This window comes from Perca flavescens, chromosome 4, assembly GCF_004354835.1.
Source record: "Perca flavescens isolate YP-PL-M2 chromosome 4, PFLA_1.0, whole genome shotgun sequence".
NCBI lineage: Eukaryota > Metazoa > Chordata > Actinopteri > Perciformes > Percidae > Perca > Perca flavescens.
Window position 1 is genome coordinate 20,208,912 of NC_041334.1, and position 144,179 is coordinate 20,353,090.

At 38.8% G+C, this 144,179-nt stretch overlaps 6 protein-coding genes across 6 annotated transcripts in view; 5 read left to right on the forward strand and 1 right to left on the reverse strand.

Annotated features, from left to right (window-relative positions):
- The first annotated feature begins 8,573 nt into the window (after window positions 1-8,573).
- On the forward strand, window positions 8,574-48,926 carry poc1a (POC1 centriolar protein A). The gene is made up of 11 exons (XM_028575619.1): window positions 8,574-8,808; window positions 12,703-12,787; window positions 12,950-13,121; window positions 13,310-13,489; window positions 13,627-13,734; window positions 14,041-14,156; window positions 16,248-16,381; window positions 20,521-20,589; window positions 20,770-20,910; window positions 40,428-40,706; window positions 47,762-48,926. The coding sequence occupies exons 1-11, from the start codon at window positions 8,794-8,796 to the stop codon at window positions 47,870-47,872; spliced, it is 1,410 nt and encodes a 469-aa protein (XP_028431420.1). The 5' UTR covers window positions 8,574-8,793; the 3' UTR covers window positions 47,873-48,926.
- Window positions 9,584-10,513, reverse strand: b9d2 (B9 domain containing 2). Its single transcript, XM_028575620.1, has one exon. It carries the CDS (start codon window positions 10,287-10,289, stop codon window positions 9,762-9,764), a length of 528 nt encoding a protein of 175 aa, XP_028431421.1. The 5' UTR covers window positions 10,290-10,513; the 3' UTR covers window positions 9,584-9,761.
- A 15,777-nt stretch (window positions 48,927-64,703) lies between the features above and the next one.
- dusp7 (dual specificity phosphatase 7) lies at window positions 64,704-72,139 on the forward strand. The gene is made up of 3 exons (XM_028576624.1): window positions 64,704-65,608; window positions 67,167-67,595; window positions 70,106-72,139. Exons 1-3 carry the CDS (start codon window positions 65,203-65,205, stop codon window positions 70,417-70,419), a joined length of 1,149 nt encoding a protein of 382 aa, XP_028432425.1. The 5' UTR covers window positions 64,704-65,202; the 3' UTR covers window positions 70,420-72,139.
- A 46,981-nt stretch (window positions 72,140-119,120) lies between these two features.
- rpl29 (ribosomal protein L29) lies at window positions 119,121-122,238 on the forward strand. Its single transcript, XM_028575841.1, has 4 exons — window positions 119,121-119,211; window positions 119,698-119,750; window positions 119,966-120,030; window positions 122,049-122,238. Exons 2-4 carry the CDS (start codon window positions 119,714-119,716, stop codon window positions 122,148-122,150), a joined length of 204 nt encoding a protein of 67 aa, XP_028431642.1. The 5' UTR covers window positions 119,121-119,211; window positions 119,698-119,713; the 3' UTR covers window positions 122,151-122,238.
- Window positions 122,239-123,766: 1,528 nt separating this feature from the next.
- iars1 (isoleucyl-tRNA synthetase 1) overlaps window positions 123,767-144,179 on the forward strand; it is a 66,409-nt gene continuing 45,996 nt past the window's right edge. The window contains exons 1-11 of the mRNA XM_028576050.1: window positions 123,767-123,852; window positions 124,655-124,778; window positions 126,860-127,016; window positions 127,107-127,226; window positions 128,159-128,241; window positions 128,588-128,705; window positions 128,827-128,974; window positions 135,369-135,456; window positions 136,119-136,179; window positions 136,426-136,521; window positions 140,598-140,720. Of these exons, the coding sequence (XP_028431851.1) occupies window positions 124,660-124,778; window positions 126,860-127,016; window positions 127,107-127,226; window positions 128,159-128,241; window positions 128,588-128,705; window positions 128,827-128,974; window positions 135,369-135,456; window positions 136,119-136,179; window positions 136,426-136,521; window positions 140,598-140,720 (1,113 nt within the window). The 5' untranslated portion in view covers window positions 123,767-123,852; window positions 124,655-124,659. The remainder of the gene's footprint in view (window positions 123,853-124,654; window positions 124,779-126,859; window positions 127,017-127,106; window positions 127,227-128,158; window positions 128,242-128,587; window positions 128,706-128,826; window positions 128,975-135,368; window positions 135,457-136,118; window positions 136,180-136,425; window positions 136,522-140,597; window positions 140,721-144,179) is intronic.
- Window positions 141,092-143,804, forward strand: LOC114554305 (desmin). Its single transcript, XM_028576051.1, has one exon. It carries the CDS (start codon window positions 141,603-141,605, stop codon window positions 142,737-142,739), a length of 1,137 nt encoding a protein of 378 aa, XP_028431852.1. The 5' UTR covers window positions 141,092-141,602; the 3' UTR covers window positions 142,740-143,804.

Sequence of the window (144,179 nt, forward strand, 5' to 3'; positions counted from 1 at the left end):
TAAGTAACACACCTACGTATTTCACACACACACACACACACACACACACACACACACACACACACACACACACACACACACACACACGTTACAAGGCTAAACCAAGCATTCAAGCCTTCTCATTTATCTAAAAACTGTGTGGACGTGTCCAAAGTATCTGGAATCAGAGCATTTATGCCTATTACTGCTTACAAGGAATTTGCCTTGGTGGTTGGTGCGTACATCAACCAACAAACAAACATATTGAACATAATAAACAAACAAATACAGAAACAAATATATACAAAATAGTAACCATATATACATATATTTAGCTCGTATCTATGTAACAACAGATATAAATATGTCTATGGGATGTAAGTAGTGCATCAAGGCAGTGGAAAACTTTGCAAATTGATGCAGTAGTTAAAATCTATAAAAATGTCTTACATTTTTTTGCATTTTCATACAATTAGAAAATACATGATAGCTTTTTACTATTAGCCAGTGGTAAGAAAAAGTTAATTTTTTCAAAAAAAAAAAAAAAACTGTTGAGTACACATTTGAAGCACTTGTACTTTGCTTGAGTATTTCCATTTTATTCCACTTCATACTTCTACACTACTACATTTCTTAGGGAAATAGTGTACCTTTTACTCAATACTTGTATCTGACAGCCATTTAATAGTTGTTTAGACCATAATATACCTATAAAGCAGTTCAACACTAAAATGCTGTGTATGTGTTAATGCATTAATAATAACAAGATAATAACATAATAACACTGATGGTGGACATGCTTCATATTATGTACTATTTTGATACTATTAGTAGCTTACATGTTGGGAACACTTTTCCTTCTTCCTTTTTAGGTACCATAGATATATACACGCTTAGGTACAATTGTGAATGCATACTTTTACCTGTAGTGTATTACTATTTTTAAAGTATAGATAGATATTATAGATATTTGCTTGCGGATACCTGTTTTCAAAGGGATTTACTAAACATTCTAAAGTTTTTTTGATATGAGTTCAGATAAGAATTTTGCTGACTATCCTCTCCTTTTATAAAGATATCTTTCTTTCTTGTCTTTTTAGAAACCATATTGCATGTGAGTCAATGGTCATTCCCTGTTTGTTGCACCTGTGAGGTGGGATTCCTTGTTCAATCCAAGAAGAATGTCAAGAATTTCCCCCAAACGTCCCCTTCTGCATGCCTCGCCTTTATTTTAATTAAATTTAATTATTAAAGTATTCAGTTAACTTCATATACTCTGTATGAGGCACAGCCATAGGTGTTTTGTTGTTGTTTTTAATCTTTGCATGTATGTTGTTTGAAACGCTTTACCCAGACAAAGCAATACAACTAATCAAGAATATGATCATTTGACGGGAACACTTCATACTGCTTTATAATTACTGTTTCCAGTAAGTGAGAGAGGAGAAGGAAGGAGGAAGAGAAACAAACTGGAATCCTTTTTGTGATTGTGATTAAGTAACACACCTACGTATTTCACACACACACACACACACACACACACACACACACACACACACACACACACACACGTTACAAGGCTAAACCAAGCATTCAAGCCTTCTCATTTATCTAAAAACTGTGTGGACGTGTCCAAAGTATCTGGAATCAGAGCATTTATGCCTATTACTGCTTACAAGGAATTTGCCTTGGTGGTTGGTGCGTACATCAACCAACAAACAAACATATTGAACATAATAAACAAACAAATACAGAAACAAATATATACAAAATAGTAACCATATATACATATATTTAGCTCGTATCTATGTAACAACAGATATAAATATGTCTATGGGATGTAAGTAGTGCATCAAGGCAGTGGAAAACTTTGCAAATTGATGCAGTAGTTAAAATCTATAAAAATGTCTTACATTTTTTTGCATTTTCATACAATTAGAAAATACATGATAGCTTTTTACTATTAGCCAGTGGTAAGAAAAAGTTAATTTTTTCAAAAAAAAAAACTGTTGAGTACACATTTGAAGCACTTGTACTTTGCTTGAGTATTTCCATTTTATTCCACTTCATACTTCTACACTACTACATTTCTTAGGGAAATAGTGTACCTTTTACTCCAATACTTGTATCTGACAGCCATTTAATAGTTGTTTAGACCATAATATACCTATAAAGCAGTTCAACACTAAAATGCTGTGTATGTGTTAATGCATTAATAATAACAAGATAATAACATAATAACACTGATGGTGGACATGCTTCATATTATGTACTATTTTGATACTATTAGTAGCCTACATGTTGGGAACACTTTTCCTTCTTCCTTTTTAGGTACCATAGATATATACACGCTTAGGTACAATTGTGAATGCATACTTTTACCTGTAGTGTATTACTATTTTTAAAGTATAGATAGATATTATAGATATTTGCTTGCGGATACCTGTTTTCAAAGGGATTTACTAAACATTTTAAAGTTGTTTTGATATGAGTTCAGATAAGGATTTTGCTGACTATCCTCTCCTTTTATAAAGATATCTTTCTTTCTTGTCTTTTTAATTAATTTGTTTTTAAATGTCTGCATGGCCTGGCCCCCCATTACCTGTCTAATCTGCTCGTGCCCTACACCCCCTCTCGTTCTCGGTCGGCTGACCAGGCACTACTGGTTGTCCCCAAGACCAAACGTAAATCCAGAGGTGATTTTGCCGTGGCAGCTCCGAGACTCTGGAATGAGCTGCCTTTGCATAGCAGACTGAGTCTCTTCCTGTTTTTAAATCTCGTCTTAAAACTCATTTATTTTCTTTGGCTTTTAACTCAGTTTGAGGGTTGACTTTGAGTTTTGTATTGTTGCAATTATTTGTTATTGTTTTATTATTTTGTGTTGTGCCTCGGTTGTATGTTATTGTTTATTTATAGACTGTGTTCAGCACTTTGGTCAACAGTGTTGTTTTTAAGGTGCTTTATAAATAAAGGTGGATTGGATTGGATTTTTAGAAACCATATTGCATGTGAGTCAATGGTCATTCCCCGTTTGTTGCACCTGTGAGGCGGTATTCCTTGTTCAATACAAGAAGAATGTCAAGAATTTCCCCAAAATGTCCCCTTCTGCATGCCTCGCCTTTATCTTAATTACAGTAAAGTATTCAGTCAACTTCATATACTCTGTATGAGGCACACCCATAGGTGTTTTGATGTTTGTTGTTGTTGTTGTTTTTAATCTTTGCATGTATGTTGTTTGAAACGCTTTACCCAGACAAAGCAATACAACTAATCAAGAATATGATCATTTGACGGGAACACTTCATACTGCTTTATAATTACTGTTTCCAGTAAGTGAGGGAGGAGAAGGAAGGAGGAAGAGAAACGAACTGGAATCCTTTTTGTGATTGTGATTAAGTAACACACCTAGGTATTTTACACACACACACACACACACACACACACACACACACACACACACACACACACACCCACACAAATACACACGTTAAAAGGCTTTAAACCAAGCATTCAAGCCTTCTCGTTTATCTAAAAACTGTGTGGACGTGTACAAAGTATCTGGGATCAGAGCAATTATGCCTATTACTGCTTACCTGAAATTAAATCTGGGCTTGGTCCTCAGACCCAGTATTTCCTTTTCAGGAAGAGAGGATTTTTTTTTTTAATGCTATTTTATCTGTTGGAGTCCTTGAGTCATTTATGACGGCCTTTTAAACCTGCAAAGAGCTCTTATCTTATCTCCACACTAAAAAAAATGGGAAATACTTTCAAGAACAATGTTCAATCATGTTATGTAGACTTCAGTTGTTTGTGAAGAATGTTAACTGTATGGATTCCTAGCCTGGATGCCAGCCGAATTTAGCCCCGCCCAAAACATTCAAGGTCGTAGAATCTGAGTATGACCATGTCAGGCTAATGGATTCCTTTTGCGTTGATTGAAATTGATTGAATTGAACATTTTAAATTATCAAATTAAGTTTGGTCACTACTGGAAATGGTATATTTGAATCAAAGGGCGCCAGGAAGTGTAGGTGGCATTCCGGAGCAGAAGGTGGCAGTAATGCACTAAATGCCAATGCAGTCAAACTGTCTCAACGAGGACAACGCCAAAACAAGAAGAATGTGAAGAAGAATGTTGAGCATGTGTTGACCGCGTGCAGGATTCATTCTACAGCAGCCATGTGTCGTCTCCGACACGAAAAAGTAAGTTAAAATCAATCAAAATGATTTTTATTCATTGTTGTTGTTTGCGACATTTCCATTACATTGATGCTGTTGTAATGTTACTTTATGTAACAAAAAGGTCCGTCGAGTTGTTTGCTTCAATGTAACGTTGGGTAAGTGAGTGTTGTAAAGCTGTCGGTTATTCAGTTGCAGACAGTGCAAGTAATAGTGTGTGTGTGTGTGTGTGTGTGTGTGTGTGTGTGTGTGTGTGTGTGTGTGTGTTAAATGCACGTCTGCTGGTGTGTGTGAGTCGGTTATATGTGGGAGGATTCTGACATGAAAATGTATCGCGGCAACTAACCAAGGGGGTAAGCGAGCATCCACAAAGCGTAGCCATTTTCATGCTATCAAGCCATAACCCGCCGTTAGCATCCCATTGACTGTCATTCATTTTGGCGCCACTTTGAAAGCGAATAACTTCACATCTGAAGCGTTTAAAGACTCTATTTGTCCATTGTTTATTTCTAAAGAAACACGACAATGTATAAAAGGCTCCATTACCCCTACCTCACGTTATGGCTCCGTAGCAGACATTTTTGTAAAAATAGGCTAACGATTGTGTCATAACCACGCGACTTACTGTCGCATAGTAGAGGAATTACCGTATAGTACAGGAGAAGCTCACAGGCAGTTTTGACTTACATTAGCTGTTTTACTAATTACTAATGTTAACTAGCATTTTAGTTAGCAACCTACGCTCTCTGTCTCTGCAAGATTCAGAATGATTGCGATTTCTCTTGGCACAGCTACCAGAAGACTTACAACTTTCAGACTGCTGCTCACGTCACATCTACATCTTCAAACTCAGTTGGACGCTGCACAGAAACGCTCAGCCATCACTGGAAAAGTGCTTTTAATAGACTTTACTCGTCTCCGTGGAAATGTACTGCGTGGCATTGTCCATTTCTTTTACTGTCTATGTAACTAACATACTAACGTTAGCACAGTTTATAACATTAATGGGAAGTCTTTGTTCATCATGTCATTTTCCTAAATGAAAGCAGACCCCCATTGCATACGGTTCCTGATCCAGGCTGTCTACGATGTACTACCGAGCCCATCCAAGCTGTTCAGCTGGGGATTGGTGGAGTCACCAGCCTGCAACCTCTGCCTAAAGAGGGGGACCCTGGAGCACATCCTCAGCTGCTGTTCGAAGGCCCTGGGCGAGGGGAGCTACCACTGGTGCCATGACCAAGTCCTGAAGGCCAAAGCGAACACCATCAGCTGTGGAATTGGCCACTGTAAGCGCCTCCGCCCAGTGAAGAACACCATTGAAAGTTGACCTGCGGGAAGCAACTGAAATTCCCAAAAACTGTTGCCACCACAACACTGCGGCCTGACATGCTACTCATCTCAGAGACCTCCAAACAGATCAAACTCACCGTACCCTGGGAGGACCGTATTGAGGAGGCTAATGAGAGGAAGAGGGCAAAATACGCTGGGCTAGTGGAGGAGTTCCAGAACAATGGGTGGCGAACGCGGTGTGAGCCCATTGAGGTGGGATGTAGAGGTTTCGCTGGTCAGTCTCTCTGCAGGGCCTTACAACATCCTGGGCATCATAGGGGCTAGTAAGCAAAGGGCCATCAAGGAAGTCACTGAGTCAGCAGAAGTAGCCTCAAGGTGGCTGTGGATAAAGAGAGGAGAACCATTTGTGGGGTAAGGCTACCTGGACACAAGTTGGGGCCTGATCAACCCCAGCTGGGTCGCCTGGGTGAGAATGTTTGATGCTTCAAAGACCCAAAACACTCCGTGACCCTAAGTAACATCACTGATGATGTGTCCAAGTTGCATCAAGTTGATGTATGTTACAAGTGCTAAATGCGCTGTCTCCACTTGTGCACACTAAAGAAGCCCTCCATAAATTGCTATGTTCTCATATAAATAAAACAATGTTCTTAAGGTTGGACTCAAACTGGATTTTTAGCTTGCCTTTGTGTCTTTGCTTTATATTTTATTTTGTGTGGTTTTTTAGTTATTCAGCCAATGTACTTGGTTCACCTGACTGATTCTAAATATTTTCTTTCATAGGATCCTATTTGAACAGCTTACAAAATCAAAGGCTTTATAGTGGTAAGTGCTGTCATATTTCTTTTCTTTTGCTTTTTTTATGTATATTTCCAAAAATAATTGAAAGTTACAGATGGAAACAAAAAATGGACCTACTCACACAGACATTGCCATTTTAAACAAGCCTTTGAACTTACAATATGTAACTTTCTTCCGCTAGGGGTCTCTCAACCAAAACGATGGATTGTAAACACAGACTTTTGATGACGTTGGGAAGTTGCGTGGAATTATGGGAATTGTAGTTTTAGGAGTTGTAGAATTATGGGAGTTGTAGTTCATTCTAACCTTCGCTGGTTAAAATGCATCTGTTCATGGACGAGTTTACCCATTCAAGTTTATTCACGTTAAGTTTATTAACGTTCATTCATGTCATTCATTTTTCTTGATTCAATCTGTATTGGTATCTGACCAGTTAGCTAGTGAGCCAGCAAGCTAACATTAGCCAGCAGCTAAAACCACAGTGACTATCACAATATATTTCACATGTCAACGTCACCTTTTGGATGGTTTCAACACCAGGCAGACGGGGTTTGTTGCAACGCTAGCTAGCTACTCAATGAGGCTAAGAGATGGGTGTGGGTGGGGACTGCCGGGGGAAATCTCCAGTCAAGACGGTGAGGATGGCCAATGGCCATTGTGCAGCAGCAGTACATCTCCAAGCTGCCCGGAACGATCTCCCCCTTCACTTTTCTTTAATCTTAACTATTCGTTTTGGTGCTTAAAGGTCCCATGGCATGAACATTTCACTTTATCAGGTTTTTATTAACATTAATATGCTTTCCCCCAGCCTGCCTATGGTCCCCAGTGGCTAGAAATGGCGATAGGTGTAAACTGATCCCTGGGTATCCTGCTCTGACTTTGAGAAAATGAAAGCCTAAAATATTGTATCCAGTACAGGTAACAATCACAGAAAAAACAGATAAACAAAAGATCTGAAAAAATACAGAAAATTGTTTTTTATCAAAATACTCAACACAATTCACAAAACCACACACCCAAATTGCAAAATACCTCATATATCCTGCAAAATGAAGCACTGCAACCAAAACTACATATAGCATTATCAAAATCAAACTTTTGCACCACATGATGCACACTTCATTCATGTCACCAGATTTTTGTCTAACCAACTACACACTGTTTGACATAATGAAAAACACTCTCATCTTTAGTATGCTTTGCCATAATACTAAAATAGTTAAAATTGTAGAAAATTCTTCAGATTGTTCATATGCACAGAAATATTTGCAGATACACACACACACACACACACACACACACACACACACACACACACACACACACACACATTACATTTGCTGCCGCTAGGGTGTGTCTAGATTTCTAGGCTACCAAAAAAGCACAACTGACACAATAAGGGCCTTAAGGTGGGTCTTGATCTTAAGATGGAGAGCTGTTGTTAGAATATACTTTTTCAGTGCAGTATGTGCTAACAGCAGAGGTGGAGGAAGGAGTCACCTTATTTACTTAATCGTTCACTTACCACTTTAAAAATAGTAATACACTACAGGTAAAAGTATGCATTCACAATTGTACCTAAGAAGGAAGAAGGAAAAGTGTTCCCAACATGTAGGTTACTAATAGTATCAAAATACTACATAATATGAAGCATGTCCACCGTCAGTGTTATTATGTTATTATCTTGTTATTATTAATGCATTAACACATATGCATGAACATGAACTGCTTTATGGTCTGAACAACTATTAAATGGCTGTCAGATACAAGTATTGAAGTAAAAGGTACACTATTTACCTACGAAATGTAGTAGTGTAGAAGTATGAAATGGAATAAAATGGAAATACTCTAGCAATGTACAAGTGCTTCAAATATGTACTTAACAGTCTTTAAAAAAAAAAAATCACTTTTTCTTACTGGCTAATAGTAAAAAGCTATCACGTATTTTTCTAATTGCATGACAAAAACTCGGTCTAAATGTAAGACATGTTTATAGATTTTAACTAATGCATCAATTTGCAAAGTTTTCCACTGCCTTGATACACTCTTATTAGTAAAGATTTCTAACGGTGCAACACTGCTGACACCTGGCGGTAATGGTGCGTACATTTTATTTCTATGGGTGCGTCCCTTACAGTTTAAAATTAAAGTTTTCACTCAAATATCTAGATATATTCATATCATTTCAATAATTTCCTCCTGATTGCTCAACTGGAAAGCATTTTATTTAATCATACTTGTAAAATATTATATTTGTGACATCGCAGTTTTACTCATAGAAGTTATTAAAGGTACAACTTTCCCTTTAAGAAATTCGCCCAGACGCTCAGCGCCCAATCGCGGCGCGTAAACTGAACTTTATTGTTGTCAGCAACTACCAGCTAATATAGCTAGTTGTAAGCTAACGTTAGCCGAAAGGTGAGCTAACAGTAGACTATCGTTTGTCTCATTCACCGTCATAAAGAAGTAGTGATCAGTTACATTTTAGTTGTAACGATCAGGACAGTCGCTCTCACGGGCTGTTTGTCTCCAATATCAGGAAAGATGACTTCTGCACCGGTGAGTGTAACCAAAGTCCTAGTCTCTGGTGTAACTTACGTTATGTTAGCTGCATGGTACACTGAAGTTGGTTTCCTGTTTGTAGCTTCACAGGCGATGTTTACAAGTAAAAGGTAGCAATTCAATAGTTATTTTATATGATATGGGAACTTTCCTCTCAAACATGTCACAAGAAATATCTACGTTACACGTCTGTACAGGTCACGTCTACAGCTCAACTCTAGCAACTAAAACATCAAAGAGTGTGTGTGTTTTTTTAAACACTTTATTGTGTAACATAATGTTAAAAGTCAATTACTATTCCGTCTGTCTGTATGCTTTCACGACTTTCACTGCAATCTATACCTTTACACTTGTGTAAAAGCCTACTGTACAGTCTTGAAATCCACACAGGCAAGGCTGTATATTAAATGATTATTAATGAGTTTTGTATGCTGCTTAGGTGTCATATTTAGGTTGTTTCATATTTGATACACTATTTTGCTCTTAAAGTTTATAGTAATTATTTTTTGTAGCATACAAACACCAATAAAATGTATGTATGGTTACATTATGGTTCTGAATAGTAAAGTATTAGTGAATTTGGAGTTGTTAAAAAACGTGGGTTCGTAATATATACATTGAATATAACATTACATTTTAAAAACTGTCTAGGCAATAATGTAGGATGAAGATACATATGATAAATAACGTTAATTGTGAATGATCTACTCACTAATCCCAGCTCGCATTGGGCGAGAGTGGTCTGATAATGACATATCAACAAGAAACCAACTTCGTTAAGACAATATTTTCTTTATTCACACATCTAGCGCTAGCAAGTATATAAAACACAAACAAACACAATTTAGAAAAGAGTACAAAACTTGACTTAAAAACTTGTAAAGTTAAGACCTCCGCCTGCACAATATAAAATCCATCACAAGTTCCTCAAGTCTTCATATTTCACCGCGTTAACTTTCGACGCCATACTTGTCAAAGTGTCTCATGATGATGCCAAGCTCCAGCTCCACAGTTCCCATGGCTTCGGTGTGCAGTCTGTATCTGTCCGCTCCGCTGTATATAAGGTCCGGGCTACGGAGCTGGGGTCCACCGCCGACAAACATTTGTGCCAACTGCCCTTGCCAGGAGCCGAGCGGCCTCCAGGTCACACAGCTTATCCGGTGATGTCCGGGGCTGGAAGGGACATGGCAGTACCCGTAACCGTACAACTGACAGCGCCCGAAAGAGTCCTGGTGCCACACTTGGAAGTGAAGCTTTGGCCAGCCTTGGAGTCCCTTAGTCGCATAGTGCAGATCAATCGGGTGACTCCAGTACGCCATGTCTCCGGTTTGTGGGATATCCACCTGGGTCTGACCCTCCTTCAACCCAGACAGAAGACGCCATGCTCCTCCTGTGTGAACTCCCCATTTGCAAAATAGACTGTTCTGCGGGAAACCACCGGCCCCAATGATCTGGCCTATAATGTGCAGCTCTGCCATGTTACAAATGTCCACTTACACAAAAACATGCAGCACCGAGAAGTCCGCTCTAGTCTCTCTTCCGAGTTTAACGGCTAGCATAGACTAGCTAGCCCTATGTTGACTGGCTAGCTAGCGCCACAGCTCCCGTCTCCTTGGTGATGCCTGCCGTTACCACCGGTTACCACCATGGATGGGATGTATATACCTCGTCACATTTCACCCTGAGTGTAGTTTCTCAGGCAGCACTTCCTGTCGCAATGCCGACATTTCCTGCATTTTTGAATAGAATTTAGAGACATAAAGCCCAACCTTAGCCAAATCAGTGTTAGTTGTTCCCATAGACAGTATATAATTTTCCAACACAATACCAGAAAATAGGTATTTTGACTGGTGGAGATTTCTTTGCGGTGGCACAACTTTAATAAACGCTGCCTGACAGGCAAAGCGGAGGGCGTAATTAAGTAGGGGCGTCCCTGCGACGTGTTTCCTTGTTTGGCATCGTTTATAAAATAACATCCGTGCATTGGAGACGAATACATAACACATGACTACATGTCCATTAATCATAATCAACCACTGATGAAGACTGAATTCTACTTCATTGCACGCCTCAAAACGAGTGTTAATTTGTTGCATTGTCTGGAATTAAACAGGGTTTGGAAGTCTAGAAACAAGTAAAGCTGTGGAACAGTGCCACCCCACGGCTGTAGCGCATCCAAGTCCAGCCAGTTCACTTTGTAACAGAAAATGCACTATGTATGGTCAAACATTGTGTATGTTTTGATCTGGGGCTGATTGTGACTGGCATATTACAGTTTTTCTCAATCAGGAAATTGGAAATTGCTGAAACACAATTTCTGAAACCTTGCTCCATTTTCTGAAAACAAACACAAAACCTCATCTTCAAGCACTATTTACAAAACCTCTGACTCCTCTCGCAAAATGAAACTTTCGCCGCAAAACAGTTTTACCCGTATTCAAAATCAAACACTGCTCTCAAATTATGTTGATGTTGAAGTGATCATAATAATATACACTATCAAGAAGTCAGTAAACGATACACCAAAAAATAGAAAACACATTGTTCAAAACATATAGTTCTCAGGGAGAAGTACATTTTTAATCTCAAAACAACTTTCATATTTTTCCGTCATTGTCTTTTGATGAACAAAAACATGTTCTATCATAGTAGCTCAAAATTAATCAGAAATGACTACTCTGCTTTGCTCTTTGCAAATCTTTTTTTGTTCTTCCTCCTCCTTGTACCCCTATTTTTACAGTACTGTACCCTGCATCTCACAAACTTGTCCTTTGTCTCTGTGATACTGTAATTCTTGTTCTTTGTTGATATGAACCTGCAACCAGTCAAAATCTATTGAGCAGTCAGTACTGTTAACAAATGGAAAGCACAATGTTCAGGGCCATACAATTTGTTCATTGTACAGTATACAGCCTACAATGCACTGTACTACAGTATACAATACTAAAAGGGACAAAAATCCTATTCGTCCTCCTCTTCCTCTTTCTTGCCCTCCTCCTCCTCTTCCTCCTCGTCGCCCACCTCGCATACGCACTTGTCCTCGTCCTCTCACATTGTTTCTTCTATCCATTCTCAGACTTTCTCCTTCCCACCTTCAACAACCTGTTTGCTCTCTGAACTGGCTTATATTGGTTGTGTCACATCATTTGAAACAAGTGAAATCAATTTTGAGTGGTTGTGTTCAATCAACGACATGTGTTCTCTATTTGTATTTGATTATGGCCACTTGTGTTTACCAGTATGGATGACATGCGCATTAGAGTGCAGAATGTGTTTTGAAAATGTGTTTAGAGTTTTGCTGAAAAGTCTAAGTGAGATCTGCAAATTGTGTTTTACCATGTGAAATGGTTTAAGGTATTGACAACAGACTGCACAATTAAGCTAAATGAGTTCAGGCAACTGAGAACTTTGTTCAGCCAATGGGTTTTAGTGTTTTTAGCAATTGAGAAAAACTGTAACAGTACACCACAGAACGCTTCCTGTGTCAATCAAACTCTACAATATATCTAGGTACCTCACACAGAGAGATGGACAGCAGAGGTCTGCCCTGTTCAGCTCTGTATTTGCACCTTATCACCAACCGGATTATTTGTATGATCCTCGTGAATTTGCACCTTACTAATCTTTATTGTTTATATTTTGCTTTTATTTGCACTCTATATATTTGAACTCTTTCCCACTTTATACTGGAACTGCTGCACAGCAATTTCCCTCTGGATGTCAAAGTGTTAAAATAAGTAATACCCAAGGATGATTTTAAAAGAAGAAAAAAAATTGAACTTTGACTGTTGCTTATTTAGTCAAGACTCATTTTATTGAGAAATACTTTGGAACAAGTGCTCACAAGCTTTAATGTGGCTGCTTCCATCTGTCTCTCTGTTTACCATGTAGTCTGATCCAACTCTAGAGAGACATTTCAAGGGTCACAGGGACACTGTTACGACTGTGGATTTCAGCTGCAACATGAAACAGATTGGTAACTGCAACCTTATTTTACTCTGTGTCTTTGTGTTTGTCTGTGGCCAGATCATTTGCTGCACATTTGATGTTGTCTTTTTATTTAATTTCTGTGTGGCATGTTTTCTATGTTCATGCACAATATGTTCGGTTCCTACACCTGTGCTTTCTCCTCTCCCAGCCACAGGCTCTATGGACTCCTGTGTGATGATCTGGAACATGAAACCTCAGATGCGAGCGTATCGTTTTGATGGACACAAAGATGCTGTCCTTTCTGTTCAGTTTTCTCCCTCGGGCCACCTGGTGGCCTCGGCCTCCAGAGACAAGACTGTACGGCTTTGGGTGCCCAGCATGTGAGTTTTGAAGTATTCCAGCTTTTGTTTTTTTAGGTACATCTCTCATTATTATTGTATTGCAATATAAAGCTGCTACAAAGCACAATGCTTCTGACTCATGAAAGCAACAAAACTAGACATTTGTATTGAATTTTCTGCTTCATCCAACATAGAAGGTTAGTGTTGTCTTGTGTGTGTGTATACAGGAAGGCTGAGTCAACATCTTTCAGGGCTCACACGGCTACTGTGCGCAGCGTTAACTTTTCTGGTGATGGACAGAATCTGGTCACAGCCTCTGACGACAAGACCATCAAAGTGTGGACCGTCCACAGGCAAAAGTTTCTCTTCTCTCTCAACCAGCACATCAACTGGGTCCGCTGTGCTAAGTACGATCTACACACACAAAACATGTCTCAATTGTTTTACAACTTTAATGAATACATTTTAATAGTGAAGAACTGAAGCAGAAGACGTAGATAATGGACAGTTTTTTATCTAGAATTTTCAATGCATTTTTTTGCAGGTTTTCTCCAGATGATCGTTTGATTGTGTCGTCCAGTGATGATAAGACTATAAAGCTGTGGGACAAGAATAGCAGAGAGTGTATTCATTCTTTCTATGAACATGCTGGGTGAGCACTTGAGACCAGAAAAAAAGATGCATGTGAAAAATTCTGATGTGTATGTGTGGGAGAAAGAATCACAGTGGGTAAAGAAGATGAATCCATATCTTTTTGTCGGTGTTTCTTCTGGCATTTTTGTAAATGTTGAGGGTTTAGAGCATTATTTGCTGTGTAATTTATAATTTCTTTTAAAAATGGGCACACATTTACACTGATTCAGTAACAACAACGTCTCTAAAAGCATCAGCTTCAGTTGTAGAGTGTGTGTTAACAAATACCCCATTTTATTAAATGTCATGTTTTCTTTCTCCCAAGTTATGCAAACCATGTGGACTTCCATCCCAGTGGAACATGCATCGCTGCAGCCAGTACTGACAACTCTGTCAAGGTGTGGGACATCAGATCCCATAAGATGCTACAGCACTACCAAGGTAAAGACACCTCAAAAATCGTATGAAGTATTTAGTTTGTATTTAGCATCATTTGAAGATCATGGTCAATTGCTACAGCAAAACCACAATTTGCATTGAATCACTGTTTTAATGCAAAGTTATTATTTGCAATAATAAATGACAACCACATCAACTCTAAAGACAAACATTTATGGAAGCATTTACTACATTATTTGCTTCAAGACACTCAGTTTAGCCACTCTTGATGCCTTATAGCTATTATATTAATAGAGTTTTTATCATAAACTGTATCCCTATCACAGTAAAACCACTCGCAAAACCACAGCCCAATGTTTGTATTTGAGAGATAAATGTCTTAACAGTTAAAGTCTTGTCATCCACTCCCACCCAGACTCTGCAACACACAGCTGAAGTAAAGCCTCACCTTTAGACAGTGAAAAATACAACAAATTAGTGAAACAACACCAAGATAAAATTAAGCTATTAAGCTCACGATTAAAGTGGTAATCAAGATCCCTTGCATATTCAATAAGCCAAGCCATGTTGCCTTTTGTCAGTTTGCCTCTCAGTCTGGTGGTCCAATCAGCTCTCTTAAATGGATTTGAGTTGTGAGATCTAATAATGGATAATCACATCTGTCTGAGGAGATGGGGCATGAAGATAAAAGCCTCTCCTCTCCTTTCCTCTCCTCAACTCTCCTCTCACTTTACATACTGTATTTAATCACCAATTGTGCCAGCCTTAAGTGTCAAATTGTGGTTAAAATGTGGTGTGTGCGTGGTTAATTCAACTGGTTTTGTGTTTATTGGAGTGCTTACATTGCTCAGTAATCCTTGCATGATCCTAAGCCATACCCAAAGAACACATTTCCCCTGCTCCCAGTATAATTTGATGCATCTTTTTGCAGCTACTGTAGCAGTAGATCTTATTTATGTCATAGCATCTTGCAGCCAGCAGAGGGACCATGTTGCTCGTCGAATGTCTGGCTGCCCTCTCATTTGTCTCAGTTAAGAACTCCGGGGGTCCGGGGAAGTTTTGATTAGTTGTTATAGGCTACTATACTTGACGTAATGATATCTGCTAATGTAATCCTTAAACCATTCTCAAGTTACATAGCAACTGAGACCTTGTGATGTACAGCAGCAGTGCACTTCATTGTGATCCAGGCAACCATGTTAGTAAGCTGCATCTGGTCTACTGAAGTATCCTTGAGCAAGACACTGAACCCCTTAGGTGCTGGCATATGACTAACTTGATACTCGGGCATCCAGTTTTAGAAGGAAAAGGCAAGAACATTATTCTTAATTAACTTTTTTAGGATTAACTTTGACAAACAAAGTATTTTGTCTACGTCCAAAAAATTTGATCTCTTTAAATTGTGTCATAGTCATTGTTATTGTCATCATGATTTTAATCATAATGTTTAATAATTCCATGTTATTTAAAGCTACAAAATACAGCAAAGCCTGATTTTTTTTTTTTCTTTTCTTTTTTTTTTACATTTTGTCTTTAATTGCACAAGGTTACACTTCAGTTTGCATTACAGTTGTCTCGCATTGCCAGAGCTTCCCCCACAGCACTGCGGAGGAGGGATGGGAGAAAAACTTGCTCTGGTTTATTGGCATTTCTTTAAACCAATCACAATTGTCTTGGGCGGCGCTTAGCGCAGAACACAATGACGGTGCCTTTGCAAAATAGCCTCGGGAAGGAACTTGTTTTGGTGGAACGTACCCGTTCAAAAGTTGTTATAGTCGTGCAACAGAAACCCCGATTGGACAGATAGTCCAGCTAGCTGTCTGGATTTACCCTGCAGAGATCTGATTAGCAGTTACCCATAGTCCTTATAAATCGACCGGAGTTTAGAATGCCAACACAAAGAAAGCGGAAGGTGACAGACATCCGTCCAAAAAGGGGGACATCCGGCGTAATTTCCGGCCACGCCTGAACAATCCTTGAAATGAAACTTCGTTGATATAGACTAGCATTACAGTAATAAAATGTCTGTTCTAGTCCTGTCATAAACTGTGTGTGTGTGTGTGTGTGTGTGTGTGTGTGTGTGTGTGTGTGTGTGTGTGTGTGTGTGTGTGTGTGTGTGTGTGTGTTTTTCAGTCCACAGTGGTGTGGTGAACAGCTTGTTTTTTCACCCGGGTGGTAATTTCCTCATCACTGCATCCAGCGATTCCACAATGAAGATACTGGACCTTGTAGAGGGCAAGCTACTGTATACACTGCACGGACACCAGGTAGACACACACACACGCAAATGCATATGACACATGCAGTTAACCCAGTCATGATCAGGTCATGTCTGCAGTCTGCTCCGCTGTTCCTATGTATTACGTGTGTGTGTGTGTGTGTTTTGGGGGGTGGACTGTTATCCTTTGTGCATGTTTGATTCTGTGAAGTGTGTGAGTGTGTGCGTCTGATGCCTTTTTTGTATGTATTTTAGTACTTGCCAGGCGAGCGGGCAGCCCACTCATGACTCATCTCAGGGTGGTTGGAAGGAAACAGAACTGTGTTTCTCCGTTCCTCTAGATCCTCTCCTCATCCTGTCTTGTTTCCGTCCCATCCTTGTTCTCTTTTGCACTCCTCTCCGTGTATTCTGGGGATGTTTTAGCATTGCCACCATCATTAACATCCTCATTTTCCTCCTTGTCTTTCTCTGTTGTTCCCACCTCCCATGTACTCCTTTTGGCTGGCTGGACTAGTCGGCCGGAAGGCTCGCTGACTGTACCTGTTTGAACAGCTGATGGACTGGCTTGCTGGCTAGATGTGGAGATCAGTTGCTTGCCAGTACCACATGTGGTCCATCTGTTTATCTATCCCTCTCTTTGACTTTTGTCTTTGTCACACACTCTTCTCTTCAACCTATTGCCAAGACTCTTTTCTTTGTCAAGATATAAACAGCACTTTTCCCCTTCTCGCTTCACACCTCCAAATTTGTCATCTCCTGCACTCTGAATCTCCCTTTCTGTTGTTGTTCTTTTTGGCTCAGTGGTGACTTCACCAATCTGTGAGCGCTCAGGGTGATAATTGTCTCTCCAGTCGCATAGCTTGAAATTGGGAGAGACCCCATCTGTTCGGTGTGGGTGTGTAGGTTTATTTCTGTTATGTGTTTGTTTGTCTGTGTATGTGTGTAGACCTATGTGCATGTACTGTATATCAAAACACATCAGGGCTCTGAGGGAGTGTTTATTTCTGTTGGATCTGACAAACTGTTGTTTACCTCGCCTCATGGGTTCCTTACCTGGCTGGGTAGAATGAGCCTAATTTAGGTTAATTTGTCTCTCTGCTCCTTTGTCTGACTAATGCAAAATGTTTTATTAAGAAAGTCTTAGTCAATACACTTTAGATTTTAAAGACCCCACGAAAGAGATGGCATGCTACTGTTTTTACAAAGTTAAATGTACTCCTGTTTGTATGGTGGGACTAATGTCAGGTGAGATTTGATTTTAGAAGTTAAAAGGTAAGTATGGCAAAGAAAAAATGGACACTGACAGCCTTCATGCCGTTCTATTAAATTGAAAGGTACACTGTGGAGTTTTTGACCAACAGGAGTGCTATAAAGCAGTGTTGTTAAGAGTGGGTCCTTGTTTTGTTTGTATCCCGTGCATGCCAAGTATGCATGGTAGGGCTGGGAGAATTTGCCAATTTGATTCTTTCACGATACATGAGTGCCAATTCAATTTGTAATGCAATTTTCATTTTTTGGGATTCTAGAAGCATTGCGATTTTCTTTTCCTTCTTTAACAAAAACAAAAGTTGAATAATACACTTCTAGAGACAATATATTATGAGACATTTCTAAAATCTAATTGTTTAATAAAAAAGAATGCACATCACATCTGATATTTCATTTCTAAAGAAGTACATAACATGTATTATCTGCATTTTCTGCTTTCGGTCTGTTTGCTGGAAGCGGTTATGATGTAGTCGCTGTTGGCGGTACCGTATAAACAGTAAATATGTACGTGAATCATTAGTAAAAAAATATCGGATCACAAAACTCATGGTTCAGACTGGATCACGGTTTTGAGTCATGGATCGGATACATTTTCGGATCAGCACAAAAAAAAACAATATATTTTTTAAATGCTTTCCATTTATTACTTACGGTGGGAAAACAAAGGACTTTCACCCTGGAAATGCGTGTTCTTTGGGAGTGATTTAATCCAAACCACAACCTTTTTCCTAAACCTAACTAGTCATTTTGGTGCCTAAATTTAACTGTAGCCGTCGAAACGACCGGCAGTTCGCGGTGCTCTGTACCCGGCTCAAAGCCCCCTCTTCTTGGGTAACTCATCTACCAACCGCCGCTGATACGAGGAGCTGTGTAGCCGGGGTCACGGCTTTTCGAGTTCTTCCGCTCCTCCAGTAGCCATGACCGTCTCTATCAACTGCTTTTAACATGCTCCATTCACGTGAACATACAACTTCTTTTAACATGCCCCGTGCGTTGCCTGTATCTTTTCATGGCAACCCTCCATAGAGATTTATCAGCCTTCTTTAAGTGACCGCGACAATAAAAAAAGTATTTCACACTAATATTATAGTTAAACTTTGCAACAAACCCAGTTTGTACATCCCCAATTCTTCTCCGCACTTCCGCTCCTCGCCACAGGAGATTCAAGCGGAGCAGTCAAGTAAGAGACGCGAGAGAAGAGGAGTCGAGGCATTGTTGCCTCGGAGCCGCCATTTTTAAAGCAACAACAATTAATTATGACGTGCAGCACAGCTGCATCAGCTGTCCATTGTGCTGTACTTTATGATCTCTGTCAGATGAACAGAATAGTGTTCATGACCACTTCTATATTTACTTTTATTACAGGGCCTTGTTGAATACTTGATTGTGAATACGGTCTGTATAACAGACAGTTGCGAAGTATAAAAGACCATTGCCATGGACGGAGTTGTGATCATAGACTCTGGATGACCACTTTTAAATCAATAAAAAACATTTTTTAATCAATATTTGTGCTCATACAGAGCTCATTAAGCAGATCGTGTGTGTGTGTGTGTGTGTGTGTGTGTGTGTGTGTGTGTGTGTGTGTGTGTGTGTGTGTGTGTGTGTGTGTGTGTGTGTGTGTGTGTGTGTGTGTGTGTGTGTGTGTGTGTGTGTGTGTGTGTGTGTGTGCGCGCAGCCATGGCAAGTGCCAGCCTGGCAGCAGGCATTAGTCAGAGCAGAGACAGAACATGCTGTCTGTCAGGCCGCCGCGTTGCCATAGTGACACCGTCTGCTTCTCTCAGGTGCTTCTGGGAAACCATTCCTCACCCAAACCAGCCTGTCTGCATGCCAGCCGCAGGACACACAGCTCCTTTTTTTTTTTTTTACTTCCCAGCAGCCTCTCTGTCTGTTTCTTTTTCCTCCTTTTGTCTGTTCTCTCCTTCATCCTCTCTCTGAACACAGTCAGAGGGTTCATGTCGAATTGTTGACCCCATTGTGCATTTTGAGGTAGAGAAAAGAAAAAAAAGTGAGTTTTTCAAGCTGAATTCTGTCTGCCCTCCAGGTTCATGCATGCACGCACACACAAACACACACACAACATGCCAAAGTCCTGACATCCGCAGGTGATCCTTTTTGGCTCTGACCATGTGTGACCTCACCCCACCTGAGTCTCTGCTTTCTGTTATTGATTGCTCTGCCACAGCTGAGCATCATTTTGTTTCCTAAATGCTTTAAGTTATAGACCCAAAAACACTTAATCTTGTTATAGATGACGTTTGAAGTGAGTATTTATTTTTATGTTTGTATTTTGTTAAATTATGTACTGTTCACTTCCCCCCGCTTAACATGGATACCTAAACCTTCACTACAGTTGTGTGTGTATATATATATATATATATATATATATATATATATATATATATATATATAAGAGAAACATAAAATAACAATATGTATGGTTTGAAAATGAATGAATGGGCTGAATGCAACAAATATATGGCAACATTTTTCACAGGAATTGTTTAATTTTTAAGGCTGCAACTGACATTTATTTTTATCATTGATTAATCTGACTATTTCTATTGTTTATTTTCTCAAAAGTTATGAGTAGCTGGCCCTTGTGTTTGTGCTTGAAAAATGAGTTAAAAGTTTAAGCAGTTAACAAATTTGTTGCTCTATCTGTTGACTAATTGTTTTAGCCCACTTCATGAGATTGGCACTAGATGTGCACAGCATAGATCTTCCCGTGCGTGTTGTATATTCTTCTTGGGATTTTTTTTTTTTGGGGCACACAATTTCATAGCAACAATGACATTGCTTTTCCTTTCACCTTGAATAAACAGTTTGCAGCTTATAGTTTCAGGATGCTTCTCTATGATTTTACTGTATTATCACCTCCATTCACCATCTCTCTGTTTCTCTTTCCCCTCACTCCAGGGTCCAGTGAACTGTGTGGCCTTCTCCAGGACAGGAGAGTACTTTGCCTCTGGAGGTTCTGATGAACAGGTGATTACTTATTCTTCTAACTGATCCAAAACATTGCACAAGATAGGTAAATTAAGCTAAATAAACCCGGCATAGTTTCCCTTTAAAAACTTAAAAAAGAGAAAGCAAACTAATATATTTGTAATATTTGGCTTTGATGTATTATTGTGGAACAAGCAATGATTTATATTCACCTTACAGGTAATGGTTTGGAAGAGTAACTTTGACAGTGCTGAAGGCAACGATGGCGTCAGGCTGCAGCATAAAACTGCTTTCAGCTTGCAGGCACTACCAGCCAGCTCCACGGTGCACCTCTCGCATCCATCTGTACTCCGCAGCCAGGTAAGTTCACAGAGCGGGAGACAACCACAGTAAACTGACAGAAAATCTACTTTGACGTCTCATTTAAATCCAACATTTTATGTAATTCCTTTTTATCCTAGAAACGCAGCATCTATCCTTTCCCTAACACACCTAACCCCTACATGCACACATTGCTATGTTCCTTGGGTAATAAATGTGCCTAGAGCAGTGTTCGGACTTGAGTCCGGTTCAGAGACGTTTTTCTGTTGTCTCTGACTTTTCTTGGACTCATTTGTATTTGCACTTGGACTTCTCTTGATCTCGCCAAATATTCTAGTTTGTCTCGACCAAGTCCAGCAGTGTATGCTTTTTTTCTAAAGTAACTTCCTTACCATTGATGAAGCGTGGTTGTTCAGAAAACCGGTATTGGTTTATTTCAAAATCCATCTAGAAAGGGCACTGACATTGATCTCCTGGTATATGCCTAGCTGCGTCATAACTCCTTTTCATTTTGGCCACAGACACAATGGAGCACTTTGTACTATGGATTCTTCAGGAGAAGTAATAAGTTCAAGAATGGGAACAGGAACATTTCTTTAGTGACACCTTGTGTTGCTTGTTATTTGTCACAGACAGGCTGTTGTTGAAGTTATTCGGTATGCCTCTTAGCCACTAAGTTACCAGGATGCCCCATATTTCAGTTGATTTTGCTGTTTGAAAAATGGTTAAGGTTGATTATAACACTAGGTGATCATCTAGAGCTTTCTGATTTCAAGCCCAAGGATTTCCATGGCCATAGCAATTCCAAAACCTTTTGGCGCTAGAGGCTACAGTATATGTCTACAATTAAGAAAAGGTTTGAAAGTAATCAACAACATAGTGATGATTTCGGTATTCATGTGGCTAAAAAATATTTTCCCCTGAGGGTTGTGCAGGCAAAACTCTCATAAAGACTTCAAAATGATGTAAAAGCGAAGTCATCGTATAGTTTGACCAACATGGTATATACACAAAAATGTACACACACAGACATGTTTATGTATGCAAGTGCTCACATTAGCACAAAAAAGACTTTGCATGCATGTGTGGTGACTAGCTCCAAAATAAACATAAAGAAACACACGTGCACAGATGCCCCTCAGTATTTCATGCTGCCAGTGCTGCTGGCTTATTTCCTCCCTGCATATCCTTCCTTTGAAGTCTGCAGTGTGGCCCAAAGCTACAATCATATCTCACATGCAGGGCAAGAAATACCTACTTATTCCTGCATCTACACTTTGATATGAAGGAATTTTTTTCTTTATTTTTTTCATCTTTCTGACCACATGAAATTAATGAAATTTTAATTTGTGCTCAGCTTATGACTACGTCCTCAAAAATATAGAGATATTTTCCTATTTATTTTTAAGAAGTAATTAAGTATGAGTCTATAAACACTGTAATTACTGTGTCTTATGAATTAGTTAGAGTCCTAAAAGGCACTGACAAACTAAAAGGAAAGATGAAAATGACATTCCAGTGCACGTTAAGCTAAGTCACTCCTCACTTGGCTTGTGGTTGTGATTATTTTTTTCTTGTCCTATACAATCTTATTTGAATGTCTTTATATAAGACTCTTGTAACTTACTACATTCATGCTTATTAGTCTTCAGACTGAATGCAAAGCTGCTGTTGTGAGAGTACAGGCTGCTGTATTATCAATAAACTCAAACAGTGGGAGCAGATAAATTAGTGATGAGACATTCCGTTTTCTGCCCTGTGTAGTCATAACTGATCATTTAAGTGCTGTACATAGTTGATGTGTCTGGTATTGACTGTCTATAGCTCTTTGGGACATCTGTCTTAAAAAAAACTTCACAAAATGGAAGTAGAACACATTTTCATTACTAGTGATAAATCATTTATTAATTAATACTAACATTAATTCTTAGGGTTGAGCAAATTTATTTCCTCATCTTCATGGCAGGCAGGGGTTTGATTTTGAAAGGGACTAATGTTTTTCATACAGTAACAGTAAAATATTGTTATTACTATTATTAGTATTGTTGTTGTTTATTATCATAATTAAAATTTTGACATAAGAAGGTATGAGGTAGTGATAAAATCTGCATCTGATATGCTTGTTGCTTGCTTGGTCACAGAAAAAGAGGGGCACTTTGTTTTATGAACAAGTCATCCGAGCACAGTTGTCACAGCACCCATGGAGCATGCTTTTATGCACATGGGAAATGATCCTGAATCTGTGCTGTTCACAGGTTCAAACTAACAACTATTTTCATTATAAACTAATTTGTTGGTTCCCCCCCACCCCTGAAGAATCTTTAAAATAAATGTCAGAATAAAGTGAAAAAAGCCCAACACGTCATGCAATGAGCCCAAGGTGACCTTGTCCAATGCTTTCCAACCAATAGTCCATAACCCCCAAATATTCAGTTTACAATTATGACAGAAAAACACAGCAAATCCACACAATTAGACAGACTAGAAACAGAAAATATTTTGAATAATTCCTGAATGATAATGACATTAACAATTACTGTGCAGCTATAAGCAATGTTTAAATATTAAAAGACCTTGTCAGATGTCACACACACAAAGGGGACAGGGTGTCACCAGCCGGCTGGGGAACTTCGGGGACTGGTTTGGATTTCAACTCCTTTGACTGCTACAGTGTTACTTACATCAACAAGGGCACAGCCAAGGTGCTCTCTTTCTCTGTCTTTCTTTCTCTTTTCTTTCTTTCTCCTTTCTTTCTTTCACTTACTCACCCTCTCACTCACTCACTCACTCACTCTCACACACACGCACACACACTCACTCACTCACTCACTCACTCACTCACTCACTCACTCACACACACACACACACACACTCCCTGTCTTTGCTTTCTCTTATTGATCGCTCTGTTAGAAGTCAGGAGCCACCCACAGTGATGCTGCCTTCCTTGCCTTTACACTTAATTGGAAATCCAGAATAGCATAAGACTCGTAATTAATAATTTATGTAGCAGGTGAAAAAATAGACACAGTTTGATATTTAACCAGTGCTAATAATACTAACTGGGAACTTAATTACATTGAACTTTAGGATAGTTACCAGCTTTGAAAGACAAAACATACGACTAATTAGCAAATCTTAAAGTCCCTAGTACATAAAACATAGAATACTTAGATATAATTGATATAGATAGAATACTATGGTGAGGAACACATGTTACACATGTCTTATAATGTACTGTTATTCCAATGTCAGGTTTTTACGTTGAAACTTGATTACAAAAGATATAGGACAATTTCCAGAAAAAAAGGTTCCCTGAGACGCTCTGTAATGGCAAACACGATGTTGATGTCAGATGTTTCTCTACAGTCAAGTTAGGCTTAGTATTTGCAAGCAAGTGTTTAAGCACTGAGGGTGGTTATTTCTAACATCTCCTTTACATTGACTTGTGTAGTGCAATGCTTGAAACGTATTCTCTTCTTCTGAGAACTACTGTTCTTGTAAAACCCCACTGAAACCTTTCTTTGGGATTTTTTTTTTCAAATACAGTTCAATTACAGCTGTGTGAAGCTTCATCACTTTACTTCACATCTGCTTGAGTAAAGAGCCCATATACTCCTTTTCAGCATCATCTTTGTACTCTAGGTCTGTAGGTCTACAGCATAGGTTTCCATGCTTTGATGTTCAAAAACATATTATGTTTCTCATAATGCCCATTGCTGCTGTGCCTCCACCTGAAACACTGTCTGAACTCTTGACACGCCTTCCTGAAAATCCCAGTCTACTCTGTTTGGTCAGCTGGCCCACTCTGTTGTGATTGGTCAACCAAATTCAAATAAGCCCCTGGGTGGGCTATGCTTGCTCAGGCAGCACCTATGGGCTACGCATATGAAAAACGGGGCTGGCTTCCTCAATCACTGACATTATTAATTGAGGAATTTCAAACGGGAGTGTGCACTGTAAATTTTAACAAGTTGACTTTACTTAAAAAATGTATACTCATTGCCTTGAAAAAAGTAAGTTCAAAGAACTTAGTAATGGTAAATTAGTGCAACTTTATTGTTCTGAGTAAACAATACTTAATAAACTTACATTTTCTAAGTGAATACAGCTTGTTTATTCTGAGTAAGTAACACTCAATAAGCTTGTACTTATTAAGTGAAGACAACTTGTTTATTTTAAGTAAATGACACTTAATTAGCTCATGGTTTTTAAGTTAATCAAGCTTGCTTTTTCTGAGTAAGTAACACTCAATAAGCTTATACTTGTTAAGTGAAGACAACTTGTTTATTTTAAGTAAATTACTCTTAATTAGCTCATAGTTTTTAAGTTAATGCAGCTTGCTTTTTCTGAGTAAATAATTAATTAGCTCACATCTTTTAAGTTAGCACTACTTAATACTACTGACTTGTTTTCTGGTTCAGTTTACAGACTGAAAATGACTATACAAGTAGCATATACATCTATTTAAAACAAATCTATCTAAAAGAATGAAATGAGAAGGTTGTTTTAGATGAATCACATAATTTCTTTATTTTTAATTATCTGGCATTCACATAGAAAACCACCCTGCCATTTAACATATTTATAGTACGCTGTAAACCCGAATAAGTTACCAGAACTCAAATTATTTTCAGTTATTATGACTTACAATTTTGAGTTTTCAAACCACAGGAATAAGTTTACAGAACTTTAAAAAATAAGTACACAACCACACCATGTGAAAAAATTACATTAAGTTTAACTAACTTAATATATCTAAAAGTCATGAACGTCTGCTTTTGAACAGTTAAATGTTAAAATGAAATAGAAAAATAAATAAACATTTATAAATTAAAATAAAAAAATCATTTTAAAATATACTTATATAAATTGTATATTAAATAAATAAATCTGAGAGATGTTTAAGAAGAAAAACTCAAAATTCTCTGATTCTATCCTTCCAAATGTATTCCTGGTCACGTAAAAGGAACACGCCAACTTATTGGGACTTTGTCTTATTCAGTTTAAGAACATTTTCACTTAAAACTCTAAAATGTAAATGTTTTACACAACCAGTATCAAATGCACAGTGAAATGTGGGTCATCTTGCTCAGCCCACAATAGTTAAAAAAAACATTAAAACATACAAAACATTAGCATTACTTTTGCATTATATTAATGAGAACAAAGGAATATTGTGTAGTTTGGGCCTATTGGCTGAACACCTGCAGTAGTGCAGTAACTTTTTGAGGCATTATTTAGACAAAAGGAGATAACTTTGAACTAGCCTTTTATAATGCTTTACCCTGCAGCCTTTTTTCAGATGAGTTTCTACATCATTAGTTCATTCTTGAGGGTCTGCAGCCTCGGGGATAGTTTACCACTTTCTAGACCTAGTTAAATCTAGTTAAATCTTTTAAGTGAATTCAAAAGTGTTGGTCAGTGCTTTGGGATAGCTGAGGTGTAGTGCATAGATCACTCCACAGATTACCAGGAAGGCATCGCCAAGTCTGGGGAGGCTGACCACGGCATCACTTTCAATGACGACCGTGATTCTCACAGGGTGGTAGTGAACTGGACTTGCGTCATAGTCACTGATGAAAGTAATGAAGCCCACTGCAAACACCATCAAGCTCTGGCTCATCGGACTCATCCTGAATGAATGAAAAAAGAGATACTAATCACAAACTAACACATGGAACAGAACAGATGACATAATTTGTCTTTCCTTAACCAAGTCCCATTGAAATCCAATACATCTTTTACAAAAGAGACCTTCTTCAGACCTTCTTCAATTTGAAGAATCTTGCACACATTTATAAAGCAAAGATATCGGCCAAATGAGTAAGAATCACAGTTTTCACTTTAAAAGAGAGAGCTGATCCATATTACCTCAGACTCTATTTTGAGAGCAGGCCAGAGGTCCATGAGGTCGTTCACTGAGGGGCAGGACATCACTATGGTCTGTCGGCGTAGGGGAAATATGGTCTCCATCATCTTCAAGTAGAAAAATAATAATATGTGTATGTGGGAGTGCATATGATTTAGGGTTACCACACTAAAACATTGTCTGAGGAAAAAAAAACAATTTAAGTTATTGGTATTTGGGGGGGTGATAGAAGAATTCACATTCATTGGATTACCTGGTATCGTTACCACATCTCCAGTTATCTTCCTTAACTTCTTGAAACTGGAACAGCAAGATGCAAAGGCATAAACTGATATGAAACTGAACAATTAAAAGCATTCAAAGAGTGTCAAATCATAAATACTTCCATTTATAAATGTTCCCTGTTAATGATCTTTTCATTTGAGCCCCAAAGTGTCAAGTTACTAAAGCCATTAAGCAAAATTAACATTACTGTAAAGAAAAGTAGCCACACTACTTACACTTACTGCATGGGTTAATCAACAATAATGCAATTTCTACAAACCAAAGCTTTACTGTTAAGGGTTTTTACTTTATTCATCTTTGTCATAAAAAGCAGCTTGCCTCCAGCAGGGTCGTTTGTTTTAAAACCAACGCAACACAAGTGGGCAGGCACGGGCAGTTGACTCGTTCATCCGTTGTACAATTCTTCAGTGAGTCTGGGAGTGGTAGGTCGCTAGTTGTGCTGCTGGAGTGTGTAACGTTAGTGGTCACGCTAAGTGGCTAGCTCTATAGCAGCTAACCTATATCTGACAAGTTGCCAATCCCAACAAGACTACTGTGATAAGCCAGTGAAGGGCGGGGGCTTGGAGAAGGTCTACGCTCTCTGAGACAAACACATAAAAACATGTAAAAGAAGTAAAAGTGAAAGAATGTTAACTTTCAAAACTTACAGTAAGTCCAGTGCTGCTTCGTAGGTAGTAACTTTCTGCAAGCCTACTGTCTGTTGCATCCCGCCTTGATGCGTTGTTCAAACTTTTCTTCTTCTGTGTTTTTCCAAAGAGCAGTAAGGAATCAGTGTATTATGCAAATTAGCGCCACCTTCTGTTGACGTTGAATCAGAGATTAACTTGCCATACAAAATTATCCCTGCAGCTGCTTAAATAAAAATAAAAAATATATAGGCTACATTAAAATGATGACAATAAAAAAGCAAAAAATAAATAAAATAAATACATTTTGTCCTCCACTAATGTCTAATGCATTTCAGACCATTTGCTGATTGCAATTTATTTATTATGATCGATTTTACTTATTTGGTGAAGCACTTTGAGATTTTATTGTACATTAACATTTTTCTTGTGAGTTTATTTTTTAAATCATCCCTATTTTAAACAATAGAAATACTATAAATATGCTAAATGGCAGGGTGGTTTTCTATGCGAATGCCAGATAATTAAAAATAAAGAAATTATGTGATTCATCTAAAACAACCTTCTCATTTCATTCTTTTAGATAGATTTTTTTTAAATAGATGTATATGCTACTTGTATAGTCCTTTTCAGTCTGTAAACTGAACCAGAAAACAAGTCAGTAGCATTAAGTAGTGCTCACTTAAAAAATGTGAGCTAATTAAGTATTTACTTAGAAAAAGCAAGCTGCCTTAACTTCAAAACCATGAGCTAATTAAGTGTCATTTACTTAAAATAAACAAGTTGTCTTCACTTAACAAGTATAAGCTTATTGAGTGTTACTTACTCAGAATAAACAAGCTGTGTTCACTTAAAAAATGTAAGTTTATTAAGTATTGTTTACTCAGAACAATTAAGCTGCACTAATTTACCATTACTAAGTTCATTGAACTTACTTTTTTCAAGGCAATGAGTTTGCATACATTTTTTAAGTAAAGTCAACTTGTTAAAATTAACAGTGTTATTACTCAATTCTATTAAGTTGTACTTAAGTTATGTTTTTAAGTTAAGGAAGAACATGTTACACCAACTAAAACAAAACAACAAAAATTTAAGTTAGAAGAAATGTTTCTAAAACTTTGAGTATACACTACTTAATCTATTTAAGTACTTTGAACGTTCAGGTTTACAGTGTGGGCAAGCCGTTTTCAGGCAGTTGAGAAAAAGTGCTGTCTGTGGAAGAAAAAGCTCTATTTGGAATCTATTACATACACAAAAAACTGTATAACAATAAAAGACGGGAAAAATCCCAAAAGCATAATATGGGCACTTTAAAAAAAAACGTTTGGTTACAAACCAAAGAACAAAAACTGAATCTCAGCTCTCATATACCAACGGAAACAATTACTGCCTCAATCAGCATGACGAGGCAGAGGATGCAATTTTCATTGTTGTAAAATGACAATAAAGATTTTCTATTTTCTTACGTGGAAAATATGCATGCAGAGCATTTTAATGGCTGAGTAGATTTAAAACAGAGTTATAAATATATAATGTAGGAAAAAGATCAATGCAAAACCCCATGCATAAATAAAGTGATTCATCAAGTTTTTGCAAAGGCTACAAGTAAACCTGGTTGTAATGATTAGGTTTGGCTACATATTAGATTTGACTGATGGAGGTGAAAACTGAGACATGTCGGAACCAGCCCTGGTGGAGTTTGACCTTTTTAGTTTTCTGGCTTTTGTTGACCGCTGCATGTTAAACATGTTATTAATGATGCTATTACCATGTAAGCTTATTGTTCAGTGGCAGGCATCATATCCACATATCACTCAGCTTTAATTGAAACATCAAGTCAATAAAAGTAATTGTTTAAAATTATTAATAACAATAATAATATTAATAACACATGCTGCTTTGCATTTGACTTCACACACTAGATAATTTCTGCTAATACCAAATACATTTCTTGACTGCTACTAGCACTATTGAAGTGATACTCAAATAGTATTTATTTACAGTTAGAGTACACACACACACACACACACACACACACACACACACACACACACACACACACACACACACACACACACACTCATTAACCTTTGTTAATTCCTGGCAGTGACATTTATTTTCTTTGTCATCTGCCAGTTGTTACAGTTAAAGTAATGATAGTAGCTGCACCTGGAAGTCCCAGCTAGATTTTCCTGTACATGTATAATTTATCCATTCATAATTTATTATTAATACTGGCCCTTTCATCTCTCATAAACTGCTGCAAGTCTCCGACACGTGTTGCCTGAGAGGAAGCAGAGAGGAGAAAAATGTCACAAGCTCGCCTAAATGTGTTCCTTTCCTTCTCTCTTGAGTATTCAAAGGCTTTACGAGTTTAAAAGGAGACTATACAACAGTGAAATGTACTATAATGTAGGAGAAGTGGATCTAATGTGCTATTGTAAATTGACTTATTTTCAGAGAGGCATAATATGCAGTAGTAAACAGGATGTTCTGTCTGAAAGCAGCCAGGAAAGAAGTTGTGGAACATTACTGAAGCTCATACGTCCAAAAGCCAGACTGCAAACTAATTAAAGAGAAGGACAGAATATGAATATTATTAGCCGGTTTACACTCAAGATTACACTTCATATGCAGACATTTGAATCTTAAAATTATACATTGACAGTTGTATCTGACATGTGTGACAGGTGCAACTTCTCAAAAGGTACTCTAGGTCGTACTGTCTGGTTTTGTCCTAAGATTGTTCCTTTTTGACAGGATATCTTTAATTGATATTGTAAAATGTATGAATTACAGATTGAACCTGATGCACTGATTGCTTTGTTTGGTTGCTCTGAAGCTTCTCTTGCATTGCCATATACAGTACTGTACAGCAGACCCTTCTGTTTGGTATGTTTGTATCAAAGAGGATAATTCTCGTGAATGGAAGGCTACCAGTGCTCCAGATGACATAGGGAACTAGTCTCAGAGATACAGCTTTAGAGGGTTTAAAGCAACACACATGGTTTTCAGGAACATTTTTAGAGTAGCCCAATTATTAGACATCTTAACTTTCCCGTTTGATAGTCCCTAATGCGTGACACAGAGATTTCTTTTTGTTTATGGTTGTTTTTGTTTTTGTTTGTAAGTTTGTTTAAATATATCACTTTTTTGTCTAATGAAAATTAAATATAATAATAATAACAACAACAATAATGCATGAATTGACAAACCCATAAACTTTGAAAAATACACTGCATGCATCATATTTCAGAATGTATAAAACATTATTCTTGAGTCTTATAACAAACATTACTTAGGCTAAGTAAGTCTAAGACTAACCACTCTAAGCAAAGCGCAACAACCAACATAGCTAATATTGTACAGTACCTAATTAAGTTGTAATGGCAGTAATACCTGAGGGGTATTTTACTATGGGTCCAATAACAGTGTTTAGGCTAGATGAAAGGCACAGCTGTTTGCCACTAGCACCACCAAAGTCACTATAATCACCGTAACATATGTTCACTTGTTTGTAAGAACTTTTATAAACAGTTGGCAGCATGTGTGCACTGTACAGAACATCCCTTAAACTGGTGGATACAAATGCAGAAAGGAAAAGCAACTCATTCGATATGAATATGAATACTTTTTTTTACCAATGGGACCTCCCCCCCCACCCTCCCCCCCTCTTATTCTCAGAGAATTAATCTCGGTATTTTCTACAAAGTGGGCTAAATGTTCCGTTGTAAGTCAAAGCCACATGTGAGATATCACAAGTACTTTTATTAAAGTGCCCATATTATGAAAAAAACACTTTTGTCTGGGATTTGGGGTGTTCTTTTGTGTCTCTGGTGCTTCCACACACATACAAACTTTGAAAAAAATCCATCCATGCTGTTTTGAGTGAGATACGGTTTCTGAATGTGTCCTGCCTTCAGTCTCCTAGTGAGCTGTTCAAAATCGGCGTCACAGTCCGAAATGAGTTGGCTAACCACAACCATTAGCTTGTAGAGTTAGCGTTAGCATGCTAACGCTAGCATGCTACGTCGTTCTCAATAGCAAAGCACTGCTACGACACACACAAGTTCACCATAATCTGCAAAAGAACTACTTACATGTGCGCCCTCATTTAGAAGTCTCCCAGCTAATCCTGCCTTGTAACTGACCAAAGTTGGAGAAACTGGCTTTCTTTTACTGTCTCTAGAGTTAGCTAGCTGACATGATCTACATCTGAGCTACTGAGCATGTGTGAGTGCAATCAAAGATAGTACAGAAGAAGAAGAAGAAAAGAGGTCTCACTCTGTAGCTAAAACAGAAACCAGGTGAAAAGAGGATCTGCAGCAGTGAGAGAGAGCTGTGCCGTACAACAAAAATATGGTGTTTTTTGAAAATTAAACCATGTAAACCTATTCTGGTACAACCTTAAAATACAGTTATTAAACTGAAAATGAGCATAATATGGGCGCTTTAAAACATGACTGTCATCAAAATAAAAAGCAAAGACAGGGTTTCCTTCCCTGTTTGAAAATATACAGCTGCAACAAATGTAAATAAAGAGAGACGAGAGCGAGTGTATGATACAAAAACTTTCTTTGAACATGAAGCCGATTCTTACTGTACAATTCTCTGGTTTATCAGTGTATGAACTACACTGCAGACTGGATTCTCTACTGCCCAGCCCTATTGTGCATGTAATTATACACTCAGTTGCCAGGTGGCTAAAGTGGATGCAGTCTAATACAACAGTCCTGCAATTAATCCGACCATCATGAAGTGTATAATGTTCAGTTTTTCAGTTCAGTTTGAAAGAGGTGTTGATTTAACTGTATAATAATTTTAGAGGATGTAGTTTGTTGATCTGTTGGAACTGTATGGCATTATACAGAGAGGTGTTTATGTTACTTAGCCTATCCTTGCTGATATATGACAAAATAATGAAACACCTGTCGGTCATCCTTGTCACTGCCCGATGTGAGTCGATGGTGCCTATGTGAGTCGCGCATGCGTCACTTTGCGACGAGTGCAGATATGAGTTGCGCATGCGTCACTTTGCGACAAGTAGCCTCCAAGATGCTAACGGCTTTTTGAGCGAACACACAGTCTATGAGCTAACGTTAGCAATCAAACAATCATAGATGGCTAAAACGTTTTTGAAATGACTGCTGCTGCTGGCTATAAGTTAGCAATAAAACACAACAAAGGCTATCACTTGAATGGCTTTTTGAGCTAATGTTAGCAATCAAACCATTATAGATAGCTACAACGTTTTTGAAATTATTACCATCTTCTGTTATTGTATGTAAAGAGAAACGTTTATTGTTTTATGGATTTCACAAATTTCAGTAAGACACGTTATGCCGTAACCGTTTAAATCTGAGCATGCGCAACTCACATCTGCACTCGACTCACATCGGGCAGTGACAATCCTCCAAAGTTTTCTTACAGTTGAATCAACACCTCTCTAAACAAACAACAACAACAACAGCAAAATGACTTTCATGAAGGTAGGATGTATTGCAGGACTGTTGTATTAGACTGCATTAGTTTTAGCTAGGTGTACCTAATAAATTGGCTAATAAGTGCATCTCCATTCAGAAATATTTTCCTATTTGTACAGAACCGCATTTAACAACTACAGCTCCCATAAGGCTTTGACAGCACGACTATGTCTAAGACTTGTGGGCTATGATGTATTTGTATACTCGCAAAGCAAGTGTTTTATTATGAATATTATAATAAAACACTATTATGAAAATCACACTGTTTTTTTTTCAGCCAGAAAACTACAGGTCTTTCTATGTCTTAATTGTCGGCTGAGGTTCATAGTGCAGAGGCTGGCTTGGAAAGCAAGCAGGACTACAGCCCTCTGACTACAGTCTGTTTTTAAATTGTCTAATGTGACCTAGGTGTTAAAAAACCGCCCTCCTTTTTTATGCCGAACCTCCAGTATTACACACAACCGCCTTTGGCTATAATTCCTGGCACCAGGAAGAAATTGACTAATGAAACCGCCACCCATGGCTGCTGCCCTCTCCGAATCAAATCCACGGGGATTTCTTAAGTAGCTTATTTGATATGCTGATCCTTTAATGTACTTGGATGGATGTGAAGCTCCATGATAATTTGCCAGTGATGGGCGCTGTACCAGGACCATGTAGGCCTATTTGTTAAACACAAAAAGCCAGCTTTAAAATGAGGTCTCTCCACCTAAACACAGAGTGTGTGTGTGGTTCAGTCAGGAATAAATCTTTATGTGTCACAGTTTCTGTGTGTGTGTGTGTGTGTGTGTGTGTGTGTGTGTGTGTGTGTGTGTGTGTGTGTGTGTGTGTGTGAGAGAGAGTGAGAGAGAGAGTGAGCGAGTGAGCCAAGCATTGCTGACAGGCAGATCAGCTCTCTGATCACATCCGCGCTAATCCCTCCATCCATCCCCCGCTGACCCCCCTCCCCCCTTTCTGTCTCTACCTTCACATCTGGATCTTTCTCCCACTCACGTGTGCAGATAGTCGAGCTGCACGCTCACAGCAGGCTTCGCTTCACAGCTCAACACACACACACACACACACACATACACACATCACTGCACAGCTCAACTCAGCTTTGGCGATGTGGATTGGAGAACGGGGAGGGTGTTCTGAGACTGCAGTAGCTGTATGAACTTCTATCTTCTTCACCATTATTTTATCAGACTAAACTTTACTGGCACTTTCCTTAATTAAAGACACAACAAGCAGTGAAACAATCCATAAAAGTATATTTAAGACCTCAGAACATTGCACTGAAGACTGCCGTTTCTGATACAGTTTGTGGTTGTATTTTCCTCTGAGGTGCTGGTATGGAAAGGCAGGTGGTATTGTTCTGACAGCGGGAGTTGAATACATTTGACAGCAGGGTATAGAGAGAAAGGCACGGGGTGTGACAATGGAGTGTTGAAGACAAGATAACGATGGAGTTAAAGAGTGTATAATGGTCTAGTGGAGCGAGAGAACATCAGCAAGACGGAGAGGTAGAAAGTGGGAAAACAGGGTGAGCATGTGAGCTAGCCAGACCTAAATGAGCACACTGAAGACAAAAAAACAACATTGAGATGGGAAAAACGGACACATTGGAAATAATGAAAACTTTAGAGCCATTAACAGACACCTGTTTATCCTAAAGACAGGGAGAAAGATTAAAAGAGATGGGGATGAGGAGAAATGTGAAGAAAAATGGAGACAACGGTGTAGGAGGGAGAAAAAGGGGTTATATAAAAAGAGTGGGGGAAGCAGTCAGAGAGCGATGCAAAATAAGAGTGAGAAGTTGACTGAAGAGCATTAATAAAAGGGTTTGGTGAGAAACGCCCTCCCTTGTTGATTCTGTAAGTTATAGCTGAGGCCAGAAGCACAAGTCCGAGCTGAGTCACCGCAGGCTTCATTCATCAAAAAGCCTCACTAGCAGTTTGGCATAAAATGTTTGCTCCACTGTAATTAACTAAGATGTCAGCAGTTGGTGAAAAGATTTGTCTACATCTTATGGTTATATTATGACACACACACACACCCACACCCACACTCCAGCCTTACCTAAAGAGAGAGATATTGTTTGTTTTATATTTTAATTGTGATTAAGCCTCAGAAGGCAAGAATGATGATTGTCTTTGTTTGCAAAATGTTTAGGTCTGTGGAGTTTTGTTTTTACAATAATATATGACAGCATACGGCTTCTTCTGTGGCAGAACAACAAGATATATTATCACCAGCTGTGCTATGAGTGACATAAAGGAAAGGGCGGGTCTGGATGATTTGCATGAATTTAAAATAAAACACGTTATCCTTGAACAGTCAATTTAAACTCAAAGGCATGTTAAATAGTGACAGCTGGTGTCAAAACATATTGTACTTCTTGTACTTGTTACTTGCATTATTTGCCTTCTTCCTGTGGATAAGTGGGTGTGACATTACAGTAAAAGGTCTCCAGTAATGCTACAGTGGAGTTTAATAGGGGAAAAGCCCGCCATGTAGGCTTGCACTTTTTTCAGTCGAGTCACTGCACTTTTTTGACAAATTTTGATTGATCAGTCTGAAGTGCCGACTCTGATTTGGGTACAGCCCTACAGTTTGATTAAGTCAGTTATGATCAAAAGGCACTGCTCTTTGAAATTGTGATTTCTATTGTCGACCGGTGTCAAAAATGATTAACCATTCAGCACTGAGGAGAGCATTTTCACAAATAATAAAACATCACTGTTCGGTGTTTAGTGTAAGTTGCTCCTCCTATACCCTAAGCATTTTGTACTAATGTTGGAAAAATCCTATAAAATTGTTGGAAATTCCAGTTTCTCATTTAACACTGTCCTCAATGAACCTTTCTAACAGCAGATATTTTGAGTTCTGAAAGCACAGGTGTAACTAATAACCTAATGATGGCCCTGTTAGATATGCCAGTGAGCTTGAATGCACTCTACCAGTGCACTGGTGCAAGTGTATTAAGTGTAGCCATTATGAATGTTATTAGTTACACCTGTGTTTGACATGGTACATATTTAGTACACAACATGACAAGATAAGATAGAATAGACTTTATTAATCCCACACCGGGGAAATTCCTGTGTTACAGCAGCTCAAAAGGAAAAAGAAAAGAAAACTCATGCTCTTATTGAACTGGAAACTCTTACTGTTACTATTGCAGCATCACCTTTGTTCATACATAGAACTCGTCGTACATTGTCGATTATGCTGTACAACCGCGTCCCTGGAGCATTAAGGGTTTCGAGATGGTTTAGGGAGATTTGGCAGATGCTTTCTGTTGCCAGAGGGTAAACTTTATCTTCAACCAACAGTATATCACCCTGCTGCCCTTGTGTTGTAAGAGTTTAGCATTCAGGGATTTTTCAAATGTTTGGGTGACAGGTGTCTTTAACGTGTATTTCTTTTAATCTGGTTACAGCCATCCTCTGTTGGTTTAGCCCTTTTACCAACATATCACTCTATTAAGACTTAAATTGATTGAAGAGCCAGCTGCCGAGGAGAAATTTTAGAGTTTTACACATCCGTCTGTCTCTTCATATGCTTTTTCACCTCTCTTCATTTCCCTGCTCCATTCCCAGAAGATTTAAAGTGGGTAGCCTACTCTGTGTGTGAATAACGTGTGCATGCGTGTAGAGTGATTAATAGTTTTGTATGTCGCTTGCAGGGTGTATTGATGGCTCGCTGTGTCAGACTAAGAGTTTAATTTGGGCCTCAGGAAATGTTCCACTGTTGGTTTTTCCACTCCAGGTGATTCATTAGGAGGGTGGTTACTGTGTGTGCTGTGTTTGTACATGTGTGTGTGTGTGTGTACACTTGTGCGTATTAGGGTTTTCCCTGGCTCCACGTAAGGCTACGGCGATACAAAACATGTTGAGTTTGCGGATCAATATATTGTTTTAGCATCAACATCGCTATGTACACATGTCACATTGCAAATTATTGTATGTATTAAGATATATTAAGGGTACACTCTATAAACCATTTTACTGCTTTATTGCAAATGACAACAAAAATGTGTTGTGTGTGAAAAAAGTTGAACTGACTAACTTGAAAGACAAACAGTTTAGTCATCTCCGACACCATGCACATACATACATACATACATACTCAAGCACATACTAAGCACGCACATATATACATACATACATGCATACATACTTATGCACACATACATATATACACACTCAAGCACACACACACATACATACTCATACACATTATGTGTATGTATGTATATATGCATGCATATGAGAGTATGCATGTATGTGAAAGTGTTTAGTGCCGGTATATATGTATATATATATATGTATGTTCAAGTGAAGAATTTAAATTTTGACCTAGGCAGCTTCTCATAGGGACGAGTGCTTGTTGTGTGTTTAAGCAGCTGTTTTAATACAAAGCTATAAGTCGTACTTTCAACAAGAGTTAATCCAGTCTTGGTGGAGCTTGTAGGCTAAGCAGAACTGCTCTATTGTCTCCTCTCTCCGTCTCTCTCTCTCTATCTATCTCTCTTTCTTTTTTTTTCTCTCTCCCTCGTTTTCTCTTCCTGTCTTTTTACAGCCTCCAACAAAAGATCAAACAGATACCATGTAAGTGCACTGTCCCTGGATCTTTTTACTTTGTCTTTAAAAAAAAGACACTGTGTGGCTGAGTTGGCAGAGCAGGCGCACATATACTGAGAGGTTTATGCCTGGACGCAGAGGTCCAGGGTTCGAATCCGACCTGTGATGATTTCCTGGATGTCTTCCCCCTCTCTCTCCCCTTTCTCACCTAGCTGGCCTGTCAAATTAAAGGCAGAAAAGCCCCAAAAAAGGAGTTAGGTGTGTGGCTGTATCAGCATGAAATTTGATGTCAGTAAGTCATTATATGGGAACACGTGACCTGAACACCTTCATAGTTATGACCTGAAGTTATTGCTGTGTACAGTGGCAGTGAAGGAATCTCCATCGACTCTACTGCTCTATTCAGAATGTCTCATTAATCTACTTGTTGAATCGTCTGCATAGTTTTTGTTCACAGATTACTTTGTTCACTTAATCCAGACAAGTATCTAACTATAGATCTGTGTGTGTGTGTGTGTGTGTCTGTGTGTCTGTGTGTGTCTGTGTGTGTCTGTGTGTGTGTGTCTGTGTGTGTGTGTGTGTGTGTGTGTGTGTGTGTGTGTGTGTGTGTGTGTGTGGCATGCGCAGTACAGCAGCAGGGGCGGGTTAGCTACATCCCTACAAGGCTCATTGATTGCGATTCACTGGCTACCGGTGTTGTGCCAAAAAGTGGTCATCCGCCAAAAACTCATTGCTGTCAACCCTACATGCAAATGATGAAATTATTTCATCTATTTATTATTACACTATTTAAGGTCGGACAATATCTACATTGGTGATAGACGGTTATGCTGCACGAACACAAATGTGCACAATGTCACAGGTTCATTTAGATTTTTCTTTTTAGCAAAAAACATGCTGAGTGATAGGACAGTTTCTTTCCTCTGTATTAAAAATAACCCGTCTTTTGCGGAGTCTTAGCATGCATAATGTATTGAGAGCACATTGACTATTGAACCAACTAGAAGCTGGTGGCAATATGCTGAAGGGCATTAAGTTCCTCTTCTGACATTTTCCTTATGAGCAATTGCAATTGATTCTGGCTGTGTGATATCCTTTTCACATCTTATACTTTCTTGCAGTGCTTCCTGCAGCCAACTTCTTGTTTTATTCTTTTAAAGTAAAATGTCTTTCTGTGAAATGTATGTTCTATCTTTTTTGTTTTAAGTTGTCAGAACTGAAGCAGGAACAGATAAAAAAAAAAAAAAAAAAAACATCACGGAACATCTCATAGCCCATCGTATATGACTGCAGGGACTCACTGCCTGTTGTATTGTAGCAGTATGTATTACCCCTGTCTGTGGCAAATGTGTAGAGCCAGGTGACAGCTCCATTCATCTGGCTTAGTTTAGGAACAACGCAGTTTGACAGTGCTGTCTTGAACATGCTTAGCTGAGTGTGAATAGATTTCCTGTTGCATGGTGATGAGTAAAACAGACAAATAGAGGTCTGTGGAGCCAAAAAAACGTATAGATGGGTGCACAGTTTTTAGTCACATAGACTAGGTGATGGAGTGACGTGTGTGTGTGTGTGTGTGTGTGTGTGTGTGTGTGTGTGTGTGTGTGTGTGTGTGTGTGTGTGTGTGTGTGTGTGTGTGTGTGTGTGTGTGTGTGTGTGTGTGTGTGTGTGTGTGTGTGTGTGTGAGAAAGAGAGAGTCAACAGTTTCCCTCTTTTGACTCCATAGCCCTTTCTGAAGTATGTCTAAAAGGTTCCTCTACAGAAACCAAATTAATTCAAGCAAAGTCAGTGTAGATTTTTTTTAAGGGACGCTAATTTAGATTTTTTTTCTGACAGATAGCCAACCCTTGTTAATCGATCATTAACCGTTACGACAAGCAGGCAACTGAGTCCCAGCTCATCTGTCCAGGAGGCTCGGACATAGCAGACCTACTTTAGCCTGTAGTCATTCCTTAACAAAAATGTAATTGTTTGCTTGCTAGCTAGCTAGTTAGCCTGTAACTAATTATAAACAAAACATGTCATTGTTTGCTAGCTAGTTAGACTGTAGCTAACATTTCTAAAAAATAATTGTTTTCCAAAAAGAATGCACATCACATGTCAGTCAGTCAGTCTAACATTTATTTCATTTTTAAAGAAGTACATAACATGTATTATCTGCATTTTCTGCTTTCAGTCTCTTTTGCTGGAGGCAGTTAAGATGTAGTCGCCGTCTGCGGTACCATAAACAGAAAATATTTAGGTGAATCATTGGTTAAAAAAATAGAGTCTAGGGAAAATAATGAATTTTAAAAATCGTCGCAAAAATAGCCCGATACAAACGTGAATCGATTTTCCCCCCACCCTTATTAAAATGTCAGTTAGCTTGTAGCATTCCAAACAAAACAAAACAAAAAGTCAGTTTTTAAACACTCACATTTCAGTTTCTCTGCACTATACAGTATGTTATTTGAAGCACATCAGAGACCATCAGAGTTTCTAACAGCGGGCACCTGTATAGCTCAGTTGGTCGAGCGGGCGCCCATGTATAGAGGCTTACTCCTCGACGCAGTGGGCCCGGGTTTGACTCCGGCCTGCGGCCCTTTGCTGCGTGTCGTTCCCACTTTCCCCCCTTTCATGTCTTCTGCTGTCCTATCAAAATTAAAGGCTGAAAATGCCCAAAAAACATAATCTTAAAGAAAAAAAAAGTTTCTAACAACTCTTCACCCTCCTTCCTCTCTGTTTTTAGGCTTCTGAACCAACAGAACATTTTACCGGACAGGACTCCCACACTGCTGCCCACACTCAGAGCGCCAGTCGCAGTGGCAGCCACAGCAAAGCGACTCAATCCCACTCTCACAGACACCTCAGCACAAGCTCCTCCTCCACCCACCAGACACAGACCCGGGGTTTACCACCACATTCATCCCAGGTTCAAGCACAGTCCCAGTTCTCAGATGGAGGGGTCCCCCCTGGTCTAGCCAGCACCCTGGAACACATCATAGGTCAACTGGATATTCTCACTCAGGTAAGCAGAAGATGTGTTAATCTCTCATGACAAGCAGCATGCATTGTGCTTTGACTGTGCCACCCACTCACACTGTTCAGAACAAAAGCTTCCTTTACTTTTATCCTCCAGGCCAGAGATGGTTTCTGCAACACAGAAATATGAAAGAAAAAAAAAGAAAAACGTTTTCCATGCTGTTTGGTGACTGGCACATTGACCATACACAATTTGTTCACAGATTACTTTGTTCACTTAATCCAGACAAGTATCTAACTATAAATCTGTGTGTGTGTGTGTGTGTGTGTGTGTGTGTGTGTGTGTGTGTGTGGTCAATTCTATTCCTCACATTCATAGTTTCAAGTTCAAGTTTCAGTATTTCATTGGCAACCGTCCTCAGAAGGTGGAAAACACTGGTACTGTCCAAAGGGAGTTACCTTGGACAACATCTATGTTGCTTTTATTTATTTTTTAATGTAAGTCTGATCCTGTATGCATCGCATATGAAACACACCAGAGTAGCAGCTAACAGTCGTTGCAACATAGGTTTCTTATTTGACACATTTACTGTACAATCATTTGTAGTCAATTGTAGTATGAAATTCACACATTTGTGCCACAATGCCAGCGGAGATATTTGACTTCACCAGTTAACTTGGTAAAATCCTAATTACACACAGTGAAGACAGAAGAACTGTCCGGATGAAGCCAAATTAAAAACAGAGCCTGCAGGACTAAAAACAGACTCTCGAACAAAAACAAAAAAGAAAAGCCACCACTAGTCATTTTTATTGTTGTGTGCATTTGTTTAGCTTCATAGATGTGATCAGTGATGGACACTGAGAGACCTGGAATAACTGCTGTAGTTTGAGGCTCAGCTCTTGGTGCAAACCTGAAGGAAAGTACAACTTAGTCCTTTTAGCCAACCTGTCCAGTATGAAATTAAATGACTGCAGCTGTTGAATTTGCAACTTGTATTCATCAGTGTTGCGAACCTAAATGCAGTGGACAGCAATTCCATCTTTTTGTTGCTGTAAAGATTTTTATTTAACCGGCCCAGCTCCCTGGCAAAGCCAGAGGCTACAGCCACTGGCGGCTCTGCATCAGACCATACCTCATTGCTAGGTGTTGTTAACACCTATCTAATTTATTATCTACTTTTCTGTTTTTCCTTTCAGTGTTAAGATACAGTAAAATATCACTTTCTGTAGGTGATTAGAAGCCATAATCCCTGGAAATTGTGAAACTAAACTGATCTAAAAGCGTCTAAAGGCTGGGGAGTGTTTAATTAAAATGGTTTATTGACATTATTTACCATTATACTGTAATTGCTGCAAATTTTCTCCTAATTATTTAGTTTGAGCCTGTTGGAAAAATCACCAGATGAGTGATGTTGCACCGTAAAGAGACCTGGTTCTTAGATATGTAATCTCAGGGAAACATCAAAGACCCATTTTTTTTAATCAAATACCAAAACTCATGCATTGATTTGAGGATGTATGCATGTTATGCTTATAAACTGTACTTCCCACAAATATGAGATATGATATATGAGATATAATGTGCCCTTTCTTCCTTCAAAATATATAAGCCCACCTTTTTTTCTCGTTGTTAGAAGCAATACCACTGGATAATGGTTCAAGTGCTACAATGAACAGTGGAGGATTTGGCCACAAATACAGCCATAAAAAGCAGGAGAGAGTTTCTTTTTAACAGTATAACAAATAATTTATTATTATGACAATTGTACTAAAGAATATGTTATTGTTATATGAAGATAAATGATTAGAAACAAACAGAATGTGAGAGAGTAGTGCAGCTTTTAGCGATGCGTCTTAAGGCTGTCATTGAAAAACATTGTTCTCTCCATTTGGCTTTGCAGTGACTTCCAGCATTGTCAATCCAGTAAGTCCATGTTAGTCTCATGCATGCACTGTGGGTGATGCAATTCACAGTCCTCCCAATAGCTTCACATTTATCCCTTGATCTACCGGGGGCAGTAATGCACCAAGAGAAGCTACAGTGCCCCAACAAAAGCAGAGAAGAAGACTGTCAGCTTGTGAAAATGGATTTACAGAAATAGAGGTTTAACAATATTTAACAATTGTCTTTGCAAATGTTTTATGAGGCAGGACATGCATTTAATACATTTGTTAGCCCTCAAGGATACACACGATGAGTTTTGGTGACTAAAATGTACTAAATGTAAAAGTAACTTTTGCACCTTTTTAATTTCCCCCCTGAATGGGACAGTAAGAATGCCGCAAATAGCACGGGTACAGGCTTTGACAAACTTTTTCAGTGTACCTCATCTGCTGAGGTACAACAACATAGCTTGTTAAAAAAAAGTTACAAAACAGTAATACTCAGAGAACTGCTAGTTACATGTGATCTGCATTATGTTGTAAAAAAATCTAATGTATAGTCTGGATCAACGGACATACATACATACATACATACATACATACATATATATTCAGGATAAAGCCTGACATCCGACACGTGGCTCACGCTAGACAGGCTCAACCTAGTTAAGTTTACCGTTTAACCCCAAAATGCACTCTGTTTTACAATGCACGAAAAGGTGTGAGTAGAATGGGCTGACACTCTTGATCTAATTTCTGCTCAATTTGAGATTGGCTGGCTAACATTGAGATTTAAATCAATGCCCTGCCATCCTCTAAAGATTAGGCTGACAAAGCAGCATTATTTATTTCTGTACTATATTCCTGCTCCATTATAAGTCTTTTCCCCAGCATTATTTTTCACTGTACAGCTCTTTGTAACTCTAATAATCGAGGAGACTGAGAGGGAAGATGATGAATTATTTAACGTTAGACTGAAGCTTCCAAAGCCACAGTTTGCTGTGTTAGCTGTTTTTCACTTGTCTGCCCCCCCATTCCCCTTCCCAAACATCAACACCCCCATACCCTTTCTTTTTCCTTTCCCTCTTTTTGATAATCCATCGTTACATGTCCTTTACACTAAGCCTGCAGTACCCACACTTGTCCCTTTCTTTTACACTCTTCCTCTTAATTATGACAAATTGATTGATTGAAAACGTTATTGAACAATAATCAACAAGAGGATAAAAACACAATAAAGCCCAAAGGCTTGTTGCCATTGTGGTCCTTAAGATGGAAGGGGAGTAACACCACATGGACAACATTGGGGACAAAGGGGAAAGGGGTCAACTAATAATCATAACAAACAAGTAAAACAGATCTAAAACACAATAGAAAACAAGGGCTAAATTCCCAGACAGAGAAGCAGACACACAAACAGACAATGCAGTACAGACAACAGTACAATACAAATATCAAATCTTGAATGAAGAATTAGGTGAGAAGATTTTGTTAACTTTCTCTGTGATGTGTAGGTTCTGGACTTTTAGAAACCACTAAACCGCTTGATAACCACACGCTCTTTTTCACCACACTGTTTGAGATTCTGAGGAATTGGATAGATTTATAGTGTTGTTTACTTTCCCTCTGAGCTGTAGAGAAAGGAACATAGAAAGAAAGATAACTCACCATAATTCTAAAAAATATGGTAATTTAAAATACCAACAATGCACTTTCATCATACATACTATTTACAAATCATTATAACCTCTGAAAGTCTAAAATCGGTAGGGGAAAGGCTTCTTGTCTGTTGTTATATTTGGTAACAATACAAACATCTTGGTTTCAATATATTACAGAATAACTACCGAAAAAACCGACCCGCTAAATTACAACCACTCAGACTCACTTCCACCTACAGTACTACAGCACATTGCGCTGAGGCAGAGTCGGGGACAAAAACTCTCCTATGTTATGTAATGTAGCTCGATGTTGAGGGTAAAAAAAAACGTTTTTAGGAGCAGTGCTCAAAAGTAATGTTTTTCCCTTTGAATTTTTGCCATTATATCTTGTAAACATCTAAAATCCTTCATTACGTTTTCAAGTGGTCATTTTCAGGAGAGGTTAAGTAAAAACATGAACTTGTAAGTTATCCTGTTAGCATGCTATGGCAGCATTGAGCTTAAAGAGCAAACGTTAAGACTAGCCTGAGGCTTGTAACTAATGACTGGCTGGCTTTTTATTGGCTTTTTGTACACATCGTAATACAATGTCTTTTAATCTGGTTATGGATGCTAACACCGCAGCAGTGCTTGTGCTACACACATTCCGTTTATATTGGTGATATTGGTCAGTGGACTTACTCACACCACCATTCTATGTGTGTATTTGTGTGTGCTTTTTTCATTTAGTTTTTCACCAGTTCCACAATGATCTTATGGGATCACTAATACCAGTAGTGGCATATTTATTAACACACATCAGCTAGCTACATTTGAAGAAAAGAGCTGACTTTGCCACCTTTAACCAGCACCAGTTTGCCTTTCTTTGCCTTCAGACTATTCTAGTGTGGGTCATACCAAAGCTATGAGACTTTGTAACAGAGGCCAGTAATGCTCAGGGCGATGGAGAGTATAATGTGTTCTGGAGAGAAAAGAAAAACAGCTTGCTCTATTTTTAGGAGCATAAAGATTTGGTTTCTACTCCAGATGAAAACTATATGCCCATATAATGTTTCAGCTGCCTGGGGACACGTGCAGAATCAAACGCACACAAACACCCATAGTTGGGCGGGCTGAGTACTGGGGAGCCATATCAGGTTGGTAAAAAATACAGGGTGGTATTGATCTAGAAAATGGAGACAGGCAGAGGGAGAGACAGAGGAAATGCATGCCCTTTCTCTCCCATGATGCATGAAATACCAGGAGATGTTATCTAGTTTGATGACCCAAAAGAAAACACCACTCGCCCACACATTGTTGAAGTCGTTGGTGTGTGCTGAGTATGAGATCATCTAAGGAATTTAACAATCTTTATCAATTCCTTCATCATTACGCATTTGATTGTTCATGCCTGGTTGTATGTTTGTTTGTGTGGCACTGTGGGTTCAAACGCAGGACCTCGATAGCCAATAACCATTTTCAAGCTGTATTGCTGCCCATTTTTCATTTTATTCTCATTGTTTCTTGCTCTCAGTCTTTTCAAATTGGAATCAAAGGGATTTAAGATTCTAGGGCTGCCACCCTGCCATCAATGAGTTAACAATTTGTTCGTATTCATGGACAAAATGAAAAAAAAAAAATGTTGGCATGACGACATATACATATGTTTTGGGTTTTCATCAGACCTTAAGAAATTCTGCAGGATAGGGTTAATCTGTGGAGCGACCATTACACTGGAAAAAAGTCAACTAATCAAGTAGCCTTTAGAAATCCAATCACAATTTACCAGCATGAAGTTATTTCTCAATGAAACTTTTGAGGTAAACTAAATTGGTAAATCAGTTTTTTTCATTTCCATCTCTCTATCCAGTGCCTCACACACAGCTGGTTATATTTTGATAAATGACTTATCTCTGTGCTACTTTCTAGCAATTTCAAAATAACACTCGCTGGCACAGGAAGGGACATGAAATTACAGGTCAAGACTTGTTGACATATCTTTCACCCGCTGGCCCAAATCTAGAGAGGCTTGTCTGTCGAGGGGGAAACATGTTTACCGTTTGATTGTTACTGGCCTGAACCAAATCTATGTTGCCAAGCACTGCTGTCCAAAAATGCTTATTAGCTGGGATCGGGTTTGTCACCAAGCAACACTAGCTCCGTAAACAATTGTCAGAGATTCAGAGGGAACTGTCGCCACTTTAGTGTTTCCAGAAGAAGATTCTTTTTTTTTCGTTTGGATTAGCACAACTCATTCATGTTTTACTTCGCCTCACATATGTGAATAATGATTAGATTATAATAAAAGCCAAAGCCAAGGAGGTATCCGTCAACAATTTAGACCTGTAACGTTGTGTGATGAAGTTGGCTACATAGTTATGATTGCAAGCCAAGGTGAGTTTGTCAGTGTATAGCACCTTTCAAACAAAGGACATTTAGAGTGCTTTACATAATGTTAAGAAAAAAACAATGTAAACACAAAAAAATATTATAGATACTGACAGATTATAGACTAGTGGTGTGTTCACACCGCCCAAATTTCTTGCGGATTGTGCTGTGCGATTACATAAAAAGCCAATGAATAGATGCAAATTTGGGGTGGGCGAAGCGAATGAATCAAACACGCAAAATTTGTGTCATTCGTGTATCCGTGTAAGATTCAAATATTTCAACTTGGGCAACCAAACTCACGTGTGTGACGCAAAGCTACTCAAGTTTACGTGCCCCGTGTGAATAATGCAGTTTGAGGGAATAAAAGTACAGTAGAGGAAAGAAATCACTCAAAAGCACAGAATTTTTTTTTTTATTTAGATCTGAAACTGCATTTATTGTCCAAAGGTCGTTAACAACTCTTTCACTATATAAACACTGATTTCCGTGACATTATTTCCCAAGTTTGTATTTTTTTTTACTTTCAAGTTATCTAAAGACTTTGCAGCGTCAACATTTTTACAGTGGGAATTGACTGGGATTATACTTTAGATGATAAAAGGCTGATTCAATTATTGCTTTAATGTGCCTGCTGAAGCTCACATACAATAAAAGATAGAAAAGCCAGCTCTATCCTCCGTAATCTGTTCATTCAGATGGTGAAATTACACCTGGAAGCTCCTAATAAACAGGCCCAGATGACACAAACAACAAATACTGTTACTGTTGGAGGATGTTGAGAGGAAAAGTATGTCACACTGTGATCTCACTACCCACACATGGCCGTCCTGTTTCGGATAGCGGCCTTCTTGTATTCTCTGTGTGCGTAAGTGTGTTTATGCAACTGTGTGAGAGGGAGAACAAGACAGGGTGCGTGCCAGACACAGAAACTCTGGTGTTTTCGGCTCAGGCAGCAGATCTTTCTACAATAATCAGCTGGATTGTCTTGCATGCACAACATCTGTCTCAAACACACACAGAACTGCTTCTTTCACACACACAAACACCGCCATTATATAGTCATTACTGTCAATCTGATGCTACACAGCCCTCTCTAACATGCTCTTTCTCTCTTATCCATCTTGTTCCTTCCCCCTTTTCTTTCTTTGTCTGGTCTCTCTCTCCTCTTGTTCCCTCCATCCAGACGGTTTCGATCTTGGAGCAGCGGCTGACTCTAACAGAGGACAAGCTCAAGGAGTGTTTGGAGAACCAAATGGAGATCGGTCTACATCTCCAGAGACGAGAGGAGGCCTGAAGATGGCGGCACCAGGGAAAGGTTGAGCTGTGGTGTGAGGGGAAAAGGGGTCACACCAACACCATTAACAGAAACACGTAAACAGCACTCTCTCGTTGTTGTAAGATCATACTTAAAATGTCCAATCTTGCACATAGTCCTGAACCATTTTCCTGACTGGACTTTAAATGCACACTGAGCCTTACTGCTGATGTACTGTGTCTGGTTATTTAACAAAGAGATATCAGAAGTGAAGTTGTTGAATATTAGAGAAGTTGTTCTTCTACAAGAATGCTGAGAGAGCAGTCCCTTTTCTGCTGACGAAGGACTTGCTGCTACTAGTCACTGTGTGAGAGTCGGTGTGTGAGTGTGTGCAGACGAGGATTGCCTTTACAAAAGTGTAGACGCATGCAAGAGACTTTCGTATTTGCCTTTGCACTACACTACATTTTATTTCTATTTGTGCGCATAAAACGCTGCTTTTCATCAAGAAGCACATATACTGTAAACAGTTTACAAATTATCAGTAAACACTCACTTGTGCAGCAAATGAGTTTACTTAATGAGTGTGAAAGTTAATGCAGTCCTGAAAATATTCTTCAACAAATGTTTTCTTCCAACTATTGTCTTCTTTTTGAGTAATATTTGCTTTAAAAAATGTGCCTGTTTAAGGAACTTATTTTGCCTTTTTTTTTTTTTTGTGAAATTATATAATTGTGTCCCAATTTTAAAGATTTGACATTGTGGAACGAATGGGCCTACAGCTGAGAGCAACAGACGGGGTAGGAAAGTCAGAAAGTATTGAGTGATAAACTCATTGTTGGTTTTGGTCTTCTTACTGGACTGTTGACAATGAAACAAAATGTCAAAATAAAGACGGTATATACGGTACTTTAAGTTAAAATGATGGTGCAGTTTGGATTTTCTGTTCTGTTCGTGCATAACAGCTGATTGTAATTACTGCAGTTTGAAAGATAAGCAACTTGTTCCGTCCCTTTTATATCCTGTGTGTGAAACTTTTACACACTGAAAGTAACTTATTGTGTACCTTCTTAATAAATGTTTTCCACTCTTATCTCTGACTTGAACTTGGTTGATAAAACGATTCCGGTTGCTATTTCACAACACTGAGCTCTGTTTGTGTAACAAGTAAAAGAGTTTGTTTTCATAATCGTTGCCAAATCGATGATGTCACCGGATTAGTTTTTAAGAGTAAGAGTTTCCTGCTTTGATTGGTCCACAGAGCCCGAGCAGTTACCCGAGAAATCCTGGCTTTTCTGTCTTTATTATCCTCAGGGATGTTAAGATCATGAGCCGTGAACTGTGTCTTCCATCACTCATTTTCAACCCTGTCTTTGCCAGATTTTGAGTGAGGAGTTATTACAAAACATGGAGAGGCAGCTAAATACGCCTGCCCTGCTTGTGTCCCAAAATTCTTATGTTTCACCCCCTGAGTAATTTACGTAACCTGACCACTGATGCTAGATCATTACTTTTTATTTTTAGAAGCTTCAATGAAAATGAGCCTCAGGCCTTGCTTAGACGCACACTGTGCTCTGTAGAGGAGCATATTCATCTGAGCCATTAAATACCTATTCATTCATTCATTCATTTGACTTTTTTATTTAACAAACTGGTAATATGTTTACATATTAATGCAATGAATCATACCGAGTCCTATTGTGGAGGTCTGAGAAAACAGTGCAGGGTCGTTAAGAGGGGAAAATATTAATGACTGTTTCTTTAAGACCCGGCTCAGGCTCTGCACTGATGGAAAAAGAAGAAAAACAAAACCGGAATTCTGGAGCTGTGCTGCCGGGCCCACTCTCTTCCTTCCTGTCTGGGGCCTGAGGACACACACACACACACACACACACACACACACACACACACACACACACACACACACACACACACACACAGGCCAGAGAAAACGGCTCCCTTTACTATGGGCCTCAACCAGACAGCCTGCCAGGAGCTCTAGTTGAGTAGAGGAGGGGCTGAAAGAGTGGGTTCAATAACTGCAAGTCTTGACTGTGTGTGTGTGTGTGTGTGTGTGTGTGTGTGTGTGTGTGTGTTTCCTTGTGGGGACCAAGTTTAGTTTTAACCTTGGGAATGAGGACATTTCTGCAAAGTGAGGACATTTTAGCCAATCCTCACTTTTTCCCCACAATTAATCAATTAGTCGAAAGATAGAAAATGAGTCAAACTATAGAAATTGAATGCAACTATAATCCATAGTGTTTTTCATATAGAAACACAAACTGTTCTTCGGTTCCAGCTTCTCCACTGCTGTTGTATATCATTGTAAACTGTGTGCGCATGTGTGCGTGCGTGAAAAAGAGAAGTTGGAGAAAAGAGAAGTTGGAGAGCAAGCCTCTGTAATATGTAGCCCATGTGTGGCCCGTGTGTGTGTGTGTGTGTGTGGGAGGAGAGGGGGTTGGTGATCCTATGAGGAGAACATCTGGATAAGTTTTTCCTGGTGCGCTGTGGTTGCTGCCACTGCTTGCCTGAGTGTGTGTCAGTGTGTTTCAGTGTTTTACTAGTTCAGTGTGTCAGGTTTTTGTACTCTGCTACTCCTCTAGGCCTTTTGTGTCCTCAAACATTGTGTCATTTTCAGACTTTAGGACATTGAGATGATACCCAGTCACTCTCTCGGCCAGACTGCTGCTGTGCCCTGATGCACTGCTAGACATAGTTTCACTCTGGGTGAAATAAAAGCCAGATTTCTCAAAACATCTATTGCCAAATGCGTTTTCTTAGAACTGCAACTTGTACTAGTCCCTGTCTTTGGTGATGATCACTGAAATGATTATTGTAACAGTGTGGTGGTCACAATGAGCTGAGGGGGAACTGGACGTTTTGTACTTCTAGGAAAGAAATGAGAGGCTGTCTGCGGAGAAAAAATACGCCAAACGGTTTTGAGGAACCACAGTAGAAAAACAGAATAACTGCTAGACTTTCCAGTTAGTCACAGCAAAGCAGGTGCACTATATGTTTTTGCAAGCCCAAAGAGATGTTCATGAATTCAGACGGAGCCATATGCACAGGGTAGACAAAATAATGTAAACATCCAAGAGCTACAAAAGGGACTCATATTACTCTGAATGTTGGTTTGTAGTAAATGTCGTTAAGGGAGTCATGCTGTATGTAGGTGACAAATACTGGTAATCTACATGCAATTATGGCCCACTTTTGAAGCAGTTTGCAATGACACTCAAGGTCCTATTATCATAAAGTCTGGGTTTTCTACGGTGTTCAATTGTAGAGGCGGGATGCCTAGCTTGAAATAAAGTCCACCTCCACCTACATCATAATCAATTAATTCACTGTTATGAAATGAAACCTAACTTTAAGGGGAAAAGAACAAAGCTATTGTTAGATAAAGGACAACTACAGTACTGTTTGTACTTTCTACATTAACTTTCTAATTAAACAATGTAGATACAGTACCTCTCAGCAACAAAGCCACATTAAAGTAACATTAAGGATATAAAACGTAAGTACGTCATATGTACAGGTGTGAAAAGTTTTAACATTAGTTTTATCACAGAACTGTTTAACAGAGGAGAAACATGTTTGAGCCTTAGTCCCACCATGTCTTCTCTGACCGCTGCTGGATTTGGCAAAACTCCCTAGTGCCTCATTTTCTGCTTCACCCCTCCTCTCCCCTTGTCCCCCCTTTTTTCTCCCCTCATCGCCTCCCACTCCTCCCCCCTCTGAGACTGAGCCGTGCTTGTCGGCAGTTGCTGAGGTTTGGCGATCTGCTCCTCCAACCCACGCCTCAGCTTCTGCGCCAAAACCTTCTTTTCCATTCAATCCCAATGGGAGTAAATGGATCGAGTGAGGTTAGATTTTTGTTTTTCTGTTGTAACACAATACAACAACAAAAAAGTTTTAATCTTGTTGACCCAACTATTCTGTTATGGCAATCTGAAAAAAGGAGCTGCAGTTCTTCTAAAACGCTGCCCTCTTATCCTCCGTCTATTTCTGGATTCATTTCAGTGGGCAAAAACAACTTTGCTCACATCTGCTGCTCAGCAAAGATTTTCATTCTAAACACATCTATAATATATATTTACTTAATATATAGTAAGTAAGAGTCCACACAGTAGAATATGAAACTACAGCTTGCAGTGTAACCTCGATGCTCCAATGTCAGCTCTAAATCACGCCTGCGTTGCCACTGCTCAGGTCACACAAATGCAACCAACTCACACACGCTTCATGGGGTGTAAATGTGTGCTGAGAGTTTAAAATTGATGACCTACTTTACAATAAGCCAACCTATAAAACAAAGCTGTCGATTAATAATTAAAATTGTTGACAATTAATTTTCTGTCACTTCTGTAGATATAAAAAAACAAAAAGCGTAAACATGAATTTAATTATTTGTTCAATTTATTAGACAAAATTCAATACGGTAGTAAGAAAATACAAATGTATAAGACATTGATAACACAACAAAGTCCGGGACATTGTGGTTCCTGATACCAGTCCATCGTCGCCACAACAGCATGAAGACAGTCAATCATCATCAAAATTTTAGTATAAATTGCTGTACATATCCAACCAAAATGTTACTTAAATCATTTTATCACTTTATCATCAATAATTCAAGCACTAATCAAAAGCATAAAAACATAAATTAGGATTAAACTTTACTGTCTGTTTCATAAATGGTCATTAGGTTATTTCGGTCACTTTTATTGCAGATTTGGAACTGCTCTAGAAATCTGTCATGACAACTTAGGGATATATATTATATATTGGTGATCATAGCATCTACCTGACCTTGGGAACCAAGTTTAAAATACAAATACTGTGGGGAGGACGCCACAGTGTTGCTCTGTATAATTTAATTGCAAATATATCGAAAGGCATTTCCACACTTGATCCCAAGTCAGTCCAGAGTTGTAGTTAGTAGCACTGATCATATCTGCTATTCGTTCCATACCAAGAAGATTTAAAAAACAAGTAACCAGCTAAATAGTTTGACTTACAAATCCAATTCAACAAAATCATTCTCTAAGCAGCCAATAAGCCTGCTGTTTGTTGCAAACAATAGGACACCGAGAAAGGTTTATTTTCATTGGTGTGAATGCTGGAAGAAATTTTCCCCATTCAAATTAATGGAAGAATACAGCTGCTTCTTCATACTGTTCACACTGCAATTTCTTAAGAAACTGCCTTCTCTAGCTATTACTAATATTACTGATATTGAATTAAACACTTCTGTCCATAGCATTTCAATCAAAGTACCTAATTGTCCACAACACTGCCAGCAGATTCAGAGGAGAGAGATGCTTTATATTCTGAAAACTTTAATATGTGCCACATGTGTTCAGTGCTGTGACAATTAGTACACTGTAATCAGATGTTATTGCTTTTGCCAATGTAATAGCTGTTTATTATTTGAAGCCTGCTGTGTTGTGTTTGTCAGGCTAGCGTCAAGTTGTAATGACACAAATCTCTAGAGCAGCAACAACTTGAAACGCTAGAGCTGAAACAATGGGTGGATAAATCCATTAGTCAATCAACAGAAAATTAATTAGTACTTCCAAAATCGACACACAAAAGGAAACAAATGAAAAAAGAGATGAAAGAGCAGTTCTAGATCAGTCTAGAACTATAACAGCATCACTAAGAGAGACAGGCAGTTTAGAGAGCAGCAGAGAGAATTTGAGGGCAGGTTGGGTGACTCAGTTTTAGGGTGGATTTGTCCTGTTAACTCTTTGACAGGCGGTGTGTCCACCTGCTCCATTAAGGTTGGTAGACTATTCATTTTTTGGCAGGATTGAAGCACTTCTTTAGCCAGAAGAGGTGCTGATCCAAACCCTGTTCTCTAACCTTGCTGTGACAACCTTGTCTCTTAATTTGCATTGGCAAGTATATTCTAAGGCAACAAAATGTCACAAACATCAAATAGTTCTTGAGTTATTTCAGTCTTGACCAAGGTGGTGGACCGACCGACCGTGAAAAATTTAACCCAACTACAATTTGTCTGTAACTTCATGGTATGCTTTAATAAACCAACAATATGCTAGACAAAAAAAAACTGGTTTCCGTTGTCCTGTGCTTTGTCAGCCCAACCATCCAACCTGACTTGCTCCCTACTGTGAAGTGTTAAGTCCTCAGTATGTCCTTACAGTGTCTGAAACTCCTTTCCCACATATATTTTGAACATTGGAATTGCATCCTGCTCAGATATTTTGGCTTGGTTGTACAAACTAGTTTGTTTTAGGTATACCGAGACCTTAAGGATGTCACATCACACTTCCTATATTGGATAAAACATTTCCAGTGAATGTAATCCAGGCAGGAATCCCACTTCTCCAAAACATATTTGGCAAATCAACCTATTAAAGGGATGGATGGCACAAGAAAACACTCACAATCATTAATGTTTTATTTGGTTTTCTCTCATGATTACTGCTATGAGGAGATTTGATTCATTTTGTTTAAAGTGAGTTCCTTCTTTGTCACTCAGCCAGCTGTGTGTTATGTTACTCTCTGTCTCTCATCTTTCTAGTTTGGTCTTTAATAATGCATTCAGCTGAGAGGCTTCTCTGTCGCTAAGAGTTCACAGCGTAAGCACGTGTTCACCGCTCTTCAATGGACATACACAAACTATACTGTACATACAGAATCTACACTTAAATGCACACACATCCACTTCTCTCCATCTTGGATTCATGAAAAATGCATAGCAGTCATTGCTCACACACTTCCACTGAAGACCTCAGCATTAACACTGGCCTGCTTTTTTTTTTTTTTACTTCTGTGGACACTGAGCACTCAACGAGTTCACCCAACAATTTCATCACAGATATTTGAGGCTGCTACATTTGAGAAAGTGTTCTGTTATTTTATCACAGTTTGTCCGAGGTGAAGCATCACTCTGGCACCTTAGCCGTCTCTGGTTGTTGGGGGCAGGTACCTACATGTACCATTTGCTTTGTTAAATTTCCTCACATGAGCATCACCTTTGATAACAAGCTATGTTTTGATCTTCATGTTAATTATATATTCCAGTCACGCTTCCTGCACCTTTGTAACATTTTCCTCCAGTTTCACCGTGTCATCGTTTGTACAATCATTAAATATTGTAGTACAAAATAGGTGGTACATGTTTCATTATGGTACTAGATGTAAATACATCCCTGTAAAAGTACTGCAGTAGTAGAGAGAATACTACAGACACAGTGGAATCATTGAACAAAAATCTGAAATGTATTGATGAAAAACAATACAGTACGATCACAACATAGGTTTATTTGAATCAAAGCAAAAAAATTAGCTACAAAATAGAAAAGAAAAGACAGTACTGTAAAACATCAAATGCAGTGTTCCTCAACTTGCTTGTACTTTACAGTAAAAAACAAAACAAAGAAGTGATTACTGTACTTCTACATCTTCATCAACTCTGTCTTGTGGATTTGGACACAGCTTCTCATCTACATTGCAATTAGCCAAACTTCTGGGCATGGTGAACAATGTGGTATTAGTATATATATATATATATATATATACATACATACATACATACATACACACACATATATATATATATATATATATATATATATATATATCTCATCAGTAACGAGTTGGCAGAATTGGACCAGCAATTCCAAGGGCCTGCATCCATACAGTGCAGTACTGTCAATACTGTAAATAGTCTTAAAGGTGGTACATGGGAGCATATAAACAGTGTCTGATAAACAGTAGTACATTACAGTAAAGAAGGATGATGAAATATTACATCCATAGATAATGTAGTCTGATTGGTTCATGCTCCACGCTAACTGGTGACAATGAGTCTCGTTATCTTGAAACTTTCATGATCTAAACATGGAATATTGTTTGTCTGTTTCCATACAACTATGCATTAAGAGTAATGCAACAGTTACTTATCATTTTGAGCAGTTGTATCAATTGATAGTTAGATGATTGTAATGAAATGAATAGACAATCATCTGAAATGTAATGTGTGAATTGCTATTTGAAATAGTAGTACTTTGATGTTCAGTTGTGTCATATTGAACAGGTGATCTTTGTTAAATGAACAAATGATCTTAGGTTTATGTGTATTGTATCCAAGCAATTGAAACAAGTGTTGGAGTTTTGAAAAAAATTGTATTTTGATCATTGGTTGTGAGTTTTGTGTCTAGAGTTTTGAAAAATGACATCAAAGTTCTGAAATTAGTGGCAAAGTGATTGTAAAAAAAACTGTAATACTTGAATAATAATGAAATAAACTGTGTATATCACACTGTTCTTTCTTACAGTGTGCTTCACAGGGACTACAACTATATCAATTTGTCAGGATCAGAAGATAATTGCTATGTAACCTAATGTAACACAGTAGTCCACTACACCCAATAGCCTCGTAACAAAAAGAACCTCTGTTAAAAACTTGTAATTTTCTACATAAAGTAGTATGAACACCTTGAAAAAAAAAGAAAATCAGTCACTATATGAAAACATAAGAATTTTACCAGTAACCAGTTAACTATCAATCTCTGTACCTGCTTATGTTTGAGATGAATGAATATCATGAAAATCACACAACGGACAAAGTGCCTTGAAATATTTTCCAGGCCTGTTTTTGTGTTGGCGACCTGTGTGTTTGGGGGCAAAGGAAACAGCAGAGGAAATGCCAGCGTTAGTGTTAGAGAGGGGTGGCCACCTGACTCCATCACTGAGGTGAGCGGGTTTAAACCACAGTCTGCCTTAAAGAGACCTCAGACAAAAACAAGAACAAGCTTAGTGCCAAGTTTTTATTTTCCTAGTCCTATTTTCCTTATTTTACTTTCCTTTCTTTATGAATAATCCTGGTGTATATCAGCATGCATGCATTTGATTTGGCGCTGCGGAGTCCCATGGTGTTTTGTAGGTACGTACTATATATATATATATATATATATATATATGTATATATATATATGTGTGTGTGTGTATATATACATAGTTTGTATAAATATTGATAGAAATTAATACATTTTATTCATAACATAGTTTTAGTCGCCATTCCACTGACAATGAATGGGAGACTTTTTCTGAATACTGGATGCAACCCAGGGTGATTTTTCAGGGATGTGGGCAGATTTTCTGGTTCAGAAATGATCAGTTTAAAACTGTTCATGGGTAAGAAGGTCCAGACGAGTACAGAGATATCTGATTAATCTCCCATTTACTGTTGGAAGTGCAGTATTTTTTCTGTTGATATTCATGCTAAGCCAAGACAATACTTCCCCTTCCAAAAAAAACTTTACATAATAAGAGTTATCCCTGTCCTTGCATTTGAGGTGCTGCATGGATTTGTGTAATATTTTTGGTATGTGGCTTCATACAGGCGGTTCCAGTTTAGGATTTATAAATGAGACTAAGGGACTGTGTGCTCATGTCAACACCATACTTCAGAAAATTACATACCAATTTGGAGTATATATTGAAGGTGGAATTAAGGACTCCCCCATCTGGCAGAAGGAGTTTTTCCATCAGTGAAGGATAACTTAATACTGTAAGGATGGTTATTCATATTCCATTTCAATATGAGAACGATGAAGCAGATTAAAACCCTTGAGTATTGGTGAATGAAGGAGGGCAATTTTCTTTCTTTTTTTAGATACATTTTTTATTAGCACCATTTATCATTCAGACATACAACGAATTCCACAATGTGCCAGGTAATATCAGATGGTGCACAGAACGGAGAAACACAAATTGAACAAGAACAAAAACCCTCTCCCACCCCCCACCCTCTGCGGGCTTGAGGAAAACAAAAGAAACAAACAAACAGAAATCACACCTTACTTAGTCACTCTCCTCTAGTTCTTGTGGCGCTGAGGTCATTAGGTCTGATATTTGTGCTGCTGTCCTTTGCCGTAAATTGATAGTTGATGATTTGGCTTTGTTAATCCTTGCTGTAGAGAGCTCAAGCATAACTATGTCCAGAAAATACGCTAACCACTGTTTTATACAAAGCAAGTGGGGGGCCCAGTGTTGAGCTATCATTTTCTTGGTTGCAGTTGAGCCGGCTAGCCAAATCTTCCTCTGTCTCTCGAGCAGGTGTAATTTAGCCTCATCATTAAGTAACAAAACAATTGGGTCAGAAGGAATTATATATCCTATCACATCAGATAGTATTGATGTTGTTTTATGCTAGAACTCATGCACCTGTTCACACTCCCAGACCATATGCAGGAAAATTCCAGTTTGTTCAGGTTGACAGAACGTACAATAGGGAGTGGGAATGGCTTTCGAGATGTATATCTTCTGAGGAATCCAATGTGTCCTATGGCATATGTTGTGTTGAAGTAGATATACTGGTGAGTTGGGTTCTTGGAACAGTGGAAAATGTTGTCCCCAAACTGCCTCCCAATTAATAGTGTTTCCCTCAGGGCTGGGTTCTTATTCCCATTTATTTACTAATTGGGAGTTCTCCTATGGATACTTGCAACAGCTTAGCATAAATCTTGGACACTAATCCTCTACCAGGGAAATAAAAAAAAAACATTTAATGACTGGGTGCACCTCATGGCACTCCATAACATTTTAGGGCTGATCTTAAGCAAAGATAGAAGTAAGTAGGTAAAAGGAAAAAAGGATGTCCTGGGGACCTCAAAACTAGCTCTCAGGTCTTCAAAACTCAACATACCTTTCTTATTGAATATCTGGTCTAGAGTATAAATACATCTGTCCCTCCAAATAGCATGGGGGAGAGGGGGCATCCCTGTCGAGAGCCCCGCTCGATGGGAAATGGCTGAGAATGCAAGCCATTGGATGAGACTATGGCCGTGGTAATCACATATAAAGTATGCACTATGTCAATGAATTTGGCCCCCAAACCAAGCCTCTCCATTACTTGCTACAAGTAGTTCCACTCTAGGCGGTCAAAAGCCTTTTCCACGTCCCCTGATAAAACTGCTGCCGTTGTTTCTGGCTTCTTCTATTACATGAAATAATCTGCGTGAATTGTCTGCAACATGACACTTTTGTATAAAACCTGATTGGTCGGGGTGGACTAGCTTCTCAATAAAGCGTTCTAAGCAGAGTGCCAAGACTTTGGAATAGAGCTTAATATCAGTCCCAATGAGGCTGATGGGTCTGTAATTTGTAATTTGTAATTAACACTTTTTTTGTTGGTTTGTTGGTGAAAAGTACCCATCTCTATGGCTGAGGTTAAAGCTTGTAAAATCATAGGTCCTAATATGTCATAGTACTGTAGAAGAAGTTCTGATGGAATTCCATCCAACCCCAGCTTTCCCTTTTTTAACTGTTTTTAATGCTGATTTAAGTTCCTCTAACGTTATAGGTTGGCCCAGTTCTTCTGCCTCCTCTGGGTCAAGAAGAGGCAGATTTAGCTCTTTTAGGAACTCCTGGCACTGTGTCGGATCTGGATTGCAGGAGGACTCATACAACTTTGAATAAATGGTTTGGATTGGATTGGAAAGTGGCATTCATACCTTAAGGATTCGTTGAGATACCTCGGTCTTTGCAGATGCTGTTGATAGTGGCTCTGGACTCATTTTGTTTTAATTTCAGAGCCAGCAGTTTGCTTGGTTTGCAACCATTAAAATATTTTTTTTTTGCCTCACACTGTGCATTATGAATTCAGCTCTCCTTCTTAGCAAATCATTAAGCTCTGCTCAACTCGTGACTAAAAGAGTATGTGTAGATATATAAAAACACAACTCCGCAATCCTTGCCTTTCTTTTTCTCTTCAAATTGACTACAAAGGAAGACGTGAAATCTCTAATAAATCCTTTAGTTACTTGCCAAATGAATGCCGGGTCCGAAACTGCATCCGTATTGATTGATATAATCTCAGCCAGTTTGGCTAGGAGGGCAATTTTCTAAACACTTGACTGTGTTGACACAGACACAGAGGTATTGTGAAACAGGAAATGTGTGTACATCGACAATCTGAAAGCTTCTCTGCTTTCCAAAATGGCAGATTAAAGGCTGTTGATGCATGTGTCAGCAGGTAGACTCATAATGGTGGGTAAAGCTGCTGATGAGTTCATGTCTTTTGTAGTTCAGATAGTGGTGAATACATGCTAATCTTTACATAAGCTTTTTAGTTTATCCTGCTTTTATTACATAACTCATACTGCTCTGTCCTTCCAACAGTTATGAAGAAATACCAGTTAAAGGCATTACAAAACTTATATTCTCAATCAGCTCCTTACTATGAGCAACGTGCCCCAACATGAGCACAAAATGTTATGCCATGTACTTCTGAGCACCAATCAGAATTTAACTGACTTAAAGTACTTTAAAGTGAACTTAGGAACAAAAATACCATTATGTGAAATTTTTACACACAATTTCAAACAAACCTATTAGAATGGATGTATTATAAGAACTGGATAAAGGACTCTATGATGACACCTCATCATTTGAATGTAAACTGTTTGCAAAGTGCTTAAGCCAAAAAACTAATTCTGATAGAGCTTCATCTTCATCATGAGTTTCAGTCCTCAGTCATGAAGGTAAAGAAGAAGAAAAAGTGACGAAGATAGTTGTGTTTACTACTGGAGAGCAGTTTGTAGACAAATACACAGAGAGGCTACACATCTCTAAGAGGGCCTGTTGTTGTCCATGAAGGGAGTGGAAACACGAGAGCCCTAAAGTTTGTGTGTGCATCTGTTTGTGTACTCGTGTGTATGCATGTATGTGTGTGTGTGTGTGTGTGTGTGTGTGTGTGTGTGTGTGTGTGTGTGTGTGTGTGTGTGTGTGTGTGTAAGTCACTGGGGGGGGGATGAATAAAGAGCCATTGTCTGCAGCTGGTGCATCCCCCACTCCTCTCTGCAGCTGTGAGGAAATCAAACGCTCCTCTTTTCCCCCTCTCTGCCTCTGTCACAACCTGCTGATGCCTTATTAGGTCATTCATGGTGAAACGTAGTGATGACCCAGTGCACCAGGTACACCAGCACCATTGAGCTGTTAAAAAATGAACATAACATCATCATGACACACAGCGTAGTAATAATAATAATAAACTTTATTTATTTAGCACCTTTCAAAACCATTTACATTACAAAATCTAGATTATATCAATTCAGCACTATAATTAAATAAAAGTATAGAGAATTAGAGAGAATAGAAAAAAGTTTGAGGAAGAAACATGTTTCCTTTCTACAGGTTACATGTGTTTTGCTGTAACAAAAAAGACAACACTATCACTATCACAAATGAACCAGAGTCACTTCTTGTTCATGAGGCCCAAAATTCAATTACGCTTCTGTCCCTGGGTAATTCATTAACTTCATGGTGCATTAACAATAATAAATTAACAGGAAGGTAAGACTTGTAGAGAAATATTGTTTTTAATTGGCTGCCAATTCAGAAAAAAGGAACAAAGTGTTTGGTCTTTAAGGATCCAGTCTTGTGAGGAACAAAAATTTACAATACCTAATATAGTGTAATCATGGTTTGGATAAAAAAAAACATTATTTTGTAAGCTTAGCTATATAAAACATAAATCATTACTGTCAAACATGTCTACATACAACAAATATGGGAACATCATTGTCACGTTTCAGCCATATGAAGTGATACACTTCCAAGTATTAGTAATCTTTAGATTAAGGCTTTTAATTTCCACAGTGGATGACTGTAATCACACATGGTGATGGGGATATAAAGTTAAAAAGCTTTTTTGCATTATACTTTCCTGTAAAAAAAAAAATACAAATTGCAAAGCTCTTATTAATAATCACACTAGCATGCTTGTAAACAATTAATTAGCATGAAAGAAAAATCATTTAAATAAAGTTTAATGTTGTAAGAAAGTTGGTCAGGCGTGCCTGGTTCTTGAAGTAAAGGGCCCATAAATTGTTCCCATAGCCAATTTTACATTACTGGAGCTAGCCTGAAAACCAGACAAATCTGCGAGCTCACATTTAATTTGCTCTGGCAAGTACATCTGGTCCCCCCCTCGTTCAGACAGGTTTCCAGCTGACCAGATCCTGGCCAGGCCAATCACAGCAATTTATCTCATATGGGGCCTGTTTGATACAATGACGACAACTTGTGGAGCCTTTGCGCTTTAGCGAAATATGTGATGATGATGATGATGATGTCATTTTTGCCTGGAACACTACGCTGAGCATAAACCTAGCTAAGTAAAGAGAAGTGCAGATGAGGCATTTCCGAAAACAACCAAGATGGCTGCTGCTGATCTGGAACTTTCTGCTGAAGTACTATTTGTTCAAATTCTGATGGCAAAAATGGCAACTCTCGTTCACATTGATCATTGATGCTACACCATCGCAGCTCATCTCTGCACGCTGTAGTCCGTTTACATTTGTTTTGTCGTTCAGCGCCATGTGTTTTTTTTGCTTTGATTGGTTGTAGGTCTATAATTGCATCCAAAGGCATTTTGGACCACAGCCATTGATAACGCCCCTCGAAAATGAACTTGAGAGGTTCCAGACTAATAACTCGCATTTGCGATTCAGTCTGGCGATGTCAGTCTAAGTTGGAGTACTTCTACAGCTTGGATCGGTATAAAACTCTAATTTATTTGTAGTACAAAAGATTAGCAAATGCATTAGAAAATATCTGGTTATTTGTTAAAAACTTTGGGTTCAAAGTTAGCTATGACTCCCAAGGTGCATTTGGCAAGAAACCTTTGGATGAATTCATTAACTACAGTGCCGTGTTTTGTTCTCAACTGCAAAGCCGAACTGTTTTGAATTAGCAACATTGACATAAATATAATGGACCAATAGACCCCGTTGCTCTGGATGGAGACCACTGAAGGCTATTAGAAGCACTTTTCCGGTGATCTCTTCCCTTACTGCGCAGCCTCCAACTGACAGAGACAACGTAAATGTGACGTGAGCAACGTGTCTGAAAGTTGTAAGTGTTCTGGTAGCTGTGCCAAGAGAAATGTCAATCATTTCCAATCTTACATAGACGGAGAGTGTAGGTATATGTAAGGAGATAACATAAGCACAGGCTAATTATTGCTAACTAACATGCTAGTTAACATTCGTAATTAAACCTAAACAGCTAATGTAAGTTGAAACTGCCTGCGAGCTTCTCCTGTACTATACGGTAATTCCTCTACTGTGCGACAGTAAGTCACTTGGTTATGACACAATCATTAGCGTATTTTTACAAAAACGTCTGCTACGGAGCCATAACGTGAGGTACAGGGTAATGGAGCCTTTTATACATTGTTGTGTTTCTTTAGAATTAAACAATGGACAAATAGAGTCTTTAAACGCAGTCAAGTGACGTAAAAAAAAAATGGCGGTCAGTGGAATGCTAACAAGAGGTGATACCTTTGTAGCAACAAAATGGCGCCATCGGAGGTTCGCGTTCTGAAGCGAAGCTTACCCCCTTGATTAGCAACTGTTTTGGTTTGCGCCTCTGACTGGCCTCATCTCCATGGCAATGGCAAACAAGGCTCATGGGTATTGTAGTATTTGTAGCATAAACCTAAAGGTTGTTACTAGGGCTGTCAATCGATTAAAAAAAATTAACTAAGTAATTGCACAATTTGCTGTAATTAATCGCAATTAATCGCTTTTTTAAATTGAGACTGAAGCTTATAATAATGGATATTTAAATGCTAAATCATTTAACTTTGCAAATATGAAGAAAAAACCAAACAAGGAAAGGTTCTGCTAAGTTCAGAATGTTTAATATCTTTCAGAACAACAGCAGCAACAATTTGGCTTAGTCCTGCTGAAGGCTGCTGGAAACGGTAGAAACTGTCTGACTTGAGAGCAGATTTTTGTCACCGTCCCCGGCTGCTGTCGCCTGCTCTCATCTACTTTACAGGCGAGGCGCAGTTCATCTCCAACAAGCCGAGAGTTCAGTTGGCGGCAGGGCCGTCGGGACTCACCCGGAAATGGCGAGCGGAATGAGGTGACTAGTCTCTCAAAATCTGACGAAAATCTTCTAAACTTACCTTTGTTGAGCTGAAATGAAGACAGATTCAGCAACTGCATGGCCTATTTCTCGCTTAAAATGTTTTCAGAAACATGTTTCAGTGAACTATTTTAGTACAATATGAGATTGTGTTTCTGTGTTGAGTAACATTGAGTATAGGGCTATCGTTTACAAAAAAGAAGAGGAAACCCCTTCCAGAATCAGCTTCTCCTCTCTTATTGCAACTCTATAGTTGACATAACAGTCTCACCACATGGGCCATTTAGCTATTCTGGAGCTTTTGATCGATTGCTGATTTTCATCAGCAGATGGGGTTCGCCCGGCTGTCATGGAAATGTACAGTATATGTTCAAATTTCAATTTTTTTCTGACAACTTTAAGGACATGCTGGCTTAAATGTTGAGATTGAAGGTAAATGTTTCACCCTGGAAACCATCTCACGACAAGGCCCATTTAGTATATAAGGATAAGACATGATTGTTTTTTTTAATGCTCATTAATCTTTTGCAAGCAGTGATTAGGTGAGATGATTATGAAAAGCAGTGAGTTAATTAATGTAGTATAAAGTAAGTAAAGTATAAAGTATATAAGGCAAAAGGGTCAAGAATTAACATTCATTCTTAAGTATTAGGCCTATTCAAGGTTAACAATGAAAATGTATTACATTGACCCACATGTATTTAGAAATTCCCTATAAACTAAATAAAAGGCTAGAAGGATGTCCAGTGCTATGAACACAACACACATATAATTTGACTTTTATTTGCAGATTTACATGTCTCATTCACAGTTAGGCCATACTGTAGCCTATAGTCTATCAATGAATGGATATGAATGTATGTCGGGAAAACAGTGTAAACTCGTGTGAATCTTTAGCAGCTCTGCACCTTTAAATCTCTCCGCTCCTCCCTCGTCTCAATGACAAGCCCGCAGTGCCTCAACGCATCCAGTGGAAATGACAAACCAGAGGAGCTCCACGGGCCAGCATGCCAAATAACAGCAATAATCATGGGCTTTAGTGTTAGCAACTCATCCGAAACTCACCCCCCCAGACACTAACGAGACATCTTTGCGCCGTTTTGTGGGTCTGCGGGCGCCTCAAAGTTAGAGCGGGCTCTCAAATGGACGTCAATGGACTGGAATGAAACCTCCACTTCTGGACTGAAGGAAGGAGGGAAAGAAAACTCTGCATGTTCAAGTTTCCTGCTGCAACCAGAGGGGCATCGGTGCGTGCGTGTTGGATGTGTGTGTTGGTTGCGTGTGTGTGCGCGCCCGCAGGACCAGCAGCAGCAGCGGCAGCGGCGGCGGCGGCGGTGGTGGTGGTGGCGGCCGCGGGAAGGGAAGTTTAGCGCCGTGATTTGTCTTCTTTACCTCTATTCTGTTGCTGTGTTGTTTTTCATGCCACACCAGCGGACCGGCGGATTAACGTTTCCCTGATGAAAATTAATCATGTGTGGAGCGGCTCTGTGATCGTGACTTTGATGATGTCGAGTAAGAGCGTGGAGTGGCTGCAGGAGGAGCTGGAGTCCGGGGCCGGCTCTCTGCTGCTGCTGGACTGCAGAGCCCATGAGCTGTACGAGTCCTCGCACGTCGAGTCGGCCATCAACTTGGCCATCCCGGGCCTCATGCTCCGGAGGTTGAAGAAGGGCAACCTCCCGATCCGCTCCATCATCCCCAACAACGAGGACAAGGAGAAATTTGTCAAGCGGTGCAAGACGGACGTGGTGGTTCTTTACGACGAGGCGACCTCGGAGCGGCAGGAGTCCGGGATGGGGAGCTCCGTGCTGGGGCTGCTGCTGCAGAAACTGCGGGACGACGGGTGCAAGGCTTTCTACCTGGAGGGTAAGATCAGCTGGCTTTAAACCAGAAGGCTTCTTCTGTGGTGGTGTTGTTGTTGTTGTAGTTCCTTTAATTCATAAAAAAAAAAACGTACGTTGTTTAATTAATGAAATGAGACTGTGCCAATGAGGCATATGCAGCTGTTCTGGAGGTGTCATTCTCACCAAATAGTAAACAATTAACGCTAACAACAATAAGTCTTATGATTTATCTGGCCTGGGATAATTCAATTATTGTGTGTCCGTGTTTTATCTTGTTTCTGGCTCTGTGGCGTAGCCTATCTGGACTGAAACACTTGCGATTTCCGCGCTTTGATAATATAGGTTATTATTTTGAATGGGGAAACATTTTCACATTTGATAAGCCACTCGTGTTAGTATAAACTGTTATTACAGATTGTTGAATAGATTGTTATTTAGCGACACCTAAAATAAATCCAGCTGTTATCATCCGACTACAGACTTAAGCTGGTGTCTTATTTATTATTTTTGACCTATAATGAGGCAGCGATTGTTTTGTCTATATATTATAACAAAGCATATTATTAGGCTACTGTTATTATATTGATGCAATGTAAAACGTAAAGCTGCACTCACTGTGATGTTACACAGTAACATACATGTAATGAACTTGACAGAACAGTTCCTTCACTTATTGCCGAGATAATTGATTGTATTTTTTATTCTCATTAGGACATAGCATTCTCTCTTAAATTATAGGCTAATCTAAAGAAGCGTTCAACGATGTCTCAATATATAGTGCTGGGTCAAATATGTTTTTAATTAAATGGTGCAAAAATGGCCCCGCCATGTTGTGTTCCTTCAGGAAAAGAGACTGGCGTTCTTTTCATGAATGAACAGGGAAACAAGGAGACGACAACGCACTCTGAATAATCCTCCAGCAGGAAAATAAAAGATATAGTCAGGCACGGGTAGAAAATGTTGAAAACGTGGTTGCACCTAAGATGTGGATGTAGTCAATTTGATTTATTAAAAATCAAAGAACTTTTTTACTGGAGTCACAAGCCGAGCTGCCATTCACAAAAAGTCCACTGAGCTGAGTAGTAGAGTGTTGTAGCAGCAGAGCTGCTGCTCATTCCTCCCAGGGCTCAGCTTTTCTCAATGGAGCACATCTGTCCGGCCTGTTTACTTAGACATAATGACGTAATTATCACGTTATTCTTCTGTTATCTGGCACATTGATAAGTAATGTAGTGGTGCATAAAAAGACGGTATGACTGCAATAACTGCATTGACACAAAAATCAATTATTTTTTGTTTTTTTAAATTTATCTATAAACCCTTGTTATGATATATTTATTTTAAAACATTTTTTTTGTTTTAAAACAAGTATTCATCTATTTATTTGTTCTTTCAAATTAAAGATTAATTTCTTGTCATTCAGGTTCATCATCCACCTTCTGTATCATGCAGACTTGACATACAGCTGCCATGTTGCAGATGTTGTATTACACAACCAGGGCACATTTGTTTTTATAGCATTAAAAAGTTTTACTTGGTTTTATCCTAATATTGATTCTGTTCTTTTCCTTGTCCTCCAGGGGGCTTCAACAAGTTCCAGTCGGAGTACCCCGAGCACTGCGAGACAAATTTGGACTGCTCGTGTCCCAGCAGCTCCCCACCAGCCTCCGTCCTCGGTCTGGGAGGACTCCGCATCAGCTCTGACTGCTCAGACGGGGAATCTGACCGCGAGCCAGGCAGCGCCACAGAGTCAGAGGGCAGCCCGCTGCCCAACAACCAGCCAGCGTTTCCGGTCCAGATCCTGCCGTACCTTTACCTGGGCTGTGCCAAAGACTCCGCCAACCTGGATGTGCTCAGCAAGTACAACATCAAGTACATCCTCAACGTTACACCCAACCTGCCCAACATGTTTGAACATGAAGGGGACTTCAAGTACAAACAGATCCCCATCTCTGATCACTGGAGCCAGAACCTCTCTCAGTTTTTCCCCGAGGCCATTTCATTCATTGGTAAGTATAGAGGACACTACTCAGTTTATGTCTCTGTGTGTGTTGTGTTATTTCACAACAGATCTTTTTGGTAACAGCTGTGTAACCATTATTTCGATTATCTATTTGTCCAAGGTTACATCTTCAAATTGCTTGTTTTGTACGACTAACAGTCCTAAACCCAAACTATCATACTACCATACATGACAAAGGAAAGAAGCAAATCTGCAAACTTTGAAAAGCTGAAACCAGCAAACATGGGGTGTTTTTGCTTGAAAAAATGATAAGCAAAAGAATTGGCGAATATATTTCTGTCCAGCAATTGATCAATCAGTTTATAAAAGTCAGAAAATAGTGACACATGCTCTTAACAATCTCCGAAAGGCCAAGTAGACATCTTCAAAACCCAAAACTATTAACTTTACTATCATATAACTAAGAAAAGCAACACATATTCATATTTGACATTGAAGCCAGTCAAGTTTATGCTAAATTAAAAATGACTTAAATGGTCAATCAGTCAGTTAATCAATCAATTGCTTCAACAGTAGTTTTGTTAAGTGTAACCTTCATTACTCTCTTTGCCTACATTTATCCTAGATTTAAATCATATATCATGTGATCACTTCTTTCTGCTATGTAATAGGTTTTGTGGAAATACTTTAAACTGGATTAATTGGATATTCTCTTAAAAATTGCTTTGGTGGGCTGTATTTAGACAAAGAGTTGGCTGTATTTTACTATTCCTGATTATAGATTTAATATCACAGAAATATAAAGCAAAGTTTTGAATAAAACATGGAAATAGATTTTTTAGAATGGGGTCATACTGAAGAATACTTACAAGAATGTAAGCCCCTCATCTTGTCCCATTTTCAGTATTTCTCGTCATTTTCCTCATTCCCTCTGACTTTATTCCCAGAGGAACAGAGTCTTTGTATTTGTCTTAGATTGTCCAGACCCCCGGCATCTTTCTTTTTTACGACTAATGTTTCAGCTTAGGTGGGACAAGTGTGATATATGCCAGAGCCAGAGGTCATGGCACATTTGGGTCATGCTGATGTTAAATGTTGCCGTCTGGCTGGCTGTAATTTGCAGGGATTACATCAGGTCTTTTTAGTAACAGCAGGGTAATTATGGGGAGGGGAGAAGCTTGGGCTGAGGAGGGGACCCAGATGTGACCTTACAATGTTCTGTTTCAAACTGCGGATTCCTTAAATATCTGAAATTATTGTGTGAACGTCTGGAGACGGAGGAATTGGATGCTTTCTGGCATTTTAACAGCCCGATAAATGGACAATCCTTCTGTTATCATGTATAAAGCACAAATAAAGTGATGTAATGCTGCACACATCTGCACAATGTAAAGATAATTTCATAACAGATTAACCACTGGTTACTTATTTGACTTCTGAGTCTTGTATAGTTGTGGAAAGTGAGCACACATCACATATAAATTTGATTTGGTATCCGCTTGGCAGCCTGAGCTAGTGAGCCAACTGACCCTAATCCTACAACAAGAGATGCAGTCCGAGAGAGTAAGGAGAGGCAGAGAGAGATAAAGGAGAGGATGAGAGAGAGAGACAAAGAGGAGAAAGAAAGGAAAGAAGCACTTAACTCTGGCTCTAATGGCCTGTAGTGATGCAAGTGCAAGGACTGGAAACTGATAGAAAGTGGACGGTTGTAGCCTGTTAATAATGTAAGATGTTTTTTTATTCAGGTTTTTCTACAGACTGAAAGCTAGAAAGCAGAATGAAACATGACTTTCTGCTGTCATTGAGAAAGGTCATTCTGAATTAAAAATATTAATAAATTATATATAATAAAATGTTTAGAAAGAAAGATAAAATTCTCAGCTCTCTTGTTTCGACTTGGAATAAGCCTGCGTTATACTGGGTTGGTGACTTTCAGTGGAGTTGTATCGTGATTATATAATGTGTAATATCCTTATAAAGTCTATGATAATATCGTTCTATCAATTTTTGTTGCACAAATGATTGTAATTTAGTTGTAATTATGCACGTCTCAAATGTCTCTCAAATTGCCATGTAAAATAATGGCATTTTATTTTTCGCACAAAACCTACAGAATACTTTGGAGTGTTTTTGCAGGAGACATGCATTTTGTATACATTTTGGAATTGAGATCCGTTTCCACTCATGCAATGAGCCCTTCAAATGATAGAAAATATACATATTTATATTGTAAGCCTGTCTTCAAAAATAACCTCTTTAGTTGTTTCTTTAAACCATTTTTTTTTAATTCTTAAAATAGTAAGTATGGGAGATGGACCTGTGTATATAACTATGTATTATGGTGTTGGTTTCAACCATATTGCCCAATTCTACTTGAAGTGGTTGGTTTTAAACAAACAATTCATATTGTCAGTAAAATTGTAGTTCAGAGAATTTAAAGACTTTTCCTTCTGGCTCATTTATAACATGAAGATGAAGCATGAACAGGTTTTAATTTATCTCGTCCTCTCTCACGCTGTCCTCTTCTCTTCTCATCTTTCTCCGTCTCCTCCGCAGACGAGGCACGCTCAAAGAAGTGCGGCATCCTGGTGCATTGTCTGGCCGGGATCAGCCGCTCGGTGACTGTCACAGTGGCCTACCTGATGCAGAAGCTCAACCTGTCGCTCAACGATGCGTACGATTTCGTCAAGCGGAAAAAGTCGAACATTTCCCCAAACTTCAACTTCATGGGCCAGCTCCTGGACTTTGAGCGGACGCTGGGCCTCAACAGCCCCTGCGATAACCACTCTTCCCCGACGCACGACCAGCTCTTCTTCACCACCCCCACCAATCACAATGTGTTTCAACTGGACACGCTGGAGTCCACATGAAAATAAGAGGGGGGACTGTCCCTTTTTTCGAGGGTATAAAGGTGGTGTTGTTACCAAGGTAACAAGCGGCTGCACTGGAGGGGAGCAGCCAGTTTTAATGAATGTTTTAGCCTCGTGAGGCTCGTTGTCTGAGCCTGGGCAAGAAGCAGCGTCGGAGGGGCAGGGGAGGTCACAGATGCCACATTTTAACTACATAGTAGTTAAAAAAAAAAAGGGAACAGGATGTTTTTTTAACCCAGAGGGAGAACTGAGAGATGGGTTTACGATGGCGTCCTCCTTGAGTTGATTGAAATCAAGGCAGGTAAGAGCCCAGATCAACTTGTCTTCTCACATAGAACAGAGGAGATTTAACTGACTGAGAAACTGAGCGAAAGGCGCAGCAGGACAGACAGCTTCATACAAAGATAGGAAATATCTACAGCGCTCGACTTATGAGACAACAACATCCTTTCTGTCTTTCTGTCTCGGCTCTTGAGGCCGAGCTGAGTGGTGCCAAGTGGAAAATCTTGGATTTCCTTGTAGGAAATCTCGCTCTACTGAATGAAGAGTTTTACAAACCAAGGAATTAACACACACATGCGCGCACACACAAACAAAGTATGTATGTTTGTACTGTATGTACTGTATGTATGTTAACGTACATAGCAGAAAATGTATGGGCAATCCTTAACAAATTCAGTATGTCTATATGCATTATTGTATGTTTGTGTGTACATTTACGCACAAATCTATACCTTATATAAATATATACGCATAGAAATCTTATCTATCCAATCCAACAATGGCTTAAGAGATTGTAAAATTAAAGAAGGGGAATGGGTGTGGCGACTCCAACAAAGAGGAACGTTATTCCTAGTTGTCTTTTTTTAAAGTTTCGCTTTTCTTTTGGGTTTGTAATGACCTAATGCAGTTTGCACAGTGGTGTAGCCATTGACTTGTTGGCACATGGAGCCGGTGCTGGAAGCAGGCAGATAAAGAGACATTCAGAGAAGAGGAGCGGAGAGGAGAGGCCAGTCCCAGGCTGCGACGAGTCCCGACAGCTGCACAGTGGGGTGGGGGGGGGAGCAGGAACTGGCCCCCGAACAGAGGACGGAGTTCAGGGGTTAGATGGTCATGTTAGGGGAAAAGACAAGCAGTGGGTAGAACTAGGGCATTGGGGTTGGGTATGGGTGAAGATACTACTGTAGAATTCACATTTGGCCAACTGTTTTCAAGTGCAAGTTCCCAGTTTCTACTTCCTTCCCCATATGACCATTCATCCAGTTGCCTTATGAGAAGTACCAGTTTTTTCCACCAGCTGTTTTGATTAGTTTAGTTGTTTCATTTCAGTTAGAAACTTTACTACTGAACTTCTTTCGTTATTTCATCACAGCATATTGTCTGACCATGTTTTGCCAAACTGGTTTCTCACAGCTCTGACGGATGCTTAGGCAGTGTTAACATTTCTGAGCAACTTTTTGGGCAGCTTATTTTAGCAACCTTGGGCAAGGAAGTGCCTCAACACTTGTATTACCTTACTACTTTTTCTAGTTGTTCAATTAGTTGTCCAATATTAGGTCCCTTTTTAGGTAAAAATGTGTTGGGATTAAGGTGGACTGGGACTGGCCTCAGCTACAGACTGCACTTAGCTACTTCAATAGCTTCACGTCCCTTAACTGCATTGGAGAAAACAGAAGGAAGGCCTCTCTCCAAAGGGATCACCCATTTTGTCAAAGAAAAGTTTGTCTGATTTGATATAAATATAATATATATATATATATATATATATATATATATATATATATATATATATATATATGATAGATCTAATAGTAAACAGATCCATGTTATTTTGTATACCTGAGTATGCTGTGGTACTGTATGCTCTCTAACAGTAGACATAACTACAAGTTGGATGTTGCTTTACCAGGTGGGAAGATGAATGATGAGGACCGTTTTTTTAACTGCTGTTGCTGCTGATCACAGCAGCACACAGCATGTGGTTAAAGAGTTTTTTGAATACCTGTCCACATCATAAGCACCTAAACAAGAAAGACTCCAAAAACGTGCAAATGCTGCAGTAGTTTTCCAATGGCGAGTTTTTAGAGACAGGGCGTCGAGTAGCCCACTCCTCATTTGCACAAATGTGAGGTGCATGCTACTTTATGCAAATTAGGGGCATCCATCACACATCACCTTCTCTTGAAACTCCTGAAAATCTTTAAAACTGACCGCTGTAGATCTAAAATGAAGACAGATTCAGAACTGGGTAGCTTCATTCTCGCATTAAAGTTATTCAGAAACACATTTTGGTTAACTATTTTCGTAAAATAAGTGAACGTTTCCAAACGAGCCGCCATGTAGGTCCGGTTTGAAATCCGGGAGCAGACAACCCACAGGTAAAAGGGTTCGTCCAAGTTTTGTTTGCTTGAGAAACTGATAACAGCTAGTGGAAAGTCCGTAAGCATTCAATGCTGGGAAGCGTGGCGATTCCTCACGTCAAAAACCATCACTGTGGACATGTACCCTTAGACTTATGGCAATGTCTGTTGGAATGCTGGGCGTTATGCAAGAACATTTTCATAGTCTTATCCTAAATCTATCTTACTTTTTTCTTTGACGTTTGCTTGTACGAGTCAGATTCAACTTATAACTCCATAAACATGTCGTAAATCGCTCATTTCAACCTGATTATTGCCACGTGGTCATGAGAACGTGCGCATTCCTGAGTTGTGTTCGTTAGCATAATCAACGCTTCAAACGTTTTATAAGGCTACCAGTTTTATTCACAAAAATGTGAAAAGCATAACGAGATCAGCGGACATAACATAACATTTAGCAGTGACAGTAGTCTTATGACTGCACCTTGAAAAAAAGAAAAATAGGCTATTACTATGGTGGTCTACGCTGTCATCGCAGAGCCGTACCGTGACAAAGATATAGTGGGAATGGTTTGATATGAAATGTTTTTGTTAATAGCAAACTACAGCAGTTTCAGATTCAGAGTGTGGTGATGTGGACATGGTCATAATAGAAACAAAGAACTGGGTTTCAGAGGGGACAGCAGTTGAATCTGAACAGGGTTGGTTTTAGCTGGCCTTATATAATCTTTCTAACGTCTTTCTAATGCTGACTGTTCAATACTTTGTATCTCACTTTAGAAAAACATTGTGTAAAAAGATAAAATTAAACGTTTGTTTATCTGTTATTTGAATCAAAACATGGTTTTACCGTAACGGGTCACACAAGGTCCACTTTGTTACTCTGCAATATATCAAAAACACATTTTTTGCAGTATTTTGTATATCCAAGACCTCAACTTTTTTTAAATCTTCTTCTTTTGTACTATATCTAATTCTAATATTCTAACTATACAAGATCCAGCTCGATATGGCTTGTGGACTGAAGTAACATTTCACCTGGGGTGTCCAAAATGTAGGTCCGGCATGCCCATTACCAACCTGAAAGAAGCCGTCACTAACACACATGCACACAAGCACTGCTTCACACACCCACAGCTGTGGTTCAGCATGCCTGTTATGTTTCACAATAGACAATTACACCACCCAGCTTAAATAATTACAAGGTCTTTTTCCGTCTTGTTTTGATATGATGTGCTCTATGCTATTCCTGTGGCCTTTCAATATGAACATATACCTAAGTGTGTGTATATATATATATATATATATATATATATATATATATATATATATATATATATATATATATATATATATATATATATATATATATATATATATATATATATAAATGCTATGAATTTATATGCAAAAGTTCCTCTCCTATTATAGCATCAGAGATGAAGATAATACTACCATGCTTGCATGGCCTTTCCTCTTCTGTAGTCCTATCCCACGTACAATAAGAAAAATTACTTGATATCTTGCACCCTAGGATTGAAATATATTTCAGTACGGAGCTTTTCTATTTACAAAGAAAATGGTTGATTTCAAGCTGCTTTCTTGTGTGTTTTTTTCTTTGTAACAATGAAAGAGAAATCAAGTCTTTTTCTCTGTTTGTAAATTTGCCAGATCACTGGAACGGCCGTTTCTGTGTCCTTAAACTTGTAGCTACATCTCGGTGAGAATGTGCTCGGGAGGGAAAGACGTGAGTGAACGATAGTAGAGAGAGAGGTGGTGGCGCTAAATACAAAGTGAAAGAAAAAGTGAATGATTTTTAAAAATGTTACCTCAGTGAGGAATTTTTCAGGGATTTTTTTGACAATGCATAGTGTTACAGCTTCAAACACACGTTGAATAGCTGTTTTGTATTGTGCTGTAAACAGTTTTTAAAAAAGATGCAATCTGTCTGTGTATAAAAACAAGGGGCATGTTAACCGAGGCAGTTTCACCTTTCTGTCTACTGAAGGAAATACGACTGACCCTATGTATTGTACCGTATATGGAAACAACACAAGACATGTTTATACCGCAAATAAATATTGAAATATTTTTTTCTTTAACGTGCCTCCTTTTTATTTCTTACCACAAAATTACATAAAAATTACTGGAAGACTTGGAGTAACTTGGAGTTACTGTAAAGGTGCATTCCTAATCATTCAACCAGGGGTTAAAGTTGGCTAGAACCATCCAGAACTGCGCTTGGGCACCTTTGAATAATAAGTAAATTAATCAGTTTCATCAGGGTCATGAGTCCACAAACAAGGCAAATGTCTGTGATTCTCCACATGCTGTAATAACAGTTGAGTGTCTGTTATCTAAAAAGCTGAAGTCAGTTGTTAAGTGGGGCTGAACGATTTATTGCATTTCCAATTAAATCGGGATATGTTAAAATTAGATTTTCTAACCGCAAAGGCTGCGATTACACTCACTCAGTGACACTGGTCACGTGACACGCGAGAGTAAAGCAGTCTGCAGAAGCATCAACTTGCCAAGTTGCTGCACAGCGCCAGGTATTGTGCAAAATCTGCCCTGCTAACGTTGATGCCTCATGGGGCAACACCACTAACCTGTATCACCACATAAAAAATACCACAAAGCCAGGTACGATAGTTGCATGGCTAAAAAGCCAAACACCAGTGTCTCAACTAGTGAAATAACACCCGACAGGGATCACTGACCAGGTAAGCAAAAGCCTAAGTCCATATGAACGTACTTTAGAACAGTACGTCGAAATTACTCAAGCAGTAACAGAGTTTATGATGCACCTCAGTACGGGGACCAGACCTGGGCTCACGGGTTTGATAACTACACTGGATAAGCGGTACAACATGCCCTCCCACCACACAGCTAGGTCGCCATACCGGAGCTACACTAAAAAGATTTAAACTTAGGGTCACAGCTGCTACAACTGATGTGGTCGAGCTGTAGGATCACTATGGCTGGCAGTGCCATACTCATTGTGCACATGTACATATCAATGTGTTTAAAAAGTGCATTTCTGCGATCTGCACTTTAGTTTGTGTGATTTGTTACTGACTCTCATATTATTGTTTACACCAGGCTTATTTGTCAGTGCTTTATGTTGTCATGGTAATTATTACATGATTATTTGGTCATTCAACAAATCAGTCACTGTGATTAAAGAACATTGTGTAGGTTGAATTATAACTGAATTAATACTTAATGTTGTCTGAAGAGGTCTTTTAAAAACACATAGGTGCAAATTGCTTTGTTACACAAACCCTAAAGCAGAAATTTTGATGAAAGGGTGCCCATTTTCAGCTAGGCTCTGAAATACGCCTTTCCCGCTAACAACGCGTCATATGACATAGGCAGAGGCAAACAAGAGCTTGCGCTCCCGCTCCTCTCTCACTCTGCTCCCTCTCTCTATCTGGATGTAGTTAGAGCAATGGTGAGAGACAGAGCGAGATATAGAGAAAGTTTTAGATTGCATTTTAGAGAAGTCAAGTCATAATGGTAAATGATTGTGTTTGTGCTGGTTGCAGAAATTCCAGCCTGTCAGGAAATCGTGTCCATCATTTTCCTTGTAGGAAAAGCAAGGTTTTTCATTTTTGGGTGCGTTTTGTGCAGGTGAAGAGAGCAGACGTCACTGCCGCATAAATAAATAATAATATGTCATTCATATAAATTCATGCTGCACCTAATTTCATCATAGCATACAGGCCTGGCCTACAGGAAACAACAGTTTATGTTTAATGTGTCTAATATTGTGTTGGTCATACTAAGCAATGATTTATTGTTTGTCTTTGTTGAATAATGCAGCAGATAACATGCTTAAACAAATAATAGCATTTTAAATAGTAATCACAATATTGCTTAAAAAAATCGCAATATAATTATTTTCCAAAATCGTTAGCCCTGTTGTGAAGTGAGGATAATGTTGTCGGTAGGCGCCTGTGTTTTTCATCAGATAATGATAAGCTATATCAGATAAAATCTTATGTGAAATCAGTTTTACTTTCTCTTACTGGGAATGTTGGTAATGGCAGTGGTGGGAGTACTCAAAATGTTTTACTATTAACAGTAAAACTAATACCGCACAGTACAAATCCTGCATTCAAATGTTTACTTCAAGTGAAAAGAGAGGCATAATCAGGACAATGTGCTTACATTTACTTAATGTCTGTTAAGAGCTTTCAACTCTAATATAATGTTGGATAGTTTAATAAATATTAATGCATCACATTTTGTGAGTAAAATCTGAATCTTTAACCCTCTAACACTGTTCCGGTCAAAAATTACCGATTTACACATTTCCTGTACCATAAATATGGCATTTTTCATCAGATTGCCTCAAGACCTTATGATATCCTTCACAAAAGGCATTTGAACACATCAAATTAATTGTGACTACTTTCTTTGAATTTTGAGTGATTTATTCAACTTTATTCACACTTTTTTTGTTTATGGTCAAAAAATGACTACCATAGGAAATGAATGGGAAAGAGTATAATTTTCATCCAGGAGATGAAAGAAATCTACATACAGCACACACTCCTACAACTTTACTGTGCTTGTGTGCCCATTCTACACATGAATCATACTTTCCACAAGAGAGCTTAGAGTAAATTATGGGAGCCCAGTGTTTTCTTGAACTAATGTACTTCTCCCCCAATGTGAACCACACCTGCCAAGCAAATCAATCTTTTGTTAATTATAGGAACCTCTTTCACATACTCCTACTACTCCTCTTCACATGTCCTTCCCTCAGATGGAACATACCTTTCCCCAAATCAGTTTAGTGTAAATCATGAAACACACACACACACAGACACACACACATGTACATCCACGCTCTCTCTCTCTCACACACAGACACACACACACACACACACACACACACACAGTTCATGTTGTCATGTTGCCACTTGTGCATGTGAACCACCAATGTTTGCACACACATGCATGCACGCACACACAGAAACCCCCCCCCCACACCCCCCCACACACACACACACACACACACACACACACACACACACACACACACACACACACACACACACATATGTTGTAGATGTTAATGTTCTAATAAGGTTCTTTTTACAATAAATGTTCTATTAAAAATACTTTTTGTCATTTTTTGTGGTATTTATGTTAAAATAAGGGCAGTTAAAACTGTCCGGTCAAATTTGACCGCGAACAGTAAATTAAGGGGGTAGCAACGAACAGTGTTTAAAGGTTTAACGTAACCAGTAACATTTCTTTGTCTGGTAAATGTATTATGTTTTCATCTGAGATACAAGTACAAAGCAAGTCAGTAGTATACAGTTGCATATTAATTGCTTTGGGGTCCTTCTGTAAATTATTTTGAGTTACAATGGTTCTCTAGAAAGCTGCAAGCAGCAATACTAGAGGCCAAGCAATCGGCCTGTTTTGAACAGGCACATTTGGAACGGGCACTGCACTAGTGTAACAACCCAGTCTAACGGCAGTTCGTGAAATGGTCACGTAATTTAATCTATTGATTCATGTACACGTTTATCTCCTTTTTTTTCGTGATGGTTAGCACGTTTTTTTTCATGATGGTCAGCACGTTTTTTTACAACCTGATCTCACAGAATTCCATGAAACACGGCCCCTTAAATTAAGGAAAAGGTCGTGGGTGGGCTTACGTTTCCATGACACGCAGGACAACTACGGGACGGTTAGGTGTAGGAAAAGAAGAACGGGACGGTTGGGTTTAGTAAAAGAAGAAAGCGACGGTTGGGTTTAGGAAACGTGACACACGGGACACGATTCCCGGTCTCCTGGGTGAAAGTCCTGTGTTGTTTGACCCATCCACCACCCCAACTATGCAGATTTGTATCCTTTCATACTACTTGCTACCGTAGTCTCTCTTTTTGTCCGTATACACGAATCAATAGATTAAATTACGTGACCATTTCACAAACTGCTGTGAGACTGGGCTGAGTGTAACAAATTCCACCTAACAGCACCTCTAAAGCTCACTCATTAACACCTTATATTTAATCTGTTTAATCCGTACAAAAAACAAAAATAAGTAGTTGTGGCTTTACGGGACATTGTGTAGGCCTACTGGACTATTTCCAGGAGTCTCCAGGAACTGGTTGCCTGGCAACTGCTCCTAGCCAAAAAATAGTCAGCACACAAATTTTACACTTTGGTTTTGGTACAGAATAAACCAACAATATCAATTAATTACAGATGCTAGTCTCTATTTTGACACCTTCTGACAGAGCCAGTCTAGATGTTTCCCACCTGTCTTTATGCTAAGCTAAGCTAACCAGCTTCTGGCTCCAGCTTATTTATCGTAAAGATATGAGAGTGGTATCGATCTTCTCATCTAACTCGGTGCAAGAATGCAAATAAGCGTATTTCCATAACTGTTGAACTATTCTAACCATTCTTTTAAGTCATTATTTTGTGCTGATATACACCAGCATAAGGTTTCTAATTCTACTGGCGGTAAAGATCCAGCTGTGTTGCAACGGAACAACAACTCTCTTTCTCCAAGCTTCATCCGGTGTGTCCATTAACTGTGCTCCCACATAACCTAAACTGCCTTTTCTATCTTCTCAATTACCGGGTAACAGTGGCACATGTGCACATGCAAGCTGACAGTGAAGGAGAGAGAAAGAGAATCAGCTAAGTGATAAAGCAGGAAGGAGGGTTGGTAGGAATAAAAAAGAGCATCTTAAAGACAGCGCTGTGAGCTGAGCTGAGCCGGCTATTAATATCTCCTCCAGTGTGGCCCTTGCTTCTCATCCCTCCTTCTACAACGGCTCTTCTTTCATTTTTGCTATGACTTCCTGCACTTTCGCACCATCAAGTGAGACATTCAGCTCATGGTAATTCAGACAGGATATTACAGTGACAGCGGGGGTGAAATAACGGAAATGAAGGCCCCTCCCTATCGGAAGAGATGGTGGACAGGATGGTCGACATCACCTCTAGTTTCCTGGCAACGTGGTGACAGGGTTTCCCACATGCCCATCATAATTTTTATGACAGTACATGTAACAGGAAATGTTTCCCGCTCTAATTAGAGGTAATTAAAACTGAGACTTTATCATGAACTGAGATGGTTAAAGGAATGAATCAACAGCTCTGTGACATTTCCAGTGTTGTCTTCTTGACTGAAGCACTTCTGTGGGCTTCAAGAATTGAAAATATGTTTTACACTGCTCGCTGATGAAGATGCTTCACCCTGGTAATAATTATTAATAAAAAGATAATTTAGGTTCCATCAAGTTCTGTTACTGTCACAGCACCAGCTTGATTCATGTCACATTCATGTCACATGCAACATCCTGGATCAATTGATTGAATTGAATTGGAGAGTCTTAAGGGACTTATTTGAGCAACCTGACAATAAAATAATTACAATAGTCCAGCCTTGAAGGAACAAATGCATGGGCTAGTTTTTCTGCATCATTTTGAGACAAAATGTGCCTAATTTTTGCAATGTTACGCAGGTGAAAAAAAGGCAGTTCTTGAAATTGATTTATATATTATGTGGTCGTTAACGGATATAGCCTGATCACATGTAACTCTGAGATTCCTGACAGTGGTGCTGGAGGCCAGGGCAGAAAGCTAATAGATAGTGAGCTTCGGAGGTGTTTGGGGCCAAGTACAATAACTTCAGTTTTATCTGAGTTTAACATCAGGAACTGTAGGTCACCCAGGATTGCATGTCCTTAAACACAGAGAACAATAATCCGTACATAAAAAATGTAATATGACTTTTGGCTAATATGAATTGGCAATCAGGGGAAACAAAAATAAACACTGTTACTAACACAAATATAAAACTGTTTAGATTCTTTCCCCCGGAAGGTCCATACGCTTTTATCCAATAAGTTAGTTGTCATCTCCATTGCATTTCCTGTCTGCTATAAGATATCCAGGAGGCCAAATCACACTCATTTCCACCTCCAGAGCTGCATCTGACCTGCCTGTGTCTGCTTGAAGTACACACATACAAAATACAAGGCCCTCCTGCTTGTATCAGTTTAGGGTATCTATCGGCTGATCAAGCTGCCTGTCTCCTGGCATGATTTCATGTGATAGTCAACACAGCCATCAATCAAGACAGTCAGCAGTCAAGATGGCAGTGGCTAACAGTCAAAGATTACTTTTCATACGAAAAGATGACTAAATAACCATTCAGTCATGGATTTATCTGGAATTATCTCTGGAAAATCCCTGAAGTTCCAGGCCAGATTACCACGCTTCTGGAAGGGCTATGATCACACTGACAGCCCTCTTTGGACAGGCCCTGGTGTTACCATTATGCTAAAAACACAGAAAGAGGCGAGATTAAAGCATTGTGGAGATATTGGAGATTACATGACTAAATTCTTGTATTCATAATTATTTATTTATTTTATTAAGATACTGTAATTCCATGATGGATTAAAAAGCTTCTGGAGGGCCTACAAATTGCATGGAGGATCTCCTTGAAAGTGTGCATTTCTCTGCATTTAAAGAACAAAAAGTCTATGCACTGTATTGATCTGGAGATATTAAATATGACATTAGGTGAGCTATAGCTTCAGGGTCGGGTTCAGGCATCAAATTTGTAAGTTTAAGGCCAGAACCAACACTTTCCTCCCATATGGCCAAATTGCTGTATTGTCAGCAAGAATATTTGTGCATTTATTAGCCCTACAGTTATAAGTATACAACCATTTTAGAGAAATCTTAAGACCTGCTTCTGCTAATGATGATGCATGAATAACTGCTGTGGCAATGAGTTCAAGTTACCTCAGAGTAAATATGAATTAACAAACCTCAACATGTTGGCAGCAGAGAAAATAAATAATTTTCTGTATCCTTTTCCCTAAATGATGACACCAATTCTCAGAAGCTATTTGCTCACAACACTTCCTCTTCTAGAGACACTGCAGGTGCCAACTGCAGCTCTGGACAAAATGTTTTGTTGGAGAAGAAATTGTGTGTGTGTCTACATGTATACGTGAGCATCAATTCTGAATCTATCACAGACTTATTTCAGTACAGGTCCTGCTTTTATCTGAGAGTCTCCTCGTGCTCTCTGTCTGATTGACAGCACTGAAACATGGCAGAGAAATAACATCTGCCACAGTCATGACAATTGACAAGCTCAGGTCTGACTACTCTTACGAATGCTCCACTGTTGCCAGCTCTTTTAATGGGCTCAAATAATTACAGTAAATAACTGCTGTGGCGGGGGCTGCTGCTGCTGCTGCTGCTGCAGTACTTAGGCAAGTACCGTCCTCCCACTGTGAGTGGTACTGTACTCTGATGTACTGTACTCTTTCAGCTCTCCTTCACAGTTATATAAAGAACCAGTGCAGCACTCTCTCCAGCAACGCACCATTTCAATAGCATAATGAGAAATAAGCTGGGAGGGAGCACAAGTGGAGGGAGGGAGGATGAGAAGAGCGAGGGAGGGAGAGGAGGGAGAGATGTTTTATCATGTTGAGGCCTGCATACCTGTAAAGTGGAAACCAAAACTGATAATAAAGCAGTCAAGGCTGGACGAATATTTTAGCTACAGTACTTGTTACTCAAACCTTAAATCTATCTGCCATGCTGTGTTCATCATCATCATCATCATCATCACATCACTTGTTTGCATTCTGAATGTTGCCGTATTTGTTATCTAGATTTAAATTGTTCTTATGTTAACAATATGTTTCTGTTCAACTAATGCCCCACATTTGGCCCTGAAAAAAATGATGACAATGGCAATACATAAATATTGATCAAGGCGATCACAAACTGTAAAGTGTATGAGAGCGATGCTACAGTTTATAGTCTAGTGATGTGACAATGTAGACTAAATATTGTATAGAAAAAAAAACTGTATAATAATTTAATAAACATTTCTCCATTTTTGAAACATAGTGCAACAGTGTTTCTATTAGCCGACTGAGCACAAGATGAATTTGTGTCAGTTGGTTCATTTCAAAGCAGGGCTTGCATGTTCATCGGAGTGTGTTAACGATATTAAATGAATATATCTAAATAAGAATTCAAAAGGAACTTGTTTATTACAGTACACAATACAATGAGGAAGCTATAGTGGAATTGGATCACATGTTTTCTACATGAAAGCAAATTAAAAATCCTTTTACTAAATTCAGTTTAGACTTAAGTACAATATCAACTTTACAGAGCCACAAATTACAGTCATTTGCAAATTAGGGGTGGGGGAAATTTTTTTTCGTGGCAATACTATATCGATACACAGACGCCAAGTATCGATCTTTTATTATATACGTTGGTCAGTTTGTCTGATTGACAATCCCATTTTGCAGCAATACAATTGAAGTGAGATGAACAAACAGAGAAATATATCTTTTTAGATAAAACAGATGTTGACAAAGTTTCATTTTGGGGACGTAATTTGAAATTGGGAAAAAATTGAAGTTGGAAAAAAGGTAATAAATTGCAATATATCGCATTATGCGATATATTGCATATATATGCAATATGCAATATGTTTAAAATCGCAATAATATCGTATCGTGACATAAGTATCATGATGATATCATATCGTGGGGCCTCTGGTGATTCCCACCCCTACTGCACATCATTAACCATAAAGCAGTAAATTCATCTGTTCTGAAGCTGAAAATCAGAGTGCCCTTGCAGGTCAGAGGCACATCGTAACGAAACTTGTCTGATATGAGCAGCTGGGGAATACACACCTCGTCGGTTCACCTGTGTTAGCTGGAGAACTTCCTGCTAGCTCACTAAACACACACACACACACACACACACACACACACACACCTGAACGAACTTTGAACGCAAATCACTGATATTGCCTCAGATATATTGACGGCTGCCATAAAAGGGTAACTCACAATGGAAAAAAATAAGATAATGAAACCAATCTTTAACCCACCACCCAACAAAATAGATATGTGGCTTTTTGGCCACATGTTATAGAATTATGGAGGCCAAATATGGTTAAACACTTGCTGCAGGTTACAGTATAATCTGGATTGTTATAGACTGATCTCAGACACTGTGTGTGTGTGTGTGTGTGTGTGTGTGTGTGTGTGTGTGTGTGTGTGTGTGTGTGTGTGTGTGTGTGTGTGTGTGTGTGTGTGTGTGTGGTGTGTGTGTGTGTGTATATATGTGTGTGTGCAGCCACATGTGTGAATGTTTGACTTTGATCCTGTTCTTGGTGAGCAAACATATTCAGTCCGTTCTTATCTTTTTGCTCCCTGTGACTTTACCTCAGAGGCCACTTGTGTATTTATTTAATTCTCACAATGTTGAATGTGTTTCTGATCCATTTTGTGGTCAAATATATACTTTTCAGTAACTCCAGCTGTTATTTGTGGCATTATGTGATGATTACAAACACATATTTGTTGTTATCTCTTCATTGTCTTGACCATGACACACACACGTTTGTGTATGTTAACAATAAAATACGATATATACGTGTCCTGATGTGACTTTTTTGAGGTTATACACGTAGACTGTAGTGGTTATAAATGCATTTTAAATTACTATATTTTTTTTAATGTATTGCCGTTATACATGTAGCCAACTGTCTTGAATTGTTAATTACTTTGAGATATTTACACCTGTCATCATACCTGTCAGCCTAATGCTGTGTGTAGGCTTTATATGATATTAAACATTTTGGCCCGACGGAGATTCAATTTGACTTGGATGAAAAAAGGTTTATTTAAATAAATTTTATGGCTTGGATTTTACTCATACAATCACATATTTAACAATTTAAGGCTTTTTTGTTTGTTCGTCTTTGGTTGACAATTGAAATAACTATACATAATGTCTTGTTTGTTGTAGTTTTCCACTGGCAACTGGCTTATAAAGTATACCAAGTATAACATTTAGGATACCAAATTTCAGCAGTGACATATGTGATTCAGTGTGAAGGCACACATAGCAATAAGAATGAAGTCGTACAAGTTCTTTCACTTTACTCTCTCTGTCTTTCTTTTTGTCTTCTTTTGGACAGTGACATTTCATTTATCTCCTGATTCTTATTTTATCTAATCCTCCTTCATTTTCTTTATCCTGTCATTTTCTCCACTTATCTTCCTCTGTTTCTCTCACTTCATCTTAATATCCATTTCTCCAAACGCCCCATCTCTCAACTCCCTTTTGGGAAAAGATAATTATCATGTAATGAAACTAATGGAGCTTTGCCACATCAAGGGGTTGGTTGGCACAATTGTAAAATGCTATACAACGAATTAAGCAACCAATAGTAACAATTTGAACATTTTATTCAAACAAGAACCAGAAAACTTAATAGAATATCTTTACATGGGACTAGTCTGGTAACTCTACAGCTGATATGCAATAACTTTTGTTCAGGAGTTAACAAAAAACGGGAACAATAAAACTGCACTTTTAAGCAGAGCAAGCAGAAAAGTTATAATAAAAGCCAAACGGCAAATTCTAAGTTTTGTTGAGATTCATAAAAGAAAACCATTGTTTCTTCTGAGACGAACTACAAGAAAAAATGACTGCAATGTGTTGGTGTATAGTAATATTGTTATATTTTATGTGGCATACTTTCAAAATAAGAAGCATCCAGCCTCCTCTGCTATTTTGCACTTTATTCTTATGCTAATATCCCAAACACTGGCAAGGTCTTTTGGTCAACCCTCTTTAAACCTGTCTCACAGCATTCATCCATTTACATCTATTCACTTTATACACTCCGCCAACAGGTAACATGCACCCATAAAATAATCAGTGATCAGACATGCTCTCTACCCTGGCATTCATGAATGATGAATGAAACACTGTGGTGTGCTCCCCAGAGTGGGATTAGCACACCATTAGCACATTTGACTGCTTTAAATTGCCTTGATTGTCTCGGGAGCACCTTACTGGCGTTAGACCACCTCAGCGCTCCTCTTTCACCCCAGCTGCTCCTCCGAGACAGCGATTAGAAATTATTAGCGGATGTGAGACAGGCAGCAGACACTCACAGGGATTAGCCTCTGCATGAGGATGAGCTTTACTTCGGAAATAACGGCTGCATTTGTATGCTGCTCAAATATCAGACCATGATGCGCCATCAGTGTTGCAAAGAGTGTAGTTTTTTTTTTTTTTTTTAACACCAGTAACCACAGGTGTCACCAAATAAACCAGGACTGAACTTGAAGTACAGTATAAGTCTGGTGAAAAAGGTCTATGTTTTTTAATCGACAAATCCCATGACCAAAACCGACAACCAAGATGTTTAGTCCATCTTTCTGTCTGTGGCACTGAGCCTAAGGCCCATTGATTCCAACTAAAGAATCATTGAAATGGTAGACAAATATATCGTTCATAGGCTCAAAAAACCTAACACAACCGGACTCTGTCATTTCTAACAAACGTTACTCAAACAGGAGTACATCATTTGTTTGGGACTATTTTCAGTCACAGATTTGGATACAGAAGCAGTTGGGTGTATGGGATTGACCCAAAATAAACTTGAGTGCAATGACCTCGTCTCTATGCTGTTATCTCGTTTTAACTTCTCGCACATTCTTTGAAATGGCTGCAAACTCCAACTGCAGCTTGAAACCTGTGAGGACACTCATCATGGTTTTATCGAGGCAGGAAAATGGGGAAGTGGAGATAAAAATACTTTTTGCTGCTCAATCTATCTGATGATAACTGAGTTCTCCTTTACTGTTACCATGGTAACCTGGGAACAGGAAGGAAGTGGAATTGTTGCAAAGCTCAGCAGGACCGGCTGAACCACTGACAGAAACCAGAATACGTGATTACAGCTTGTAGAAGATCCTTTATGTGTGTGTTTGTGGTGTATCAAAACACTGCACAACTGTAAAAGATACAAGTGGAAAGTCTCCTATTACTGTCTTACTAATTAGCATAGTAGCTTGCAGTGGTAGCATTGATGAGCTCTTATCATCAAGCTGTGGACTCTAGTGGAGTCTTATCTGACCCCATTAGATTATCTATTAACTTGCATAATCAGCCTGTGCAAGCTCCAACTGACCTGAAGTGCACTGTACTGAACCCAAATCAACTGAAGAGACACATCACACTGTGCCCTGATTATAGAAGTGGTCAGCAGGCTGGCTGGCTTTCCTTCACAGATAAAATGCACCCTGCTGAAGTGTCCTTGAGCAAGACAATTAATATCTTTGACCTCAAGTGTGGTGTATCAGAAAGATACTTTGGTCACACTGTAGACCGAGTAAAAAGATGCATTTCTCTTTTCAGGCATCAATAATGTAGCATGAAAGTATCCATCTACTGTATTTACTGGATCACATTTACTGCCGACTATATATATATATATATATATATATATATATATATATATATATATATATATATATATATATATATATATATATATATTATAGTTATGTTTTACATAAAAAAACATATGATATGCTTATATGATGTGGTCCAGTGATATAGCCTATTACTAATCAACCCAGTAGTATACAATGTATCTTAAATTGGCTCCACATTGGCAAACTACAAGATTAAAATGTACTATTACATGTATATTTATAACACAGTTTTTTACAATCACTTTGGCACTAATTTCAGAACCTTAACGTAATTTTTCAAAACTCTAGACACAAAACTCACAACCAATGATCAAAATACACATTTTTTCAAAACTCTAACAATTGTTTCAATTGCTTGGATACAATACACATAAACCTAAGATCATTTGTTCATTTAACAAAGATCACCTGTTCAATATGACACAACTTAACATCAAAGTACTATTATTTCATAAAGCAATTCACACATTACATTTCAGATGATTGTCTATTCATTTCATTACAATGATCTAACTATCAATTGATACAACTGCTCAAAATGATAAGTAACTGTTGCATTACTCTTAATGCATAGTTGTATGGAAACAGACAAACAATATTCCATGTTTAGGTCATGAAAGTTTCAAGATAACGAGATTCATTGTCACCAATTAGCGTGGAGCATGAACCAATCAGACTACATTATCTATGGATGTAATATTTCATCATCCTTCTTTACTGTAATGTACTACTGTTTACTGTATCAGACACTGTTTCTATGGTCCCACCTTTGAGACTATTTACAGTATTGACAGTACTGCACTGTATGCATGCAGGCCCTAGGAATTGCTGGTCCAATTCTGCCAACTCGTTACTGATGATTGAGATATATGCTTTATATATATACTGTATATATACATATACATATATACTCATACCACATTGTTCACCATGCCCGAAGGTTTTTTCCAAGATGTTTGGCTAATTGCAATGTAGATGAGAACCTGTGGCCAAATCCACAAGACAGAGTTGATAAAGATGTAGAATACAGTAATCACTTCTTTGTTTTGCTTTTTAAAGTACAAGCAAGTTGAGGAACACTGCATTTTATGTTTTATAGTACTGTCTTTTCTTTTCTATTTTGTAGCTAATTATTTTGCTTTGATTCAAATAAACCTATGTTGTGATTGTACTGTATTGTTTTTCATCAATACATTTCAGATTTTGTTCAATGATTCCACTGTGTCTGTAGTATTCTCTCTACTACTTCGTACAATATTTAATGATTGTACGAACAATGACACAGTGAAACTATGGGTAGCTTGTGTGTGGGTGATCTAAAGTAATGTTTCAATGGTATTTCACAATCAATTAGTTTGTTGAACCAATGATTGTGCAAGTGCAAGATTTCTTTAAAGATATGAACACACAATGCAATGTTTTGAACATTGGATAGCCTGTGTTACAAGTGATGACTGTTGTGAGTTTTGTGTCTAGAGTTTTGAAAAATCACATCAAGGTTATGAAATTAGTAGCAAAGTGATTGTAAAAAACTGTAAAATAGCAGCTCTGATGAAAAGAAAGAAACAAAGTATTGTGTAACCATCGCTCTCTCAGCTCCACTTGCCAAAACGTCATACAAGATGTAGATGGCTGTTAGACAGAGATTTAACTGAGTCTTAACATGACAAGCCTGTATGAATGAAGGAGACATACATTCATTTAAAGTGATATTCCAGCAATGTTACATGTCAAAGTCAGTTTTACCTCAGTCGACTCGTAATACTCTCCCCTACGCTGCTGGGGGTGTGGAGTTTTAAAGATGTCTACAGAGTTGCATTATGGGAAGTGTCCAGCTTTTCTTTTTTTTTTTTTTTTTTTTGGGGGTATATTAATGACTATAAGTCAGAATATCTCTTTTCTGCTGCATCAATCTTAACTATTTCTTGTTGTCGATAGTCGGATCAACCTGCTATGGGGCTACAGGGCAAAAAAAATTGTCTAACATTGTCATACAGTGTTAACTTGTTATTTCTGTTGTCTACTCTGTACATATATTACATGTCTGTCCATTCTGAAAAAGGGATCTCTCCTCTGTTGTTGTTGTTGTTGTTGTTGAGGTTTCGCATCGAGGGTCTAAGTAAAGATTGTGTCGTATGCCCATAGATAATAGACTCATTAGTGTTCAAAAGATGCAGCGTTCAGAATCAGAATGACAACAAATCACAAAGAAATTTATATTTTGTCAAAAGACTGAGACTAAAGCTAAATCAAAATCAGCTAGCTATTTGATAAATCCACTATAAAGGTTTAATCATTAGACATAGTGTGCGTTTGTTGTTTCGACTTAGCAAGTGTGCGCAGACTGCATGTCAAGTGCTTAATTATCGAGGAATACACGTGTCTCTCTATCAACGGGGATGAGTGCTCTTTGGTTGATTCAGAATAATCAGGAATGTTCTTTCCATATTGTAATCTCATTATGTGCTGACAGGGTGTTCTTGTCTCATTCAAACATGTTTAATTGTCACGGTGGCAAATTTATCCCATGTCTCTTTTTTCTTTCATGTGGCTAATGCTTTTTTGCAATCCTCTCTCTTTTATTTTATTCTTCTTATCTGTCCCCCTCTTTACGTGTCTCCCCGTGAGTCTTTGCTTCTGTCTGTCTCACCTCATTAGTGGTGTCCATTATCTGTGGGGAGAGCTAAAGATGCAGCGTTCAGAATCAGGATGTCAACAAGTCATTTCCTGCAGGAGACACAGGACAGTGTGTGTGTGTGTGTGTGTGTGTGTGTGTGTGTGTGTGTGTGTGTGTGTGTGTGTGTGTGTGTGTGTGTCGTGGCTACTAATGATCTACAAATCCCGTGGCTGTGTTGCGGCCCAGGCTCCGTGTCAGCGCTACGGCAAACATGAATCTGGGCTTTACAGCACAGCAGCTGAGATGTCTGCGATCACACAAACACACACACACACACACACACACACACACATACACACACACGCATGAACACGCATGAACACAGATTAGTTTCTATCCTCACACTAAGTGGAATCCAAGAGGGAGTACAAGAGGGATTCCTGCGCTAGCTCAATTACACCTACTAAATATAGCCTGTTAGAAAAAAAAAACATTTAATGTCAACAGTGTCTTATAATACAGAAAATAGGAATGTGTTCTTCATAATGAAAAAGCTTAATCTGAAAACAGGCTTATATTGAATGAAATAGTGCTGTGCAAAGTAATGAATGGGGTTGCGGTCCAAGTGGTGAATTTACACAAATATTTGTTTTCACCTCAGTTAACCTTTGTTCAGCATTGCAAGTCATGCTAGCTGGCACTTTCAGTATTTTCTGTTTATTTCTGTGTCCAACATGGGGGTCCTGAACTTCTTCAATGTCAGCTAGTATTAGCCATGTTTCATGTCGCGCTGATACGAAGAAACATTATGGGAATATCCGGAAAGACGACAACAGTAGAAACAGTTTGATCAGTCATGTGTAATTTACACTACGTCAGAACTTATTTGGCAAAGGTGTTTCCATATCCCATTTGGCAAATCAACTCTTTTATTCGAAATCAAGGAAGAATTTTGACGTTTCCATTCATCTTTTCTAATGCAATACCTAAAAATATGCATAATTTTTTTTGGAACATGCGCACTGTATCTGAGGAAACCTGCTGCTTATCCCATTGGCATTCACACATTTCACACTTTATAATACATTTTGAATGGCCTGGCTTTTTGATAATGATGTAGCACACACAACACATTAATCTGAGTTTCTGATATCTCTCTCTCTCTCTCAGACAGTTGATGGTTGTGATATCTTCTCTGTCTCGCTGTGTTAGCGACAGCATGTGACAGGGCCAAGCCAAATCTGCCCTCTCACTCTCTCAGCTAAAAAGCCACAGAGTTACACATAGTGTGTGCTCTTTGGGCTGGAAAGACTTTGGAAGATTTTCTGCTGTGGGCAGGAATTAAGAAACATTTACAATGAACTGTGAGTATAACAATTCAGAACTTATACATTACACAACAGTATACAATATAGACCATACTAAATACGCAACAACATGGCCATAATATATCTAACTTTAAAGAAAGGAATCTCTGTGAGTGTGTGAGTGTTTCTGTCATTTGAATATCTCGATAAACAACATTCATCCGATGTATCTTAGCCTATTGGACCAGCATACCGGTTAATGGCCCCAAGATTGTGGGAGTAAGTCCAACTCTGTCCTGCTGAACACCAAGTTGTGTGTCTGTGTTTTTTAAAAACAATCATGTCTGTTGAGTCTGGAACCAACCAGGTACTCACCTGTAACAGCATTTTACAATTTTTACAATATTAATAAACTGTGACCTAAGTGAAACTAAGTGTCAGCAACAGGCTACCGGCGATTAATACTTCTACTTGGAATACCTAATTAATTCCTCCGCTAAGTGTATTTCACAGTGTGGGTTTTTGACCGCTGGATATAGCCTACTAACTTTACAACCAAACTCTTCTTCACTCTTCTTCAAATGTTAGGCTTTCATCATATAGTTTGAATAGCCTTTAAATCATGATATTTCAGTGTTGCTGCCATTTTTGGCAGTGATTTGGAATTTAAGACAGGATCTATGCCATCCTCGGGAAATCCCTAAGATACAGGCTATATAATTTACTTACTATATAGTTTAACAGCAAATGTCACGATAATTGTGAGTGCCGTGAAAAAAAATTCCAAATCTTGCAGCGACGGAGAGCGTAGGTATATGTAAGGAGATAACATGGGCACAGGCTAATTATTGCTAACTAAAATGCAAGATATCATTAGTAATTAAACTTAAACAGCGAGCTTCTCCTGTACTATATGGTAATTCCTCTACTGTATGACAGTAAGTTGCGTGGTTATGACACAATCGTTAGCCTATTTTTACAAAAACGTCTACTATAGAGCCATAGCGTGAGGTACAAGGTAATGGAGTCTTTTATACATTGTTGTGTTTCTTTAGAAATAAAAAAATGGACAAATAAAGTCTTTTAACACTTCAGATGTAAAGTTATTCACTGTCAAAGTGACTTCAAAATGAATGGCAGTCAATGGAATGCTAACGGTGGGTGAGCGCTTGTTAGCATCAAAATGGTGCCATAGGAGCTACACTTGCCAGACGCTCGATTACCCCCTTTCTTCATACATGCTGCAATGTAACAGGAAGTGTTGCAATGTCCTTGTGACAGAAGTGACTCTCTCTGTCTGTCTGTCTGTCTCTGTGTCTCTCTGACTAATGCTCTGACTGTGGGAAAGTCTTGGCCTGTCCTTGGCCTGGTACGACAGATTCCACCATGTGATGCGAGGCGACAGATTCCCTACATATCAGACGACTCAGGTGTCAACGTCCGCTTCCTGCCCTGACGGACACACACAACACACACACACATACTGACACCTAAACCCCAGTGTCAAATCTGCCTTCCTGTCCTGTGCTCAGGGATAGTGGCCCAGTCCGGGTCCACACAGCTGCCAGTCTTCTCAGGTTGCAGCACTCAGTCTGAAAATAGATGCTATGACCATCAACATCCAACATGTTAACCATCAAGCTTCCTGTTAAAGCAATGATGGAAGCATTGGGTTACAGAGAGAGCGGAGGAACCACTTATACTACTTATGGTCAAACAGAGAGAATAGAATAGAATAGAATAGAAAAGAAAAGAATACAATAGAAAAGGCTCATGTCACAGACTTTCACCTAAAAATACCCTGAAACAGCTAAATAGAATTTAGTCATCATTCGTTTTATTATTTACATGTGCTTTTCTTACTGTCATGTCAAAATGTCTTTGATGAAAAAGCCACATTCTCTCTCAGCCGTCCAGTTTTCCTCACCCTTTCTTCTTTACCTGAATTTCACATCCACCTACACACCTGCCTACAATCACTTCATTACCTCAGTCAGCGTATAGACCAGCCCCTTTGCCCTTTTTCTCTGCCAGATCATCTATTGTGCAACCCAGTCTTACTGGTTCAGCCTTCTTGTCCCTGCCTGTCTTGTTGTGACTTTTTGCCTGTGTTTTACCTCACTGCAGATAAGCAGCATCCCTCCTTCTTTGCTGCTTGAATTATTTTTGACATGCAGTTATATGAAGAAGAATATGAAGAAGAACAATAATCCAACCATCTGCATCTGTATTTTCTGAATCCCTCTCTTGAACTGGCTGGACACTGGAGGACCACGTGAGTGAGTTCAGATGTCAAGTTTCAATCAAATTGAATTCAGATAATCCTTTTTTCCGGAAGACATTTTGACTTGTCACAGTAAGAAAATCCCATGTATAAATACTGAAATTAATGATTGCGGTTTTCCATTTAGCTGCTTTGATTTCAGGTTCCTGATATTGTGCATGCTGCCTCACTGTCACTCTCATTGGGACACTTAAATAGAACTGGGCCATCGTTTGTGTTATTAGTAACAACTGTGCTTTTACTAGTATGACAAGTCAAAATGTCTGCTGTGAGACAGGCCTCTGGATCAGTGTACAAAAGCTTATACATCTCACATCTTTTCTTATTGAAATGAATGAGGATCCAGATCAGATATGACCACAATTTTACTTAGATAATACAGCGCTGATAATTGTGAGCCACAGTCTCGATAAATAAAAGTTCAATTATTTTCCACAAAATTTTGTAACTGTTTATTTTATTTTATTTTTTTTATATCCCGAATAAAAAGTGATACTGCAGTCCTAGATTTTTTTTTAAAGCAAAAAAAATGCAAATTAAGGAACTGAAAGAACAGAATAGAGCACACTGCAACAATTCGCCATCATCATCATCATCATCATCATCATCATTTTACCAAAAGCTGCTTGTAGGTGATAACAAATTTGCTCTTCACTAACTACAAGGCAGAGTGCAGAGCATTTGCACGGGGAGGTGGTCGGGATGGATGGTGGGTCATAAAACACAGGGCTTTCAAGTGGGGGAGTTCTAATCTTAACTAGTCGTTTTCGTGCCTAAACTTAAATAACTCGCCTAGTTTAGTATTTTCTCCAAATTAAATTTATAGACCATCATTTGCAAAAGTCAGCTCTCAACTAGTTGACTCAGGAGGAGAAATGAGTAATTTTTGAGTCAGAGTGGTCAGAGTAATTTTAAGTCTGGGGCTCAATGGAAAAGAGGCCCTTATCTGGTGAGTAGGTGTTCATAGGGCCTATTTCTGGTTGGAGTGCTGACAGACGAGCTCAAGTGTTTCCTCTGTTTTATCACACACACACACACACACACACACACACACACACACACACACACACACACAATGACACAGTATCTCACACAAGCTAAGGCACACACTGAGATTGACCAACACATATTTTCATGCGCACACACACCAGTGCTGTGGTGAAATCCTCACAAATCAACACTCAACATCACCATGTCACTATGGCAACTGGGGCACAGCAATTACTAGTGTGTGTGTGTGTGTGTGTGTGTGTGTGTGTGTGTGTGTGTGTGTGTGTGTGAGCGTGTTTATGTGTGAGAGTATAAGTACATCTATGCATGTCCACATTGTTTGTGCATTTAAACATGTGCGCTCATGTGTGTTTAGGTGTAAGCGTATGTGTGGCAGTGATTAACTTATGGATATTCAGCAACATCTCACCTCTCTTTAAGCCTGTAAAGAGGATATTTGAGGGGGTTTTCATTAAATACTCCATAGAGTCTTTATCCAAGAAGGTCTGGTATTAAGTTCTTTTACGTAATACATCCATGACACTGACTTCATTTCTCTCCATCAAATTCAAAATATTCATGGGTGGGAATCTGGTGAGGGATCATCTCTGTATGACCAGTGAATCTCCTGTCTGCCAGGTGAAAAGAAGCACCAGAGTGTATCAGAGGAGACAGTTAGCTGTGCACGCCTTCCGAGGGCAACAGTAGAAGTTAGCAGAGATGAGAAAAATTATTATTGGAAACCTTCAGAAAGCAGCTCAAGACCCACAAGTTTAAACTTTCTTTTGTAGGGTGTTAGCATTTTTGTACCATGTCTGTAGTTCATGTTTAAATGTGATATTGTTTTAGTGCTGTTTATGCATTTGATCCGTTTGTTAACGACTTTGTAACATATGCTCTTTGAACACTACAATAAATAAACACATTTTGGATATTGTCAAACAAAGAAGGATTTTAGATGATATGCAGTATTTTTTCTGTATCTACTGTATTTTGACCTTTCTCTGCACCTGCCTGCCCGTCTGTCCAACTCTTTCTGTAAGGATATACAGCAGTTTGGATGTGCCTGGATCATTAAAGCTAAAATGGATGAGGGTACTGGGTTACAAGGGACTTTTCTTGCTTCATTAATAATCGACAGGAGACCAATTCACCTCCAGACTACTGGAATACTAACTAACCTCTTCCTTTCCCCATTCACAGACTCTGTGTGTGTGTGTGTGTGTGTGTGTGTGTGTGTGTGTGTGTGTGTGTGTGTGTGTGTGTGTGTGTGTGTGTGTGTGTGTGTGTGTGTATATAAGTGACCTCGAGACGTCTAGTCATCCTGTCCTGTCTGGAGGTCAGCTCAGGGAAGTAGAGGACGTCTCCTGTTCACCACCTAATAGGTTTGCTTAATTTAGCATGTGTTTGGTGTAGTGTGGATTTCCTCCATCTCCAACATGTTTAATTAGTTTTATTTCCTAAAATGTGGGGTCACATGAAAAAAATGCCCTATTATTTCAAAAATGCATATATTCATTTCTCAATTATTGAAACTGATTTTGTAGATGATGAGTTATAGGTTTACACCTAACAATGACTTGGAAAAAAAGTTGTTTATAGCATAGGTTTCTGAAGAGCCACAATGAAGTCAAAGTGGTGATGTATATAAAAATAGGCATTTTAACATGGAACTGCAGTTTCCAGCTTAATTTTTCAGCCTAGGGGCCTGTTTCACAAAAGCAGAATATATAAATCCAGAATAACTGATAAAGCGAGGCTTGACCTAGTCTAATCTGTGCATCCTGGCTTGGTGCGTTTCACGAAGGCCAAGCCAGGCTGAGGAGGAGCGACTAGGTCGAGCCAGGCTGAACTAATTCAGATAGATGCGGCGTCCCACGGTTTCCTCAAAAGACCGCGAGGTCGATCACAGATTTACTGATGCCAAAATGGAGAATACGCATTGTACATAGGCTACTTTATACAGAGTGAGCAGCAGCTTCTTGTGGAAGTATGATGACGTGAAACACATTATTTGAATAGAAAGAAAATAACACGGCCGCTGTACTGAAACAGCGAGAGAAAGTGTAGCAGACGATCACGGACCGACTGAATGCGTAAGCAGCCTAAATAGACTAGGCACTAGACACTAGAATATGAAGCGTAAATATCTCTTTCACTCTGTTCCTCCCTCTCTCTCATTGGCTAAAATATTAATTTCCTAAGTCATATTAACTTCCACTACTCGCTTTTAATGCAAAGTGTACAGGTGTTCGTTTTTGCAAATGACAAGTGACACATTGAATGGTTTCATTTAAGAGCAGTAGTTCATAAATGTATATTTTTAGACTATCATTTAGTCTGTCCGCTATTATCTGTCGAGTTTCCTTCTCTACATATTATATGCCTTGCTCCCTGGTATATATGGACATAGAAAATAAAGACACTGAAGAAATTGCACTGTAAAATCTAGAAACTATAAAGATAATAAAGTGATAAATTCCATGCACACTATAAACATGAATGGAACAGAGTATATTCATCAGTTATTTCCCCCCAGGCAAAATATAAGGTCAAAAACCATTAAGGTGTCCTCTCCCTGTTGTAACATGAATGTACAGTAGCCTACATCACTAGATAGTTACTGGTCCAGTGAACTAAGTCTATAATTTGGGAGGATTGTACAGTTAGGATATGTTCTTAAAATTGTACAATCCTCCCAAATTATAGTCCCAGTTTACTGGACAACACAAATTGTGTGCTAAGAATGCCAAATACAATGCACATGGAAGAGGAACAAACATGATCCTTTTTGTTAAAGAATAAAAAAAGAAATTATAAACTAAAATAATTTAAGGTGCATTGGGGAACTATAGAAATGTACAGCATTGTATGTATTGTCCTTAGTAACAGACTTCATTTAAAACTCATTTGAAATTTTATCAGCCTTTTCTAATTATCTCAACAACTACCATAATATATTCATCAAACTTCTTACAACAATATGAACAGCAGTCTTCATACAGCAATATAACAGTAACAATGACAAATTTATAATTATAAAAAGAAATAATGGTCACAACTTTAAATAATAACAGTACTTAAATGAACAGCAATATGCACCTGTTGTATTTTAATCCAGGCTGATAACAAAAGGGTAAAGCCACTGCTGAGTGAACAGAAAAGGTTCCAGGATTAAATAAATCCTGGCTGTTAACCTGGTCAGGACCAGGCTAGCTGCACAGAATAAATCTCCATGGTGATTTATGTGCCTCTGCTTTCGTGAAACCGAGTCAAGGCTAAATTCATCCAGGATAACCAGGAAATCCTGGCTTAATCCCTTATCTTGGTTTTGTGAAACAGGCCCCTGGAGTAATTAACTTGAGTAATAGTAGGATTGATGTAGGATTGGTAGTAGTACTATGTTGGTAGTAACAGTAACAGTGTGTCTACAAAGCGTTTCATCTGCGTTTTTCAGTTTTCGGCCTCACATGCCTCTGACGAAAGAGAAACACTCTACAACATTATTTTAATCAATCTGGCTGTCACCGCAGGCCATGCAACAGCTCATGTTATACTTGCACTATATAATCATAAATGCAACCAAAAGCATATTATTACCTCTCAAGTCTATTTTCTTTCATGTATATACTATACTGAAACTAATTAAATGCCCTACATTATCAGTGAATATTTTGCAGATAAGTTCAATATCAACATTTTGCCACTAACATTTCCTCATAGTGCTGATAAAAAATGTAATCCAGGTGCATTTCCTTCAAAGCATATTTGCAAAATAGAGCTGCAACTAACAATTATTTTCTTCAAGTTTTGTCTTACCAACAGTACTAAACCCTAAATGAATTAAATTTACAATGATATAAAACAGACAAAAAGAAAAAGAAAATTTTGCATTTTTGTTTGATTATTAATAGTTAAAATTATTTTGGTTTTTTTGGTTAATTAACTGATTTCAGCACAACTACAACTACTTCTACTGCTACTACATATAATAATGATAAAGATAATATATATATATATATATATATATATATATATATATTATATTCTATATATATATATATATATATTCTATATAAATAAAAATATAATCAAATGGCATAAAAAAGAAAATAATTAAAAATAATGATAGCAAAATTATACATAACAAGATAGATTAATACAAAATTGCAAAAACACTATATTTAAAACACAATCATAGTATAGTAGTAGCAGTGGTAGTGTACAGCTGTTCGCTCCATTTCTCTTAATTAGTTCAACCCAACAACGCCAGCGTTTGAAATCAGTTGTTGTTGTTGTTGTTGTTGTTGGTGGTGTTGTTGTGTTGAAGGTGCCCTCAGACTGGACTGAACCAATGTAGAGGGATGGATGAGTGGATGACATTAATGATTCATGGCCGGGTTTTGGTTTTTGTCGGTTACTGGCAGAGCGCCTGATGTCCCTCCAGACTGGCTAAACGATGATGTCATGCTTTAGAGTATCGATTAAACTCTCCCCTTTAACACATCACTCTGTCTCTCTCTTTCTCTATTGTTCTCTGTGTTTTTATCTTCACTTCTGCCTCCCTCTCCTTTCCTTTCCAACTAACAATGACCTCATCAAGTCCATCATCAGAAACCAGATGCGTCCACTAAAACAATAATGCTCCCATCCAGAGAGTCATAAAACACATCATAATCAGATGGTCCATGCCAGGATCAATAATTTCCAGTTGGACCCGGTACCCTAGAAGGTAGTTTTGGATGCTGCAGCTGGATGCAGAGGGGGCTGAGAGGATTGATGGGGGCCGAGAGTTGGGTTACATCTAAAGTGCACCGGAGAATCAATAGTTTGTGGAGGCCTTGGCTCACAGTCAGAGTTATGGACCAGTCCCTCATGGGATCTGAAGCACATAGGTCTGCTCTACAGAACAGCTCTGACTAAAACAACAGATTGTGTTTCACTTTCAAAAAGCATTAGACTCGTCATCAATATTGTCAGACAAAATATATGTACCTTCTGCAAAAAAAACTGTGATGGCCTGGGTTTTTTGGATACAATAGAGAGGCAAAGTCGCTCCCCTTCAGGTTGATCACCATGAGATCTTATTTGGAAAAATAATAAATATGTACTGTAGTTAATGGCGAGGGACAAATATTTTTTTGATCCCTTATGAATTGTCCCATGAATTACAAATATATGTTTGTAAATTTAAAAGACAATTTTGCAAGTCAAATAAGTCGCAATTTGTAGGAAACTGTTGAAGTGTAATGGAGATAGATAGATAGATGGACTTTATTAATCCCAAACTGGGAAATTACTCTGTAAGAGCAGCAGGTTACAAGGACATATACACATACTCACTCACACACATACAGAAAATACAAGAAATAATAAATAAGATTAAAAAAAGATAAAATAAGATAACAAAAGACCAAAATACCAGAACACCTACTAAAATAAATATACTTAGAGGAATGAAAACAATGTACATGTATATTAGAGGATGGATACCTGAACCAAGCCCATCGGGACCCGACGGTACCCGAAGGGCCGGGTCGGGTTCGGACAGATATTTAGAAATGATGTTCAGGTTCGGGTCGGGCTCGGTCATATCAGCACGATAAGGCATTGAACATTTTAAATTTAAAACAACTTATTATGTAGGTACTGCGCACCCGTGTTAACATGCGCTTGTTGCCCCGTGTGCGCTGATGCGCTCATCTGTTGACATTTCTGAATGCCTTCCTACAGTTGCTTAATAAAAGTGGGCTTTCCACACAAACAAACTTACATGTGTCATTAGTATGAGAAAAAAACAAGATTTTAACTGTGTCGGGCTCGGACATAAATATCTTAATGCCTGTCGGGCTCGGGTCGGGTTCGGTTACTGCTCTGTCGGACACTGGCCGTAATGTATAAGTGTAGAATAAAATGTACAACCTACATACCTAGTATATATAACAAAATAAAATATGTATAACATTAAATATGAAGTAAACAGTGTGAAAGTAGCAAAATAGTGCAATATTTGGAATGTGTGATGTAATGAGAGAGTTATCTCACACTGAGACTAAGAAGATTTTACAGTAAGACTGTGAAAATACGTAATTAGAAAAACTACACACCCCAAAGTTGCACAAGTGATGTCATAATTTTCTTTCTCTGAAGCTACAATTGCATGTGTGTTTCGTACCGGGATGTAGCGTTACTCACACGAGCAAAGTGTCTTGCTTGTTCTTTCACTTCCCTGCTGAAAAAAAAGACCAGGAGTAAGAGTCAGATAAGATAATGTTATTATTTGTGGAACAAAGCTAAGTTACCTAGCTTAGCAAGCAAGGTGATGTTTATTGTGCAAAATACGCGATGTAGTTCACTGAGAGGTTTCATACAAAACTAAATGGTACTGCAACAAACCTACAGCAAACTGCAGCTTTCTTAAATTGGCAAAATTAAAGGCTCAATTCAAACAGGATCAAAAAATTGTTTGTCTCTCGTCGTTGACTACCCAATATGTTTTTTCCAGAACAAGGTCCCATGGGGGACACCAGAACGGTAGGGACTTCAATGTAAGCACAGAGTTCCTGGACCACAAAGTATCTGTGCAGGGTACCAGGACCACCAAGTTTCAGCACAGAGTATGATGACCACAAACTCAGATTTTTCAGAAGTCAGGACAGAATACCAGGACAGCAAAATCTCCGGCCTGCAGGTTGACCTCTATGGCCAGGAGCGTGTTTGTGTTCCACCCGGGGCGACAGCTTGGTAACAAGACTGAGATGCCAGGTCTTCCCCAGTTGTCCTATGAAATAAACTATCCATCTCCTTTAGACAGCAGGTGTAACTGGGCCACAACTGTGTTTTTTTTTCACAATTTGAAAGCTCCTCTGGGGCCCACACACCCCAGCGGGCAGTCGGGCGGGATGGAGAACCTGCCAGTAGCATATGCTTTTCTCAAAGATTAAGTCATGCAAGTGCAAGTAAACACGGCCAGTACAGTGAAACCGCGGATGGCTCATTCTCAGCATTTTATTCAGTACTCCATATTCTCAGATTTGTATTCAATATTGAATATAAAAACAACAGGTCCCTCACCTTCCTCTCTCTGAGTGTTGCCGTTCTCGAACTCTTTTTGCTACGGGAAACAACAACAAACTCAAGCTAGCAAGTTACACACTGAAAATGGCAAGTTTTAAAGAAAATTTGGATTGTGCAACAAAGGCAGGCCTGCTTGGTGAAATGATTGTAAAGATTTACAAGGAATATGTTTACAGCATTTACTATCTAACTGGAATGTTTTGGGACAGATTGGTAAGGATTGCAATGGATGAAGTACACACGACGATACACTGGTAAGAGCAAATTATGTTTAACCATGTATCCAGCTGATTTAAATAGCTGACGTTAACTTCATCGGTAACACTTTACTTGAAGGTATCGACATAATCGTGACATGACACTGTCATAATTATGAAATGACACTGTCATGAACGTGTCAAAAATGTTATAAACAAGTCATAAACGTTTATGACTTCTGTCATTAAGTGTCATTCGGTTTTTGTCATGACAAGTTGACATTGTTTGGGTTGTCTTGATTATGACAACTTGACATTAATCAAAGTGACATTACCAGAGGATGTCTTTGTCATGACAACTTGACATAATGTCATCGTGTTTAATGTCAAGTTGTCTTACTGTAATAAAGAAATTTAATGTCAAGTCTTCATGACAAATATATCTTCTGGTAATGTCATCCTGGTTAATGTCAAGTTGTCATTACAAAGGCATCCCAAACTAATGTAATGTCAACTTGTCATGACAAAAACCAAATGACAGAAGTCATAAACGTTTATGACTTGTTTATAATGTTTATGACACGTTCATGATAGTGTCAGGTCATAGCAACAGTGTCACATCACGATTATGTCGATACCTTCAAGTAAGTTTATTTAATATTGCATGTGGCATTTTCTCTTGCCGGGTGCAAATGTTCAACCAAAACAAGTTCCTTTCCAATACCGCTTTGCAGAGCCACCGTCGCTGCGTCCAGAGCTTAGCTCCACCAAAGACAATTGTGATTGGTTTAAAGAAATGCAAAGAGCGTTTTTTTTTAGTTTTTTTTTTTATCTTATCCCAGAATGTATCTGTGGTGTAACCAGACCTTACTCCAAACACTGTGGAGATAGGTCTGGCAATGAAAGACTAAAGTTACTGTAATTCACATAAAGTAAACATAACTAAAAAACAATGAAAAATAGCAACACAAATCCTTTTGTACTTTATTTCCATCTCAAGTTTGTACTGTTGCCTGTTACTGCCTTGAGACAGCAAAAGCCAATAGTACAAACTCTTGTTTTCATTTGTAAAATCCGAGTTTGTTTTCTTTTTTTCTTTCTCCCTCTTCTCTTTCTTAATATGAGCCCAGCTACTGGTGCTTCAGTACTGACTACTAGAGTGGGTGCTCATTAGAGCAGAACAACAAATCATGGGACTTTTCACAGATCACTGGTCCTCATTTATCAACCTAACGTAGAAACCAGCGCAGATATGAGCGCAGAAATCGTCTTACGACAGGCTTCACGTGGGATTCATGAAACGTTCGTATCACACCAATCAGAGCGTAAGAATGGTCGTACATTGATAAATGCAGCGGCTGGAAACGATCGTAATTTAAATAACACGCCCCAATATATTCTCGGTTTTGAGGCCTCGCCCCTACTTTACGACATGGCGAGACGTAATCCGGCTGAGAAGCGGCACTTTTCAGAGGTGGAGATTGAAACCCTGATATCTCAGGTTCATTTGCACTAACGTGTGTACTATTTGGCAGCCTGAAAACTGTTATTAAAGGCTGTAGAAAGAATGCGTACTGAGAGAGATCACTGATGCGGTGAACAGTGTTGCCGTAGTAAATCGGACTCCAACTGAAGTTTAGCCTATTTAATTTATACATCCTTGACACATTTTCTATAGTCCTAATAGTAATATACAGGCTTATATTGTAATCTCTTAGGCCTACATGTAGGTGTAGCCTACTTATTTAAATAATACAGTTTATGCAGTGTCTTTAATTTTACTCTTGTTTTTTTCATGAGTCAGAACGAGACAACAGCTGAGGGAGAGTGCGTGTCCTCCGCCCCCCCGTGCTCGACCCTGTCTCCTTACAGCAGAGGGGCTGGGAAAATAACTCGGTCAATGGCAGAAATAAATCGTTCACTTGAAAGAGAAACAAAAACCTGAAGTATAAATAAAAATGTTGTGCATCGTCATGTTTCCTGTATTGAATATCATTGCCAAACATAACATAGGCTATACCTTTTAAAAGCGAGGAATAATAATATCCTGTCTCCTTCGTATAGCCCCCACCTGGGGCTGTTCTGTACACTGCTCTCCGGGCATCGGGTCATCTGGCTCCATCGCTACATTTATGGCACCGTGTTTTCCTGCGAGATGTTGTACAGAACCCCCCAGGCTAAAACAATGTTGCAGACCGGCTCATAGAGGTCTTCTAAAAGAGCCAGATCTGCCATTGCTGATACGTGATCAACTGATGACTTCTCCTTCTCCTGTTAAACTGATTATATGCTGCACCGCAAGGCCACACTGACTCAAATATTTGCGTAAACGAGTTCAGACCAAACGTGAGATTTGATCGCAGCCTACGCTCACGTCCAAATTGATAAATGCCGAGCTTTGCGTAGGAATCGGCGTACGCCCGTCGTACGCCTGTTTTTGGTCGTACGCACGTTTCATAAATGAGGGCCACTGTGTTTCACTCAGGATGTTTGGACACAGCCAGCGATTCCGCTCGACCACGTTTGTGTGTTCGGGTACACAATGGAGGCCAGACTGAGGCATGCACACACACACATGCACGCACACACACACACACACACACACACACACACACACACACACACACACACACACACACACACACACACACACAGAGTAAGTGCTCCACATTTGCCTTGCTGAACTGCAATGCAGAGCTCCAATCATAGTTAATCAATGGAGAGGAAATCTAGATCCTAGATTCTAATTATCCTTTGCAGTGGCCTCTCTCTCTCTCTCTCTCTCTCTCTCTCTCTCTCTCTCTCTCTCTCTCTCTCTCTCTCTCTCTCTCTTTCCTCCCTCATTTATTTGCCTCTCTCATATCTTTTTTCGTCCAAATTTGTCTCATACCGCCTCGCTTCATCTCTGTCAGCTCCACTTTTCTGCCTTCATCCCGTCATTCTCCTCACCCCTCCCTTTCCTCTGCCAAGACTCGTTTTTTGTTGAATGATGTATCAAACAGTAGCTAGCTGCTGAATGAAAAGGATTTGCTAACACCCCCTTTTCTGCAATCTCTCTCTCTCTCTCTGTCTGTCTCTCTCTCTCTCTCACACACACACACACACACACACACACACACACACACACACACACACACACACACACACACACACACACACACACATGCATAACTATCCACAGTACAGAGTGATCTGCAAGAGGGGATCAAAGGGAGTGTTAATTCCACTCAAGACATGCATACACATATGCAAGCGCACACACACACACACACACACACACTATGCTGAGAGATATTCATTAATTAATGCTGCACATCTCAGTTTCACACATCACTGGCCTGTAGTTAGTGAAAGAGACGAGGGACATAGAACGAGGGAGTGTGTATAATAATAATAATAATAATAATAATAATGACTTTATTCAGGACACAAAAAGGAAGGTCCATAGTACAAGTTAAAAAACAATAATTACAACATAGCAATAAATATACAGTGTATACAAATAAATTAATAAAAAGTCAATAACTTTCACTTGAAATATACAAACAAGAGCGCCAATGTCTCCATAGTCTAGATGTATACCTGACAGAGCTAAAACCATTGTGGGCAAAAGCTTGTATAATTCTATTATCAGAGGCAGACATTCTACACATGTATCAAAAAATAAGATTCCTTATTAATGCCGAACAGGTAGGCACACCAACATTAACAAACATTTGACTAGCGCTACACCATCTTGGTTGTTTTAAAAGCAGTCTCATGCCATCGTTATACGCTACATTCAGTTTCTGCATATTCTTTTTGTTGTAAGACCGCCACAAGTGGGCAGTATAAAGTGGTGTACAGAATGCTCTGAATAAGACTACCTTAACCTTAGCAGAACACATGCCAAATTTACGTGCAAGCACATTAGCCTGAGCATATATCTTACGGCACTGTCTATTGATATCCTTATCATCCGATAAATCATTTACAATATGATGGCCAAGATATTTAATCTCATTACACACTTTAAGGGCGGTACCAGATAAAAAGAAATCAGGGAATACTAATTTCCTGTCTTCTTTACTTCTAACAATCATGATATTGCTCTTACTTGCATTATATTTGATATCAAAATCTGCACCATACTGAGAGCAAACCTTCAACAGTTGTTGTAACCCAGCACTATATGGGCAAATGATTACCAAATCATCTGCATACATAAGTGCATACATTAGTGAGGGTATTGCCTATCATACATCCTGTATTGCAGTTATTTAATTGTTGTGACAAATCATCCATATAGACATTAAAAAGGAAAGGTGATAAAATACCACCCTGTCGAACTCCATTACCAACAGTAAATGGTTCTGAAACAGAACCCCCCCATTTCACCTGCATAGACTGGTGTGAATACCAGAAGACTAAAATTCTTCTGTATGTGCATGCATGCCTCTCAATTAGTTGTTTTTCCTAGTACATGCACACATTTTGTCTGCACATACACAGACACTATTGCTATAGGAGTATGTGGTAATAAAGCATGTTCACGCTTATGTATGGAGAGATACATTAGCATGTGCATGAATGGATGCGTAATTGTGCATGCATGCTCCTGTGCATTGCTGTCTATGCAGTTGCTCTCCGCCGCCTGCATGCTTGCTGGGATCTGCTGTCACATGGCCTCTGGTCAAGAACACACGAGGCAGTGGCAGTGCAGAGGAAAATAATCACATCTCACCCTGTCAGGATTTTCTTCTACTTCTCCACCTGCATGTGACAAAACACTTTAGTGGGCTTGTATTCATCAGCTTTGTTACAAATTACCTTTGGCTGTAATTGGGAGATGTTATATTGTTAATGGTTACATCAATAACTAATCAACTGAAAACAATCCTCAACTAGGACCACGGACAATTTTTTCACCCAATCCTGCAGGATTTCTGTTCATTGCAGCGCAAACTCCTACAGATGCATCATCTCTCAGTGTTTTACTGGAAATATGTCTACCTCACCCTGCAAGAAAACAAGACACATGCAGACCTTATGGATTAAACTTGAAGCTGTGGGACCTAAAATTGGATAAAAATGTAATGGGCCGGTCCCTGTTTCTCTGTTTGTGCTGTTTCCCATAGCAGCAGATACAAACCAGATGCTGGATTGTCCGATTTCCGAGAAGCAGTGGCATTTGCTACTATCTTTAGAGATCAGATTATGATAAGGGATGGCTGTTTTTTGGGGGGTTATTGATGTTTGAGTGAAGTTTACATAACTGTATTACACATAGAGTGCAAGAGAGTGAAGGACAAACTAAACAGGAATTGTTAGTGCATATGGTGACTGGAAGGCCATGCATGCATGATCAAGCCCAGTGATAACAGATCTCCATATTTATATAGATTTAATTTCAATGGTGATGCTGACTTCCTGCTCTTGCCTACATTAGATTGAATACTGTATATCTGATGTCCGCTGTATATCTCTTTGCTGTGCTCAAATGTGTCTAATGCACCCAACAGGCAGTTGGTTGAGTGGGTATATGTGAGTATCTCAACCCTTCAAGAGGGATTTTAAGACCTGAAGGAAAACACATCTGATCAGCAGAGTTTGCACAAAGATTTTGGGCTGACCTTAAAACTTCCTCACCAAAAACAGCCTCAGTCAGAGCTGCAGCTCTCTTTTTCTTTTGCCACCGGGCTTAATCAACACCTTCATCTAGCAGCAAACTGCAAATGTGTGATTAACAAGACAAGAGACCTACTTTTGCCCAATCACACATACAGCAGCGGGTTTCCAGCTGTAAGCACCGCTCTCACTCTGCATTGTGTGTGTCTCTGTGTGTGTGTGTGTGTGTGTGTGTGTGTGTGTGTGTGTGTGTGTGTGTGTGTCAACATGTGCAGGCCAACCCCAAGAGCTTCCACTGTAATTACACCAGACATTACACACACCTTGACAGCACATTAATTCCTGCTATGAAAAAGCAAGAGTGAAAGGAGGAGAAAATCTAAATATTGCACTTGAATTGGGTGGTGGGAAAGTGTCTTGGGGCTGAAAACAGCAGTCTTAGCAGCATAAAATACAGTTATTGCACTTGTAAAAGTGTGCTACACGTAAGAGTTCTGTTTAAATAATGATTATGTGTGGTGGTTTTCATTTTGAGCTTTAAGGAAATCAAAATATCTTGTTTGTCTGGTTTATTGTGCACATGGGAACACAAAGTTAAACAGTAACACAGACTAGATGCTTACACACTGATCTACAAAGTGGTTTAAACAAAATAATTAGAAAATGATCCAGTAGATCCTCAGAGAAAGGGTTTGAAAACCTATAGAGCAGATCTTGTGAGAGAGACTGGCGAGTGGTTTTGTCCAGGCTTGAAGAAAAGAAGCATGATAATAATCGGAAGAAACCCAGAAACAAACAAGCCCGTCAACATACATCACTCAACTCTCTGAGGAGCCTGTCCTTGTAATAGACACTGTGTATTTGTTTCTCTTTAGCCTACTGTATCTCTTCACATTACCCAACAAAGAATATTGAAGGTCAAAAACAAATGCATGACCATCAATGGACCATTCTTTACATAACAGTGCTTTTTATTTGTTTTTTTAAACCAGAAATGTAAGACACAGTGTCAAAGAAATCGAAAGTGGAAAAAAATATACAGCATTTACAGCAATTGACATCGATTCACAATAATATAGCTGAACTTATCATCGCAGAGCAAAAACATTGTTCATTTAAATCATTTTCAGCTACATAGCTTTATAGAAGAGAATAAGACAAAGCCACATTATTAAAATAAAAATTATTATTATAAAAAATCAGTTGTTAGACCCCAGTCATCTTCAGTCTTAGCCGTTTGTGGAGTATGCTGCTTTTCCTAAAGTGAAAGACTTTGGAAAAAAAGAAAAATACACATTCATTATTTTTTTTCTTGTGCCTCTTGACTATATTTGAACCACAGTAGATCATCCTGTTAATGTGTGCACGCCCGCATTTTCTTCAGAAAATTCAATTTCTTTTAATTAATTAGTGAGCCTATTTTCACTGTATTTTTTATGAAATGATAACATATTGGCAATACTTTGCATGTTATAACAAATCTCAAAAGACCATTTATATAAGTGTGAAGCTGTGACTGTAACGATTAGCAACCAGGAAAAGCGTCAGGAGCGGTGTTATTTCGACTCAGGGTCAGCCAGTCACTGAGGGTTCAGTGACTTTATTATATGGAAGAGTTTGGGAAGTGGGCCAGAGTGTAAATTGGTGTTTAACTGACACATGCTTTGCTTCTGACACAATTTCTCTGCTAATTACAGCTTATATTGTTTATTTTTATTAGTGTCACTCTGTCCATCTGTGCAAAAGCATGTTTTTTTTTCACATATTATGTATGAAAAATATGACTATATCATTGCTACTCTTTGTATGCACATATTTACTGTCACTGTGAAGTGTCAGGATTCCATGTTTGAAAATAACTCTTCCACATCACAACCCACAGCACAGGTGACAAGATGTATCTGTTACTTAAGAGGTGTGGGAAATGATTGACACAAATAATGTGGCAGGTTGCTATAACTATACATGTAGACCATGTATTTAGTTAAAATATGTGTTGTGGATAGAAAGTGGTTTTAAACTTTTCTTATTGGTGGTGGCGTTGTTCTGGTAACAGGCAACAGAAAGCAGGATCCAACTGTACACATGGCAGCAGGGTTGGATGGCAAAGATGGTAGACATTGCCCAGATACCTGACCCCCACAACACAAGTTCAGCTGGTCGATATGTACTAACTTCAAATCAATGCAGATTGCATTATTGTATAGTGGTGCTCATAAGTTTAGAAACCCATGCTAAAGTTGACTAAAAAGAGGAATAAAAAAAATCATCTTTTGGAAATTGATCTTAATGCCTTAATTAAAAAACATTAGGAAAAATCCAACCTTTAAGGAAACCAATTTTCTTTGTGAATGAATAATGTATCGTAAATCATTTTTAATAATTTTTCATTTTTAAGTGAGTACACCCCTATGTTAAATTCCCATAGATGCAGGCAGATTTGTATTTTTAAACGCCAGTTATTTCATGGATCCAGGATACTATGCATCCTGATAAAGTTCCCTTGGCCTTTGGAATTAAAATAGCACCACATCATCACATATCCTTCACCATACCTAGAGATTGGCATGGGGTACTTTCCATAAAATCATCTCTCAATGCAAATCAAACCAGCTATTAGGCTAACTGAAATAAAACCATGCCAGTCTCTAGGTATGGTAAAGGGTATATGATGATGTGGTGCTATTTTAATTCCAAAGGCCAAGGGAACTTTATCAGGATGCATAGTGTATTGGATCCATGAAATAACTGGCCTTTAAAAATACAAATCTGGATGCCTCTATGGGAATTTAACATAGGGGTGTACTTACTTATGCCTCCTGTATTTTAAGGAAGAACATTTATTTATTTAAGATACATTATTCATTCACAAAGACAATTGGTGTCCTTAAAAGTTGATTTTTTCCTAATTTTTTAATTAAGGCATTAAGATCAATTTCCAAAAGATGATTTTTTTATTCCTCTTTTTAGTAAACTTTAACATGGGTTCATAAACGTATGAGCACCACTGTATACAAAACGTGTGCCCAGCTGGTACATTTAGCTTGGTGTACATACAACATATCAGCCCCTGGGGCTGTTTTTACAAAGATAGACTTCAACAATGGCTTAGATTGAACTAATAGTCAGACTTCAGAACAAAGCAGTCTAGTTCTTGACTATCAACTAATTTGCTATACCAATTCTAGGTAAAGAAGAGTATCAAACTGCTGAGATTCCCCACAGTCCAGCAGTTTGCCCTCTGAAAGGATTCAAAAGTTACAAGGACATTTTTCTGGGGAAAAATTTAGAAGAGTGTAACAGTACAAAAAAGTTTCAGTAACATAACATCTCAACACAATGCAGAAATGAAGAGGACTGACAAAGTCCTCACTGCTGTATATTTCCAACGAGTCACTGCAATATTTTTCCCTTCTCATTACTTGCTCATTAACATTGTTAACAAACCACAAATTATGAAGCCATGTTTGTCATTCGGTTCCACTTGTCAGCAGTTGTCACTGCCTGTTACCATAGAAACAAAGCTCTTAGTTCTAAGTTACCTTTGGGGTAGGGTGGCAAACTTTTTAGGCATAAAAATATACCACACAAGGGCTGAGACATCCCAGAATATGGCAACATAGAAATGATACACTAGTGGCAAAAAGCTTGTCTTTAATGAAGCTAATGAGGGAATGAGGAACATCTGATGAGGCAGGTGTTCAGAGGAGAAAAACTCACTTTGGACGACCAGAGGGCAGGAGAGGCATGACTCCAGAACAAAGTACTGGGACCAGGAAAAACGTTTTAAAAAATCCCCTCAAAAATGGCCACAAAGGAACGAAAAAAGTAGTGTCCATTGCACGCTTCTTCTTGCTAGAATACCACACTGCAATGCTTTGCCTTTTTATTTTTTTGAATTAGAATAATTCAAAACAACACCTGCAGAATATTGAGGATGATTCATAAGTGTCAGAAATGTCAATGTTATGCTAGCTATGGAGTCAAGTAGCTAGTGTTTACTTCGTAGGGAATAGTAAATGAATGAATTTGATTACATTCATATTGTCATTGCACACAGTAAGTACCACAGCAGAGGGCACAAATTACTTATTTTACCATTTTTTATTGACTATTGTGACCTTGAGTCTGCTGCCAAATGACATCAGATGGAATGATGAGTGAAGGGGGTGGGTGGGGTCATTATAATACAGGGTTGCCTTTTTGGTTATGAACTGGTTGTATAGGTTCTGTAGTTGCAATTGTTTATTTCCAATAATCTTGCTGGCCTGGTTAACCGGTCAGCTTGTTGCCTAACTGAGAGGTTCCCATACCAGGAGCCAATATTATAGGTGAGAGAGCTCTCAGTGAGCGACCTATAGACCATGGTCAGGTTGCGGTTGATGTCATTGAAGCTCCTCAATTTCCTGAGGAGAGAGAGCTGCCTCTTCTTTTTGTAGATGTAGTCTGCATTGGTCTAAAAGGTAAGTTTAGATAAAGCAAAAATTGTTGCCAGATATTTAAAGTGAGTGACCTGCTTCAGGTCCTGCCCCTTCATAAAAACAAGCTTAAATAAATAAATAAATGTTGTAGTCCAGCAATTATATATAAAGGTTGTGCTAGATCTTGATCTTAGTTAAAGATCTCATCACAACATGTTAACATCATCTCATTAAGGTCATGTTTAATTCAAAACCTCCTTTTCTAGAGTAAATTACATTTTCATATCAAATGCACCTCAAATCACAACACCCCTCAGTGTTTTCTGTTCTAGTATCTCGTCAGTAATTCAGTAGAAATGCCCAGTGGCAGAGGTGATAACTTTTAATCTAATCTTCATATCTCTCTTTCTCTCTCTCTCTCTCTCTCTCTCTCTCTCTCTCTCTCTCTCTGGAAGGAAGGAAGGAAAATAGTGAGTCGTGCCGTTTTAAAGTCTCTTCCCACCTAAGATTGGCTGTCCCTGAGACACATATTGTATAACAGGCTACCCAACAACACCGTGTTCAAAAATACCAAATGCTGAGCTTCACTATGTGCAAGTGTGAGCGTAGGTGTGTTGTGAAAACACATATATGTGTGTGTCAAATACATGTGCATGCACTGTGTGAATGTGAGCGAGTGTGGCAGTGATACAAGTGAGTCACCAGAATATGATTAATACATTTGTTTGCCTCAGTTTCTGGTCCATTATTCAACCAGCGTATCGCTTTACATTAACCTATGTCATGTGTGATAAGGTGACGGTCCTCCTAAGAAGAACGGCAGTCGTCAGGCATCAGTTGTTTCAACAAGAGCTCCAAAACGTGTACATGTTAAAACCCCTCCAGTGACCGTAGGAAGTCAAGTGACGTTATCATAGAATGACAAAGTCTGCTTAGGAAGGAGGTCGGGTCAACAAAATCTTTGTATACACATTAAACTGTTTGTTTCACGTTTCCAACAAACAGTCCACATTTACAATAAATGTTATTCTTGGTGGACTTGGTGATAATAAGGAATGTTAAATGTCTTCATAAAGCCCTTTTAAATAATTGCAATGTTTTATTGCAATTATAAGTCTTGTAAACGTTGTTGCAATATATTTGGCCAACATAGCCAGCTAGCATAGCATTTCACGCATCACTGTCATGTGCACTGTAATAAAAAATCAGCCATAAAACAAGTCCAAATCAGCTAAGAAATGATAAATCATGAATTATTATTTCAGTTTATTTTGTGCTTGCATGTGCCTAATGAAGTTGACACAAACAAACTACTCATTAATAACTAATGCACACATATTGGACATAGTAGACATTCAGGGTTACCAAACTGTTAATCCAGCCAACTTGGATTTTACTTTAGCTGCTTTAGTTCATATTAGTGCTATTAGTGTTTAGCCTCCTGTGTGTATGTGTAGCCTGATATGTAGCTGTTTAAATGTTTATTTAGCAAATATATGTTGCTTATTATTATTATTACTATAGTTGTATTTGTGTGTATATTATATAGACTACAGTATAGTTAGTTGTATATTGCGCATAGCTATTAGGTCTACATAACACACTGTTGTATATAGTTTCTTAATACAGCTGTATACATTTCTAATTTATGTGTATCCCTAGATGAGTCTGTCGAGAAGCTACAGTAAATGTGTATCCTGTGAATAGACTGCAAGTGAATCAGTAATATATGTTATTGTGTGGTGAAGGAATGTAATGCTTTTAGAAACAGAACTTTATAATCAGTATGTGCATTCACAATGCTCCAATGAAAAGAGACTGAGATAATGTAATCATATTTACTGGCTCACATTCATTTTCTGGCTGCTGAGTTTTTAATTAGTTTGATTGAGAGCAGAGCGGGGAAGCCGGAGATAAGTACATTTCAGTAATTAATACTGAAAGGAATAACAGCATGTCTCAGTTTTTTAGGTAATTTAAATAGATGAAAAGCCTTAACTTGGGTACATTTTCTAAGAATATTGGGTGTGTTGGATATCACGTTGATACCATTTTCAGAGAAAACGTTTGATTCTTGAAAACATTTTGATGTCTAACAAATGAGATCTATCTACAGGGACTTAAGTTATGTATCTTTGCATTCACATGGGAAAACCCAGTTTATTGCTATTTGTTACAAAAATAAATGGGAAACTGTTTGCTAACATGTTCACCATATCAACCTTTCAAAGTGAGAATATGTCAGTGTTGTGTTTACAACTTGTTTCTGCTGTCCCCAAGTGGCCAAAACATTAATAACATACATACAAGAACACATAATACAGTAATAATAAAAAATAGCAACTTCATGTGTGTGGTAAAAGTTTTGTGTATGTGTGTGTGTGTGTGTGTGTGTGTGTGTGTGTGTGTGTGTCAGCCACAGTGATGTGGAGAATGGAAGGAGGAGAGATGAATGGATAGATTCATTCATCCCCTCCCATTAACCAATAGGAGAGTTAAATCTTAGCCAAGACCACCCACTTGCTTTCTCCCAGCACCAATATACACACTCTGCTTCCCTCCTCTACTTTCTCATTCATTCATTCTGCCTTTCATTCTCGTATAGTGATCTCTGTCCTACGACCAGAATGAATGAAGTAAGTGCAGCAAAGCAAACGAGGAGTCAGGGCCAGCATAAATAGAAAGATGGATAGATATACGATTCAAAAGAGAGATTATGCGCATTCGATTATTACCTATGCTGCAGGTCATAAGCACAGAAAACACAATATCTGTACAGTATTTAAGCATTAAGAATATGATCGGTCTGCATTGCAAGCTTACAAAAAAGAGGGCATTACTATTGTAGTCATGTTAACCAGGCAGGAAAATGTTGATATTGGAATTGACCAAATACACACGACAACTGCTGCAGATTCTTTCTCCTGGGCAGCTAAACATCTGTGATTCACTATGTTGCTCAAGGGCACTACTGCAGAAGCTGTTCAGGCAGGGCATGTTTAGATTGTCACTTCTGCTTTTTTAGAGGGCTTTGCAATTTGTAGTTCAAGAGTCCTGCTTCTACATCTGCTGCATGTATATGTTTACTTGATGATTCTTCTGACCTACTGTACTGTGACAAGAAATGTTCTGCATGTAAACCTGCCATATCCTGTAATATGCTGATTTAAGAGTTATGTGAATCGACTTACAATAAGCTGTACACCTGTATCTATATATGACACATGCTTGTTACCATTTCTGGGGTCATTTTCTGTCACTATATGTCATAGTTGTAGCAAGGAAGCTAACTAGCTGTGGAGGAGGATAACCAGTAGAGCAGAGTATCAGACCTATTTGAATCGCTGAGCTTTTTTGCTAAAAACAGCTGCCTGCAGCCCCCACAAACAACACTGATGAGAGCAGTGTGAGTGAAGCAAAAGTAAAGTTACGTGCCAGAAAACCAAAACAATAACCTGAAAGAAGGATGTTATGAAAATGCTATGCATAGCTGAGAGGAAGTGCATACTCAGTGATAATTCTCTGTGGGTTCATTTCATCCATTGTTAACATTTTTGTCATAGTTGTTTTAAGTTAGAAATCTATGTACACTTCTGTCAGAAGGGCCCATGTACTTTACTAAATTGGAAAGATGTCTTGAAACAAGTCTTTAACGTTTGGGAAAACTTATAATAAAGAGTATTACAACTTTACAGAGCTGATCACACACAAAATACAACAATCTTTAAGCAGTAAGATTTGCCCCCTTCATTTAGTGTACTGTATGAGTACAGACTTTACAGTAAACAATCTTATACAGAAATACTAACCATTGGTTTATGGGCTTATAAAACTTCAACCCCTTATTTACATTAAAGCCAAAGACAGAACACATTACATATAACCACTGTAACTCTTCAAGCTATCAATATCCTGGTGTTTTTTTCCCTACTTGTTATATTCATTTGCACTTGTGCATGCGACACTTAATGGATCTTCCATTCAGTTTGGATGTGCCACCATATAATGCCTCCTAATAAGAATCCTCTTTGATGTGCTGTGGTAAAGTGAATCCCTGAGGGACTGACTCTGTGCTGCTCAAAGACAAGATTTCCTCTCACAGATGAAAAGGAAATGAAAATGGGTGGGAGCAGTGCAAAAGAGAGAGCAACACAGGGAGTTCAGGGGTAAAACTGAGAGAGAGGTGCAAAGTGAGAAAAGAGCTAAAGACTGTTGACAAGTTGAAGTTTAAGAAAAAGACAGCATGAGGAAGAAGGTGGGTCATGATGAATGAAGAAAAAAGAGAGTAGAGGGGGATTTTTTTTTTTTAATGCAATAAAGCAGAGAGAAGTTAGAATAATTATTGGTGAGAGAAAACAGCGCTGTAATACCACAATGTAAAGTCCTGCATTGAACATTCATAGAGGTGTTTATTCAGTTCCATTGAGGATCATAGTTAGTGATGTGTTGTACTAACTGCATTATATGAAATGAATGTGAATGGAAGGACACAAACATAAGAAACACTTCACAATGTAACAACACCACCTTTAATAAATATGACCTCAGTAATAAACATACAATAATAATAATAATAATAATAATAATAATAATAATAATAATAATAATAATGATAATAATAATAATAATACATGAGAACATCCTCCTGATGTTACATCATCCTTTAGAGGTCTTTTTAAAAAAAAAAGTAATTACGACAAACCGATCATGGCAACAAATGAAGATGTAAAAGTAATTGGACTTTTCTGTGATATGAAATGCACAATGCAATATCAGGGAAGTAATGTAGCAAAATATTAACATAAACAAAACATAAACCACAATAGATTTGCATGTGCATTGATTTTTTGCAGTGAAGATGTAATTGTTAAATGTATTCTGTAACTGAGTTGGTGTTGGTCTTGGCAGAACTGAAAGTGTGTGTATATTTGTGTGGGTTTAAAGCAGAGATTGGATGGATGGATAGATAGATACCCCAACAACCACAAGGGACAACAATGAGCCTATTCCACAGATTGGTGGTTCATTGGTGGTGATGGCGCAGTGGATATGACACATGCCTTTGGTGTGGGAGACCTTGGTTTGATTATCTCGCTTTATTAATGAAGATTTTACACAGATAATACTGAGAAAATATTCACAGAAATGAGTACCACTAAAACTACCATGTGTGAAGAATCTCACAGGACATGGAAATCAGTCTTCTTTTGACTACTATCACATGAAATAACACATGTATCCAAATCTGCAATTGACTGAGCAGAGCCGAGTGCTGCAGAGTGGAGCGGAGAGGCTCGTATGATCAAACAGGGCTCTAAATATAGGATGCTGCTGCTGCATGAATTCTTCAGCTTGAGCAGGGGTTCACCCAACCTCAGCTGAGAATGAGAAGAGAAGGGAAAGGAAAAGGAAAAGGAAAAGTTAATGTTGTGAAAAATGTGTGTGTGTGTGTGTGTGTGTGTGTGTGTGTGTGTGTGTGTGTGTGTGTGTGTGTGTGTGTGTGTCTCTCTCTGTCTGTCTGTCTGTCTGTCTGTCTGTCTGTGTGTGTGTGTGTGTGTGTGTGTGTGTGTGTGTGTGTGTGTGGGCATATCTTGCTGCCCAATATGTATCAACATGCCACAACACAAGATATATACTGAGCAAAAAAAGCAAAAAAAGAAACGTCCTCTCACTTTCAACTGCTTTTATTTTCAGCCACATGCATAAAACTTTGTATGAACATAAAAAGATTCAACTACTAAGAACTAAACTGAACAACGTTTTACAAACATGTGACTACCAGAAATGGAAAAATGTGTCCCTGAACAAAGGATGGTCAAAATCAAAAGTTGCAGGACGTTACAGGGAAGACATCCTCCTCCCTCATGTGGTACCCTTCCATGCCCCCCAGAAATGTTTGGGAACTTGCAGGTGCCTTAGTGGAAGAGTGGGGTAACATCTCACAACAAGAACTGGCAAACCTAGTGCAGTCCATAAGGAGGAGATGCACTGCAGTACTTAATGCAGCTAGTGGCCACACCAGATACTGTAACTTTTGATATTGACCATTCTTTGTTCAGGGAAACATTTTTCCATTTCTGTTAGTCACATGTCTGTGAAACGTTCAGTTTAGTTCTTAGTAGTTGAATCTTTTTATGTTCATACAAAGTTTTACGCATGTTAAGTTGGATGAAAATAAAAGCAGTTGAAAGTGAGAGGATGTTTCTTTTTTTGCTGAGAATATATATATATATATATATATATATATATATATATATATTCTTATCTTATACACAATACAGTATAGTATACTTTATTATCATATCACATATATGGAAGTCCATTTCTACCAGGAAAAGGAATCAAAAATATGATTTACTATTTGAAAATATTCATGGTGTGGAGTCCAAGTTATAAGCCACTAAGTAAGCAATATGAGATAGGAAGTTAAAACTATTAAATACGAAGTAAAACAAGTTCCTTTTTAAGTCTAAATTATAAGATAATAAATCAAAAACACTCCTAAGCTATGCTGGTGGCTGTTTGAAGCTGTACTTATAGGCACAGCAATGCTTTGAGCTAAATGCTAACATGCTCACAACAATAATGCTAACATGTTAATTGGGTTTGAGTTATATGGCAAATTATTTATTGAGACATATAACTCAAAACTACAAATGTGAACAGCATGGTGTAGCTAGAAGAAAAATCTGCAGATCACCAGAGTCATTAGGACACTTTGTCTGGAAACCATGAATACAGACAGCCCAACATTGTCATCAATAGAGCCACACTGCTAGTGTGAATACAAATGAGACTTACAAAGGCAAAGTCAAAATCATGGCATGTGCAGATTAGATTATTTTATAATTCTTGAGTATTTTTATGTTAATTATCCCTGACTTTTTTTTCAACAGCTAATGACAAAATTGATGTATGTTTTTCCTGTCATGAAATTACCCTTTTCAATGACCTCACACTGCATTTGGAAGCTAGATATCCATCTTCCCCGTCTCAGAGAGACACTCATGTAGCGGGTACTCATCTTAGAGGCCACCTTGATTTATCCTTTTTGTTCCAAAAGAAAATCCTCACAAATCAACATACTAAATGATTTCTGAACCACATGCATTGAAGTCAAGAGGCAAACATTACACAGCTGGTGTGATATTAAGATGAGTAAATTATGTAATAGAACAAAATATGAAACTTTTTAAGGCATATGTGTAACTACAAACCTTATTCCATTGGGGATAATTGGAAGGGCCTGTTGATAATACGGTACACTGCTCAAATAGAGCGTGGTTTCGTAGTCTTCAAGAAGGCAGAATGGAAGAGGGATAAAGGGTATAGAACTAAAATAATATCAAACACACACACACACACACACACACACACGCACACACACACACACACACACACGTAAAGGTGTCATATGAACAGAGGCTGACATCCTGTGGCCAGCGGTGGTCTATCACCCGTCATTCCAGAAACCACCAAATGGCGGCGCTGTCATTAAAACAGATCAGATTGACTTCCTCTCTTGACACCCCTCTTCTTCTTCTCCTCTACCGGGTTTGATTTTCTTTCTCTTCCGGTTGTCGTCTGTTCGTGTTACAGGTACCCTGTTTTCCCACCTATGTGGACTTTTAAAATCTGAGTCAATCTGCTTGTATTTTACATTCCCGCACAAAAACAGTAATAGATTGTGACAATTCAACTTACTGCTCACATTTCCACCGCAGTATATTTTAGATGTGATCCTCATTAATGGTTGAATTTCACATTTGAAAAGTGCTAACGCTGCCTGAAGCCAAGTAGCTTAAGGCAGCTACCAGGCAACATTACCACTTAAAACACGGCTTACTTGTAGTATGTCTGTTTTTGTCGGTATTCTATGCACTTTTACATCGACACTTGACTACTACTGTAATACCACGAAGTTGTCATTTAACAAACTCATCTCTGTTTACATAATAACGTTACACAGCTTTCTTGGTTGCCGGCTAGCGATTCAAATGTTAGCCAACATGCAAGTGGATGCAAGTAAGTGATGCTAAATTAAGATAAACGTCTTCTTTTTTTTTTTCTTCCCCCTATCTTCAGATTAACCAGTGACGAAATGGCCAAGTCAAAGAATCACACAACCCACAACCAGTGTAAGTATGACTAAAGTGTGAAGTTTAACGTTACTCATTTTGGAGCTTAACATTTAAAATTAGTTCCAATAAAGGCAGACTCACCAATATTTTAATAATAGTTTTACATTTATGACCATTATACATATATTAAAGTGGACTTTGCAGAGGTGAATGTAGCAAGAAATGTGACAAATGGACCAACTGTTTTTGTGTTTCTCCCCTTGTCTGAACAGCTCGTAAAGCCCACAGGAATGGCATCAAGAAGCCCAGATCTGATCGTTATGAGTCACTGAAGGGGGTAGGTACAGTTCTGTGTTGATAGATGGGGTGTTTTGCATGTGCACAAGAAACCAGGTTGTTACTCTGAGAAATCAGTTATGAAGTAAATCAGGCGTGTTTGCATGCGCGGTGGTAACCTGCTTACTGCCAAGTCGCAGTGTGTGTGTAAAATGTGGTTAAATGTGCTGAGTGACAGGGAGCTCCTTAGTTTCATGTCCCCATTTTTATGATTTGGGACTGTGATAATGTCAAGCCTTGTCTGGAGAATAATGAAAGTAATATTTTCCTTTTAGCCAAGCAGTGTGTTTTTAAGAGGTAATTGTGAAGTCTTTAGCTAAGGGGCTGTTGAGTCCAAAATTATCATCACATTGTCTTATATGAAAAGTTAATGGAAACTGGATTCAAGGCAGACTTTTAAGACTGATTAGATTTGATTGACATTAACTTTTCGATTTTGACTAATTAGATTTAATTTTTTTTAGAAAATGTTCCTGCTACACAAGCAGCTGAGAAATTGACAAGAATTTAAGGCCCTGTTGACACGACAACGCTCGCGGGTGAAAATGACGATGGCGTTTTTGAGGCTTAAAAAAGTGAAACCACCCTCCAGAGTGGAAATCTTAAAAATGCTCTGCCGTCGCGTTCCTGTTTAAAGGGTAAAACCCGCAAAAATCTGCTCACAGTGGCACCCCATATTTCGTTACATAAATCAAAATACAGTGATTACTTGGCCGTTGGGTATCCACAGCCTGCCTATATTTGGTCCGGATGGCTTTCAGCTTTGATGATATCTGACTTTTACAGATGGCGTCTTTCACGTGTGGATAGTACGTCCCTCCAGGTACGGGATACTGCTGAAGAAATTCGGTCTATATATTTTGACTGGCAGGACTCCCAGTCCACGCCCTGTTGTGCCTTTTGTAATCTAAGGTTGTTTGGAGCAATAACTCCATCTCCTCGTCTGTCCAGACAAAATTGTCAGCTTTTGTTGTTCACTTCGCCATGTTTTGGTTTTGCGCTACTAGGGAGAGGAGAGATGAGGAAGGAGGAGGAGAGAAGTAGAAGGAAGGTTCTACACAGGTGCACAGTCTTGGTTGTGTGGCAGTGCTTCCTAACCGCCTGGTGTGCATACTACATTGAATTTCACACATTTATTTTGTCTAAACGTGAAATAAAAAGTGAGAACGCAGCGCCACTTTTGCGTTTTTCTCTTAAGATCGTTTCCGTCTAAACATAGCCTCAAATGCTGAAAGCATCGTTGGATGCCGTCCTCCTGTTGGTCGCTGTTCATTGTCTTGTGGGAAAATTGACTTTTTCAGGGCTTAAAGTTCTCAAGCACCATGCCTGTACAGTTTTACATCAATATAATACTTAATTCAATATGTTGCAGTGTTTCCGCTAGGATTTTGTCCAGCAGAGGGGAGCGGGTGTCAGAAGTTTGACGTATTTTTCCAGAGTTTACCGGTGGGCAGGTTTAGCAGTTGTAGCTGTTTGTTTTCAGAGCTTTGTTTACCCAACTATAAAACTTAAGCACATCCCCTCAAGATACGCTGCTTTCACTTACAGAAAACTGATCCTTTTTTTTTTTTTTTATGAAAACTATATTACAATCTTAATTACTTCTCTCACAGTAGTGCCTACGAAATGATGCTACTTTTATTGTCAAAGTTCTTGGCGTAAAGACCAGTTTAAGAATGAATTTGCTTGAGATAAATTGTCTGTAGATGAACATATGTTGCACCTTGGCCACTGGTTACCTTCACAGTTCAACTGTGGCAGTAACGGTACATTTCTGATTTGTATAGACCAACTGTTAGTGAGGTAGTTCTGTTATCTAGTATTTTTTTAAATTTAATTTCAACCAGAAGCCAGATGTGTAACTACACTACTCTAATGCGGATTAACAAGTGTTTGGTTTGCTTTATTCCAGCTTAAGCCCTTATGTCATTCATTGTGCTGGAAGTAGCTTTAAAAATAAATCTTTTAAATGCTTTAGTCCTGCCTGCTCACTTCACTGTTTTTCTTTCTTTGCTGCAGGTGGACCCTAAGTTCCTGAGGAACATGCGCTTTGCTAAGAAGCACAACAAGAAGGGCATGAAGGCAGCGCAGAAGGCAGCGGCAGCTAAAGCTGTGAAATAAACTGCCATCCGGTCACCTCCATGTTTGTCAGTGTTTCATAGACTGTTTCCACCATCACAATAAAGCTATGCTTTGTTAACGAAACCAACATCTGATTTTTGCCTTTTATTGTAACTGCCTCAGTCTGACCGTATGTAATCAATCACTTAATTGGATGTGTAGGATTTCTCCAAGGTGATGTTAGCTGTGTCGGTTCATCATTCATTAAAATCACAAAATGGGGAATGAGGATTGAAATGCAAGGTTTCACATGCCGTCTGGTAGCGGAGTGGTTAAGATGCATACCATAACTGCAATGTCCTCGGTTTGATTCTGGCCGAGGACCTTTGTTGCGTGTGGAACTCCGCCAAGCTGTTGACGTACAGCTAATTAAATCTTATAAGAGGCCTGCTCTATGGTTTGGAAATCCTAATCTGTCAGATTTGGATAGTACTGTATCAAATACAAGATTGAACTGTAGTTATCTTTGAGACAACCTTGCTGAAGTAGGGATTTGCCGTGAAAAGTGCCTTTACGAAACAGAGTTTATTTCTCAAACATCCTAGATGTCTAATTTCCACCCTGTTATACTGTGAGCTTTTGATACATTAAGCCATAAGTCCATTTTGCCTTCCTGCATGATTTAACAACATAGTGATAGGTCGTACTTTTTAAATCATATAAAATGGTCATTTAAAGTGATTATCTGGTCCGCTGTTTTTTGTATTTTTCTTGCTAGACAATTCATTTACAAGCTTGGGGTACATATCTACTAGTAAATTACACATTCCCACTAAAAGTGTCCATTACTGAGGTTTTCTGTCCCAGCATCCCATAGTAGCCCTGCATGATATATTTAACTCATGTACTATGCAGTGACATAAAGATAACCGTTGTAAAAAAATAATTGTGTAAACTAGAAGAATTAGTATGGAAATTATTGGGGTAGGGAGGGGGGCTGAATCTTATATTTCCGTTAATGAAAAAGCGTGATAAAGGAGCGACTGTACCGGCTAGTGAAGAAGTCACACGCTCGTTGCTCAAGACATTTAATGACTGATGAGATCCACATTGATTGTGTTTGTGTTTTTGTTTTTTTTAAAGTATGTTAGATGATTGTTTGATGGTGATGAGAAATATAAAACTTTGAAACATCCTCAGCATGTAAATTTTCCAACTATTTTGAACAAGTCATATCTTTGAGTGTGGGTCACAATCAAAGTAAACAATGTCTTTGTTATAGAAAATCAGTGGTGGAAGAACTCTTAATTACAATTCGGCCTTGAAAATCTTACTTTTAAAAGTTCAAGTATTACCCATAGGCTGTATATCAATATATATATATATATATATATATATATATATATATATATATATATATATATATATATAAAAAAAAAAAAAAAAAAAAATATATATATATATATATATATATATATATATATATATATATATATATGTCCGAATGTACAAAAGTAACTAGTTACTAAAGCTGTCAAATAAATGCAGTGGAGTGTAAAGTAAAATAGTGTCTTTTTAAAATTTAATAAAGTGGAAGTATAAAACGACACTGGTAAGGTAGTATAAAATGTTAATTTGTTTTATTTATTATGTTGGTTACGCAGATGAATGTATTAATTTTCTTAGTTTGCGTTACATCGTCACTTCCGCTTATGCTGACTCCAGCTTGCATCATTTCTTGTATCTCGGGAGCAGATAACATGTGAGTAGGACCATTCAAACTCTATATTCATAACTTAAAGGTTTGATTACAGCCACACTTCATTGTACATCTGATAGTAATTGTTAGCATCCAAACGCACCCTTTAACACACTTTACTATCCGTTTAGCTAACGTTACAAGCTAACGAACGGCAACTAATGCATTGACCAGCTAGCTTAGCCTGCTAGCTAACAACATTCTTGTGAACGAACTGCTGTGGAAAAGTGACATATTGGACGTAATAAACTAGTTTGGGCATACTTTCTGCGTTTGCATGTTCGACGTGGAAATAATTTAGTAGATAGCCTTGACTTCAGCACATAAAATGTTGAAAAGGACTGCATGTTCTGTTGACAAAACTGTCGAGCACCGACAGGTTTTGACAAGTAGGCTAAGTTATTAATAAGACCCAAAAGGGTCTGAGGAGGGTGCGAGACATTCTCTGAGGTAGACACATTATATTTAAATATAATGTAGGTATAATTTCCTAACTTGTCCTAAACGATACGTAGCATTGTGTTTCAATGAATGTGCGCTGAAAGTGACACTTTCTCAGCCTTGGATCAGTTATTTGTGTTAGGGCCAATCATTGATATTTTAATGGGTAAATAAAAGAATTTGTAGGGAAAAAAAATAAAAAATCATCATGGGCTCTTTGTGACACGTAGAATGTGATGTATTTCAGTTTCTTCCTTCTCATGAATTGACTTTCTGATTTTGGTTTCTGTTTTTGGAATGTGATGTATTTCAGTTTCTTCCTTCTCATGAATTGACTTTCTGATTTGGTTTCTGTTTTTGGCAGACGCCATGGTGGAGCCAGTCCCTGAGTCCATCAACTTTCCCTCTGAGGAGGAGAAGATTCTGCAGTTGTGGCAAAAAAAGGACTGCTTCCAGGAATGCCTCAAACAGTCCAAGAACAGGCCCAAGTAAATCAAACTTTTTTTGTTTATAATTATTTATTATGCAAAATGTATTCCCATGGCAAGCTGTTGAAGGACAAACTCTTAGGAATAACCTGTCACTCATGACAGCTGAAATACAATTGTCTTTGTTTAGAATGTATCTGTTTTAGGATCAAATAAAACATTTAAAAACATTATCTACAATGTAATAGATGGTAAAATATGCTTTACATATTTGTTACATTATTATGAACACTTAAGTGGTTCAAAACAGCACCATAATCATATTGCTGTATATGAATGCTGTCCGTGGTTAAAGTTTGTTTTTATGCAATGTCATTGTTGTTGCACTGCCTGCCAAGAATAGAAGTTGCATTTCCTGGCTAACCAGTTATTGTCAGACTCCATTACATACTTTCAGAATTTGATCTTCGTGATTACCAGTACTTGTCCATCATATGAAAACATGTAGTAAGCAACTATGGAGCATTGATGTAAGCTAAATAGGTAAATAGTAATGTTATCGTGTGTTAAAAGTCTGTCAGCCCTAGGGATGTAACAGTATGAAAATTTAACCTCACAGTTATAGTGACCAAAATTATCGCTGTTTTATTATTATTGTGGTATTTTTAAAAGTGTGTTCAATTTGTTCAGAAAGCACTGGTATTTCAAAAAGTGTGACAGTGTATATTATATTACAAAAATATAGACAATAGGCTTGTAAGAACTGGCTACTGAAACACTGGCCTGCTGTAGGGTGTCCGGTAAGAACTTGAACCAGAGATGTCTGACTTTGAGATTCAGGAAGATTTATTTATAACTCAAACATGAAGTTAACTGTGAAGTTGTATTTGACGTTACATGTGAAGTTAGATGTGGTTCTGAAATATAAAGAAATAATAATGCACATTTATAAGCATCTGACTTACTATAAACTAAATGTTTTAGCCACCAGCATATAACAAGAAACCATACTAAGAATCACATTCATTTCTCTGTAATAATTAACACAAACTGAGAATAAGCCACATGTATTACAGCGCACATATCCATAACGGAGCAAACAGTGTAATACACCTTTAATAGCTAAGCACAGGGCTCCACAGCGCTATGTGTTTACTGCCGATTGCACCTTGCTAGCAAATAGCCCTAACACAACCTGAATATCCACACATGGCTGCACAAGTAATAGTACATAATAGTACATAATAAAATCTGCACATCTATCAGCTATGCAATAAGAAACAGCAACAGCAATAATATCTCTCTCTCTCTCCAAATAAATGTCACGTCTTAACACGGGCTAAACCACATCATAGTAGAACACTTATTGAAATATGAATAAACGTAGTTTTAACATTTACACAGATAACAGGCAGTAAAACTCATGACAGTTTAACAAGCTACAGAATAGTTTTAACTTACGTTCTGGGCTACACACATCGCTTCAACAAGTCCGAAAATGGGAAAGGAATGATAAAGAAAAAAAATACATTTACAGCTGCTGTATCTGTCCCCATCTCCTGTCTGAGCATGAGTGATTGGCAGGAGATCATCATCATTTTTTCTGTGGTTAACACACCGGTAATTCATTTTTTTTAGAAGTTAAGTAACCACAATAAGTAGTAAAAGGGTGTTCAAGAAAATCATTGACTGTGAAAAATAATTTTGATGTTTTTCCTTTTTTAACCAACAAGAAATTCAATGTGATGATGACATTTGTTAAACAAAGCAAAATTCCAGTACAGAGGAACTTTGGTTACAAGCAGACACTCTGCCACCTCACCAACACTATAGATATTTAACCGGATGTTTTCTTACAGACACTACCAAGTTACCCTCTCTGTTCCTCGAAACCTTTACTGTTTGTTATATACAGAGATACACCGAGTAGTGAAGCTGCTGTTTTCCCTGTATGAAGCAGCCATGAATACTCTCGTATAACGGAGCAGTCTTAATGTTGTGTGTCTGTTATCTTGCAGGCTTGGTTGAGAGAAAGGTGTTACCAGACATCGTAGTCTTTTCGTCTCATATCTAACTTGTTTTTTTCACAAAGAAAATATTGTCGACCGTAACAAATATTTTACTGCCCATTTCCCAACCAGGTACACCTTCTACGATGGTCCTCCTTTTGCCACGGGTCTACCCCACTACGGGCACATCCTGGCCGGCACCATCAAGGACGTTGTTACTCGCTTCGCTCACCAGAGCGGCTTCCATGTGGACCGGCGCTTTGGCTGGGACTGTCATGGCCTCCCTGTGGTAGGAATCTGTCCTCTTCAATATTGTTAAGTTCTGCCTAGATTTACAGATTTATCCTTATTTATTTCTCCCCATGTTCTTTCTTTATAGGAGTATGAGATTGATAAGACTTTGGGGATCAAAGGGCCTGAAGATGTGGCCAAGATGGGCATTGCCGAGTACAACAAGCAGTGCAGAAACATTGTCATGAGATACTCCACCGAGTGGGAGGTGAGCATACAGGAAAGATCAATATGTGAGAACTTTGTAACCATACTTCTGAGAAAAGTTGGGTTTTTCATTTCATGTATCAATCAAAATAAAGTGCAAACAGTGCATTGAACCTGCTCTAAAGGTGTAGACACATATAGCCGACGGGCGACCGTTGACAGAAAACCCCGTCGATATGATCAGTCGCGTCCCCGAGGTCCAACAAACTGCCATAGAACAGACCAAAAAGACGAGAGGAGATGAGACGTAATACGTCTCTATAACAGCAGGCGGCGCTAATCTGTAATGTCGCCCAAGAAATGAAAACCGGCAGCTGATTGGACGAACGCGTCACATGGGTTTGTTTTCTCCGGAAATTCAGACCTGGACTGTCATGGCGGCCGTTCAGAATACCATCTCATATTGTACTAAAATAGTTCACTGAAACATGTTTCTGAAAACATTTTAAGCGAGAAATAGGCCGTGCAGTTGCTGAATCTGTCTTCATTTCAGCTCAACAAAGGTCAGTTTAAAAGATTTTCATCAGATTTTGAGAGACTGTAGTCACCTCATTCTGCTCGTCATTTCCGGGTTAGTCCCGACGGCCCTGCCGCCGACCGAACATGTCAGGTCGGCCAAAATGAACGCCAACAGCCCCCCAGACGGACGACGGCACAGGAGACACCGAACAGATTTGAGTCACTGACCTCGCCAGACTGTCCCACGGCCGATAATCGGCCTGATGTGTCCCGGCCCTTAAACATAGTGAGGATACACCATATATCTCACATGTGCAATATATGTGTTTTTGTCTGGGAGGTTTTATGTGAGCCTTGATATGGACTGAATGGACGAAACAGAAGAAGTTTAAAACGAGTTTCCCTGCAGAATGTTGACATATACTTATGATGTGCTTTTCATTTGCTATGTGTATGTTTCTTTTTTATTCCTAGACTTCAGTGACGAGAATGGGAAGGTGGATTGACTTCAAGAATGATTACAAGACTCTCTACCCATGGTTCATGGAGACCGTCTGGTATGGAAGTCAAATCTACCATCTTATACATACAAGTTTTGGCTTAAAGATATATGATTTGTATTATATGCTAATTACACAAAGTACTTTTCATCAAGGAGTTCTTTTAACTTGATTATCCCGAAGGAAATGTAGTTTTCAGCCAGGCTTTAAACACTTAGGTCACATGAGTACCCGCATGATAATGAATGACAACAATCTACTTAGAGTAAAACACTTAAAGCAATATATAATTAAAAATGTCATACAAATCAGACTTAATCCGTGTCTTGAATCTGTCCAATTGTGTGCAGTTTGTCTCTCCTTCCTTCTTCACATATTTTGTGTGCGTCTTCTTTTCATTCAGGTGGGTGTTCAAACAGCTGTACGACAAGGGTCTGGTTTACCAAGGTGTCAAAGTCATGCCTTTCTCCACTGCCTGCAACACACCCCTGTCCAACTTTGAGTCCCACCAGAACTACAAGGTTGGCCCAAATCACAACCCCCATGACACCTCAAGTGGTCTAATGCACCACTAGTAACACAGGTTAGTGTGTGGACGTAAATATCGAACTGACTTAATCTCTGTTTCGCTCTTGTCTCCAGGATGTTCAGGACCCATCTGTGATTGTCACCTTCCCATTGGTTGGAAATGAGGATGTGGCTTTGATTGCCTGGACGACCACGCCCTGGACACTGCCAAGCAACCTGGCCCTCTGTGTTAACCCAGAGTTCTTGTATGTCAAGGTCAAAGGTGAGAGACAAAGCTTGACACAAGTGCTGTGTCTCAGTTCCATACTAATTGTATACAGTATATACTACAAACTAATCTTTACACTATACTGTTTTTGGATGATGCTTGCGCAGTTAAGGCCTGGACACACAAGCCGACGACCAAACGTCGGCAGAAAAGGCAGTTGGACTGATCAGTCTCCTCAAATTGGTCAAAAAAGTGCCTCGGAACACACCAAAGAAACGAGACGTAATACATCTCCATAACTAGGGCTGGGTACCGAACGTCAATACTTTTATGGCACAGAAAAAATTATCTTTCGGTGCCAAATTTCGGTTCCAAAAGCGTCTGAGCGCGTAAGTGCAAGCTTATCTGTCCTCTCTGCATATTGACAGAGTGCAGCTCCGACTGACACACACACACACACACACACACACACACACACACACACACACACACACACACACACACACAGAGAGGTGCGGACGGAGTAAACTGTCTGCAGTTTTGTTGAAGTCACGACAATGCCGATAAAGTGGTTTGAAGTGTGGTTACAGTTTCAAAGCTTCACACAGACAGTGTTTGCTGCGATATGATATTAATGATGATATTAATGATGATATTAATGGCAAGGCGAAAGCGGTCGCGGTGCTGTTGACGTTACACTTCCTCTAGACAAGCAGGCACATCAGTGGTTTCTCTGCCCTGATGACTGACTGACAGGCTGAGCTTGTAAGGCAAGGCAACTTTATTAATGTTACTCTGAGTGAGCAGTTTTACCAGAATTTTTTAATTTTGATAACTGTTTTGATTCACAATTGAGGTGGAAAATAAAAGCTTTGTGTTTAATGTATTTTTGTTGATGTTGAAATGGATTTTAAAACCTATGGTATCGAAAAAAGTATTGTTAGGAACCCGCATCGAAACTGAGGTGTCGAAATTGGCACCGGATCGAAAGATTTTGAACGATGCCCAGCACTATCCATAACAGCAGGCATCGCTAATCTGTATTGTCGCCCAAAAATTAAAACCAGCAGCTTTGGACGAACGCGTCACGTGGGTCGTTACTCCGGAAATTCAAAGCCAGACTGTCATGGCAGCTTGTTCAGAATACGATCTCATATTGTACTAAAATAGTTCACCGAAACGTGTTTCTGAAAACATTTTAAGCGAGAAATAGGCGATGCAGTTGCTGAATCTGTCTTCATTTCAGATCAACAAAGGTCAATTTAAAAGATTTTCATCAGATTTTGAGAGACTCTAGTCACGCTCATTCCGCTCCCCGTTTCTGGGTTAACACTCTACCAATCAGATGGGTCATTTGAGTCCGACTGCCAGCAGTGCCCGCCCCGCCGATTCTACATGTCAAATCGGCCAAAATGAAGGCCGAAGGCATGGAACACACCGAACAGACTCGACTCACTGACCTCGCCAGACTGTCCAACGGCCAATTATCGGCTCTATGCGTCCGGGCCTTTAGATGTCAATCAAACTGTGATTTCATTTTTTTTGTTTTTGACGTGTTGCTGGAGCTATTTCACCACCATCCCCAGTTAGTTAGAATTATTTGATTGAGTGAAGAAAGTGTCCGTCAATGGGACCCTTAAAGATCAAGTTTTTTTTAAGTATACATGTTAACTGTTTTGAGAATATTTATTTTGTCACTTTTCCACTGTGAAGACACTACACACTCAAAACCTGCTTAGAACTGGTGTGTAGTATGAAATTGTGCCACGGCGTAGGTTTTTGAAAATTAGGGTTTGGTCACTCGTGCCGACATAAAAAACAAATGATGATGTTGATGTGCTGATTGGTACAGAATGTTTCTCTGCGGAACTTGTTGGTCTGAAATAGGGCTGGGCAATATATCAATATTATATCGATATTGTCTTAGATTTTGGATATCGCAATACCGTGACATGACATACTGCATCATAGTAAAGTGATGTACTTTTCTGAACTTACCAGACTGTTCCAGCTGTTCTATAATTTGCCTTTTTCCCACTTAGACATTATGTCCATATTACTGATGATTATTTATCTAAAATCTAAGTGTGAAGATATTTTGTTAAAGCACCAATTGTCAACCCTAGAATATCGCCACAATATTGATATCCAGGTATTTGGTCAAGAATATCGTGATATCTGATTTTCTCCCTAATGCCCAGCCCTAGTCTGAAATGTTTTTGTACAAATAGAATCTGCTCCCAGTGTGTTATCCTGTGGTCAGGATACTTTCTGATTGTTGTGAAGAAACACCATTATTCTGTTGCTGTCGTCTGTACTTTCTTCAAGTCATTGTAGAAGAAAAAAAAAAAAAAAAAAAGAGGACATATCTGCTCTCTTATCCTGCCTTCAAAGTTGTTTGTGTTGTGGATTACTTGAATTGACAGGATTGTTAGTTTTGTTGAACGATGTTGCTTAAATGCTGTAGCCGAAGGCCAAGTTTTCTGGCTGAAAATCTTGTTTCCCTTGTGGGTTGATTGTTCTGGACCACGGTATCAGCTGATGGGTGTTTTTACTCAGAAAGAACAAACAAAAACTAATTAACAGAGAGGGAGTGCTGCCTTGGCAAATTTGCACCCAGAGGAAGGGATTTCTGTACCATAATGTGTTGGAGTTTCTAGCCTTTGGCTTAGCTGAGTCTTAGCTGATGAAATGAGAATTTATTTTTGTTATATGACAAGAGTCTCTCAGTGACAGGGACTTTGTTTTTATCTACATCTAACCAGACGCTTCACATTCATGAGCAGTAACTTGATGCTTACACATAACTGATGAGGGCACATTAAAAACATTATCTGTCCTCCAAGTGCATGAAGACTCGCCCACGTAAAATGGCCCTGTCAGATTTAAACAAAAGACAATTAAATATAGTTGTGTAATAACTTTGCTAATGATTTCCATATAACAGGTTGCACTTACAAGTGTTTTTGCAATTTGTATTGGAGACGTCCTAATGGCACCATCTCAAATCGATCGTTTGTAAAGGCACAAATGTGATCCAAATTTAACCTGAAAATTGATATCTTTCTCAAATTGAAAGGACTTTAATACACAACTTGAGACAACATCCATATTTAATTCTAAAGCAAATTTAACAAAACTATATATATTATTTACGATATTAGGTTTTTTTAATTTTAAGAATGTTAAGAAGGTGCCTTTTTATCAAGTATTTCTGCTTCAAGACTACACTGCTGTCAGACCAATAATATAAACTGTATACAATAAACACAATAATATATATACAATAGACACAATAGTGTATATATACATATAGACACACAGGTGCCAGTTTATCAGGTACACCTAGCTAAAACTAATGCAGTCTAATACAACAGCCCTGCATTAAATCCTACCCTCATAAAGTTATAATGTTCATATTGAATCAGTTTTAGAGAGGTTTTGATTCAACTTTATGGTCATTTTGAAAGCCGTAGTTTGTGGTCCTTTTAAATTGTACTGTTATAGTGAGGGTATTTCTAATATTTTGACCACCACCATTCATTTTAAATCATCTTTTTACAGGGACGTTGTATTCAGAGCTGCAATGATTGGAAGGGCAAAACAGAAGTTTGAAGATGTGACTTAAGCCAGTGGGAAATTATAATGGGCATTTAAACTATAATCTAGACAAAACAATTAATCCGTTTATTGATAATGGACATAATGTTTTGCAGCCCTAGTTGTATTAGCCTACATCCGGTTTTAGCGAGGTGTGCCTAATAAACTGGTCACTGAGTGTATTATAGTTAGTTAGCTAAAGTGATGGGTTTATTAGCTAATTGACAAATAATTGATGTATGACAATTTAGGTATTCAATTAACTGTTTAAATCAGTTTTTGAGAAAACATTTGCAGGTTTCACGTCCTCAAATATGAACACCTGCTTTTTTCTTTTTTCTCTAAGTTTCATATCAATGTAAATTGGATATCTTGACTTTTTGGCCTTATCAAATAAGAGATTTTTAAGATGTCTTTTCGGGCTTTGAAAAGTTGAGACTCAGATACACAGAGCATAAAACTTCATTTTTTAAAAACTAATCAAAAAAGAAAATACTCATCAATTTTAACCCAATATGTATAACTAATTTATCAGCTAATTTCGTAAGAAATAACAGTGGCACAACACCAGGACCCTGAAACTGAAGCAGCTAAATAAAATTCAGCCGTTATTGATTTTGTAATTTATTTTCAAAGTTGTCTACATTTGTGTGTGATTTTTTTTAGACCTGAGAAATGTGGATGTGCCTGAAATCAGGTTGCTTGAAAAAGTGTCCTTGTTCAAATATAAAAAGAAAACCAACAAAATACTCCAGAGAGGTGGCTAGTGCTTTTCTGTAACCCTCGTGCTTTAGTTTTTGGTTCCCTGTGAGATAAACTGGTGGATTTTTAAAAGGATGACCTAGATTCATACCAGTGTGTCATGGCCTCTTTGATCCTGCAGGGGGCACTGTTGAAGCACAGTCTGTCGTCCTAACTGCACCGCCTGTGCTCTGCTGCATGGGAGACTGCCTTGGAATACCAATGAATGTTTTTTTGTATCAGCTCAGTCGTTCTTTTTTTATCTCCCATCCTCTCTCTTGCTCCATCTTTATTGCCTTTTCCCCCCCTCATTTTCTTATCGCTCTCTTTGGCTCCACATCCACCTGTTTTTGTCCTTCGTTGTTCTTATTTTCTGTCTCTTTTTGGGTCTGTCTCTTTCCCTCGCTGCCTTTGTTGCTGTTTGAGTTGAGGGCTGTCAGCAGCAGCAGGTCTGAGCTGTGCAATCATTTGTCACACCACTGAGGGGAAGAAACATATTTTATTGATGCTGCCCCCTTCTCTCTCTTTTTGTGTCTCACTGTCTCAGGCCGTTTGGTTTTTGCCCTCTTCACAACTGTTGTCCTTGTTGTTCTCAACTTCTCTTATTTTTCCTAAAATCTCCATTTGGCCAGGTTTCCAGAAGCGTTCACTTTTCTAAAATGTTATCCTACATTTTGGTGGCAACTTTTCAATAAGTCCCAGTGTTTCCCCTACCATTAATGTTACCATTACCCCCCGCCCCCCCCTGAAAGAATGACAAAATTATATAATTATGCTAAAAAATACACAAAAAAAAGAAAAAACGGATGCACGAGATAAAGCTGTTTTCACACATCCAGGCAATTCGCTTCTCTTTCCTCGCCTTTTAAAAGTTCAATTCATTTTACCTACGGGCTGGCTACATTGCATTGTATGCAGAGCGGACGTTCCAACACTCCGCTTTCATTATAACCAATGAAACTGGCTACACCGGGTACGAGAGCAGCGTAAGTAGTGTGTCTGCTTGGCGGAGATCCGCTCTACAAGCGCAAAAATAGGACAGTCTTCTATTTATATTTTTTACGCGAGGTGTGTGCGGCCCTTTTACACAGAAATGGATCATAAAGTGTAATTATTTATTTTAAATTAAACTACTGATATACAGGAAATGTTTCATTTTGATAGCTTCTGGTTTTATTTCTTGTTTTCCTCACCTGCCTCCTCCGATAACAGCTGACAGTAGATTGACATTTTCACAGCGCTGTGCCAGCTCCAAAAACCGAAACGACAACAATCCCAGAGCAAAGCTCTCCATCTCGCCTGTGACTCCCACAATCCTACTCCACCCGTGTGTGCGTAGCTGCTGTAGGCAGTTACAACATACATTCCGCTGCACATACGCTCCGGTAATGGTCCGCAAAGTAGCAGTTCAATGTAGCCAAAGTCGCGCAACCCTGCCCCCATTTTCAACTGTTAAAAACTGTTGCTAAATAGTTGTGTGATGTGTAAATCAATGTTGTTTTTATTTATTTTCAAAATGTGCACTTAACCACGATTGTGCTAGTGGTCACACAGTTAAGTGTTTGGACACCCTCGGCATGTGTGATGTGTAAATCAATGTTGTTTTTATTCATTCAGCAACGCCACCACCCACAGCACCCCAATAGCCATTACTGTCCCCTGACAGTTTCTTTGGCCTCGTGTCTGTGGATGTACGGTTTATATCTTTGTCTTTTGTTTGTAACCTACTTTCTCTCTTTTATGCTTTATGAAACAATGAATATTCAAATGACAAGGAATAAAAACAAACAATTAAGTAGTAGAATACAAGTAAGTTAATAAGTTACATATAGTATTGGATTGGTGCTTCCCTTCTAAAATTGAAAAGCTTATTTCAGTCAGGCTCTTAATTTCTAACATTTTTTGCTGATTTTAAAAATGACACACTCAATGGGACGAGATTTATACTATTTTTATGTCACGTCAGTGCTCTTTAATCTCATTGTTCTTACTGTTTGTGTCCTGAAATGGGATGTGTTGTTAAAAGAGTAGTAGGTAGCGATACAGGATTTAATATAAGGAGCCTTGGGATGAGTCATTCACCTGTGTTTTTCTGTTCATCTCTCAGAAAACGCCACAGAGAAGACCTACATTTTGATGGAAGCCAGGCTTGGAGCTCTGTTTAAGTCAGAGAGCGAGTACACTATCCTGGACAAGTAAGTATACACGACCCTATATAGAGTTGTCCAGGTGTCTCTGTTGCAAACTATCCAGCATGGCCTGCCTTTGGCTGTATGCTTGGCCAGCAAGTGGTATTTGAGACTTGGTGTACTCCAGTGGTAACTCAATAAAAATCAATAGCACATGCAAATAGCATTAGTCTTGTTGAGAGAACAATCTAGAAGGGCTTTGAAACTGAATTTGCCATTTAAAAGACCCTTTTGTTTATCCATTTCTGCTCAAGGAGGCCCAAGGCCCAAATTACAAAACACATGTACGTTAATCGCACGTCAAAGAAATTCATTATTATGCCGTTATTTTTGTTAGCCCTACTTAAAGAAATGCAAACAAACCAGAGCGTTTTCCCTTACCCCAGAATAGATCGGTTCACGTCACTGTCATCGTCATTGTTAGCATGTTAGCATGCCGACATCACATTTAGCGAATAGCACCAATGTAGCGTGGCTTTAGACTGTAAGACTCAGCCCTTAGTAGTGTTGACAGTCTTTCTGTCGGGCTGCAACAACCTTTCAGCAATCTGAGGGTTGGGTAGTATCAACAACTGAACAGTCAGAGGATACTGTTTAGACAAATATGAGTAAATTTGATGAAGGTGAATTACAGATATTGAAACAGGGACTTTTTATGTGTTTTTTAGATTTCCCGGCAAGACGCTGAAAGGGAAAAAATACAAGCCTCTTTTCCAGTACTTTACCAAGGTTAGTAGTCTTTGTTCTTGTTCCTGGCCGTTTCACTGGCTTACGTATTGTTTGCCACAAAATGTAGACCGACCTATGTCTCACCTAAATTATCTGTCTGACTACAAATTGGCATCTCAGTTTACATTCTCAAAATCTGTCTCTTAATCTCTCTCTGTCTATCACTATCTGTGGCTCTATTTCTTTTGCTTCTTCACACCACTATCCCTCCTTTATCTAATTCTCCTCCTCTTTGTTTATCTTCAGTGTGGGGAGCAAGGAGCGTTCCAGGTGGTGATGGATAACTACGTCAAGGAGGAAGAGGGCACAGGAGTAGTCCACCAGGCACCTTACTTTGGAGCTGTGAGTGGTCTTTCACTGTTCTCCTGCTTTGTGCATATTTTTTATTTGTTTTTTTATCAAGAGATTAATCTTTTGGTTTATAAAATGTCACAAAAAAATAAAAATTGCCCACCGCAATTCATTTTGTGACCAAAGACACTGATTTGAAACGGCAAATTTTAAAAGCACAGACTAGCAATAGGTTAGCAATTATTACTTGATAAATGATCCTTTTATTAGTATATAACCAGTCAATTGACTAATTGTTTCACTACTGTAGTTCACCAAAAGTACTATAAAGTGTATAATAGCAAGATATAAAAACTGCTAACTGAAGTCGAGGATTATCAACTACTTACAAGTGAGATATATATATATATATATATATATATATATATATATATATATATATATATATATATATATATATATATATATATATATATATATATATACACAGTGGGGAAATAAGTATTTGACCCCTTGCTGATTTTGCAGGTTTGCCCACTTACAAAGAATGCAAAAATCTACAATTTTAATCATATGTACATTCTAACAGTGAAAGACAGAATCCCAAAGAAAATTCCAGAAAATCACATCATATGAATTTATTAAAATTGATAACCATCTGATGAGGAAAAACAAGTATTTGACCCCCTGGACAAACAGCATGTTAAATATTTTGTAGAAAAGCCATTATTGGCCAGCACAGATGTCAAACGGTTTTTATAGTTGGTGACAAGGTTTGTGCACATTTCGCAGGGATGTTGGCCCACCCTCCCTGCAGACAGCCTCCAAATCATTCAGGTTCCGAGGTTGTCGCCTGGCAACTCAATTTTAAGCTCCTTCCAAAGATTTTCAATCGATTCAGGTCTGGAGACTGGCTAGGCCACTCCAGAACCTTGATGTGCTTCTTCTTCAGCCACTCTTTTGTTGCTTTGGCGGTGTGCTTAGGGTCGTTGTCGTGCTGAAACACCCATCCTCGACCCATCTTCAGCTCTCTCACTGAGGGAAGGAGATGTCGGTCCAGAATTCCACGATACATGGCCCCGTCCATCCTCCCCTCAATACGATGGAGTTGTCCCGTCCCCTTGGCTGAAAAGCACCCCCAAAGCATGATGTTGCCACCACCATGCTTGACGGTGGGGATGGTGTTCTTTGGGTTGTACTCTGTGTTCTTTGCCCTCCAAACACGACGAGTTGAGTTGAGGCCAAAAGTTCTATTTTGGTCTCATCTGACCACATCACCTTCTTCCAGGCCTCTTCTGAGTCGTCCAGGTGGTGAATGGCGAACTTCATGCGGGCCTGTACATGTTTCTTCTTGAGCAGGGGGACCTTGCGTGCGCTGCAGGATTTCAATCCATGACGGCGTGGTGTGTTACCAACCGCTTTTTTTGTAACTGTGGTCCCAGCTGCCTTCAGTTGATTCATCAGTTCCCCCCTTGTGGTTTTGGGATGATTCCTCACCGTTCGCATGATCAGGGACACCCCACGAGGCAAGATCTTGTGTGGAGGTCCAGACCGAGGGAGGTTGGCGGTGGTGTGGTGCTTCTTCCATTTCCTGATAACTGCACCGACAGTTGATCTTTTCTCTCCAAGTTGCTTTCCGATTCTCTTGTAGCCCATCCCAGCCTTGTGCAGATCAACAATCTTGTCCCTGATGTCCGTAGAAAGCTCTTTGGTCTTGCCCATGGTGGTGATGTTGGATGCTGGATGCTGGTTGTTTGGGTGTTGACAGGTGTCTTTTATACAGGTAACGAGGTGAGGCAGGTGTATTTGATGTAGATAATTGGTTCGGATTGGGGCTGTGTCTTAAAGAAAGACTAACTGGCTTGTAGGAGCCAGAATACTTGCTGTTTGTCCAGGGGGTCAAATACTTGTTTTTCCTCATCAGATGGTTATCAATTTTAATAAATTCATATGATGTGATTTTCTGGAATTTTCTTTGGGATTCTGTCTTTCACTGTTAGAATGTACATGTGATTAAAATTGTAGATTTTTGCATTCTTTGTAAGTGGGCAAACCTGCAAAATCAGCAAGGGGTCAAATACTTATTTCCCCCACTGTATATATATATATATATATATATATATATATTAGTGATACATTTCCAGATCAGTCAGATACTAATGTATAATGGATGTACTTTGGCAGTTTATCAGAGTCTTAGGCATAAGCCTGGTGGTCAAGACTCTCAATCAAGACCCATACCGACCAAGACTTATAAGACAAGATTAACCGGATGTAAGATATAAATCACTATGCCTATTCAAAATTCAGAATTGCACAGATATACAATGTACTGTGGTGGCTGCATGTACTGTGTGCAGTCTTTGCCGTTGATCCTGCTCCCTTCTGTCACTGTCACGAGGCTCCACCTGTCTCTTGTCAGGCTAACTACGCCCAGCCTCCCCCTTTTTAATTACAATGTACTTCTCTTCCTCGAGTGATTTGGAATGAAGTTGAGAAATGCGCTTTTGAAACGTTGCTTCTAGTACGCTTGTTATCCAGTCTTGCAGATGCTCATATGGAGCACACTCTGGAGGAAAACAAGGTCAGCTTTTGTCAGGTGTAACTCTGTGGATGGATGGTTCGATGCCATGATTAAAAAAAAAACGTGTATCCAGACCTGTTTAGTTGTCCGTGTCCCTATAGAAGCATTGCCTCTACCGATATACAATTCCATTATGTTCTATTTCTCTATTTCCTTATGTTTTCTGAATTAGCAGAGTTTTTTGTTGTTGTTAAAGTGGTCGATTTGCTTGCTTTCTCCAGTTGCACTGCGTTGAGTGCCTTTAGCCAACACAAGTGTAGGACTAAACTTCACCCGAAACAAGATTTGTACTTGACCCTAATAAATGATTAATAATAATAACAATAAATAATATTATTAATTATTTATACATTTGGTGTTTCACCACTTGAGCTCAAGGCCAACGCATTTCATCAAGACTAATCAGGACCCAATGGTCTTGAGCTCTATGACCCTGTCTGGGGAAAATGTTTAATTAAGAGTTATGTCTTTCCATACCCTCCATCTTGATTCCTTATCATTTTGTGGACTCATTTCATATTGATGTGTATGCTTATTCAAAAATGTTAGGAAATATTTGTATTGCCTGCTACAGTATCAACGTATTCCTACAGTGCCATCAGATGTATTGGATCATTGCTAATAGGTTAAATGCCCTTGTCAAGGGCAGATGGATGCCCCGGTGGCTGTAGCCAGCTGCGGATACACACACTTTCTCTCTTTCTTAGCTTCCTCTTCTGCACTCTGTGCCTATTTCACTGCAGCTCACGCCCTATGGGGCTGTAAAATAAACCTTTTCACATAAACATCCCACATACATTTTCATTTAAATGTTTGTGTTTTTTATTTGGTAACAGTTTTGTTATTTAGTGATCACATTTACATTGATATGAACACAAATGCATTTCCTCTGAAGATATAGTGAGAAGAAATGTGCTGCCAAAATACATTTTTCAAATTTTATGTTGTTATGACTGGATGTGAAATGACCCTGTGAACCATCCATCTTGGATCTTGACAGGGTGTTTGAATACAAAATACATTTACAGCTGCTGGACAGTACTCCAATCTTTCATGCATAGCTGTCACATGCCAGTAGTGCTTCTTTCAACACTGCAAAAAGTATCCAGCCCAGCAATGAATGTGGAGTCATAACCTATCTTTAAACAAGGGAAACGGGCTGCCGAAGGGGTTAGACAATTACTTATTTTGATCGACAGCTTGAAATAAATGGTCACTGTCTCAAGATAATGTAGCTCAATTACTTACAAACTCAGTATATAGTAAATGGCTACTGTACATGACTTTGTTATAATATAATTAGGGCTGCAACTAACAGTTATTTTCATTATTAATTAACCAGATAATTATTTTCTCAATTGATGAATTGTTTAGATCTGTAAAATGCCAGAAAATGATCAAAAATGTCCATGATTTATTAAAGACCAAGCTGAGATGTTTAACTGCTTGTTTTGTCCAACAACCCCAAAGGTATTAAGTTTATTATCACAGATGACCATTTTTTTTTCACTAAACCTTTTAAACTGTATTATTCCCTCTGTAGGATGATCACAGGGTGTGCACCGAATACAAGATCATCCAGAGGGACCAGGCTCCTATCTGCCCTGTGGACGCCTCGGGCTGCTTCACTTCAGAGGTCACTGACTTTGCGGGACAGTACGTCAAAGTGAGTGACACATTAGACATTTACATGTAGATTAGGTTAGCAGACATTTTGGGTTTCCACCCGTGGTAAGAGCCGCTGATACACAATATAAAAACTCTCAACGATGTTGATAGCTGGTTTCATTCAGCATTTCATTTACCGCTTTCTGAGCACTCAATCTCCTATTCCTCTCCATTTCCTCTGTTTATATCTCTGGATAATACATCTTTCTATAAGGATTTATTTCCCCTTTCATTCTGAACAGTTGCACTGAAACGTGCCCTTTAATTTTGGTCATAGGTTTAATGCTTTTTATAATATAACTGAGATGAGAATATGACATTTTCATCATGTTTTCCAAATGTAATTTTAAATTATTTCTTTAGGTGCATGACTTTAACGTTGTCAATTGACGTTGATGTGCCGAGAGTAAAAGGAATCAGCGTCAGAGCAGTTTCACAAAGTTGTGTAGGAAAACCTGCTGCCAAAGCACATTTTCACTGTTTACCAGTGTACTGGGTGCCCTCCCTGGCACACCCAACTGTATTACCATCCTTAGTGGATAGTGAGTGAAAAATAGCAGTCAAACATGATCGGATCACTATTTCACATCCTAGCTCAAATGCCAGGGAGTGGACTTGACCCGCTTGGTCAGTAACAGTACAGCGTTAGCTAATAAAGAGCATGCAGCCACAGTTCTCTGAAAGTCTGTCATAATCCACTTTTGAAATATGTTAAAACCAAGCGTGAGTTTCATGGCTGTCTGAGACATTCTTCATTGCCGCATAAAAACTCGGAGGTGATCTGAGGGAGCGTCAGTCGCGAAGTGGGCTACACACAAAGAGAAGCCGAGAGAGCAGCTGTTCCTGTAAACTAAAAAACAAACCCAGTATTTTACACAACATGAGAGCTGCATCTTACACCCAGAAGAGCCTGCAGGTTAGCGGCTCCAGCGGCAGAGTAAGGGTTCAGAGCCCGTCACCTTCCCGGTGCCGTGGATCCTCCTATGACAGCCGTGGGCGCTCCGGTTATCGCAGCACTGCTGTTGAGTTGGGCACAGAGATCCACCAGCAACATGCCAACGAGAAAGAGGAGATGCAGGAACTCAACGTCAAGTTTGCAGGATACATCGAGAAGGTCCAGGCACTAGAGCAGAGAAATGCCGCTCTTCAAGCTGAGCTAGCTGCACTGCAGGGCCGCTACAAGGGAGGCCCCACAGGCATCGGAGAAGAATATGAGCTCAAGTTTAAAGAGGTGCGGGAGCTGATTGAGGCCCTGACTAATGAGAAGGGAGTAGCTGATATTGAACGAGGCTACATTGAAGAAGAGGTTGAAGTTTGGAGACTAAAGCTGGAGGAGGAGCTAGCACTCAAAGAAGAGGCGGAGATGATCCTGAGTGAGTTTCGCCAGGATGTCGACAGTGCCACTCTGCAGAAGGCTGAGCTGGAGAAGCGTATAGAGCAACTAGTGGCCGAGATAGAGTTCCTCAAGAAGCTGCATGATGAAGAGGTGGCTGACCTCATGAAGCAGATCGAGGACTCAAAGATTACCGCGGAGCTGGATGGCGATCGGCCTGACCTGGCTGCTTATCTGCGCAACATGCGTGCAGAGATAGAATCGGTCGCTGCCCGCAACGTCCAGGAAGCTGAGAAGTGGTACAAGAGCAAGTTTGACACCCTCAAGGAGCATGCTGGCAAACACGAAGAGCAAATGAAAACCATGAAAGACGAGATCACGACCTTCCACAACCAAGTGACAGAGCTGCAGAACCAGATTGATGGGATGAGGGCTCGCAACGCAGCCCTGGAGCAACAGCTGGAGGACATGGAGATGTCCCACATGGATAAGGTGGGGACCCTCGAGGGTGTCATTGCTCAGTTGGAGGCCCAGCTCTGCGAAACCAAATTAGAGATGACCAAGTATCTCCAAGACTACCAGGAACTGCTGCACATTAAGCTCAAGCTGGATGCGGAGATCGCCACTTACAGGAAGCTGCTGGAGGGAGAGGAGAATAGGCTTGGAATTGCCAAAGATGTCTAAATATCCAGGATGAGAGGAGGGTCCAAAGCCGCCACAGAGAAGACCAGCAGAGCATTGTGGAGAATTCTTCCCTATCTCACCCGATTCTTCCCCTTTACTCTTCTTACTCTAAGGGGCTGGGTATTGTTTGGAATGTTTCGATACCAGTGCCGGTTTGACACCTGAGTTTCAGTACAGATGCTAAAATGAAGCTGACTTTGAGAAATATGTTTTATCTACAAAACTTTTTTTTCAATTAACAAACGGGGATAATGATATAAAATTTAAAATGTCTAAACACGGTATATAAGTATAATATTCTAAAATTGTAATAAACTGAGGGGAAAACGCATGCCTACTCTTGTGAAATGCTGGCTTGAAGGCATTCATTCCCTCCAAAATTTGGATTCTAATCAGGAAGTGTCTGATCAAATAAATAAGTAAACAAGATTACAAATCTGACCAAACGTTTGATGCCAGCCTTCTGTACTCGACAGTAAGGGACACTCTGTGTTACACAAGTATTGAGGTTTGATACTCAGCCCTTCTTAACCTATTGCTTACCTTGCCACACCCTGACCTCATCATCCTTACGTCTTTGCTTACAGTGTCTGCTTGCCTCCCTATTTCTCCCAGTCGTTTGTACTTCCAATCTTACATCACTTTCTCAAAACAACCCTGTCCTCCTCCTTTCCTAACCAGCTCTACCAGCAGTACCCCCTGGTTCCTTTTTGTGGGCCTTAGGTCTCCTTAGTTAACTTCTTTTCCTTTACTCCTTTTCCTACAACACCCTTGCAGAATTCACCATCCCTTTTTTGCCAAATCAACTCCACTACATCTTTCACCATTTGTGTCAATTTCCTTTGCTACATCTGCTCACTTTTTGCAGCCACTGTTTCTCTTGATCCAACTTTAGGATCCCATTACACCCCTTTACAAAAAACACCTTTGTCCTGCAGTGATGTGTCACATCTCAACCTAAACACAGCAGAACCGATATCATCCGAGCTTTGCTTGGTCTTTACAGTACCCCCTGATTATTCCAAATGTTTTGACAAGACACAACCATTGACCATTTATTCTAATGTTGACCAACTGTTACTTAATAAAGATTGAAGTGAGTGCATACAAAAGAATGCATTGATGATTTTCTTTACACTTGTGATTTGCCTGTTGTACTCTTTAATGATGTGTCTTTACTTACTGGTCTACTTTGCCTCTTCTCCGTCTACTCTCTATCTATGTCTCTCTTTACCTTCTCCTACCCTTATTATACCCTACAAAACAATAAATGTACTGAAAAGCAAAAAAGTTTTTTTCTGAGTCAGGCCCAGTAGATAATAATAATTTTAGTATTTTGCTTTACCCTGTATATAATAATGTGCCAATAAGGCATACAATTGCTGTGTGAATCCAGCCTTCGGTTGCTAGGCAGGCTGGGTCTGGTGGTTTAGCTGGGGT

Coding starts and splice junctions, on each gene's coding strand:
- poc1a (XM_028575619.1), top strand. Junction 14,157..16,247: donor GATGCTACAGCACTACCAAG/GTAAAGACACCT, acceptor TGTGTTTTTCAG/TCCACAGTGGTGTGGTGAAC. Junction 16,382..20,520: donor ATACACTGCACGGACACCAG/GTAGACACACAC, acceptor CCCTCACTCCAG/GGTCCAGTGAACTGTGTGGC.
- rpl29 (XM_028575841.1), top strand. CDS start 119,714: ATGGCCAAGTCAAAGAATCACACAACCCACAACCAGT. Junction 119,751..119,965: donor TCACACAACCCACAACCAGT/GTAAGTATGACT, acceptor TTGTCTGAACAG/CTCGTAAAGCCCACAGGAAT. Junction 120,031..122,048: donor GTTATGAGTCACTGAAGGGG/GTAGGTACAGTT, acceptor TCTTTGCTGCAG/GTGGACCCTAAGTTCCTGAG.
- LOC114554305 (XM_028576051.1), top strand. CDS start 141,603: ATGAGAGCTGCATCTTACACCCAGAAGAGCCTGCAGGTTAGCGGCTCC.
- b9d2 (XM_028575620.1), bottom strand. CDS start 10,289: ATGGCAGAGCTGCACATTATAGGCCAGATCATTGGGGCCGGTGGTTTC.
- dusp7 (XM_028576624.1), top strand. CDS start 65,203: ATGAAAATTAATCATGTGTGGAGCGGCTCTGTGATCGTGACTTTGATG. Junction 65,609..67,166: donor CAAGGCTTTCTACCTGGAGG/GTAAGATCAGCT, acceptor CTTGTCCTCCAG/GGGGCTTCAACAAGTTCCAG. Junction 67,596..70,105: donor CGAGGCCATTTCATTCATTG/GTAAGTATAGAG, acceptor TCTCCTCCGCAG/ACGAGGCACGCTCAAAGAAG.